General features: G+C 47.8%; 4 protein-coding genes across 5 annotated transcripts in view; 2 read left to right on the top strand and 2 right to left on the bottom strand.

Annotated features, from left to right (window-relative positions):
- Positions 1–5,700: 5,700 nt before the first annotated feature.
- Positions 5,701–21,520, top strand: ZBTB25 (zinc finger and BTB domain containing 25). The gene is made up of 3 exons (XM_040975465.1): positions 5,701–5,776; positions 16,599–16,778; positions 19,977–21,520. The coding sequence occupies exons 2-3, from the start codon at positions 16,606–16,608 to the stop codon at positions 21,148–21,150; spliced, it is 1,347 nt and encodes a 448-aa protein (XP_040831399.1). The 5' UTR covers positions 5,701–5,776; positions 16,599–16,605; the 3' UTR covers positions 21,151–21,520.
- Positions 21,521–36,544: 15,024 nt separating this feature from the next.
- AKAP5 (A-kinase anchoring protein 5) lies at positions 36,545–42,733 on the bottom strand. Its single transcript, XM_040975715.1, has 2 exons — positions 42,588–42,733; positions 36,545–38,615 (listed from the first exon to the last, which is right to left on the bottom strand). The coding sequence occupies exon 2, from the start codon at positions 38,459–38,461 to the stop codon at positions 36,725–36,727; it is 1,737 nt and encodes a 578-aa protein (XP_040831649.1). The 5' UTR covers positions 38,462–38,615; positions 42,588–42,733; the 3' UTR covers positions 36,545–36,724.
- Positions 42,734–50,453: 7,720 nt separating this feature from the next.
- Positions 50,454–113,784, bottom strand: MTHFD1 (methylenetetrahydrofolate dehydrogenase, cyclohydrolase and formyltetrahydrofolate synthetase 1). The gene is made up of 28 exons (XM_040975464.1): positions 113,656–113,784; positions 98,723–98,807; positions 90,192–90,251; positions 89,853–89,906; positions 88,380–88,516; positions 88,013–88,113; positions 86,135–86,271; positions 85,166–85,277; positions 79,401–79,528; positions 78,614–78,711; positions 78,247–78,420; positions 77,292–77,428; positions 75,368–75,414; positions 74,651–74,758; positions 74,432–74,506; positions 71,041–71,143; positions 66,763–66,839; positions 66,033–66,173; positions 64,526–64,594; positions 63,187–63,298; positions 62,938–63,077; positions 61,664–61,705; positions 59,298–59,398; positions 58,330–58,507; positions 55,724–55,831; positions 55,158–55,310; positions 51,860–51,953; positions 50,454–50,692 (listed from the first exon to the last, which is right to left on the bottom strand). The coding sequence occupies exons 1-27, from the start codon at positions 113,694–113,696 to the stop codon at positions 51,864–51,866; spliced, it is 2,808 nt and encodes a 935-aa protein (XP_040831398.1). The 5' UTR covers positions 113,697–113,784; the 3' UTR covers positions 50,454–50,692; positions 51,860–51,863.
- A 5,516-nt stretch (positions 113,785–119,300) lies between these two features.
- The window catches only part of LOC121153157 (coiled-coil domain-containing protein 170-like), a 23,497-nt gene continuing 303 nt past the window's right edge, over positions 119,301–142,494 (top strand). Inside the window, exons 1-9 of one of the 2 annotated variants that reach the window (XM_040975640.1) lie at positions 119,301–119,456; positions 121,228–121,581; positions 124,373–124,480; positions 126,255–126,511; positions 129,514–129,649; positions 130,463–130,777; positions 132,055–132,255; positions 136,417–136,644; positions 139,378–139,587. In XM_040975640.1, coding sequence (XP_040831574.1) covers positions 121,444–121,581; positions 124,373–124,480; positions 126,255–126,511; positions 129,514–129,649; positions 130,463–130,777; positions 132,055–132,255; positions 136,417–136,644; positions 139,378–139,587 — 1,593 coding nt within the window. In that variant the 5' untranslated portion in view covers positions 119,301–119,456; positions 121,228–121,443. The remainder of the gene's footprint in view (positions 119,457–121,227; positions 121,582–124,372; positions 124,481–126,254; positions 126,512–129,513; positions 129,650–130,462; positions 130,778–132,054; positions 132,256–136,416; positions 136,645–139,377; positions 139,588–142,494) is intronic. The other variant, XM_040975641.1, reaches the window with a different exon arrangement.

Below are 142,494 nucleotides of genomic sequence, written 5' to 3' on the forward strand. Positions count from 1 at the left end.
TGAACCCCTGCCACTAACATGGGAGACCCAGATGGAGCCCCTGGACTCCGTATTTGGCCTGGCCCAGCTTTGGCCTCTATGGTCGTTTGGGGAGTGAACCAGTAGATGGAACATTCTTTCTCTCAATGTGCCTTTCAAATAAATACACCTTAAAAAAAAAAAAAAGAATAGCAACAAGAAAGAAGCACTTGGCTCTTACAGTGACCTTTGTGGTGGTCTCCCCCACCAGAACCTGGGCGACCCAAAGGCAAGGGACTGGCTCGGCGGTTTCAGGAACACGGGATGCATTCAGTGAGCACTACTGAAGGAAAAATGGGTGAGGCAGCTCTAAGATGATGGGAGGGATTACCCAATTTTCTTCTTTCAGAGCTCCTACACATTTTTTTTTTTAAATTACATTGTTTCCAACTACGTGGCTTCAATTATTCTGTTTACTTCTAACCAAAATCTTGAAAACGCCACGCCTCTCTCTAATTACATTTCAGTAAAATGAAAACAATAAAGAGTATCGTACAAAGTGGCCATCCTGTGAGGCTAATGCCACTGCATTCCGAAGCCTTAAATCTATTTAAGACTGGAAAGCCCTTCTCATCCCAAATCATCTAACAGAGAAAGCGTTTCTGATTTCACACATGGCATTATTTCAGTTGCTTAGAGCCTGCACGCTCTTAACTACAGAATGACAAATGTCTCAAACCCACAGGCTGTATCCGTACCAGACTCAAGGTGGATAAGCCTTCGACCCCGCCTCATTCTAAGCTCAGAGCGGTCAGCCCTGGGCTTCTAATAATTTCCTCACATTTAGTTGGTTTTTGACGAATCTTTGAAGGAAACTGGGTGTATCAATCTTTGCTTATTTCAATCCTATCAACTTTTACATAGTGGTTGAAAATGTACAAATCATGTTCCCCCACATTACACAACTGACTCGCACAACAACTCTGGGATGAGTATTTTTAGCGTTCTCATTCTGTGAATGAAGAGGCAGATTAAGTGGCTGATTTGTCCCCAAACTGCTCATTCTGTACGAAGCAGTCAGAACTCCAGTGTCTGACTCTTGATCCACAGCTCTAAGTTTCAGTTTTTGTAAACCAGACAACACTTTCTGGGCACAAATATTCATTCAACTCCCCTAGTCCTCCACCCCGGGACGATTTTAAGCCTTCGGGAGCCATCTTTTCTCATGAATCTAAAAGCTGCCTACATTCTCATAGTGTCCCAACTTAGAGGTGAAATGCCTGGCCCCTTCCTCAGCTCTCCTCCGTCTGCTGGCCTCCACTGCCCATCAGGGTACAACTTCCCTGAGACTGCTGACTGGAGCCAGCACCCTGGTATAGCAGCCCAAGCCACCACCAGCAGCACTGGCATTTTACATGGATACCGATTTGTGTCCCGGCTATTCCACTTTCCATCCAGTTCCGATTCCAGCCTTGGAAACCACTGGAGGATGGTCCCATGGCTATGGGGCTCTGCACCCACCCACGTGGCCGGCCCAGAAGTGACTCTTGGCTTTGATTCAGCTCAACTCTGGCCATTGCGGCCCTGTGGGGAGTGAACCAGCAGGTAGAGATCCCACTAAGTTATTTAATTTCCAAGTTTTATTTTACCAATAATTTCTATTTCATTTTTTATATTTTATTTTTCAACGTCCAACAGCCTCAACGAACCCATGTTGTGACTACTGGGGGCTTATTTTTCTGTTTGTTTTTGATACAGTCTATTCTTTTGGAATACACCAGACTAAAGAGGAAATGATTCTGTACTTTGCCTCAGTTCTCTTACAGCTAACAAATAGTGACTACACATTGAGAAGCCCAAATTGAAGCACACTCGGAAACCTACCTAACATATATAGGTCAGGATGCCCCACTGAGTGCCATTCAAGAAGTCCCTTCCTTGCCACAGGACAGCCACCGCCTGCCTCCCTTCTCAGGTACTGGCCATGAAGTTCAACAGGCAACCTCAGATTACCAACCAGCACAACGGTAACTTGGCAGTGGCCTTCATGGCAAGTATAACCACCTCTTCCTTCCGAACTGCAAACTACAAGACTCAACACACGGGAGGGCTTTGTTCTGTCTGAATGAGTCGGGTGGACGTACATCCATCAGAGGCAGGCCGTCAACGGGAACAAAGGACAAGCCCACCAGGGCACAGCGAGTGCTCACCAGCACAAACCTAACTCAGCAACTGTTCCATGCAAGTTCTCACTGTTTCAGATCAGCCCCATGTAAAACACTCCCGCTTCCTCTACCTGGCAGCTCCCTCCCACCGCAGCCCGTGGGGCAGGGTGCGGCACCCACAGCCGCCCAGCAAGCAGATGTTGCCTTCTCTTGTGGGCAACAAGGAACTGACTGCTCACAGTGGTCACCTCGGGGTAGGGGGAGTCCTTGCCTTTCTGTATTTAATGGACTTCAGTATACAGGTTGGATCTTCACAAAGAACATGAATTTTACAGTAGTTCCATTTTGAAAAAAAAAACTGTTACTTTTAATAGCGTCACACAGAATATATATATGAATAAAGCAATTACACTCTAACAGAGTGTAACTGTAATTTACTAGCCACAAGATGAAAATATCAGGAGGAAACATTCTATAACGACCAAAGTGACCACTGTTTCTCAAATACCCCCACCTGAGTGGTGCAAGACAACAGACTGTAGTTAAAACATAAAAACCTATGGAAATGTTCCTGTATTAACATCCCAAATGATTCCTTCCGCTTTGGTCCAGAAGGTTGGCATCCAGAGCTTAACGGGTTAGGGAAGCACAGGCCTGAAGCAGGTGCCTGTGTGCCCCTGTAGGGCAGAAGGGGAACAGGTATCGCCAAGAGCACGGAGACCCCAGACCAGGACCCAGGGAACTGTATCTCCTCCAGAGCCTGGACTTGAGTAAACAGGTTACAGTGACACCACACAACACAAGGTCATGAGCAGTGGCTGTGACCACACTCATGCCCTCTAAGGTCCTGGCTGAAGCACATTTTCTCTTCCCTGACAAGCCAGCAGCAGCAGCTCCCCTGACCCCTAAACGGAAGACAGCTCATCGGGTGAGGGATGTGAAGGACACAAGGGTTCCAGGAAAGATTGATCAGCCCGCGTTCTCCAGCACCAGGAAAGCATGGTCTATGGGGAAACCCGGCGTTTAAAAGCAGGGCAGGGCGCGCGCGAGGGCTCTGCTGCATGCAGTCAGGTGCTACTGAAGAGCTTCCCCTCCTCCACGCCTCAGTTCTTCAGAGAAAGCCCCCCGCCACCTCCCCCACCCCTCCACGGCTCTCGGTTATCACTAAGACTGCACGAGATATCCAGCAAGTGAGTCAAAAGAAGTTGGAAGGCGCCGGGCAGATGCTGGCCAGCCTGTTTCCGCGTCTCAGTTCTCATTTCTGCAGATCGTACCCATCTGCACTGACAGAAGTCTCAGAGAATCGAGCAACAGCACCGTCTCCCCCTCTCTGTCACTTTGCCTTTTTTCGAATACAGAAAATGATTCTTGCCAGAACTGTTTCTGAGAACCCAATTTCTCCGTTTCAGACGCGACTGCCGGCTGCTCTGAAGCGAATCACCAGAACGGCATCCCTCACCCAATCTGCTTCAGCTCCAAGTTCCCTCAGGAAAAAAAAAAAAAAAAAAGTCTGTTCCGCCTGCTCCTAGGGGCCGGAGCGTCCCGGGGAAAGCCGTTCCAGTCGCGCTGCCCCGCGCGGCACTTGAAGAGACCAATGGGGAACTCGCAGGTGCCTGCCACGCTCAAGCCCCACACACACGCCACACGCGCCGGGACGCAGGCAAGGCTTTCACCAGCTCGCCCCTCTCGCGGAGCGGGTACACCAAACCCCCGAGTCCACGCAAGGCGACCACCGAGCGCTCCACGTCCCCCCCGGCCCCGCCACGGGTCACAGACCCACACGCCAGGGAACTTTGTGGCGAGCGCCCAGCCCCGGCGCAAACAACCCCCGGCTCTACCACTTTCTACGGAACAAGAAGCATGTGTGGCGGCCAGAGGGGGTGGGAAAAGCGCGCGGCAAGAATTTGCGCGGCTCTTACGCCTCCTCCCTCGGAGCGCGCCCAAGTCTGCGGCCTCGGCCTCCGGGACACTTCCCCTCCCACCCGCCGAGGAGCCGCAGCTGTGAGTTGAGAAGCGGGCTCCGGGCACGTCAATCACCCGGGTCCTCCCGCCTCCCGTCTACACCTCCCCTCCCCCCTCAAAAAAAAAAAAAAATACGGGCGAAGGGAAAAGAAGGTAACTAATTTGGGAACTAGTCTCCACAGGGGCTTCGCCTCCGACCTCCCGAAGCCGGGCGCCCCGGAGCTGGCGTGCCGAGCCAAGCCGGGAGGCCCGGCAGCCCGCCCGTCGTTGGGTCCTCACGGCGCGCCCGCAGCGCTCCCGGCTCCCCGCACCGGTCGGCGCCCGCTCCGGCCCCCCGCACTCCGCGTCAGGCCCCACGCGCGGCCCGGGTGAAAGTTGCGTAAATAACCCCCTCCACCCCCCCCCCCCGCCACTGGTAACTACTCACCGGCCGCAGCAGGCACCGGGGCTGCGGAGATTTGGGGCGAGTTGGAGCGGCGCGGGCCGGGCGGGCGGAGAGGCGAAGGGGCCGCGAGCTGCAGTGGCGGCGACGCGCGGCGCTCGGGCTGGGCTGCGCGGAGACTCTGGCTCTGCCAGGGGCTGTGCTGCAACAAAGGACTTCCGCTGCCGCACAGCCGCGCCTGCCGCACCGCACTGAGCCGGCCCCGCTTACGCGGCGACTCCGGGTCTGCCCACCAGTTCGCTGCGGCGTCCGCCAGCCTTCCCCTCCCTCCCGCCTTGCCCGCCCACCCACTCCGCCGCTGGCTGCTAGGGGCACCCGCGGTCGCCTGTTTGTTGCAACAAGTTTCTGCGTCGGGCTCCGAGGAGGCTGGCACAGCCCGCACCGCGGGGGCCGACGCGGCGGCGGCCGCCTGACCGCCCCTCTCGCGCCCCTCTCTCTCTTTCTCCCCCAAGGGTAGGCTTGGGACCTCCTCCCTGTTTGCACAGCTGGATGAGACCGGACTCCTCCCGACTCCCCGAGGGCAGGATGCCGCGTTCCCACTCCCGCCCAGATGTCAGAGCCTGGCTCTCTGCGGGGTCTCGGAGGAGCTGGGTGCGCCCCGGGCGTTCTGGGAGGGCGCCGGCCAGCCCGCGCCCGGTCCGTCCAGGGCGGCCCATGCCCCGCGCACCCCCGCGCACCCCGCCTCCCCTAGGCCCCGTCCGCCTCTGGCCCTGAGTCACTTCCCCCGCCGTGCCGCGCCCCGCCCCGGCTCCCGCGGCTCGGCCGCCCTGGCCCCGCGCCCTCACCCCTCTCCCGCCGGCGAACACGCGGGCGCATCCTTCCCCGCCCCCACCCCAACTGAAGGGCGCCCGTGCTTGTTGCACACCCTGGGGGGGAAAGTCCCCGGGTCACGCGGTTGTGTGTGGGGAGGCTGTGTGACGCTCAGGCTCGTCCCCACGCTTCCGCCTCCAGTCACGACTGCGGACCGCGGCGGCGGCGGCGGCGACGGCGCCCGGAGCGCGGGGCCGACCCCCGCCCGGCCACTCCGGCAGGCGGGCGCGCACGTACGCACGCACGCACACACACCGCGACCGCGGCGCCCCTCGCCGCCCCGCCACCGGGCGCGCAGGGTCACGTGGGCGCGGCGCGGGGCGGCCGGCGCGCGGGAAGCCGCGCGAGAGCGGGCCGCGGGGTGCGTGAGCTGGCGGCGGCGCGGGAGCCCGCCCCTCCCGCACGGAGGAGCCCGCCCGCCCGCCGCGGCGGCGTCTGGGTAAGCGACGCGGCCCTGCCCCTGTGGGCAGCCCGGGGCTCGGGCCCTCCCGCCGCGAGCCTCCGGGGGCGGGGAGGGGGTGCGGCGGCCGCGGGCCTGGGCGCGAGACGGAAGCCAGGAGCCGGGCGAGAGGGAGGTGTTTGGGGTCCGCTCAGAGCGCCAGGCAGGGCGCAGGAGGAAGATGGCAACCGCCGGGCAGCCGGGCAGCCGGGGGCGGGATGACCCCGGAGCCCTCCCGGCAGCGCTCCCTGGCGCGAGCCGGCCCTGGAAGCCCGGGTGGCCGGGCGGGATGGCGGGCCTGCGGGGGTCAGGCCGGGAGGACGCTGCGGCCGCGGCTCCTGGCTCCCAGGCTTTCAGGCAGGAAGTTGCTCCTACCCAAGTCGTTCTTTTCTTTCTTTTTTTTTTTTTTCACCCTCTAAATTATGTTTCATAAAGCCAACCCAGTTTTTCTCTTTGAAGCTGGCTCTTCCTGGCATTCATAACTCGGGCTGTTAGAGGTTGCTTAGGCGACCCATGGCGTTGTACCTGGACCCCCGACGGCAGCTTTGGAAAACCTTTGTTGTCGGCCTGGTTTTCCTGGAGGGGTCAGTCCCCTGGGCGGAGGCATTGGTTCCCTCGCAGGATCCCTTCAACTGTGTACTGTACATTTTGCCATCTTGGGTGCCCACGTTTATAGATGGGGGGCTTGTACGATGTCCGACCTGTCCCCGTCGTTTGCCAGGTGTAAGACACCAGCGGGCCTAGAGAGGGGGTGCTGCCTGTTGGAGATCCCACACCTGCTTACATGCCAGACTTGGGGGACTGGGACTTCCCGTCCTCGCCCTTTCCACCATCAGTTTATCCCACTCCCCCTAGAGAATGTGTGTAAGCGCCAGCCAGTGTGGATCACAGCGTGGCTTCCCAGGACTAGAGAAATCAGCCGTGGCCCGATATTGAGATAACACTAATTCCCAGGAGGGATAGACAACTCAAGATGTGCTTGGGAGACAAGAGCCTCTCGTCCTGACCCATTCCCCTCCCCCTGCCCAGTTCTCCCCTCTCTGCAACTGCTGCGGTGGTAGCTTAGGGGTGCTTCCTCGGGTAAAAGCACTCAGCTTCTCTTTTGCAACCGCCTGGATGTGTTTTAAGGAGGGGTGCATTAGGGATCCATGGTGAGACATAACCTCACTGACAGAGAGAGGCTAGTCCTGCAGGTCGGCTGTAGCTGGAATGCGGGAAGCATGCAGCGGTGGTCAGCCAGGGAGCCGGCCAACCGGGAGGGGGTCCCACGTGACCCGCCTTATCTTTCCTGCCCTGAGCGGCGGCTTTCTTGGTTGGAAGTGGTTAGTGCTGCTGTTTATTGAGGACCTGCAGTGAAACCTTTATAATTTTTCATTCTGGCAAAGCGGGGGTGGTGCTAGCTCCCTGGTACCGACCTGTCGCCAGCAAGAGGAATTTACCTGGCCGCGGGTGAGGCCGACATTTACAGTTTGACGCGTTCTCTTATCTCCCCCAGTCCAGCCAGCAGGACTCTTTTGCTCCCACTTAAAGTCGGGAAGGGGATGAGAGAATGGCCTGTGGCTGATTTATTGGCGCCTGTGGTTGCCCAGAGAGGCCGAGCAGGACTTTCAGCTGCCCTCTCTGCTTTAGAAAGTGGAGCTGTGTGCTTCCACCCTATCTCCTGAGGGGAATGCGAAGGAGCCAGGCTGTCTAGCTGGGGAGGAGGGGCCCGAGTGCCTTGGCCGTAAAATATCCTGGCCAGGGCTGTGCTGGGAAGTGTTGCATAATGCCCACCCCACCACTGAGCCAGAGTGATTTATTTACTATGGTGCGAAGGTGGTGCTTTTCCAGCTCGTTCCTTTTAGCGCTAATAGGGCCAGAGGGGAGTGTGTGTGGGGGGTGTACATTGCAGGGTTTTCCCCAGCCCTCTATGTTTTAAAAAAGCGGGGCAGGTGCCCTTGTGTTGATCACTTACAAAGTACTTCTAGGGCACTTCCCATGCACTCTTCTGAGGGTTGAAAGGGAGGACGCGTGGCCCCTGGCTGTATTTTCCAGTAGCTACCAGCAGTGGCCAGAACGGCACTGTTCTCCCCAGGAGAGCAGAGTGCTGTTTGAATCTGCTTCCGGAAAGTGGAAGCCGACCTTGGTTTGGGGATCATGAGTTCAGTTTGTTGACACCTTTGCTAGCAGGAATTTTTTTCCCCCTGGGCTGGGGTTGAGGAGGCAGGTTGGGTGGATACTGTGGACAGTGATGAGTCAATGATTTGTGAAAATTTTCTGACTTTCTTTCCCTGATTATACATTAGCCTGAGAAATTGAAGCCCCCTAGGAAAGGGCTTCCTGAGTGTGTGTGTGGCTGGCGCTCTGTGCCGGAGGGAAGCCTGGCTCCCCCCGCTCAGAAGTTCCCATCACGTGTTGGTGTTCTCTTCTGGCTCCGTGCTAGCATGCTCATCATTTTCAGCTTTCTCCTGTCCTATGATTACCATTTTTTTTTCTGTGAGAAATGCAGTCTTCATTTTTTCCCCCCCAATGGCCTGAGAAGAATCTTTTTGCTTTCTTTAGAGTCCTCTGATTTTTTTTTCCATTTTTTTTTTTTTGGAGGTCCACTAGCCAGCTGCTCTTCCCTTCCCGTACATTCCTGCCTGCCAGGCTCTGTGGCTTTTATCAGGCTCCCCACAGTGCTGGTTGGTGGGGGTTAGAGCAACAGCAGGCTGGCTGTGTGTGCCGGCCAGCAGCAGGCCGGTTTCTAGAGCACGCTGCTCTCCATCCGCCGTAGCTTCTCCCCTGCTGCCTTGCTGTGTGGATGTCTGCATTCATGCTAGATTTCACTTCAAACTGGGTATTCCGCTTTTCAATTTCTACATTTTCTGAGTATTGAAGAAAGAAATTAATGGCTTATGGGAGAAAATATTTTTATTTTATTTGAAAGAGTTGTAGAGAGGAAGAGACAAGATCTTCCATCCTCTGGTTTCTACCGCTTTTCCCAGGTGCATCAGCAGGGAGCTGGATCGGAAGTAGTGCTGCCGAGACACTAAGCAGTGCTTGTATTTGATGCTGGCCTCATAGGAGGTGGCTCTATCCATTATAACATCAGCCCCAATATTTCTTTTGTCTTTAAAATTTTGTTTATTTGGGCCTGGCACAGTAGCCTAGTGGCCAAACTCCTCGCCTTGCACATACCAGGATCCCATATGGGTACCAGTTTATGTCCCAGCTGCTCCACTTCCCTTTCAGTCCCCTGGATGCGGCCTGGTAAAGCAGTCAAGGATGGCCCAAAGCCTTGGGACCCTGAACCTTCATGGGTGACCTAGAAGAAGCTCCTGGCTCCTGTCTTCAGATTGGCTCAGGATCAGCTGTTGTGGCCACTTGGGGAGTGAACCAACAGACAGAAAATCTTTCTCTCCTTCTCTCTGTGACTCTGACTTCCCAATAAAAATAAAATATTAAAACGATTCTTTATTTAGAAGTCAGAGTTGCGTGTGCACGCACACACACACACACACACACACACAGATCCAGGCGGCGGTTGGAGGAGAGAGATCTTCCATCCACTGGTTCACTTCCCAAGTGGTCACCAATGTCCAGAGCTGGGCCAGGCAGAAGCCAAGAGTTCCATTAGAGTTTCTCACATAGACGGCAGGGGGCCAAGACTTGAGCCATCTTGTCATGCTTTCCCAGGTGCCTTAGCAGGGAGCTGGATTGAAAGTACAGCAGCTGGGGTCTGAAGTAGTGCCCCTTTGGAATGCCAGTTAGCAGTCTAACCTACTATGCCATAATGCTGGCCCCTAAATACTTTGTTTAAAAGATCTGAAAATGATATGCTCCTCCCACTCCCCATGCTTACCCCTACTAGTTTAGAGTTTTCCTTAATCTGGCCAATTTTACTCTAGTTTTAGCTTACATCTAGAATTATAGTGGTTGACATTTGCTTATTTAATGTAATCATTATCATTCCCATATTTTGATTACTTCTTGTGAACCTACCTTCTTACATGAAGTTATTTTTTAAAGATTGTTTATTTATTTGAAAGGCAGAGTTACAGAGAGTGAGGAAGGGGAGAGAGGGAGAGATCTTCAGCCCGTGGCTTACTCCCTCAGTGGTTGCAACAACCAGAGCTGGGCTGGTCTGAAATACAGAGCTTCTTCCAGGTCTCCCACACGGGTGCAGGGGCCTAGGCATTTGGGCCATTCTCCACTGCTTTCCCAGACACATTACAGGGAGTTAGATCAGAAGTGGAGCAGCCAGGACTGAAACAGGTGCCTGTATGAGATGCTGGCACCGCACACAGTGGCTTTGCTCGCATGCCACAGCACCAGCCAGGAAATTGCATCCTTAGAAAATAGTAGCATAAAGTTGTTACATCCTAATCGGCATGACCTAGAGCTACTGTACTCTAGAAAGTAAATAACGTTCCTACACTCTCTTAAATATCCATGTAATTTTAGAATGTGAAATCACCTTTTGGATTTCCTTGTTTCCCTGTTCTTTGGCTGTGGCTTGTAATGGAGGCATTGTGTTAGAATCAGCTGGGGAGCTGTTTAAAACGAGGACCTGGGGCCGGAGTTGTGACTTAGCCTGCTAAAGCCGCTGTGACGCCAGCGTCCCATATGGGCGCCAGTTCATGACGTGGCTGCTCTACTTTCTACCCAGCTCCCTGCTGATGTACCTGGGGAAACCAGTGCAAGCTGGTACCGTGTGTGGGCCCCTGCAGCCCATGTGGGAGACCCAGATGAAGTACCTGGCTCCTGACTTGGGCTTGGCCCAGCGTTGACCTTAGCAGTGGTCTTGGGAGTAAACCAGCAAATGGAAGATCTCTCTCCCCTGTCTTTCCCGCTCTCTCTGTAACTCTGACTTTCAAAGAAATAATTCAAATGAATGAATAATGTTTCAAACTAATAGCCTAAGAAATCCATGCCTGCCTCGCAGCAGTTCTATTGGGTTAGTCTGGGGCAGGACCAAGGTATCAGTGCAGCTCTCCATAGAGCATTCCTCATAGAACATTCCAGGATAAAGTGATTTCTCCATATGTCCTTTCTCTAAGTGACCAAGTAGCAAACCTCACAGTCATCTGCAAGTACCTTGGAAAAGTTAAAATTGTTGTAGGAAGGCCCTAATCACTTGGCACTGGGCACATTTCCAGTTTACGTTTGCATCTCAGAAAAGTTATGTTGCCTCTGCCAGCCTTCCTGTCTCCTTGATTATGATTAATCACAAAGTCCCAGGGTTAGGGACCTACAGAGCAGGTGGGGGTGTGGATTTTCCTACAAAAGCAGATGTCTTAACTCTTCGGGTAGTTCGCATAGCATGCTTTTGCTGCTGTGGATGCAAGAGCCCAGACTGACAGATGCAGCACTTTTTTCTTTTTAATTTTAAAGTAACATAAAAGATGTTGAATGTCAAGTTAAGTCTGAATTACAGATATTAAAGTTGTTCTATCTTACTTTGAACTAATTTTTTAAAAAAGATTTCTTTTTGTTTAAAGGGCAGATTTACATAGAGAAGAAGAGAGATTGGTATTTTCTATCTGCTGGTTCACTCCCCAAATGGCTGCACTAGCTATAGCTCAGCCAATCTGAAGCCAGGAATGGGTACAGTGCCCCCAAGAACATGAGCCATCCTTCGCTGCTTTCCCAAACACTTTAGCAGGAGCAGGAGCAGAAACAGAGCAGCTGGGACTTGAACCAGTCTCCATATAGGATGCTGGCACCACAGGTCAGGGCTTAACCACTAGACCACAGTGCCAGTCCCTACCCTACTTGGAACTAATTTAGAGTTTTACTAAATCTAGAAAGTAATATTTTTATCAGAACTCGATGTTAAACTGAATGTTACCATGCAAATGTCAATTTAATAACAGATTTTGTTTAAAATGTAGCATTCTTAACATTCTGGGTTTTGTGTTGTAAATAAAATGATAAGTTAATTTTTTGCAAATTTCACACATCTGAAAATTTCCACCAAAAATTCTCAAGTAACAGGCTCAGTGCAGTAGCATAGTGGCTAAAGTCCTCGCCTCACACGTACCAGGGTCCCATATAGGTGCCAGTTTCATGTCCCGCCTGCTCCAGTTCCTATCCAGCTCCCTGCCTGTGACCTGGAAAAGCAGTCGAGGATAACCCAAAAGACCCTGCACCTGCATAGGAGACCTGGAAGAAGCTCCTGGTTCCTGGCTCGGATCAGCACAGCACTGGCCATTGCGGTCACTTGGGGAGTGAACCAGTGGATAAAGATCTTTCTCTGTGTCTCTCCTCCTGTCTGCAAATCTGTCTTTACAATAAAAATAAATAATTCTTAAAAAAAATTCTCAAGTGTAACTTTCAAAATCCTTCTGTCTGTATGGGAAACTCTGGCCATGCCATGTTCTAGAGACGATAAAATTGATAAGTGACAACAGGGGCCTGGGACATAGAGGTTAAAATCCCATTTGGGTACATCTGCATCCCATGTGGGAGTCCCAACTCTGCTCACAATCCCACAGCCCAAGAGGAAGCCTCCTGGGAGGCACACCCTGGGAGGCAGCAGGTGAGGCTTGATAGTTGGATTTCTGTGAGCCACCTACACGGGACACCTACTCAGGACACCTACACGGGACATCCGCTTTGAGCTGCCAGTGCCTGGCCCAGCCCCAGCTGATATGGGAACTCCAGGAGTGAACCAGCAGATGGCAGCTCACATACACCTCATCTCTTCTAGTAAATAAAAATACACAGATTTTTTTTTTTAATTGTAAAGACAGATATACAGAGAGGTAGAGAGACAGAGAAGAAGATCTTCCGTCCAATGATTCATTCCCCAAGAGGCCGCAACAGCCAGTCCGAAGCCAGGAACCTCTTCTGGGTCTCCCACTCAGGTGCAGGGTCCCAAGGCATTGGGCCGTCCTCAACTGCTTTCCCTGGCCACAGCATGGAGCTGAATGGGAAGTGGGGCTGCCAGGATTAGAACGGGCACCCATGTGGGATCCTAGTGCATGCAAGACGAGGACTTCAGCCACTAAGCTAGTGCACCAGGCCCCACAGATTTTTTTTAATAAGAAATGATGAGCAAAGCCATTATCAAAAGCCTAACAAGTTGCAAATAAGGTTGGATTGGAAAATGTCCTAACACCTTTGCAATGGATTAATAGCTTTGCTATTGACTTCAGGTAAAATCTAGTTATATTACCTTAAAACATCAAAAAACTCCTGTTAAACAAGTGTAAATAAACTTATTAAATATATCTAGGGTTTTTTTTAGATGTATCTGAATTTGTTTCAGTTTATTAACTTTGAAAATTTTACCCCATTTTCTGAGTCAACATATTAGAATTGTCAGTGTATATTCGTTCATAACTTTAAGTTCTAGTTGGGAATTTTGAAGAGAAGGTACCAAGTTTGAAGTCAGACGTGAAGTATGAGCACCCATCAGCTACTGCGTTGGGTACCTCTCCTGGCTTCTCCAAATTTGTGGTTCCTCACCCATCTGCCCTACGATGTCACAGGACCAGAAAAGGGACAGGGTAGGACTGTGGTTGTCAGAGTGGGGTTCGGGGACCCCCTGCAGGTTCCTGAAACCCTTCCAGAGAATCTGAGGGAGCGTTCTTTTACAAGGCCACATTCTTTTTACTAACAATTTTTATTTTATTTTTAATACTGATTACATAGTGGAGAGGAATGCATGCCCATGTAGGCCTCTGATTAGGATATACTTTGGTATATCCACAGACCTAGACATTCGCTGCAAAGTCTAAGTGGGATAAGTTCTTGCTGTACTTGAGCCAAAACATATTGAATTCAGAAAGAGAAAAATAATCCAGCTATGCTTTTAAAATTTATTATTGTTGTTATTTTATTGGAAAGTCGGATATACAGAGAAAAGACAGAGAGGAAGGTCTTCCATCTGCTGATTCACTCCCCAAGTAGCCACAACAGCCAGGGCTGAGCCAATCTGAAGCCAGGAGCTCTTCTGTGTCTCCCACACGGGTGTAGGGTCTCAAGGCTTTGGGCCGTCCACAACTGCTTTCCCAGGCCACAGGCAGGGAGCTGGAAGGGAAGTGGAGCTGCCGGAACACGAACCGGCACCAATATGGATGGGATCTCGGCACATGCAAGGTGAAGACTTTAGCCACTAGGTTACCATGCCTGGCCCACCAGCTGTTTTTAAAGCCAGATATCAGGATTGAAGAACATAAAACAGTGTCACTCTCTTCACTTACTTATGATGTGTTTCAGGAAAGGAAATTAATGTACAAGTTATTAATTGCTATTTAAAAGAAATTGGTGTATTTTTAATTCTCATTTTAATTCATTTAAAAAGACGTATTCATTTGAAAGAGTTACAGAGAGAGGGCAAGGCAGAGAAGGAGATCTTCCATCTGCTGGTTCATATCCCAGATGGCCACAGTGGTCGTGGCTGGGCCCAGCCAAGCCCAAGCAGCAGGAGCTTCTTGCAGATCCCCCACGTGGGTAGCAGGTGCCCAAACACTCACACCATCTTCTACTTTTCTTGGAATATCAGAGGGAGTTGGAACAAAAGTGGAACAGCCGGAACTCAAACCAATACCCTTATGGGATGCTGTGGTCAAAAGTGGCAGCCTTAACTACTATGCCACAGTGTTGGCTCATTTCTTTTTTTAAAGAAGATTGTATATTTAAAAGAATTACAAAGAGAGAGGAGAGAGAGAGATCTTCCCTCCGCTGGTTTACTCCACAGATGGTTTCAGTAGCCAAGAGTTAGGAAGAACTCCGTTCAAGTCTCCCATTTGGGTGCAGGGAGCCAGCTTCAGCTGCTTGCCCAGGTGCATGGGCAGGGAGCTGGGTTGCAAGTGGAGTAGCTACATCCCATGTGGGATGCAGGCAGTGGCTCAATCTTCAGGGCTGTGAAACTAGTGTGTAATTTCTACTGTGATAAGCATTGATGAGCATTATCTGCATAATCTAAAATATTGATAAGCATGATCTTCACAATCCTCAATACTTATTTTATGAGTATAAATGAATCTTGAGACCAGAGTGTGCAGTAGAACTGCTGGAGAAAGGGTGCTGGCTGAGTGGATCAAGTGGAGGCAGTTCTGTCGATATAAACTATAAGCTCAACACATAACTGTAAAAATTACCAAATGATATCTGAGAGGTACAGAAGCTAGAAGAGGGGATAGCAGTAAGTGGCCATTTTTATTTCATCTAACTTAAGGACCTGGTTGAATGCACGAGAGGATGGCTAAGATGAGGATCTTACTTCAAGAAAAGAGGCCAGAGCTCAGGGCAACCATGGCTGGAAAGTGGAGGAGGAAATCCTGGCAGACGTTAGGAGGCTGGACCCCAGGTTCTGTGTCTAAGCCCTGTTCAAATCGCGTGCCGGCCCCTGTTCTGTACATGTGTGGCATGGCCCGGCTGCAGCGTGCCTTGGCCGCAAAGGCTAAACCGATTTCAGCTGCTGCCTGCCAAATGAGAGGCAGAGCGTGGGGGCCGAACACCAGTCAAACTGTCTGCAAAGCTTCTATACTCTCTGGAGAGGTATCACTGAGCCTAGAATTTATTGAAAGCGTGTTGATCTCACAGTCATACTTTGTAGAACGGAACCCAGAATGATTGGCTGTGGGGAACAAAAACCAACACCAGGAGAGCGGCATCCTGCCCAGTGCAGGTGCACTGCTACGGTGACCCCGAGTGAATTTAGCAGAGAACAGCCAAAACGGCTATTAGACCATCCTCTAGGATCTAAAACAAAATGAGATTGTGATTCCTGAACAAATAGGAAACTCAGCAGAGAAACACTTCAAAAGAGAAAGGAAAAAATTTTACCTGGAAATAGAGTATACAAAATGTGAAACTCTCACGGAATGTGATGGATTAGAAAGGGCAGGAAGAGACATTGAGTTTGAAGATGGATGACTAGGAATTGCTGCCTCTGAATCACAATTAGAAAGACACTGGTGTAAGCAAAAGTCCCCTGGCAGTGTCACTCCTCTGTGTCGGCTGTGTCGCTCCAGCCTTGTTCCCAGGCCTGCGCTCGCCTTCTCCCTTGACCAGGGAACCGACTTCCCAGCCTGCAAGAGCGCTGGCAGGTTTCCAACGTCAGACAAGGAGCCCGCCTTCTCCACCTCTAACTGCCACGCTGGTACTTGAGCTGGTCTCTCCCCTTGCCCTTTGGCTTGGAGAAAGCTCCCCTCAGGGTCAAGGTCCTCCTTGGATCTGCAGTTCCCGGACTGTCCACTTTCTCCGTACCCACCCTTTATGGCTCATGCTTTGTCCATCTCCTGCAGTAGGATGGCTCGCCTGTAGGATGCGTCCCTGTGCTGGCGTCCGCCCTTTCCTCGGCCTGCCTGCCCCACTGCCTGTTCCTTGGGGAACTTATGCGCAGGTGCACCTGAACGCAGGTGAGGTTCTAGTGCTCCTAGGCCCCAGGTGAATCAGGCATGTGGCCTGAGGTTTCTGGAAAGGGCTGGACTCACTGGAACTGATAAATACTGCAAACATTTTGGGGTGCTGGGAAGGATCCCTAAAGAACCCTGACAGCTCTTGTCCCAGGACCCTGGTAAGTCGTAACACTTGGGGTTGATAATCCGCGAGGACTGCAGTCTCCCAGGAGGCAGAGCAGCTGCGTTCCTCACACCAAGCTCCCTTCCTACAGATGGGTAAAGCCTCGTGTTACTGCTCTCCGTAGTCTGTGTTGGTTACAGTCATAGAATGTTACCTTAGGGAGGCTGGGGGTGAAATGAACTGTATGGAAAATCGTTGAATCATTTTGTTTTCTATGAACTATATCTAATTTTGCAAAAAAAAAATATACATATAGACAGATTTTCATATGTGTACGTACGCACTCACACGCATCCTTACATGTTCATGTTGTCCCTTTGCTCAGAGCCGCCATGGACACTGCCGGCCACAGCCTTGTCCTTCTCCAGCAGCTGAACATGCAGCGAGAGTTCGGCTTCCTGTGTGACTGCACGGTAGCTATTGGAGATGTTTACTTCAAAGCCCATAGAGCCGTGCTTGCTGCGTTCTCGAACTACTTCAAGATGATATTCATCCACCAGACAAGGTAAGGAGGTGGTTTGTGTGCGCCACATCCTCACTGTTGCCCGTGTAACATCGGTGCCAGGTGGTGATGTTACTGCGGATGTTTTTCAGGAGGAACAATTTGTAGTCGTTTTAATTAAGCTCAATATATAGGATTCATGCTGGAAGACAGGGAGGAAGCCTGTCCCATATCCCTTAGCCTCATATCCCAACCCTTAAATACCATCCCTACAGGGAAGGAAGCAGACTGAGTTGCTGGGTGACTTGCTAAGAGTTGGACTCTGATGTCAGTCTGAACGAAGCTAAGGATTTGTGCTGTTATTCCCTAAATTGTTCATTTCTTTTGCATTAACACTTTGGTAGCATGGCTTCAACGTCATAATTGAGATTATAGTTCCAAAGGTCATTTGTGTTGAGTATTTTCCCCCAAATAATTCTTTTGCTTTTTTGAATTTGGATTATCCTAAAATACTAAGTATGTAAGGAGAGAGCAGAGAAAGTGCTATTCAGATTCTGCAATCTTAGTAAAGAGTAAGTGTAGTCCATTCAAAATTGAAAGTGAGAGAGCATTTTAGTTTATGTGTTTTTTTTTTTTTCAAGAGCCTTAAGTGACGTATTTAAGCCCAGCTTCGGTGTTCATTGAATTGTTCAGTTACTCAGATATTACTAGACACTTAGATGAGCGGCACTAAGCTGACGCCTTCTGACCTCCACACGTGCGTAGGGAGGGTCGGGCGGGAGGGGGTGCATTTAAGTGAATGACTGCAGTGCGATTGGAGCCTCTGTGCACCACAGTTTCCTTGTTTGTCAAAGGTCAGAATAGCTTCCTCACCCTTGGGTGTGGAGAACATGAAATGCATTAGTGATATGAAAAATGCTCATCGCTTTGCACTGTTGGTTGCTGTTATTAATCCCGTGGTGAGTCTGAGGGGAGTGTGAGATGTAGAAGGTACACTAGTGGTTTTGGCTGTCCTGTTTGGGGTCTTCAAAGCATTCATGGGGGGCTAGTGTTCAGCCTGGTGGTTAAGGTGCTGGTTTAGAGGTCCCTCCTCTGAGCAGGTGCTTGGCATAGCAGTTAAGATGCTACTTAGGACCCCTGAACCCCATTTCAGAGTGTCTGGGTTCAAGTCCCAGCTCAGCCTCTGATTCCAGCTTCCCACTGATATGTCCCCAGGGAGGCGGCAGCAGATGAGGGCTCAGTACTCGGGTATTTGCTATTCATGTGGGAGGCACATTTGTGACACGTCAGCTCCTTGAGCAAGGGCCAGTCCTGTTTTTCATCTATAACAACGAGTGAAAGAACAGTTTAGGAAAAGCAATAAAATGCAGATCACAGCTTACCGACAGATAAGCACACAGGAACACATGAGGAGCAGTGCGGGTCCCTGCACGTGCAGGACGCACTGTCCCCGGGTCCTGCACACGAGTGAGCAGGACGCACTGTCCCCGGGTCCCTGCACATGCAGGACACACTGTCCCTGGGTCCTGCACGCGAGTGAGCAGGACGCACTGTCCCCGGGTCCCTGCACATGCAGGACGCACTGTCCCTGGGTCCCTGCACGCGAGTGAGCAGGACGCACTGTCCCCAGGTCCCTGCACATGCAGGACACACTGTCCCTGGGTCCTGCACGTGACTGAGCAGGACACACTGTCCCCGGGTCCCTGCACATGCAGGACGCACTGTCCCTGGGTCCCTGCACGCGAGTGAGCAGGACGCACTGTCCCCGGGTCCCTGCACGCGAGTGAGCAGGACGCATTGTCCCCGGGTCCCTGCACGCGACTGAGCAGGACGCACTGTCCCCAGGTCCCTGCATGCGACTGAGCAGGATGCACTGTCCCCGGGTCCCTGCATGCGACTGAGCAGGATGCACTGTCCCCGGGTCCTGCATGCAACTGAGCAGGATGCACTGTCCCTGGGTCCCTGCATGTGACTATGCAGGACGCACTGTCCCCAGGTCCCTGCACGTGCAGGACGCACTGTCCCTGGGTCCTGCATGTGACTGAGCAGGACGCACTGTCCCCAGGTCCTGCCACATGGAACAGCTCTTCCTTAGCCTGTTTGCATTCCTTGGAATAAAATGTCAGCTGCCTTATTTCTTTTTCTTTAAGGTTTATTTATTTTTATTGCAAAGTCAGGTATACATAGAGGAAGAGAGACAGAGAGGAAGATCTTTCGTCCACTAATTCACTCCCCAAGTGGCCGCAAAGGCTGGAGCTGAGCCAGTCCAAAGCCGGGAGCCAAGAACTCCTCCAGGTCTCCCACGCAGGTGCAGGGTCCCAAGGCTTTGGGCCATCCTCGACCACCCTCCCAGTGCACAAGCAGGGAGCTGGATGGGAAGCAGGGCCGCAGGAATTAGAACCGGCGACCATATGGGATCCCAGGCATGCAAGGCGAGGACTTTAACCACTATGCCATCACATCAGGCCCTGAATTTCAGTTTTTATCACTCCTAGAGGGAATACCCTCTGCCCCATAACTTTATCTCTGATTTTTCTTCAGATTTTCCTATGGCGGATATTTGGTTTAGGAGACCAAATTATACAGTACTTGTCCTTTTTTTGTCTGGATAAGCATGTGTTCTTAGCATACTATTTTCAGGGTCCATCCATATTGTGGCATCATTCCTTCCTTTGTGTGGCTGAGTAATACTCCGTCTTATTTTTAAAACAATAAGATTTTTAAAAACACAAAACCAACAATTATTTCTTTCTTTGCTTACTTAGTTATTTGAAAGAGCTTAAAAAAAGAGAGAGATTGTCTGTCTCCTCTTTCACTTTCTAACTGGTTACAATGACCAGGATTGGTCCAGGCTAAAGCCAGGAGCCAGAAGATTCTTTCATGTTTCCCATGTGTTAGGGCCCCAAGCATTTGGACCAGCTTCTGCTGCTTTTCCCAGACCATTAGCAGGGAACCAAATCAAAAGTGGAACAGCCAGGACACAAATCGGCACCCGTTGGGATGCTGGCATTGTAGGCAGCAGCTTTAGATTCTGTGCCACAGTAAATGTCGAAATAGTTCGAATATGCAAACTTCTGTTCAGGCAGTAGATTGAATACATAGGCTGGGCCATAAGACAGCTATGAAAACAAAAGTGTAAGCTTCTGTGGCTGCGCTTCATCGGGGCAGATTATGTTTGAACCCCTTGGGGAGGAATTCTCCTGCCCAAGATGGTGCTGTTAATTACAAGGCCAACACTGAGCGGGTCTGTCTTTCTCACAGCGAATGCATAAAAATCCAGCCGGCTGACATCCAGCCCGACATCTTCAGCTACCTGCTGCACATCATGTACACGGGGAAGGGGCCCAAGCAGATGGTGGACCACGGGCGCCTGGAGCAAGGGATCCGCTTTCTGCACGCCGACTACCTGTCGCACATCGCCACCGAAATGAACCAGGCGTTCTCCCCGGAGACCGTGCAGTCCTCCAACCTGTACGGCATTCAGATCTCAACCACCCAGAAGCCGGCTGCTGCCCTCAGACCAGGGCTGGAGGGCCCTGAGGCCCCCTGCGGCAGCAGTGGGAACCGGGCTGCTGCCCAGGCCGACCACCCCCAACTGCAGCTCTCCCTGGCCATCGGGCTGGATGATGGCACCATAGACCAGCCCAGGGCCCGTCCTGCGGCGGCACAGGCACCTGAGGAGGAACCCCAGAAGCCTCCTGTGAGCATCAAGCAGGAGCGATGTGACTCAGAGTCGGCCATGCTTCAGACCCACCCCTCGCCCGCCTCAGAGGCAGCGATGGGCCCTGCTGGGGCCGAAAGCAGTGTGAGAACGCACCTGTGCCATTACTGTGGCGAGCGCTTCGATGCCCGCGGGAGCCTTCGGCAGCACCTGCACACCCACGTGTCTGGGTCCCTCCCGTTCGGCGTGCCCGCCTCCATCCTGGAAAGCCACGACCTGGGTGAGGTGTACCCGCTGCTCGACAGCGGTGAGGCTGCCGAGGGCTGCCGGCTGGGCACGTTCGCACTGCCAGAGGGCGAGCGGCGCCAGCAGCAGCCCCCTGACCCCCCGGCCCATGCCCACGCCCATGCCAGCCCGGAGCCCCTGCAGGTCAGCCAGGTGTCCCTAATCTCCAGAGACAGCGAGCCCGTGGAACTGAACTGCAACTTCTCTTTCTCCAGGAAAAGGAAGGTCAGCTGCGCCGTGTGCGGGCACAGGTTTCTGCGCAGGAGCCAGTTGCTGGAGCACATGGGCACGCACAGGAGCAAAGCCCACAGGCACGGCCGCTGCCCCCGCATGGCCAGCACGCTGGCCCAGCGCTTCCAGGCCTGCTGTGACAGCTGGTCAGAGGGCGCCCTGAAGGGCCCCCGCGTGTCCCAGGAGCACCTAGGCCTGCCTTGTGCCTTGGAGGCCGAGCTCTCCCAGGAGAGCGTGGACACTGTCCTGGTGGAGTAGCTGGAGTAGCAGCTTGTTGGCCACTTCGGGACAGGAAACCTTCACTGTGCGGGGGTTTTCTTTTTTCTTTTTCTTTTTCTCTTTTTTTTTTTAATTTATAAATTATTTTCCTCCTCAGGCTTCCTTAAATTTTTTCTCTGCAGTTTGTCCATCATTTTAAGGTTCTATGTATTATGTCTTTTTATTGTAAGACAGTTAACATATGGCTACTAAATTGTAACCTTCGTGAAGTTATCACAGTTTTAGAAACAAGATCAATGTAGAAATAGAGAAGCCTTTGAGTGAACAGCTTTTATAGAATGTCTGGTTTTCTTCCCCCAGAATTAGTAAAATAAAAGAATATGAAGTAGATGGAATATATTCTAATGAATATCCTAGCTATCACTTTTTTTTATTGCTTCTCATGAATTAAGTTCCTGTGAGGATCATTTTAAAAAATTCTCGGGCCCGACGCGATGGCACAGTGGTTAAGGTCCTCGCCTTGCACGTCCAGGATCCCATATGGGCACCAGTTCTAATTCTGCCAGCCCCACTTCCCATCCAGCTCCCTGCCTGTGGCCTGGGAAGGCAGTCGAGGATGGCTCAAAGCCTTGGGACCCTGCACCTGCGTGGGAGACCCGGAAGAGCTCCTGGCTCCTGGCTTCAGATTGGCTCAGCTCCAGCCATTGCGGCCACTTGGGGAGTAAACCATCTGACAGAAGATCTTCCTCTCTGTCTCTCCTCTCTGTATATCCGCCTTTCCAATAAAAATAAAAAAAAATAAATCTTTAAAAAAATTCTCTGCCATAAACAAAAATTAATAGTTTCTTTCAAAAGAGATTATTTATTTAAAACAGAGAGAGAAAGAGACCTTCCATCTTCTGGTGCTCTCTCCAGGTGATCACAGCAACTGAGCTGAGCTGAGCCGGGGCTGGGAGCTGCTTCAAGGTCTCCCGCAGGAATGCAGGGGCCCAGCCTCTTGGGTCACTTGGGGAGTGAATCATCAGACAGAAGATCTTCTCCTCTCTCTCTCTTCCTCTCTGTATATCTGACTTTGCAATAAAAATAAAATAAATCCTATTTATAAAGATGTATTTATTTGAAAGGCAGAGTTAGATATCTTCCACCTGCAGATCTACTCTCTAGATTGCTCTGGAGCCTGGAGCTCCAACCTGGTCTCCCACGTGGGCGCAGGAGCCCAAACTTGTGGGCCATCTGCTGCTGCTTGCCCAGGCACATTAGCAGGGAGTTGGATCAGAAGTGGAGTAGCCAGGTCTCAAACTGAAACTCCTATGAAACGTCAGCAACATAAGCAGCAGCTTAACTGCTGTACCACGGGCCAGCTCCGTGAACTTCACGTATGACCAACTCACTTAAGCAGCGATTCACACTTGTCCTGCATTCAGATCCTTTCTCACAGGGGGATGGAAGTGTTAGCATTGCCTGCATGTGTTTTAGGCCATTCAAGATTTACTCCCTAATCTTATTATGAAGATAGTTTTCTGGGCTGACACAGTGATGTATAGGCTGAACCTCCAACTGCAGTGCCCACAATCCATCCGGGCATGTGAGTGCCGGCTGCTCCACTTCTGATCCAGCTACCTGCTATTACCCCAGGGAAAGCAGTGGAGGATGGCCCAAGTCCTTGAAGCCCCTGCACCACATGGGAGACACGGAAGAAGCCTCCGGATCCAGCCCAGGCCATTGGAGCCGTTTGAGGATTGTACCAGTCGGATGGAAAATTTCTCTCTCTCTAACATTACATTTCTAGTAAAAATAAATAAAAGAAAAACCAAGAAGAATGAATCACAACCTTGAACCTAGAGCTCAGGTTTCCCTTACTTGAAAAAAAAAAATTCTTTCTCTGGATGTTTCTGCTCCCTATCTTTCTTTGCCCAGTTGGTAGTCCTGGACAACAGAAAGCCAGAGAGGGGCAGTGGTGTGCATGGAGTCTAGATAACACAGCAGCTTGGGCAGCGCCTGGAGGGACAATGAGGAAGCCAGCAGTGGATGGACTCAGCTGGACAGCGCTCACGTCAGGCACCGCGTGTAGGCACTTCAGGAGGTTTGTGGAAATATGGAAGTAAAGGAGAAGTATCATTTTAATGCAAAAACAAAATAGTTTAAATCCATATGTACATTTTTATCATAATGTACATTTTCCACTAGCCTTCTGATTTTTTTTTGCACCAAAATTAATGCTTTAATTCCATGTTTCATAGACTTTGAGGGTGTCCTTGCATATCTGCATGAGTTTAATGAAACCTGTGGTTAGCTATTTGTATTCTTATTCCTGTAGTTCCTCGTAATAGGGAACTCGAAGCAAATGTTCACTCATCCTCATTTTCCGTTTTAGGAAGTGGAAAAATGTTAACTTCATTTATAGAAAATCCCCAAAGCTGAATTCTGGAGAGCCCAGTGAATAATGTGGGAGTGACCCCATTTTTCTCTCTCGCTCACTCACTCTCTTCATGCTATAGGTATTTAAAAAAAAAAAAAGTAATTGTCAAGCCTAGCACTGTGACCAGAGTATTATTTTAAAAATGATTGCTCACTAAGAAAACCTTTGTACTTTAAAAATCCTTCCAGTAAAATCTTTAGTGCTAAATCGAACTGTATGCTAAATATATGCTAATAATAGAGTGTGGTGTGCTTAATGACTACTGAGCTCCAAGCTGGAAATGGAGTCTGCGCGTCTGTCAGTGTGTGAGGCAGGTTCCAAGCAGGCGAGTTCCCCCTGAGTCAGCTTAGAATTTTCCTTTCTTTCCTGGTGTTACACATGGTTGTTTCCCTAGAGAAGAATAGAGACTGAGTGTCCTGATTAGTGTCTTGCTAGATCTCCCATGTCTGATAGAAGACCACAGTCTTCCTCATGGGAAACACACACAGAGAATTTCTGGAGTGATGACCTTGGCGATTGTTTCTTCTTGCCCTGGCTTTTCCTGTCTGTAAAGTGGGTGCAAGCAATGCCTGCCTCCCAAGGGGTGTTCTCAAGATATAGGCAGATCATGTGGGTTCTCCCAGTGTGGTTGACAAAAACCCAGCCATACAATCAAAACTCCGCTCACTCTGCACCTGTGCCTGTTGACCTGAGTGTTCCGATGTGTAAATTCTAGAACGGCAGTCAAGAAGTAGTCAGTCACTGACACACGTTTACTGTTACTTTAAAGCTGCTCTAGAAACAGTATTCTTCCCAGAATTCTGTGGTGGTTTTCCTTTTATTCGTAAGGAGGATTAGTCCTTTAACACTATCAAGAAAGACCCTGGCCGATTTCAGCGTCATCTCAAGTTCCCCAAACACACCGCTTACACATACAAAGAGTTATTTTTAAAAAGCAACAAAGAAATGTCATTTTCACTTTCTTGCTGGTAGGTGATCTAGGTGGTAGGTGGGGCGTGGAAGAAGGGTGAGAACTCATTGTATCTCATTAAATGTGTTCTTTGAAATTATATTCAGAAAAGTCTCTACTTAAAGGAAATACATATTAATCATGTAAAAAACAGCATGGAAGATATTCTATTTATACAGAATTGATGTAACTCGGATGGTCAGAAGTGTCAGTGTTTCATAGTAACAGGGAAACAGGCCATGGGAAGCTTTTTCATGTTACTTCTGTCTTTGTGTATTTTAAACCAAATGTGAGTCTGTGACATTCTGTTGTAATTAATTTTTAAAGCTTTCTAAGAATGAGCAAATGATTATTCTCTGCTGTACTTCTGTGTTTGGGCCCATGGGTGGTCTTTTCAGAAGCTGGTGAGGCCACACGGTTCCAGGCCTGGATGGCTTGAACATGTCAAACCTGGAGACGGGAGGAATGTGTGGCCCTTCAGTCTGTTATCTGAGCCGTGTGTGATTACCTGATAGAGACTGCTGTGATGCAGCTGGAATTACTTGTCAAATACAGCCAGAGTCAGGATGGGTCAGTTATGCAGGTACTTAGAAAGAAATAGAGCAGGCATGATGGCTCAGCTGGGGCCCCTCCCCTTGCAAAGCACCAGCATCCCATATGTGTACTGGCTACTCTACTTCCAGTCTAGCTCCCTGCTTGTGGCCTGGGAAAGCAGCAAAGGACAACCCAAGGCCGTGGGAACCTGCACCTACACAGGACACCTGGCAGAAGCTCCTGGCTCTGGATTGGCTCAGCTTCAGCTGCTGTGGCCATTTAGGGAATGGACCAGCAGACCTTTCTGTCTCTCCTTCTCGCAGTGAATCTGCCTTTCCAATAAGAACAGGTAAATCTTAGGAAAAACTTGGATTACCAAAACTTGTGTGATTCTAAAGTCCCCCTGAAAAAAGTGCAAGCAGCGCACATGGGGTGTAGGAGACGAGTGAGAAACCTTGCTGGTGCGGCCCTTCCACCCGAGGGACGGTGCCTTTGCTTTGGAACTTTATTTCCAGACAGGTTTTGTATCCTGCAGTTGGCACGGAAGCAGCGAATTTCAGGTCTTTGATCGAGGCAACTTCGTGTGATGTCATCACCAAGAAAAGCTTTCGCTGTTAACTCAGGCAACAGAAGCTGTTCTTTTCCAGCAGTGTCACCCATGTGTCTTCCTGGCATTGATGAATATCCTGCCAGCCTGGGACACACAGGGGCCCTGCAGGCTGCCCCGTGGGCCCAGTGCCCGCTGCCTGTGGTCTGTGTTCATGGAAGCAGGTTCCTCCCCAAGTGCCTTCCACCCACCAGCTCTGCCCAGAAAGGATGTCTCCAGTCATTCTCCCAGAGTTCCCGCTTCCCGTCTGTCTACGCAGCCAGCTCCCGCCAGCAGCCTCGGCAGCAGTTCCCCGAGTGCGTCAGGATTCTCCAGAGAAACAGCAGAGCATGGAAAGTGTGTGTTAGGGGAAAAGCCAGGAGGATTCCAAAGCATGTTCAACCAAGAGACTTGCCATTTCATTTCTCCATAAACAAACAAATAGAAAACTACGTTTCAACATGAGAGACGCAGCTCCCACCTGCTGATTCACAGTGGCTGGGCTGGGAGCCCCCGAGGCGTGCAGGAGCCAGGGACCCCATGCGGGTGCCACTCAGAGCCACCCGCTGCCTCCCTTGGGGTCTGCATTAACAGGAAGCTGGAATCGGAGCTGGAGTCAGGGACTGAACCAGCTACAGCCAGTTAGGACACGGGCACCCTAAACCAGCACCCTAAGCTCTTGGCCACACTCCCCACCCCACCCACTACAGAGAGGTTGGTTTCATATAAAGAATGGACTTGGAGCCAGCGTTGCAGTACAGCACAGTAAGGCACTGCTTGTGGCCTCTCTTTCCCCACGGAAGAGCACTGACCAGAGTCCCAGACTGTGTCCAGTCCAGCTCCCTGCTGATGTGCCTGGGAAAGCAGCAAAGTGGCCCGTGTGCCTGGGCCCCTACCACCCAAACGGGAGATCCTAGTAGCGCTCCTGCTCCTGACTTCAGCCTGCCCAGCCTGGCCATGGCAGCTTCCTGTGGGAGTGAAACCAGTGGATGGGAAATCCTTTACGTCACTTTGTCTTTCAAACAAATCTATTTTTTTAAAAGACATATTTATTTTTATTAGAAAGGCGGATATACAGAGAGGAGGAGAGACAGAGAGGAAGATCTTCCATCTGATGATTCACTCCCCAAGTGGCCGCAACGACTGGAGCTGAGCCAAACTGAAGCCAGGAGCCAGGAGCTTCTTCTAGGTATCCCACGCAGGTACAGGGTCCCAAGGCTTTGGGCCATCCTTGACTGCTTTTCCAGGCCACAGGCAGGGAGCTGGATGGGAAGCAGGGCCGCAGGGATTAAAACCGGCAACCGTATGGGATCCCGGGCGTGTACAAGGCAAGGACTTTAACCACTATGCTATCACACCGGTGCCCCTCCAACAAATCTTTAAAAAACAATTATCTCAGACCCGGTGTGGTAGCCTAGTGGCTAAAGTCCTCGCCTTGCACACACCGGGATCCCATTTGGGCATCTGTTCTAATCCAAACTATAAACCAATCATTCTCATTTCAGACTTCTTTAGAGCCATGTTTTCAATATGGCCTTAAGGTGGCGCTAATGCTCCTTTTTTAAAAAGTCAGTTGTACTCTAATTCTTACTAGTAATTAATTCCATTTGGATCTTGCTTTAGAGTGAAAACCATTGGGAAATTTCCTAAAACCCCATAAATATCTTGAGAACCGTCTGATCAAGATTTCTAGTTTAGGGCCCGGTGGCGTGGCCTAGCGGCTAAAGTCCTCACCTTGAACGCCCCGGGATCCCATATGGGTGCGGTTCTAATCCCAGCAGCCCCGCTTTCCATCCAGCTCCCTGCCTGTGGCCCAGGAAGGCAGTCGAGGACGGCCCAAGGCCTTGGGACCCTGCACCCATGTGGGATACCAGGAAGAAGTTCCTGGTTCCTGGCTTCAGATCGGCATAGCATCGGCCGTTGCACTCACTTAGGGAGTGAATCATCGGACGGAAGATCTTCCTCTCTGTCTCTCCTCCTCTCTGTATATCTGACTTTCCAATAAATAAATAAAAATCTTTAAAAAAAGATTTCTAGTTTATATGTCAGGATATCAAAAAAGCTATTTCACTGGCTGTGACTGTTGGGTTGAACATTTTTGAGGGGTTGGCAAGACAGCAGCAGCGGGCCTCGAATTACTGTCTTGTATTTTACTTATTTCAGAGACAGAGGTCCCCATACCCTGGTTCACTCCCCAGATGTCACAAGGCCAGACTGAAGCCAGAAGCCAGGCTGTCTGTCCACATCTCCCACTTGGGGCGGCCGAGAACCATCTGCTTGAGCGAGCCATAGCTGCTGCCTCCCATCCACGTGGGCTGGAGTCAAGAGCCGGAGTTGGGGCTTGAACTCGGGCACTGCTGTCTGGGACTTGGGCCTTCCAAATGGTTCTTAACTACTAGGCAAAAACACCTACCCCTGAATTCCATTTTTATCTATTTGTCTCTTAAAAGGATTTACTTATTTGGAAATCAGGGTTACATGGAGAAATCTTCCATCTTCTGGTTCACTCCCCAAATGCCCATAGAGGCTGCAGCTAAGCTGACCTGAAGCTGGAGCCTGGAGCTTCTTCCCGGTCTCCCATGGTAGGTGGCAGGTGCCCAGGCATGCAAGCCATTCTCCATTGCTTTTCCTAGGCCATTAACAGGCAGTTGGATTAGAAGTGGAGCAGTCAGGATTCGAACCAGTGCACACAGGGGATGTTGGTGCCACAGGCAGAGGCTCACCCCACTGCACCACAACACCGATCCCATCCACCTCCGACTCCATTCGTTTAGGTAAACACTGCTGGACACGTTTCTCGCTTCTTGTTTCATTCGCCATATCCACACCTAGGAAGTAGGCTAAGATATTCTTTTCTGAATTTTAAACTGTGGTTTAACATCCGACTTTCTGCTACGCTTTTCTTGTTTCTTTTTTCCCCTCACGCTCTTCACGCCAGTTCCATTCTCTTGGCCGGCCCACAGCAGTTTTATTTTCTTCATTTTTATTAAACTATTTTTGGGAGCAACCCCATTGCTCAGCAGATAAAGCCACTATCTCCTGTACCAGCATCCCATATGGGCACCGGTTCGAGTCCCAGCTGCTCCACTTTTGATTCGGCACCCAGCTAATGCACGTGGGAAGGAAGCACAGGATGGCCCAAATGCTCGGGTCCCTGCACCCACGTGGAAGACCTAGCTTCTGACTTTGGACCAGCCCAGCTCCAGCTGTTGCAGCCTTTTGAGGAGTGAACCAGCGGATGGAAGATCTCTCTCTTTGTTCATGTTATTTGAAAATAAGAAATAACAGACTTCTGGGTCCAGCGCAATAGCCTAGTGGCTATTGCCTTCACCTTGAACACACCAGGATCTCATATGGGCATTGGTTCATATCCCAGCAGCCATATTTCCCATCCAGCTCCCTGCTTGTGGCCTGGGAAAGCAGTAGAGGACGTATCAAAGCCTTGGAACCTGCACCCATGTGGGAGACCCGGAAGAGGCTCTTTGGGCTCCTGGCCGCTAGGGCCACTTGGGGAGTGAATTAATGGACGGAAGATCTTCCTCTCTGTCTCTCCTCCTCTCTGTATTATTTTATTTTCCAATAAAATAAAAATAAAATAAAATCTGAAAAAAATCTTAGGACTTGTTGTCAATCATCAGCTGCTTCAGTTTGTCTCATGTAACTGACTCTGAACCAGCCCACTTTCCATCAGAGTTTAGACCATGTTGAAACAACTTGGTGATATTGTAGCAACGCAGTGGACAGCACCTACCCCCCTAAAGCTGTGGTGTCAGAACTCTGAGGAATGGGGGTGCTTGGGACTGCTGCATGGGGCCCCTGCAGCCCTGCTTCCGGGGGAGGCTCCCCAGGGGTGAGGCCTGGAACGCAGCCTTCACCAGCCCTAGCTGTCTGGACCAGGTTGTTACTGAGTTCCAGGAAGGTCTGTGTCGTGTGTGTGTGTGTGTGTGTGTGTGTGTGTGTGTGTGTGTGTGTGTGTGTGTGTGGATGCGCAGGTCAGGCCTGCGAGGAAGGAGACCTGGGGCATTTCCCTCTGCCTCGTTTTTGTGTATAGCAAAGGCCTTGTGCAGCGTTTATAAAGGTGGGTGGGAGGAGCAGCATTTGTGCAAGGGCTGATGCCGTTCGCCCCACAGCCCCTTCTCCTCTTTCTGTGACAAGATGTTAACACGTGGGAGGAGAGACACGCACAGGGAAGTGTCGAGATTTTCAACACCGCCTAGCACACGCGATGCCACTAGGGGGCGCTGCCAGCCTGAGTCAGGCTCTCCAGGACTGCCTTGTCTCCTCCTGACTGAATAGTCAGTATCAATCAATCCACACCGGTTGATGAATATGAATGTAGTGAGTTCCTCTCGTCTTGTTGCCACAAGTAACGATTTTCACTGGAATGGGAAGTTAGATGGAAATGGAAGGCCCCATGCAGTAGCCTAGTGGCTAAAGTCTTTGTCTTTCATGTGCCAGAATCCCACTTGGGTGCCAGTTTGTATCCCAGATGCTCCACTTCCCTTCCAGGCTGGCGGAAGAGCTGTGCCCAGGAAAGGATGGGCTCTCACTGCTTGCAAAGTATGCCTTAGTGAAGAAAAAGGAGAGAAAGACAAATTCCACCGAGGTAAATTTACACAGTCTTACTGACTGCCATTATTCACTGCTAATCCTCCAGAGAAAACACGCTGGCCAGATATGGAAAAGTAAAGAATTAGTCAATTCATTCCAACATCTGGAAAACCACTGGGAGCATCTGGCAGCATGGTTAGGGAGAAGTTCCGACACACCAACCCATTTCAGCTGATGGGAGTTGTTGTGACCAACTGGCGACCCGAGAGTGGCAGCGTCACTCTGTCAACAGGATGGAGCATTGGGCTTCTAGATGCCCTGCTGGGAAGAGAGAAGTGAAATTCCATCCCTAGTCCCTGGGCTACAGGTGGCCACTGCCCGCAGGAAGCCTGCCTCCAGTAGCATTGATGCAACAGGAGTATCAGAGCTGAGGCCCACAAGGATGGCCAGTCTGGCCACCTGTGAGCTGCAGGTGTAGACGCCAGGGTCAGGGAACCGGCAGTGAAAGCTGTGGGCACAAATGACTGTGCTTGCTTTGCTGTCAATCTGCATCCACATGGAACGTAAAAGGAGAGACCTGGGTCCAGCTTTTTGTTTGAGGGATGACAGAGTGAGCTCCCACCCACAGGGACACTCACCAGCTGCCAGCAGGGGAGAGGGACAGCACAAAGCCAGGAGCCCCAGCCAGGCCTGCCTCTAGGGAGCAGAGACCCAACCACCTGAGGCTTCACCTCTGTCCCCCGAGGTCTGTGTTCAGCACAAAGCTGGGGTCAAGAGCTGGAGCTGGACAGTGAAGCCAGCTGACGTGGATTGTGTGCGTAGTCTCCTGTGTCCTAACCACCAGGCTCAGTGCCCACCCTGAAGGCCGTGGCTTCATGGCCCCAGGAGTGGCTATGCCAGGTCTGAAAGACTTAGTCCCTGCGCTGCCAGGAAGAGCCAGACGAAGGCCTGCTTGGGTGGAACCACACACAAGAGGGGAAGCTGAATTCAGGCTGACGGAAGCAGCAGGAACATACCACACCTCGCACACACATCACAGCACAGACATCCTGTCTCACACACACACATCACGCACCACAGACGTGTCACAGTCAGCATCACACACACATCACACACCACACCACAGACGTCCTGTCACATACACACACACCCCACCACAGACGTGTCACAGTCAGCATCACACACCACACCAGACGTCCTGTCACATACACACACACACACACCCCACCACAGACGTGTCACACACAGTCAGCATCACACACACATCACACACCACACACAGACTATCATACCACACAGACATCATATTGCATACATCACTTAGCTTGTCTCAGTGTCCGTGGGGGTTGGCCCAGGACCCCACACAGCCCAAACTGCAGCTGATCAAGTCCCTTACATAAAATGACATTGTATTTGCATAGAACTAAGCGTGCCTTCCTTCAAACTCTAAGTCATTTCCAGATAACCCATCAGGCCCAATATCAATGCCTTATATGGAGTTGCTAAATTACATTGCGTAGGGAGTGACAAGGAAATGTCTGTAGTTTAGTACAGAGGGAATTCTTCCCCCAGACAGTTCCTGTCTGTGGTTGAGATCACCAGGGCAGAGCCCGGGGGTCCCGCTGCCAGCTGCAGGGTCTCCCAGGGAGTTCTGCTTCCCTCACTGGGTGGGTGGGTGTACAGGAGGGGTGTACGGATACTTAGCCTCCGCTCTGGACACTCATCGAGTCCTGTCTCTGCTTCTGACCCAGCTCCCTGCTGACGCACATCCTGGGAGGCAGAAGATGACAGTCCAAGGATGTGGGTCCCCAGCATCCACTTGGGAGATCCAGATGCAGTTTCTGCTGTCTGGCTTCAGCCTGGCACAGACCTGGCTGTTGGTGGGCATTTGGGCAGTGTACCAGTGGATAGAAGACCTCCATCTCTCTGCCTTTCAAATAAATGAAAACAAATAAAAGAAAAAGCAGGGTTGTTAACCTTAGCAGGATGCCACCCGTGGCTGAATGAACAGAAAAGTTGGAACACTGGGCATTAGCAAGTACCATCTGAATAAGCATTGCCTATCAAGACAGCTGAGCTGTTTGGAAAACCATGAATGCAATACGCACTTCCAGGCTGGCACAATGCAGTAGGGACAGCTTGTGAACATAGCAAGAGACGAGGGGACACACATTTGGCCACCCCATAGACGGCATCCAGTGGAGAAGTGCCCCGTCGCTTGATTGAGGTCCCACTGTCAGATTCTGTAGTTCTCCTCCTGGGGCTTACTCCTTGTGTCCCTGGACAGGCCACGCAGCGCCCTAGCTATGGGCTGAAACCTCGAGGAGCACCGACTCACTGATACAACCACGCGTGTGTGACCTTCAGAGCCCTAGGAAACCCACCCCATCCGCCCACACCCACGAGATGTGGCTTAACACAGCTTAACATGGGTTCTGTGTTAATAACTGGAACATAAATGAATTCACGTTGAGACACCTTTTTGCACAGCAGATTGCTTCTTTAATAATAGCATCTGAGCCACAGTAATATACCAGCTCTAAGGAGAAATACAAAATGGAACCTTGACTTTCATAATAGCTCATCCACTTCACTTTTTTTTTTTTTTTTTTTTACAAAGAACGACTATAAATATGTCACATTCTGCAGGCTTCCTCCCGCACCTAGTCACAAATCAGAGTCAACGTGCTGTGCAAGGGCCTCGGAACTTGCACACGCGCAGGGCTGCCGGGCTCGGATCGCCACCTGCCCCGCCCCAGGCACCTCAACCACCGGTCCTCACTCCCCGACCAGCCACGCGTCCGTCAAGAACTCATGACCTTCAGCCCTGCCCCATTCCTTTCTTCATCACTCTGATCGGGCTCTTGTGGGGCAACACACTTGGCCCGTTATTAAACCATGCCTGGCTTGTGCTGCGCCTAATACAGGTGTTAAATCAGATGGAATTTAACCACAACACCTAGATTTTACATCATTGTCTCCTAATCATTTTTTGGTTACTGAATAAGGTTTATAAAAAAAATTATTCTCAAAAATGCACTATGATTGACATTTTGAAGTCTGTATAAGAAATTTCATTTCACACAAACAGTATAAGAATTTGAACCCAAAGAACTTTCAACCTAAAGTGAGGATATTAAAAAAATAATAACAAAAAGTGCACAAGATGTAGCAGGCAGAAAAGCAAAGCCCAGTATATCGTATCTCAGAAGGAATTGGAAAGTACACTCCCCGTGTTTCTGGGATATTAGCAGGATTTGTTCAGCAATGGGATTCAAAAGTCTCACAATGCTTTTTCTTCTTTTTTTTTTTTTTTAATTCTGTGGTCACCCCCTAAAAAAAAAAAATCCTTAACTATAAAAAATAAGGCAACTTGAAATTACAAGTGTCTAGGTGAAAATGAACGGGGTGGCGGGCAGCGGCCAGGTCCGACTGGTCTCTCGTGATCCCACCCCAGAGTGGTTTTTGCAAGATAAGCCCATTGGCGTGTACCAGTGAGGTGACGCCATCTCTCCCGAGCAGATCCAGGCCGTGTAGGGCTCCACTAAGCAGCAGCGCAATCAAGGTCCTCACAAACTTGGTGCTGTCAAATGCATTACCCTGGAGATGATGCAGACAGCTTCTCTAAAGAGCTCCAGGTGTGCCACATGGTATTGTTCCTTGAGGTGGAGGAGTGGCAGGGAAGAACTTCTGTTAGAAAATTCTTTTGTTTTCTGCTACCTTTACTTACCGGGAACTATTTTTATCTCCTACAAGGCGCTCTGAAAAAGAAAGGGAAGTGAACCGGTGCTACATGAAGTAGAGGAACTTTTCATAATCTCTGGTTTGTAAGAAGCCTGACTCTTAATAAAAGGGGGATCAGAATAGGCTGAGAACATAAGCACCCCAAATAAGAGGCACCCCAATCCTATAAAACTCCAACCTATCAAAGAAACTGAATCCTAACTAATAAACAAATGCTAAGAGCAGTATTTAAATGAAAACAAATGTGTTCTTCAGTTGAAGTCTTTTCAATAATCCCTTTTGTGTTATCAAATGGACAAATCAGGGCCTATTTACAGTCCACGAGTACACTGCACATAAGGTCAAATAGCTTAAAGAAAATACTATGATAGTAAAAATATTTTTTCCTTGTAAGCCATCTGATTCCTGTTTATTACTATAACCACTAAACAACTTGGATCGCCTTAGAATTCACTGTCAGGAGATTTGGCCATGTAACAGGTGTAATCAGATGGAGTCCAATTCATTTCCAGAATCCTTTTGCAGAGATATTCTCAACACTCAGGGATGGAAGCAAGTGGAACATTCACCTCACGAGAAAGACAGCAATATGTTCTACCCAAAGACCACTGTCCTCAAACCACAGTGGGGGGAAAAAAACAAAACAGAAACCACAACTACCTAGATAAAAATGTTCCAAGTAAATGTCTAAACCTTGCAGAGACAGTGTTAGTAATCACCCATGAGCGCTGCGCTGCGGCCTGACTCACAGGCAATCACCCACAGCTTCCAACGCGGGGATGCCGGCTCGGAGACAGGGCCAAACGCACCCATCTGCACCGGGTCTGTTCGTCGCTGATTTTCCAATGTGATAGGAGAGTTGCTGGTAGCTGTTCAAGTCCGTTAGCACCACATAGAGTGAATTTAAGAGTCTCTTCAGAATGACCTAGCAGACTCTTCACGTTTAATAATTATAGAATTAAAAGAAATGTATTTCTTGAGTCATGTATTTAGAAAGACCCACCTTTCTTCTTGCTAACTTGAAGGATCCCATCCACCCAAGGTCATGAGTATGAAGGCAGGAAGATGTGCAGGAAACACTTTTGTGCTTCAATAGTCTCGCTTCAGTTGCTTATTTCATTCCATTTCTAAGTCAGACCAGTCTCTTCTTATTTACAGAATGCAGTACGGATGATTCCATAGAACAAATCAAAACAGATCTGCCAACCCAGCAAGAACCCACCCAGATCAGTCTGCTGTCTGACGTTCATTCTCATCTCATCCTCAAGGTATTTTTCACAAACACCTTGCCATCAATCCCCTCTTTGACTGTTGGAAGAGGTGACACCATTGCTCTTCAGTCAACGGGGGAATGATATAATATGAACCCTGACCTTGGACAGAGGGGGTGCATCCACCCTTGTCCAGACGTAACACCAACCACTGATGAGACCAGACGCTACCCTTGAAATTACTGAGCAAGCTGCAAATAAGCCCTTCTCCCTTTGGCAAAGGGACCACAAATCACAATGAAAAGCTTGACTTGCAATATCCACGGAAAAAGCTTTCTGCTGGTCTCTCATTGCCTAGAGACAATGCAAGAATACTGGCAACCCAAATGCAATGTGCTTTCTATTCAACCTTGCAAGTGGCTCACTCTTGGTCAAGCATCCAGAACATTCCACTAGGACTCTAGTTGCCAGGCTGGGGTGTGATGTCACACTCCTGTGAGGAGAGGCTGAACAGGAGAAGTCATCCTGCAAGGTGAATCCCCAGTTCATTTGCTGCTTGGGAAGTCTGCCGCCCTCCTTCCACTGGAGCAGGAGTACTCTTCCCGTCTTGTTTTTATGTATTATTGTGGCTACAATTTTTACCTTTTGGCAGATCAGCCCACACAGAAGCAGGGTCTAGCTTGCCAGGGCAGGAGGACGATGGGGAGGAAGAATGCACTTGCTCCCGTAGCTCTGCAAGGCGCTGAGTGGCACTCTGCAAGGGACCACACCTAAGCTAGCAACCACTCACATTGAATTCCAATGTGTGCGTCTGAAATCGCTCCTGAAATTGGCAGCATTCAATAGATGTCTGGGGGTGAGACAACTTGCTTACGAGTGTTTAAAAAACAAAATTACAGCTTACTGTGCCCACCATCATCAACAAGTTAAAAATATAGCATCAAAAATGAAGTTTTGAAAACTGCTTCCACCGGACTGTGCGACCTCACAGGACAATGTGACAGACTGAGAGGGCTTCGTTAATACAGCTTTCCTTCCCCAAAGCTCTCCAATCTCCACATTCCATCTTGGGAACTCCCAGGCTTGTCACTGCCTGGCAGGCAGGTTTGCTTTTTCTGTCCATTCCCTTCCATCCAGAAGTGATTGCATTTCATCGGTGTAGAGGGAAGTTTTTTGTTTATTTGTTTGAAAACTTATTTAGTTTTACTGGAAAGTCAGATTTACAGAGAGAAAGAGAAACAGTCAAAGGTCTTCTATCCACTGGTTCATTCTCCCAAGTGGCCACGATGAAAAGGAACTGGGCCAGTCTCATCTGAATTTGGAGCCAGTAACCTCTTCCGGGTCTTCCACGCGGGTGCAGGGTCCCAAGGCTTTGACCGTCCTCGACTGCTTTCCCAGGCCACAAGCAGGGAGCTGGATTGGAAGTGGAGCAGCTGGAAATAGAACCTGTGCCCATATGGGATCCTGGCACGTGCAGGAAGAGGATGAGTTAGTTGAGCCATTGTACCGGCCCCTAGAGGGAGTTTTATAAACCTCTCACGGGGTCCTGAACAACAAATGCCCCAAATGGTGTCATAGTCTGCCTTTGGGCTCCTCCCTGCCATTCCCAGGATTTGGAGTCACTGTAGGGGACTGTTGATTTTATTGTCATCAGCGGCCATTTCATTGACCAGCTGTTCTACCGACAGCTGGATGGCGTTCTTGACGAGGGAAGAGGCTGTTTCCATCAAGAGTGACTCGTATTGCTCCGAAGTTCTCCCCTCCACCGCACCATCAGCAGCCTCTTCTTCCATTGACATCAAGAAAGGCTTGGGGACATTGGTCGCTCTCTCGGCATCAAATTCACTGATCTCGGTGTCCGTAATGATGATGGCGATGGGCTCCATCCTTCGGCCATCTTCGGGTTTGGCTTTCCCAATCTCAGTGCCACTTCCGTTCCCGTCCAATTCCTGGCTGGATGCTGCAGCTTCTGGCTGCACCCTGTCTTCAGGCACCTCCTTTTGGCTCTCGCTGCCATTTTTCCTATCCAGTTGGCTCTCTTGGCTCTTGGGAGATCCATCGGTGGCTGCTTCGGCTCCGGGGACTGTGGGTGTCGGTTGGCTCTCAGGGGGCCCAGGGTGCAGCTCAGGGACCTTAGGGGATGGTCGGCTCTCTGGGGGCTCATGGTGCGGCTCGGGGACCTCGGGTGATGGTTGGCTCTCGGGAGGCCCGGGGGGCGACTCAGAGACTTCAGGTGATGGCTGGCTCTCAGGTGGACCGGGAACCTCGGGTGATGGTCGGCTCTCGGGGGGCTCAGGGTGCAGCTCGGAGACCTGGGGTGATGGTCCACTCTCCGGGGGCCCAGGGTGCGGCTCAGAGACCTCGGGTGATGGTCGGCTCTCGGGGACTCCTGCGGTAGTGGCTTCTGCCCCGGAGATCGCAGGTGTCGGTGGGCTCTTTGGGATGCCATCAGCAGCAGCTTCTTCCCTGAGGTGAGGCTCGGGGACCTCGGGAGATGGTCGGCTCTCGAGGGCGCCCGTGGTTTCAGCCCCATCCCTGGGGTGAGTCTCCGGGGCTCCCGGCCCTTGACGCTCCACCTCTGGGCTCTCCAGTGGGCCTGCTGGCTGGAGGCTGCTATCTTGTGCCTCCTGAGTCATCTCAATGTCCCTCTCAAGGACCAGTGCGGCTGTGGCAACCAAAGGATGCCTGTCACCTGACCCCAGTTCCACTGCAATCACTTGCTCCCCGGAAGTCACCTGGTCACTCTTGCGGGACTCACCTTCCCCGCCACCATCCCGTGAAAAGTCTTCTGTGGGTTCCTGGGCCAGCCGGGCCTGCGGTGCCTGGTCATTGGACTGAGCCTGGGTTGGAGTCTGGGTCCCCAGGCCTTCTGCCTCGCCCTGGGCTCTGTCAGAGCCCTCAGCGACTCTAGAAGCACGGCCCCTTTGGGTCGCTCTTGGGAACTTGATGCATGGCATCTTGAGCCTGGCTTTGGCCTTTTTCTTCTGGAGCTGGGCACCCTCCGCGTTGGCTGCAGGCTGCACCTCAGCCTCCAGGACCTGGGGCGACGAATCCGGCCTTTTCCTGCGCGTCACCAGCCGTTTGAAGGAGGCCCAAGCCCCTGCCGGCTGCGGAGTCCGGGTGGAGGCTCCCGTGGCCGGGGTCCCTTTGCTGGCCCTAGCCACAGCCTCCTCCTCCTCCGAGCCCGCAGGTGGCCCCTGCACCTGCCTTGCTTTCTTTCTTCTCTTGAAGCAGAGTGTGGGGGCCTTCCCCGCCCGCCCCTCATCCTGGACGCCTGCTTCTACCGGCCTCTTCTCATCCCTGTTCTCCACCTGGATTTCTGAAACTTTGCTCTCTGTTTTCCTGCTGTTCTTCATCCTGTACGACTCTCTCCCCTTAGCCGCACCGGTGGCGAAAATATCCCAGGCGCAATGCAACTACGCAGTGCCCAACTCCTCTATGGCTTGCAGCTCTCGCTTGTCTTCTGGAAGGTCTCCACTGGATACACTCTCGCTTTCCCTAGAGATCAGCCTGGTGAGAGAAGAGAGTGTGTGACTTCTCCATGGTCCCAACAGGTTTGATAGACTATGTTCACTGAGCCTAGATCTCCATTCTGTGACTGCACAGCTATCCTCTCGCAAGGAACTGTGTGTGTGTGTGGCCTGTTCAGCAAGCAACAGCCACACCAAAGGGCAGAGGGACAAAGCGAGCCAGTGTCGTCGAGATCACACCCCGTGAACACTCCCGAGGCTGCCAAGGACCTCAGAGATGAAGTCACAAGGTCAGCCAGCTGAGCCTGTCAGGTGAAAGCCACAGCTAGTTAGAGAAGGGCCCTCCCAGAGCCGGGGCGAGAGCCCTACACGCTCTGGGACAGCATACGGTTTCTGTTCTGAAAATGTTCGCTCCATCAAAGGAGGCACAACTTCTCACGCACGCTCTTAGGAAAGTTTAGCCTCATTGTTATTCTCCACTTTTAAACCAGTGGTATACCTCGGGCGTTGTCACTTACGTTCCTCCTCTTCATATTTCCCCTACTGTAATGTGCACAGGATGGGGGGGGGGGACAGTAATTGAGCAACTTTTTCTTTTTTATTAGGAAGATGTAGTTATTTGAAAGGCAGAGTTAAAGGGAGACAGGAGAGAGAATCTTCCGCTCACGGGGGGCAGGAAGGAGCAGGGAATCAGGAAGTTCCTCTGGGTCTCCCACATGGATGCAGGGCTCACGCACCGGGGTCCTCGGCTCCTTTCCTCAGTATGTTGGCAGGGAGCTGCATCGGAAGCGGGGCAGCCGGGCCTCGAGCTGGTACCCTGAGCTGGTACCCCTGCAGGATGCCAGCTAAAGGCACTGTGCCACACTGCGGGTCCTGTGATTGAGCGGCCTGTGCTCCTGAGGCAGTTCTGGGCAGTCCCAGTCTCTAAGCTCTACATCTTTCTCCTTACCTCTCTGGAAAGCTCATGGAAAATGGAATTAAATGATCTGGGGGCTGGTGTTTGGCCTCATGTTTAAGACACCGGTTGGGATAACTCTGTGACGGACTGGAGACTGGGAACCCAGCTGTGTGGCTGCCGACTCCAGCCTCCTGCTGACGTGGGCCCCGGGAGGCTGCAGTGGTGGCTCAGGGGTCTGCCACCCACTCAGGAGGCCTGAGATTCAGCCTGGCCCAACCCCGGCCATGCAGCCATTTTAGAAATTAACCAAGAGATAAAAATACACACTCTCTCTGCTTCATAATTTTGTTTTAGATTTATTTTTATTGTAAAGGCAAATTTGTGGAGGAAGAGACAGAAAGATTTTCCATCCACTGCTTCATTCCCTAAGTGGTCATAATGGCCACGGCCAAGCTGATCCAAAGCCAGGAGCCAGGAGCTTCCACTGTCACTTTCCCAGGTCACAAGCAGGGAGGTCGATGGGAAGTAGAGCAGCTGGGATACAAACCAGCGCCCATCCTGGATCCAGGGGAGGATAAGCCAACTGACCTGTTGCACTGCCTCCCCCCTCCTTTTTTTTCTTTTTTTAAGGAAAGTTTTGGGCTACTGTGATACAGTGGATTCAATTTCTGCCTGTGACACCAACATCCCATTATGGCCAATTCAAGTCACAGTGCTCCACTTCTGATCTAGCTCCCACCTAACGCACCCGGGAAAGCAGGGGAGCGTGGCCTGAGTTCTCAGGTCCCTGCTATGCGCATGGGACACCCAGCGGTCCAGTCCCAGCCACTGCAGCCATCTGCGGAGTGAACCAGCAGACTGGGGAGAAAGATCTCCTCTCTCTCTGTAATTTATTTAAATAAATAAATAGGGGCCCGGTGCGGTGGTGCAGTGGTTAAGGTCCTCGCCTTGCACACCTGGGATCCCATATGGGCGCCGGTTCTAATCCTGGCAGCCCCGCTTCCCTTCCAGCTCCCTGCCTGTGGCCCGGGAGGGCAGTCGAGGACGGCCCAAAGCTTTGGGACCCTGCACCTGTGTGGGATACCGGAAGGAGGCTCCTGGCTTTGGATCGGCATAGTATCGGCCGTTGCGCTCACTTGGGGAGTGAATCATCGGACAGAAGATCTTCCTCTCTGTCTCTCCTCTTTGTATATCCGCCTTTCCAATCAAAATAAAATAAATCTTTAAATAAAGAAAGAATTAAATAGAAACATAAATTTATTTTAGTATAAAAAATGAAACCCACAAATGTATAAATGGTCTTCACAAACTTTATGGAGCATGCAGACTACATAAGACTGCACATTTGGACCCTGCACAATGGCTCAGTGGCTAAACCTTCGCCTTGCACCGCCAGGATCCCATATGGGCGCCGGTTGTTGTCCCAGATGCTCCACTTCCCATCCAGCTCCCTGCCTATGGCCTGGGAAAGCAGTAGAAAATGGCCCAAAGCCTTGGGCTCCTGCACCCAAGTGGGAGACCCAGAGGAGACTCCTGGCTCCTGGCTTTGGATCACCTGGCCGTTGTGTCCACTTGGAGAGTGAACCAGCAGATGGAAGATCTTTGTCTCTCCTTATATCTGTAAATCTGCCTTTCCAATAAAAATAAATCTTAAAAAAAAAAAAAGTGCACATGGGACCTTTTTGTACCCGATAAACTTAATCTTTAATTGCATTCCCCAGACTTTCTGAAAGTCCCCTCCAGCACTCTGTGTGGAGGTGTGCCCTGGTATAGCTGAAGTGATGGCTCCAAGCCACACAGCACAGCTTATCCTAACCCCACTTCACTCTGGGTTCGGAAGTCTGTGCGCTGAAGTTAACGCTCTGTGAGTTTCACCAGAAAACAGATTCTTTGGCTAGGCTAATCAGCGACAGATCCGTCAACATTGTTGAATCCTGTTTAACAGTCACCTCATTAACCATGACACAGCCCACCAAGACATCCTTGAACCAAGGCTAACAAATTCTTGCTATTTTAAAGCCAAGCTCTTTGAAATCCTTTCTATTTTGTAGTCTTGGTGCTGGAGCAATCCTTTTTTTTTTTTTTTTTAAAAAGCCAAATGGACAAAAGATAAATGGACAAGCTACCCAGCTAGCAGATTGGTTCCATAGAAATATTAAGTTGTATTTGCACTTGAACCTACAGAAGGGTCTGCAGGCACTGAAGAATGGAGGTGTGAGCTGTGAGACAAGAACCTGTTAATGTTACTTGAAGGAAGTCTTACAACAAGCCGAGAGACGCCCCCTGCCTCTGCTTTGATGTAAGCCCTTCACTTAGGTAGCCCGTGGATCTAGGATCAGTCTATATGATCCAAGCAAATACTCCCTGAGGTTGGCTGTTGCTAACAGAATCGTTCTAGAGCCATGATGGAATGCAAACTTGAGCACCTCACAGTGACTGCTCACGGAAAGCTGCGGGAAGCACTAGATCTGCAGCCTGGCCTGGGTTCTCAGCGCCCAAGCAGTTGGATGTATTGCAATCAGACCGTGTTCAGGAAGGTCTCACTGCAAACTAACCTGGATTGCCCAGACTACCTCTTGAGAGGTTCCCATGAATGCACACACCACGGACCTCAACAGAGAGCCCAGCAGGCTGCCATGCTCGCCCTCCAGCCTCGGGAGAGTCCCCCACCACTGCCCGCGGGGGGCGGCCGAGCTCCGCCAGCACGAGTCAGGGACCGCGACGCTGCCTCCCGGCGAGGAAGGAAAGCTCTCCTTCTGGCAGGATTCAGAGCGCTGAATAAAAGTCCTCAAAAAGGAAAATGCCGGGGGCGGGAACACAGAACCCAGCCTCAAGCTCTCTGCAGAAAAATGATAATGGCCAGAAACCCAAAAACCACATTCCTCCTCTACCCACACCCACCCCCCGAAAAAAAAAAAAAAAAAGGTAAAGAAGGAAAAAGGCTACCGGGCAGCGGGTGCTTGCAGGGCGAGCCAAGCGCGGAGGCGAGCAGCCACCGAGGGGTCGCCTTGGCTGCAGGCTCCCGCGCCGAGCCCGAGTCCCGCGGCCGGCTCCCACCCACTCCGCCGCCCAGGCGCTCCGCGCCCCGCACCTCCTCGCCCTGCCTTCACTTACCCGGAGCGCGGGCGAGCGGCGAGGCAGGGGGTCCCCGGGCAGATCTGGTTCTCGAGCTCGGGTGGTGGCGGGGGGCAGCCTGTGCCCTGGCAGCCCCGCAGCCACGGTCGCCAGCCGGAGCCCGCAGCTCTCTGCAGCCGGACCGCAGCCCCGCAGCCCCGCAGCGCCCCCTCCCCAGCAGCGCGGAGACCCGCAGGCGGCGGCGCCAACGCGCGCGGGGCGGGGCCGGGGCGGGGCCGGGGACCCACCTGCGCGCAGTGGGGCTCGCCACGTGCGAGGACAGGATGCTGCCAGCCCCTGCAGAGCACAGCGGGGGCAAAGGCGGGGAACACCCCCACCGCGGCCGCCCCTGAGACAGAGCCGGAAGGCCGGAGCAGACGAGGGCGAAGAACCCCGGTTTTCTTCCAGAAGCAAAGTAGCATCCGGCTCTAAATGATAGATGATCCCATTGCAACCCCTTACAAGCAGAATTCAGAGTTGTGCATAGAGTAGCGAGGTGTTCTTTGGGGGAGAAAATTACAATTTCCAGGCCACTTCAAGCAGTTCATGGCGGGGTGAGTGGGCCTTGCAGCGCCTTTAGGGTAAGCTTCGCTTTGGGGCAGGCACCGTGGGAGGCAGCAGATAATGGCCCAAGTGCGAGGGGCCCTGTCAGCCAGGTGGGAAACCCCGATGGAGTTCCGGGGTCCTGGCGTTGCCCTGGCCCAGCCCAGCCCTGCTATAATGGGTATTTGGGGAATGAACCTGTGGGTGGAACATCTGCTTCACACCCACCCCGTCACTCAAATAGATGAAAAGTAAACATTTTAAAAAATTATGCAAAATGGAACTAAAATTGCATTTTGGAACAAATATGCATAGTTTTTTTTTCATAGCATGCATTTTCCATGATCTCTTTGAAGAGTCCTTGTATGTGTGGGTTTTGGAATTTTTTGCACCAAAATGAAAATCAATTTTTCAGAACCAGCATTGTGGTGTGTATAGTGGGTTAAGCCACCACCCGCAAAAACGGCATCTCATATAGCTGCTGGTTTGAGTCCCAGCTGCTCCATTATTTCCCCCTAAGATTTATTCATTTTTATTGCAAAATCAGATGTACAGAAAGGAGGAGAGACAGAAAGGACGATCTTCTGTCTGATGATTCACTCCCCAAGTGACTGTAACAGCTGGAGCTGGACCGATACTAAGCCAGGAGCCCAGAGCCTCTTCTGGGTCTCCCACATGGGTGCAGGGTCCCAAGGCTTTGGACTGTCCTCAACTGCTTTCCCAGACCACAAGAAGGGCGCTGGATGGGAAGCAGGACTGGTAGGATTAGAACCAGCAACCATATGGGATCCCAGAACATTCAAGGTGAGGACTTTAGCTGCTAGGCCACCGTGCCACCCCTTCCCTCCTTTTTTTTTTTTTTTTACTGCTCCACTTTTGATCCGTAGATCTTCCAGCCATAGAGCCTGTGGGAAGCAGCAGAGGATGGTCCAAGTCCCTGAGTGGAAGGCGGTATCATTGTCCCTTGGCAAACAGGCTTTCAGGCTTGTGTCTTCCAATGTGGAGGCATCAAGAGGGATGTGTCCAGAACTCTGACCTGCAAGAAATCAATCTGTAGCCTCCACTGAGAAGGGCCACCCTTCGCAGGAACGAAGTCTTTTAAAAAAATAATTAAGAAAAAAATGTAATGCATTTGAGAGACAGCATGAACTCCCCTCTGCTGCTTTGCTCCCCAAATTCCTACATGGCCAAGGCTAAGCTGGAGTCCCTGGCAGGAAACGGACTCAGTCACTGGAGCCATCCCCCGGGGACTGTCCGTGTCCGCACTGGCTGGAAGCCAGAGCCAGGTGGCAGAGCAGGGACCGGAGGCAAAGTGCCCAGATGTGGGACATGGGTGTCCTGACCACCAGGCTGAAAACCTGCTCCTTTACTACCGATTTCTGAGCACAAGTCGCAATGCTTACAGGTAACTAACTCATGTTTCCTTTCAGCGCATTCCTAGATGCCTGCTTAAGCCTGTCCCCCAAGTGGCTGGGGGAGAGGACATTCTTGCAATGCCACAGTGAAGGGCATGGGCACAGAAGCACTCCCGCCCACTGGGTTAGGTTGCACGTTGGCATGGCTTTCCTGAGCTTAGTCAGAATGAAGGGCATCCCAAATATTCACCTGTACATACAAAGCAGTTATATAGGGCTGGCACTACGGAATAGCATGTTAAGCTGCTTTCTACAGTGCCAGTATCCTTGAGGGGTGCCAGTCTGTGTCTTGGATGCTGCACTAATTTTTCTTCTTTTTAAGATTTAATTTTAGGGCCCAGAGTGATGGCTCAATTGGCTAATCCCCCTCTTGTAAGCAGCAGGCTCCCCTATGGGTGCTAGTTTATGTCCTGACTGCTCTATTTCCCATCCAGCTCCCTGAATGTGATGTGGGAAAGCAATAGTGGATGACCCAAAGCCTTGTGACCCTGCTCCGACAGGAAATCCAGAAGAAACTCCTGGCTTCAAATCAGCTCAGCTCCAGCCATTTCACGTACTCTACAAATAGCTCAGCTGTGGCCATTTATGGAGGATCTTTGTCCTTCTCTAATTCTTTCTAATAAAAAGAAATAAATTATTTTTAAAAAACCAAAGATTTATTTTTACTATTCACTTGAAAGGCAGAGCTACAGGGAGCAGGAGAAAGACAGTGAATCTTCTATCTTCTGGCTCACTCCTTAAGTGGCCGCAACAGCCTGGGTTGGGCCAGGCTGAAGCCAGGAGTCAGAAACTTTTTCTGGGTATCCCCAGAAGTGGAGCAGCCTATAAGGGATGGCAGCTTAACATCCTAAGCCACAGTGCCAGTCCTGGCTCCACTTCTGATCCAGCTGTCTGCTAATGGCCTGGGAAAAGCAGAAGGCCCATGTGCTTGGACTCCAGGATCCAAATCTTCAGCTACCTGGAACATGAAAAACAAAATCGACTCCAAGTTGTCTAGATCTCAAATGAACCAAACTTAGAAACAAGAAAATATCAAATAGGAAAAATCAGAAGCACTTACTTAGGATTCAGAATTTGATTTGGCGTTGTTCACCTGGCAGGTGCATGTGAGGGTGGCCTTTCATTCCCACCTGGGCCGTGAACGCTGCTCACTGCTTACAAACTTCACGTCAACCACAGGAGTCGTGTCCTCCCACCCCTACTCCCAGCCAAGCAATGGAGATACTGTCACTCATTGAGACCCAGGCTTTCTCAAATCTAACATTCCAAGGAGCTCGCAACAGTTTCAGACAAAATAATAATAAAACAATGAAGGCCACTTGAATGATTTTTATCAATGTTATTCTGATGCTTCTCTTAAAAAAAAGTGAAAGAGAACTAAAAGGGAGTTGAGGGTTTTTGTTTATTTATTTATTTTTAGATTTATTTTTACTTGAAAGGCAGATTTTACAGAGAGAGAAGGAGAGACAAAGAGATCTTCCATCCACTGGTAAACCCTCCAAAAGGCCGGAGCAGAGCCAATCCAGACCCAGGAGCCAGGAGCTTCTTCTAGGTCTCCTTCAGGATGGACCAAGTCCTTGGGACCCTATGTGGCCTGTGCAGGCCACACACAGGGAGCTGGATGGGAAGCAGAGCAGCCGGGACAAGAACTGGTGAACATATGGGATGCCGTTTTCACAGGGAAGAGGAAGGGCCTGTGGAGACGTTGCGCTGGCCCCGATAGATTTGGTCTTAAAGTGCAAATTCAGATTCCTTTCACATACAGTACAAAGAACTCCTGACCTCTGGCGCACACACAGTCACTCACACAGAACTATAAATAAAACACGTGGCACCGTGGCTTCCTTTATCACGTGACGAGAGCCCAGTGCCGCGGGTCTGTTTTAACAAGGTGTATCCAGCACCTGACGCGTGACAACCTGTCACTCCTGAGCTCACCTAGATGACTGTTTAGCGATTACCCCTATCACTGTCTACTACTCCCTTCGCAGCTTGTCCTTATGTAACAGGAACCTGGCTATAAATACATCTCTCCAATGTGATGAGAAATGATCCTACCTACGTCCTATCTTGCTACATCACCAGATACTGCGTGCCAAGAAAATAACTTATGTGTCTATCTGAACAATGCTTCTACTGATCCCACTGCTCGCTCTCATCCTGGTCCTTATCCGCCCAGCCTGGTCCTGAATCAACCAAAAATGCTTTACGACCCTGTATTGATAATCATCGCATTGCAGGGAGCTTCCAGAAAGAAGTGTGGCTAACCCTGTCCATCCCAAGGATCCCATTCCTTGGCCCGAGGCTCTCATTCTCTGCTGGTGGGAGCCGCTGGGGGCAGCACACACATGCTGCTGTCGCTGAATTAAGAGTTTATGTGTGTATTCAACACAGCAACAGCCTGTGGGATACAGAGCAGTGAGGGCTCAATTTGCCTCTCTGAAACATTACTCAAGGTTTTGGCGGCTGAGTCAAGGGGGAGACTGGGCACAGGGAGGCAGGCTGGTGATCCGGAGGGCCGCCTCGCCCCACGGTGAGGCACTTGACCTTGTCTGGTGATGGGTGAAATTGAGACCCTAAACATTCATGCTTCAGTGGGTTTCTAACACAGTTCTTCAAGTTGCTTACTTTGTTCTTATGCCTTTCTTGCTTCTAGAAATAGCATCTGTAAACTTGGGCTTGGGACAACTCTTTTAGCAGAGTAAATAATCCCACAAAACCCATCCCATCAGGACTATCAGCAGCCTGACTGCCTGTTTCCTCCACCTGCAAGGCTGTGAAATGGGCACAAGCCTTTCACTTCTCACCGCCTGGTAGAAACCGCGGGAAAATACAGTTTTACAAGGAGAGTCCAATATGTTCATAGGAAAAAAAGTCACAATGAAAGGTTGTTTCATGACCTCCAGGGGTGGGGGATTCAGAGGGACTTGGGGCACCTAGCCCAGGTCTTGGGGTTTGCCTGTGAGGTGCGTGCCAGGTTTGTGAGCCCTGGGGTGGGGAATCTGGCGATGCTTGGGACTCCTGACCTGGGCCCCTGGGCTCACCTGCAAGAACATGTCCTACTTAGTGAAAAAGGCAGAGCAGTGGACACAGGCCCAGCTATAAAAGGAGAATATGGCAGCTCATTTGGTGCCATAGTACCAGAACAGAATAAACCGGACAACTACCCGAGTCAAAGGATGACAGCAAAAAATCTCAGTGAATGTAAACTTGAGGCAGACTAAGTCAGCCAGTGGGCATTGGGAGGGTGACATCATCATTGATCAGTGAAATCAACAGTATTCCAGAACTATCCAAACCACTTGGGCAGAATCCTCAAAATATGTGCACATGGAGAGCCTGGGTTGGTACGAGGTGGCAGTTCCTCAGCCCTGGGCACTGTGACTGTGGAAAACCGTGTGTTTCCCCCTTTGTCTCTCCCCTCCCCCCAGAAACAACAAATAGCAAAACTGGAGTCCCTAAACCTCGACCCTTCCCACCCTGATCAACCGTGTCATCATTATAAAAAAAATAAAAATGTAAAAGACAGGTAAATTTGGGGGCTGGCATTCAGCTTGCTGGTTGACACCTTCCCACACCAGCACACTAGGCTTGCTTCCTGGCTGTCACTTCTGACTCCAGCTTCCTGCTAAAACAGACCTCGGGAGGCAGCAAGGGACGGCGCCAGTCCACAGGTCCTGCCACCCACAGTGTCGACAGACCTGCGCCAAGTTCTTGGTTCCTGGGCACAGGCTGGCCCAGGAGACCAAGCACCGTAGGCATCTGGAAAGTGAACCAGCCAATACGAAATGTCCTCCGCCTCTCAAATAAAGGTAAGTTTTTTTTTTTTTTTTTGATGCAAAAATATTTGAATTCTTTTTTAAAGATTTATTTATTTAAAAATTTTAAAAAACGATTTATTTATTTTTATTGGAAAGGCAGATATATAGATGTGGAGAGACAGACAGAATAAGATCTTCCATTCACTGGTTTACCCACCCCCAAGCGGCCGCATGGCCGGAGCCGGGTCGATCTGAAGCCAGGAGCCAGGAGCCTCCTTCGGGTCTCCCATGTGGGTTCAGGGTCCAAAGGGTTTGACATTTGAATTCTATGCCTAGATTTTTTTCAACTTTGCACAGACTCTCTGACGTGTCCCTGTAGAGGGCAGAGGTGTTGGAGCCAGGCAGCCCTGCAAGTTCCCCTGGCACACGTCAGTCTTCGGGTAATGTGGGGTGAAGACTTGTTCTATTTCATTTGTCTCCACACGTTCCCAGGGAAAGGCCAGCTCCTGGTCTGAAGCAAGAGGCCAGCCCGTGAGCAGCTTTGCCACAGCCAGGCACACACCCCACAGGTGGTGAGCTACATGTGTGCACTGCCCGCGTGTCCTCTAAGCACTACTGACCGCTGTGATACCTGTTAGAGCAAAACCCAGCAGACAGCTGCAAGCGTCCATCAGTGGAGGACTGCTTCCAGGCAACAGACAGGCATAGTGCTGACTGTTACAACCGCATCTATTGCTGAGTGGAAAAAACAGGTTGTACCATTTAAGTTTTGCCGTAAAGCCTGCTTTGCTACTGAATTGGGAAAACCCTTGCATCCACGCTGGCCCACTGCATTACTCAACGCTCTGGAGCCTTGCTGACAAGCTTTTTGGCTCATCAGCCTCCATCTTCCCTCTCCCTGTGGCTGTGTTCCTGATGCTTGCAGGGTGAGGCTTGAAACCCATCCTTTCATGAGCTCTTCAGTCACCAGTTTTGCCAGGACATTTTCATTTTCTTGTGTATAAACTGAATATCTGGCGCTTCCCATTCCAGGAGGTTCCATAGGACATTACTGTGCAACCAGGGCCTGGAAGGTGCTGCGGAGCAGGACCTGGCGGCATCAGTGAGTACCCGCTGCATGTCAGGAACCGCAGGGAGCGGGGCGGACACCCTGCATGCGTCTTCATGTGCACCAGCAGCTGCCATACCTCCACGGCAGGGGAAGCAGGCAGAGAGAAGATGGAGCCCTGTGCCCGTGACCTTCACCATGCCAACCCAGGGAACTATAAAACACCAAAACCAAGGATGCCAGGAAAATGACAGTTCTGCCCCCAGCCTCGGCAGCCGTTAGCATCCCTGGGAGATCGAGGGAGGTAGGGGAAGGACAATGGGAGGGGAGAATAGAGAGAGGAGAGAAGGGAAGACACTTCAGGGAGGAAGCTTCTGTAAGGGGGGTGGGGGCCAGTTGCTTAGCAGAAGGTCAGGATGCTGTGACTATCCCACCTGAGGGCTTCATCCAGCAATAGGTGCTAATGCTGTGTGCCAGAGACGGGGATTCTGAGGAAGTTCAGGGCAAAATCCTACAGAAGCAATGCTCCCTTAGCATACACATAAAGGGCCCGGTGTGATAGTGTGGTGGCTAAAGTCCTCACCTTGAAAGCACCGGGATCTCATATGGGTGCCAGTTCTAATCCTGGTAGCCCTGCTTCCCATCCAGCTCCCTGCTTGTGGCCCGGGAAAGCAGTCGAGGACGGCCCAAAGCCTTGGGATCCTGTACGCACATGGGAGACCTGGAAGACATTCCTGGCTCCTGGCATGGACTGGTACAGAACTGACTGTTGCGGTCACTTGGGGAGTGAATCACTGGACAAAAGATCTTTCTCTCTGTCTCTCCTCCTCTCTGTACATCTGACTTTACACTAAAAATAAATAAATCTTTTTAAAATTGCTACACCATAAAATTGGTGACAGCATTAAAAAAATAATAAAGGATACACATAAAGCCACAAGGCAAGGCCTCCTTCATGACCTACTCCCACCCCAACGCTCTCAGGTCTCCGAAAAACTGCACATCTTCCTGGAAACACACACAGGCACGCAAGCTTCCCCATCAAAAACAAGGTGTAGACCACAACAGCTGAGACGGCGCAGCATCAAGGCCATGGATGCTATTTCAAAAGCAAGACAGCAAAATTATTTCCTTTTATTCTGCGGGACATCACTGCTGGAAAGAGACATGGGTATGATCTATGTTAATTTATACATGAGGATGGCAATTAAGGCTAAAGTTTCCTGGGAACACTCGCTCTATTAACCCGGGCAGGGCTGACTTCTCTCGACGTCTCTGCACATCTGGACCCACCGTGGGGCCCGCAGAGCAGGGTCACCACAGCTTCTGAAGGATGACCTAGAAAGAAAAGCAAACAAGAAACCAATGTCTCCGCCTGGTCCCTTCCACATTGCACCATTACCGGCTCACGCTGCCCAAGCTGCTAATGTTACCAGCCTTCCCGCCACCAGCTCTTCCACCGTCTGTAAGTGAACTTGAAGACACTGCACAGCATTTACACAAAGTCTAAGCACTGTTCAAGGGCAGACCCGGTGGCGAGCCTGGCTGAACTGCCAAGATCACACCAGGAAGGCCTGCGCCTAGCAGAGGCCCATCCAGCCCCTCTTCTCACCATCAGCTCTGTGTCTTCAATGATCCTAACAAGGCGCTTCCTTCCACGTGGGTCTTTTCACTTGTAATAGCAGGTGCCTCCGTTACTTCTCAAATCGGACTCAGTGTCCTTGCCCACTCCGCCTAAAAATTACCTCTTCATTTTTCCCCCTTGGTTTAACGCCTCATTTTTCTGGAGTGTGCTGCTAAACACACTGCTAGGAGGAAAAGCGTGCGTGTGTAGGAGAGTGTGCAACCCGTGTGTCTGAAAGCTAGAAAGAACCTACGTGCGCATGCGAGTGTGTGTGTGCAGGGGAGGCGGTGTGCATCTGTGCTTGTCTGAAAGCGCCGGGCACCTATGGCTGACTGCGCACAGCAGCGGAAGCTGCCTGTGAACTTGGAGGACATCCGTTCCTTGTGGAAAAGCCCCCCTTTCCATTGGCAAATCATTTTCTCTTCCTGTGAGGATGCTGAGGGTTTATGTCTAACGGGACTCGGCTCTCAGTAGGATGTGCATCAGGATGGCCCAATCATTGGAATCCTTTCACCCAAGATCCTAAGAACTCTTGCCTCCTGTCTGCTCAGCATACAGATGCCCCCCCACCCGCCAAGCCCACCTCTCCCTGACCTTGGCCTAAACACTTCACAGGGCCCCTATCCCTGCTCCCACCATTTCCCTTACCTTGCCCACTGGGGATTATCTGAGTTCTTACAAAAACCTGCGGAGTCTCAACATTTTTTTCACTGGTTTTTCATTGGTTTAAATGCCATGTCACTCCTGTGCCCTCTTCCCCTGCCCCATGCAATCTGTGTCAGTGGTGTGAGTTTCATGGACTTGTCATTGGTTTGAGCCTGATAACTCGGAAGTAGGCTACATAAGGATGAGTGCAAAGTTCTCACTCAGCAACAACCTACCTGGTCAAAAGAGCCCGTTCACCTGCTGAGTCTCAGGATCCAAATCAATGTCATAGAAACAGGGCCGGGTGGGCAGTCCGGGCATGGTGCTCATCTAGGGTGAGAGCCAGCAGAAAAAGTTCTCAGTGACACGCTCTCCCACCCTCCCCTCGGGGAGAAGGCCCGCACTCCCAGAGAAGACAGCCATTTCAAAGCTCTCCCACCCTTCCCGTGACATATTAAAGCCTTACATGTTGTAACTCAGGCCACCAATCCTGTTAGGACCCCAAAGAAAAGCCCGCGGGCTGTCCTGGAAACCTAACGCCAAGCTTCCCCACCCTCTGTGTGCTGACGGCTGGAACTGGATGTGGCAGGAGGGGCTGCCCCCGTCACCGACCACTGCAGAGGCGGTGGAGGCCAACAGCAGGTGCAGGGCCTGCCTGCGCCACGGCTTGGCTGGAAGCCTTCGTGATTTCTGCTTCAACAATGCATGAGGACTCAGCATCCTTTTGCTCGGGCCCCAGTTTTTCTGCGCACAAGCTGGATGGCATTATAATCACCATTCTTACTGGTCCAGTGTGACTTGCTAAAAACGAAACTGGGACGCTTGTAAATCGCATCTGCACTCGCTTCTTTGCTAGAGAGCTGGCTTTGACAAGTACTTGCTTAGAGACGGATTTGTATGCCTTGTTAAGTAAAAACACAGTATATTTTTATCTGTTAACAATGTCCTGCAGAATGAATACCCAAGTTCCAAATCAGACAGGAAAACTGCTTAGGCTGAACTTCTAAAATGTGAATGTGAAAAAATGAAGGATGAGTCATCTTCTATAACATAAAACATCCACACTTCAGCAAACCCAACTCTGACATCTGAGTGCCAATCAACACTGCCTAAAATATCCCCCCGGGATCTGACCACTGATCTCCTCCTTGGGTGCTGGGACACAAGGAAATGAGCAGTGTGAAACAAGAAGGGAAATGAAGGGAATGGTCTTTTAATGGAGCAGGAAAACCTGCAGATGACATTCTAAAGGACACGTGCTCACTGGTGTGGATGAGCCAGACATGTGCATGCCAGAAAGAACTTTTAAGACAGTCCCTGGGATGGGACGATGGCTCCACTGGCTAAACCTCTGACTGCAGGTGCTGGCACCCCAAATGGGCACTGGTTTATGTCCCAGATGCTCTATTTCCCATCCAGCTCCCTGCTCGTGTCCTGGGAAAACAGCAGAGGATGGCCCAAAGCCTTGGGACCGTGCATGCACATGAGAGATCCAGAGAAAGCTCCAAGCTCCTGACTTCAGATCAGCTCGGCTCTGGCTGTTGTTCATTTGAGGAGTGAACCAGCCGATGGAATGTCTTTCTGTCTCTACTTCTCTCTAAATTAGGCTTTCTAATAAAAATAAATAACTCTTAAAAAAAAAAAATATAAGAAGGGCCCGGCGTCATGGCCTAGCGGCTAAAGTCCTCGCCTTGAACGCACCAGGATCCCATATGGGTGCCGGTTCTAATCCCAGCAGCTCCACTTCCTATCCAGCTCCCTGCCTGTGGCCTGGGAAAGCAGTGGAGGACGGCCCAAAGTCTTGGGACCCTGCACCCGTGTGGGATACCCGGAAGAAGTTCCTGGCTCCTGGCTTCAGATCGGCATAGCACCGGTCGTTGTGGTCACTTGGGGTGTGAATCATCGGATGGAAGATCTTCCTCTCTGTCTCTCCTTCTCTCTGTATATCTGATTTTCTGATAAATAAATAAGTCTTTAATAATAAAAAAAAAGAAACAGTGAGATTTTGTTACTTTTACTGTTTCCCAAAGAGGATTTTTCCCCCCTTCCAACACTAGTCAATGATAACCAGAAAAGGGAAGGAGGGGAGAGAGAGATACTACATCTGGGCCTGGTGCGATAGCCTAGTGGCTTGCAAGCACCAGGATCCTATATAGGCGCCAGTTCATATCCCGGCTGTACCACTTCCCCTGCAGCTCCCTGACTGTGGCCTGGGAAAGCAGTTGAGGACGGCCCAAAGCCTTGGGATCCCACACCCACATGGGAGACCCGGAAGAGGGCCACCTGGGGAGTGAACCAGCAGACATAAGATCTTTCTCTCTGTATCTCCTCCTCTCTGTATATCTGCCTTTCCAACAAAAATAAATAAATCTTAAAAAGAAGAGAGATACATCTATATACAAATATAAACATACCAGAAGATACCACACTTGGAATTAATATATAAAATAGTTTCATCCTTTGAGCCCTACTCGGAAGCCAAAAAGCAACCAGAAGCATCAAAATAGGGCTTCAGCTATCTGATCACAAGGAGACACATTTGGCCCAAGTTAGGAGCCAAAGGTCTCTGACGCACACTTTGCTCCAGATGACCCAGTCCTGCCCTGGGTAGGCTGTATCTCTCTGAAGGACAGACAGTTGTTGGCCATTGGCCTGACCACTTGCAGCTCTGTTTTTGTTGCTATAGTTACACGTCCGCCTGCACACAGCAGAAGTGACACAGAGCAGCTACTGCTCATTCGGTTGGGGGTTGCCCATCATTTCACTAGTACTTCTTATTCAAAAACAACAAACCCTGGGCAGGCGTTGTGCAGTGGGTTAAGCTGCAATCTGTGAGGCCTGGCATCCCCTATAGGCACCAGTTTGCTCCATATAGCACCTTTTCTGATCCAGCTCCCTGCTGCTGCACTAGGAAAGCAGTGGACGGTAGCCCAAGAGCGTGTGCCCTGCCATGCACATGTGGGACCTGGATGAAGTTCCAGGCTCTTGGCTTTGGCTTAGCCCAGACCCGGCTATTGTGACCATTTGGGCAACAGATGGAAGCTTTCTCTCTATATATAACTGCCCTTCAAGTAAATACATGTCTTAAAAAGAGTTACACAGCATTTGTCCCTGAGACGTAATACTGTTGGAAGAACCGAGCATAAGCCATCAAGAAACATTTGTTGTGATCATACAAGAGGACCTCAAAAGGTATGTGGGAGACAGGAATTTAAAATTTATTTTGGTGCAAAAAATTCTGAAATCTACAGATAGGTTTTTCAAAATACACATTTTCCCATGAACTCTTCAAAGACCGTTCATGTATATGACCATGACCACAGACGTTGAACTGGGCCCACCCTGGAATTAGTCAGGGGCATGCCAGCGCAATCATGTCATCATACTTAAACTGAAACCAAGATGGTCTACAGCAAGACTAATCCTCAAAGGCCCATGTCCAACTTTCTTCCTGGCAGGAAACTCAGCTACGGTGGCACCTGCTCGAGGGCTGTGGTAGCACAGACAGGATCCCCTCTTGCTGCCCTCACTTACCGTTCCCACCAAGGGGTACAGAAAACCAGCCCCAACGCTGGCACGGATGTCACGAATGGGCAGAACGAAGCCAGTGGGCACGCCTTTTTGCTCTGGGTTGTGAGACAAGGACAAGTGCGTTTTGGCCATACAGATGGGTAGCTGCCCAAAGCCCTGAGGGGACATGGGAACAGAGGTAAGACAAATGAAATGTTGACCACACAACACCTGGGCACAGTGATTCTATGGATTCTGTATTTTATTTGAAATATCAAATACCCTTTATACCTCACTGTATCCTCAGGAACTGTACTGTACAAGTGAGTATTTTATTCTCGTCAATAAAACCAATTAAAAACAGTTTGAAAGTTTAGGGAGTTTCTAATAACTATCAATTCCATATCAACTCATAATTCTTCCATGTAATTCTTCCACACACTCTCATAGCAATGTTGGGTAAATAGGGAGTTAGGACTGGATCCTGTCATCCAAACACAGTGTTTCAGGAGGAGGAAGCAGGCTGAGAGAACGAGGGGATTCAGACATCTAGATCTGATCTGCAGAGTTAAAACATCGTGTTAACCTACCTGCTTTGTGTAGACTTCAGCCTTGTGCTGTGCTTCTGGGAGCAATTCAATGTCGTCTGCCCCGTAGATCTTCTGTGCAATGATCCTGATTTTCTCCTCAATGGGAAGCTAATGCACAGAAATGAGAAGGGGAGAGCAGGATGGGACACAGGTGAGGAATCTTAGCCAGCACCTGGCCTCACGCCAGGGCAGGGGCCCTGAAAAGGCCAAGGAGATGTCTTTTTATGGGTGCTGGTTTGTGTCCTGGCTGCTCCACTTCCCTTCAAGTTCCCTGTTTATGACCCGGGAAAGCAGTGGAGGATGGGTCAGGGCCTTGGGACCCTGTACCAGTGTGGGAGACCTAGAAGCTCCTGGCTCCAGATGGGCTCAACTCCAGCTTTGCAGTCATTTGTGGAGTGAACCAGTGGATGGAAGATTTTCTCTCTCTCTCCTTCTCTGTGCCATATCAAGTCTTAGATTTTATAAGTGGGAACTGTCCCACAGAGATAAAGTGACCGGCTGTACATGAGGTGTGGAGGGGCAGGGCCTAGGAGTGATGACACGTGTGTTCCACGTGGCAGCGGCTGACTCTGATTTCCAGCTCTGGATCCCGACTCTGCCTTCCTGCTGATGGAGACCCGGAAGCAGCAGGTGACAGCCCCGGTAGCTGGGTTCCTGACACCCACATGAAAGACCTGGACTGAGTTCCTGGCTCCCAGTTTCAGTTCAGCACAGTCCCAGCCACTGTGGGTTATCTGGGGAGTAAGCCTCTGTCTTTTAAAAAAGAAATTCATGGAAGATGCTTATTTATGAAAAGGCTATCCATGGATTCCAAAATTCTCATTTGTACTAAAATAATTTAGTTTTACATTTTTATGAACTTAAAAGAAAAAATAAGAAAGCTATTTTATTTGAAAAGAAGAGTAATAAAAATGGGGGGGGGGGGAGAGAAAAATATCTTCCAGGTACTGGTTTATTCCCTGAATGCCCACAACTGCCAGGACTGGGCCAGGCTGAAGCCAGGAGCCAGGAGCTCCACCTGTGTCTCCCACAGGGGTGGCACAGGGCCATCTGCTGCCTTCCAGACGTTGGATTGGAAGTAAAGTAAGACTTGATCCCTGGCACTCCAACTGGGAAAAGGGCACCCCAAGCAGTGGCATTGCCTACTGTTTCACAATGCCTGCCTCTTCTACAAACATTTTTAAAATACCCTTATATATTCAAATGTGTATATACACACACATATATGAAATACTGTACTAAAACTAAGCAATATATCTGACTTCATGTCCTAGCAACTAGGGCAAAAAGTACATACTGGATGATTTTTATTTTAAACTAAAAGACTGGTAATCCATCTATAAAAAAAAGAAGTTCCTGGGGTAAGGATTGCAGCTCATTAGGTTAAATGCTGCCTGGGACATTTACCGGCCCTACTGGAAGACTTGGTTAAAGTTGTGGCTGCTCCATGCTCCGACCTGCACTAACTCTTAAGGTACCTGGAAGACAGTAGACAATGGCCCGAGTCCTCGGGTTCCTGCCACCCATGTGGGAGACCGCACGGAGTTCCCGCCTTCAGCCTTGAGGAGCCCTGGCTGGTACAAGCCATCTGGGGAGTGAACCAGCAGATGGAAGGCATTTCTCTCTGTCACTCTATCTTTCAACTAAATAAACAGGAGGGAAAATTTTTTAAAAAGAAAATTCTCTTAGGAACTAAAAAGCAATAATTTTTTGCAGGAGCTTAGTATAAGAGACGTGAAAAAGGTGAATATTCAACAGCCTTGTAGAGATGCAAAAGAGAGAATCTGCACACACATCTCCCCAAGTGAGGAGGCACCTGGAACTCCCCAAGCGAGGAGGCACCTGGAACTCCCCAAGTGAGGAGGCACTCTGAGAACTTCTGTGGCACCAGCGCGTGCAGGCAGAGTTCAGACTTGCAGATGCTGAGTGAGACAGGATGGCAGCTTTCTGCTCGTTAGAACAGAGGAAAGTTCTGAACAGAAATGGGTTCTCAAGCTGCTCCGGGTCTCTCCCGTGTCCTTCCAGCCCGGAGTTCCAGATTTACACATGGCGAATGCAGACACACCTCCTGCTCCTAACAGTTTCCATTTGTTGAAGACATACTACTTCATATCCAATAACATCCTGAAATACACAGGACAGGCACAGCTTCTGCTTGGGGTGACCACTGCGTTCACTTGGTGATGGAAAAAGTGACAAGGCTTGTTGGTGGGGTTTAGGCTTTGCACCTGAGGGCGTGTCTGAACCTGAGGTGGCATAGTACCAGGAAGTGAGCTTCTGGGCACACACCTGTTTGCCCCAGTGCTGAGAATGGGTTTTTTTTTTTTTGCCACCACCGCTCCCCTCAATCTCCCCTCACACCTCCGAGCTTGATGTAGCTCTCTGCCTTGCCAATTTGCTACACCATAGCTGGGCCCTTGAGTCGAAGGTGGGCAGCTGCCCTAGAAGGAAGCAGCAACACAGGTTAATAAGACCGCTGCCTCCTGCTCAGTCGGGCTGTGGTTGTGTGACGGCCCTTGTAATTTCATTTGGGGTTTCTTTTTTTTTTTTTTTTTTGTGGTGTTTGTATGGTGTGTGTGTGTGTTTGCACAGGGCATGCGACCCACCTCGAGGTTGTAGAGGAGTTGGAAGCTGCTGGGCGCCTGTGCTGCTCTCTGGACCGCCTGAGCCAGAGCCACAGCGCCCTTGCCCCCTTCTGCCCAGTGAGTGCACTTCACAGCGTCGAAAGCCCCGTGCTCCCTGGCGAGGCGGCTGATGAGGTCCAGCTCGGCCTGCGTGTCTGTCCTGAAAGACAGCGCGTGGTGTTAGAGCCTGGGGCAGGACAGGAGGAGCGGGGTGGGGAAAGGAGGCAGCTGGAGAGAATGGACTCAGCCCTCTCTTGCCCGTTAAGACCTAAGTGGGTTACCCACCAAAAGGGGACCTGGCTCAAGTACTGCTGCCTGGGTTTGAATTTCGGCCGGCAGCATCATGTCTTAGCTGAACTGTTCTGCCTCCTGGCCAGGCACTTCCTGTTTTACTTGCCTTGATTTCTACGTGGGTGGAAAAGGGCATGAAGAATCAAAGCACTTGCTTCACTGGGACGCAGGGAACATTTTGAGGGCAACTCCATGCAAAGCACTCAGAGTCTCAGCATGCCATAAGGAATCAATCAGTATTAGCTTGCAAAACCCAAAAAATTGCTCCCATTCCCCTGGGGTGGGGCCACCATGCCAACACACCCCCCAAACCTAAACAGCCCACACAAGTTCTTGCAGGAACGTTTTCAACTCAGTACCCTGGGTTTCCCAGCAGATCCGGCACATGAGGGAAAGCTGTAGGCTCATGACCTTCTACCAGCAGAAACAGCCTCCAGACGACGAAAAGGTCTGCCCACTTGACTCATGGAGAAGAAAGAACCCACAGGTGCCAGATCTGAGGTCTGCAGGGGTGAGCAGTGGCTCCCCAGCCTCCAGCAGGTGGGGGTCAGGACACAGGTGCACCCCCAGACCATGCCCCTAGGCCAGTAACTGAAGAACAAAATAAAGCCCAGAGCAGCGCCCTACAACGGGCTCCTGGGAGGGGCGCCCGCTCGTACTTGAATGCATTCACAGCTACCACCACCGGAACTCCAAACATTCTGGCATTTTCAATTTGCTTCCTCAAGTTACAGAAGCCATCTTCCACCAGCTTTAAGTTCTGTAAAACAAACAAACAAAACAAAAAACAAAAATGAAAAACAACAAGAAGAAGAAAAGCAAAGATCTGTGAGGTCAGTGACGGCGGGGGATGGAAGCAGTTGCAGGTTCTTCTTAAAAAGAGGAACTCGTCACCCTGAGCCAGGGGTCACGCGCTGGCAGGACAAGGAGGCAAGCCACCCACACGGTCAGGGGACGCCGTGCAGGTCAGGGCCAGTTAGCTGCTGCTCTGCAGCCTGGGACTGCACTGGGCATGACCTCCAGCCATCTAGGAAGCCCCAGCACTGACCTTTCTGCTGCCATTCCTTGCTAACTGAAGGCGATTCACTGTTCCTGCCCAAATGACAACTCCAACCTGTGTGTTTACATGCAGTACCGTGCCGCATACACTGTCTTGTCTCAGTGGGGCACAGCCACTTCCATCAGAAGACTGAGCCCGGCCCGGTGCTTGGCACTAAAGAGCCACGTGTTCCACGTGTTGTGTGTTAGCCGTCAGTATTGCCAGGACACCAGGAAGCCAACAGCGACGCTGAACTAGTTTCAGGGAACTTTGCCCAAGAAAGGCAGAGGCAACTGCATGCTTCGGAACCAAGGACTATGAAAGTAAAGAAGCACCTTTCAATGAAGACTGCATCGCTGGGAAGTTGTAAGCAACAGAGTCTCTTCCACAGGGCTGGGGCCATCGCGTTACAATACAGACACTCACCTAATAGCTCTTGTGTGACTGTCAGGCAAACTGAGCTTGATCTGTGCTAACATGGAACCATACGGAAGGTACCCAAGTTGTTCAACGAATGAGAGCTAAATTAATTCCATTTTTGAACAAACATGTACACAATCCATGAGACCATTTTAAATGTTGAGGAAAAGGTACTGAACTGTCAAGGGGGCTTGCACTGCATAGATTATGTTCTTGCATGGTTTAACTGTTTTCCCACAAAGGGTATCTCGCCATTTTAAAAACTTAAACCATATTGTGCGCTTTAAAAATGTCAAAGTCTTCTCTGAAGAGACTTCAAAGAGTTCATGGAGAAACAGAATCAGAAAATGAGTTTATTTTAGTGCAAAAGGAATGTAGAAATCCATGCACAGTCTTTTCATAATGCATATTTCCCACGAACTCTTGAAGGATCCCACATGTAAAATACATACCAGCAGTAATAGTGCTTGGTTTGTGGATCCCAAAAATAGCAGGAGAAATGGATACAGTTAGAGGCTAATAACGAAAATCATTATAAACACGATCCATACTTTTTTTCTCCCCCTTCCATGACTGGAAACGGAGACCGGGATGTATTGAATATTCTAAGGAGTGCTGATGGTTATTTACCTCTGGTCACATGGAAGCCAGTTAAGATGTCAGGCAGTTTGAAATAAGCAGAATTTCTTAAATGAAGACACCAGCTGGACCAGTTGGGGGCAGTCACAGTAATTAGACACAGGAAAGGCTTGTGGGAGTGGGGGTTGGGGGAGGGCCAGAACTGTGAATTCCCCTCCCACGCCTGAATCAGGCAGATGACCGTAAAAGGCAAGCCCCAACTCGCAGACCCGGCACACTTAAGGCGCCGGCACTTTTTTTTTCTTTCCTTTCCCTAGCTGATTTTGAAATACTTTATTTGGGGGTCTGAACAATGACCTTGATCGTTTGCAGAGCAGAGAAACTGAATGAGGTGACAGCAGCTGACCCTGCCATCTTACCCCGGAGGCAGGGGCGTGTGTGTGGGGGGAAGGGGGGTCTGTCCTGCATGCAACCACAGCAACTGGTTCTCTTTTCGTGTGTGTAATAAATGATGCCTGGTATGACTAAGCAAAGGTCTGAGCTCACAACTGTTCTTCAGGCTCCTGACGATGGACTCGCGTCTGTAGAGGAGTGTGCATCTGGGGAGCGGTCTCCCCTTGCTTCTCCCCAGAAGGGCACTCACAACTCAGCGGGCAAGGGCATGTCCCAGGTTCAAGGTCACTTCCTTGTGGTGGAGAGCTACACTGTGCATTCCAGCACATTTCACGGCATGCCAAGCACTCACCCACCAGATGCCACTAACACACTGCCCCAACTCCTTGAACCATGTTGCTGAACCCTGTCACAAGTCCCCTGGGGGGCAAACACTCATGAAGCCTTTCTGCATCCTGCACCCTGTGTGGGGGGGGCACCCCGGGCCATAACAACAATGTCACCCCCCTCATTTTCCCAGGGTCAGACTGGCATCCTCTATAAGAGATTTTAAAAAATAATAATAAAACAAGCAAACAAAAAGCTAGCAATTACCTCCTCTGTGTATTCCCTGGGGAGGGGCAGTCCTGCAGTGACCTGGAAGAAAGGAAACTGAGTCAGGGCCGGTCCTATTCACCAGTAGATTGTGCTCTAAACGGAGAAGGCCACAGGCCAGGAGTGGGGGAGTGTGCGCTGAGGGTGAGGCCGTTTCCCATGCCCAGGGCTTCCACAGGAGGCGAAGTGTGCAGCCGCCACCACACGGCTCTGGGCTGGGGGTCTGGCACAGTGGCTAAGACGCCCACATCCTACACCGGTGGGTCTGAGTTTCTTCGGTGCTGCTTCCCAATTCCAGCTTTCTGCTAATGTAGATCTGGGGAGACAGGCTGACAGTTCAGGTGATTGGGGTCCTGCCACCCATGTGGGAAGACCTAATTTGAATTTGAACTCAAGGTTACAGCCCTGGTCATTGTGGGCATTTGAGGAGTAAACCATCATACAAGAACATTCTCTCTTTGTGTATAATTTCTGTCAGCCAGCACCATGGTTAAGCCTCTACCTATGGTGCTGGCATCCCATAGAGGGGTTAGTTCGAGTTCTGGATGCTCTACTTCCCAATCCAGCTCCCTGCTAGCATGCCTGGGAAAGCAGTGGATGGCCTAAGTCTTTGGACCCTTGTACCCACACGGGAAACTTGGAAGAAGCTCCTGGTTTCAGATTGACACCGTTCTGGCTTTTAGAGCCATTTGGGGAGTAAAAGTGCTTTTCAAATAAAAATAAATAAACCTTAAACACACACATAAGTTCATAAAAAGCACAACATCTAAACAGTTGGGTGATGTTAGACTTGAAGACCAGCTGCCTCCATGAGGCTCTGGGACAGCAGTCTTGAGCTACCGTCTGACCCTTCCTCCTCCTGTGCCCCCCCCCACACCCCAAGGTTGCCAGTGGCCCTGCCTAGCGTGAGCTGCTCAAGAAGGGTTGGACCTCTGACTCCACTAAATGCTGGGCTGCTGACTGCCAGTTCCTCCAATAGAGGCAAACAGTAGTGCAGTGAGCACAAAGGAGTTGTTAATGTGTAGAGTCAGGCACATGTTCACGGACAGGCACAGGTCTCCCAAGACACTCCATATAAATGCCAATAGCGGATGGTGCTTGTGTGTGACAGGTGGTTGGCGCAAGGGGTAGCCCCCCATCCCTCACTGTTGATCCTCTATGAATCATGAGGCTAAGGAGTAAGCTTCATGCAGACACAGGTATTAGGCATCCGGCTTCCTGTGAACTTTCAGAATGTTCCAGATAATCAGGCTACTGCAACCACGGACACTCACCGTGGGGCCACCCCCATGCATCTTCAGAGCCCTCACAGTGGCGACCAGCACCACCACGTGAGGGCGGAGGCCAGAGTACCGGCATTTGATGTTGAAAAATTTTTCCATGCCAATGTCTGCTCCAAATCCTGCTTCAGTCACTGCAAAACAAGAAGAAAATCCAGTGTGAAAATGCCAGCCGACCCCTCCAACCCTCCGACAGCGACTGAGAAACCCACTCTGCTCATGGGCTCTGCTGAAGGGTCTCACCAACAAAGCCCTCGGGGCCCACGAGCTTGAGCGCAATCCGGTCTGCGATGATGGACGAATTCCCATGTGCGATGTTGGCAAATGGTCCAGCGTGGACAAACACAGGGGTGCCCTAGGGGAACGTGGGGCTATGTGAGTGGAGCTGTCGGCCCCCTGCTTCCGGGATCACACAGTCACACATGTGAGACTGTCCCGGAATTCAAAAGAATTTAAGACCTCCAAGAGGGAAAACACACGGGGCTCCTCAAAAAGTTCATGGAAACACACATGATGAGAAGACTGAGCACAGGTTTCAGAACTTCTTTACTTGAGTGGCACAGTGACTGAGACCGACAGACTGTCCCATTTGCTGGTCCACGCCTTTCCTGCAATGGCTAGGCCTGCACAGGCTGAGGCCAGGAGTCAGGAACTCACTCTAGGTCTCCTACCTGGGTCAGGGGACTCAGTGACTCAGCCATTGCCTTTGCTGCACAAGGTCTGCAGAAACAGGCCTGGGACTGAACCCAGGCACTGCAATATGAGATTCAGGGGTCCCAACCTTTCTTTTCTTTGTCTCTTTTTAAAGGTTATATCCGCTCCCATTGATAAGAGTTACACAGAGAGATAGTGTGCTTCTACTCATTAGTTCACCTCTTAAACAGCCCCGGTAGCCAGTACTGGGCCAGGCTGAAGCCAGGAGCCTGCAGCCTCACCTGGGTCTCTCACCTGGGTGGCAGGAACTAGATTGGCAGTGGAACAGCCAGGACATGAACAGCCAGCACCCATATGGGATGTCAGCATTGTAGGCAGTGGCTTTCCCTACTCGATCTCAAGTTCCCTACCAGTCTTTCTCCATTATTGCTCCAACTTTATTTAAAAGGCAGAGAGACACAGAGAGAGATATTCTATTGGCTAGCTCATTCTAAAGGCCTACGACAGCCAAGGCTGGGCCAGGCCAAAGCCAGGAAGCTGGAACTTAACCAGGTCTCTCACACGGGAGGCAGGGACTCAAGTACATGAGCTTGCACCGGCTGCCTCCCAGGGTGCACATTAGCAGGAGGCTGGATCAGAAGTGGCGGAGCTGGGTCTTCAACACGGGTACTCTGATGGGGGACGTGGGCACACTAAGCAGCATCCCGCCATGGCAAATGTGACAGACCAAGCCTCTCGTTAAAGTGCATTTCCCAGGAACCTTTGGAGGTATGCTTGTGCAAAGTCACGTCTTTCCTACTCCGACAGTGCCCTGGTCACAGCTGTGAGAAAGATGGGATGAAAGACACGAGCAGGTAACGGTGCTCTCCGCAGAGCACTGAAGAATGTCAGAGCTTAGTTTCTGAAAGGCAGGAGCGGCTCTGCTCACCTCCAGCGTCTGCATGAGGTTGGGCTTGATGGCGTCCTTCATGAGCACCGCCAAGGCACCGCTCACCCCCTGCAACACAAATGCACGTAGCATCACCTCCTGGCTGCCCAAATCCAGCCTTCTACATGCCAGGGTGCCCTCCTTTAGCCATCTTGGACCAATTAGTACCTGCACCCGGACCAGATCATTCTTTTCATTATTGTTGTTTTCTGGATATTTAAGAAAGTATCCGGGGTCTCGGGTATGTGGTAAGGACAAGATAAAAACAAGAATCATGTGCAATTTTTAGACAGACGCAGACCCCTCAGAGCTAGCGTCTCCACCAGCTTTGTGACAGACTGATGCGGACACTGGTTTCTGGCCTGGAAAAGCTAGTTACTGAGTTGCCTGTAACTCTGTGTCTAGGCATAAATGGGTAAAACCAAGCGCGATGTGATTCCCCAAAGCTGAAAGTCAATACCAACTTCTCAACCTCAGGTCTCTTTTAAGTCACAACCACAGTAGAACAAATCAGTAACAAAGTAAAAATAAAGCTTTGGTTTCTATTTATACACAACTTGAGTTTCTAAATGTTATGTTTTGGATATTATTAACTGAAAACAGGAAGCTAAGATTTCCCCCTGTTGTCTAAATTCACCTGTTAGACCACTAATCGCAGGCCAACTGTTTTGGTGTCTGTTAAGACAAACAGGCATTAAAAAAAAAATTAGTCCACAGGAATTCATATTTCAAATGTCTTGTTACTGTGCATTCAGTTCAGAAATAGGCCTGAAGTGAATGACGAGCCCCGAGGTGGTGAATGAATTATGCCAAAGGTCATGGCTGTGGAGCCAAAAAGCCTCGTGACAAGAGGAGGCTGCTCTGTGCCTCCGGGGGAAGGGCTGGGGTGATGCCACGCTCAGCCACCACAGTCCTCCCTCTCATTCTCCGTGTGCTCTGCACAGTTGAGTCATGCACCTGCTCTTGGAGATACAGGACAAAGTTACTCCAATCATGTGGGATGCCTGGTCTATCTCTGGGGCATATTACCCATCATCCCCTAAGAAGTACTTCTCACACATTTCCCAATTATCTTGTTATGCAATTAGCAAAGCCTCGCTGAGCCAAAGAGTTAATTGGATCATCTTAGATTTGCTTATTTACTTGTTTGTTTTATGCTTTCAGAGATAGGGAGAGAGCTCCAATACATTGGTTCACTCACCAAATGCCCACAGAGCCAGGACTAGGTTGGGGCCAGAGCCAAGGAACCAGGAACTCAACTCAAGTCTCCTCTAGTGGTGGCAGACTCCTAACACTAGAGGCCCCGCCACTCCTGTCTTCCAGGGTCTGCATCAGCAGGAAGCTGGAGTCGGGAGCTGATACTGAACCTAGGGACGCACTTGTGGGCCATGAGTGCTTAACTGACCCCTTCACTGCAGCACCTTAACAGAGCAAATCAGTAAATACTGGTGACAAGATGCCAAGATGGACACAGCCATGTCTGGAGCCTGGCATGCCACGCACTCACCAGGTCTTCAGCACTGATGGGCTCCCCTCTCTTGCTGGATGCCACCACCATTCTGCCCAGTCTCTCCCTCATGTCCTCCAGAGAACTGGTCAAAGCCAGGACGGCCATGATTTCACTGGCCACGGAGATATCAAACTGGGCCTGCGGGCAGGAAACAGACAAGAGCAAATCTTGTGCATCAAACCAGAAGTGTGAATTATAAAAATTAGCCTGAGGCCTATCCAGATGCCTTAGAGGGATGGAACAGCAGAAGGCTACACAAAGAACTTCACAACGACCCTCTAAAAGCAAGAATCTGTACTTCATTTCTCCGAGACTTTGAGTGGCCAATTTTAAAAAATAAATGTTCCAGATGGCTATTATTTCATCCTCTGGAATAAGGCAGTAATAGTTTCTTGTCCTACAAGGGAATAACCCAGAAGCTCTTACAGCAAAGTGGAAACAAAAAAGAAGGAATTTTTTTAAAAAATCAATTTATATACAAGGATTGTCACTTGGGGCTCTCCACCTCCAGGAAAAGATGCTGGGCGAAAAACACACAGGTGACACACAGGATTTACTGCCAAAGCTGTCAGGAGCGCTCAATACCCACACCTACTCACTTCCATCTTAACCGGGGAGGAGGCACGACCACACCTGGCAAGATCATTCGAATGGGAGAGCATGGAGGAGGAGAGAAGCAGCAAGATCAAGTTCACATGAATTCATGGACAGGGAAGAGAACAGTTACCGTCCGCGTGTGCCCTTTCTCTGTTGGAGCCTGTCCAATTGTGATCTTCCTCAGGAATCTATCGTTGGTATCCAACACTACGGGAGGAAGGGAGCAAACAGCACCGCTGAGCGATAAGGCCATAAGGTTAAAGGAAGCAGCAGAGTTTTAAAGCAACAACACAAACATTAATGATCGTCCATGACATTTAATTTCAGAACTGATGGCAAACCTGGAATATGGGCTACAGTTAAGAATTGGTGTCCACCTACCATTAATGTACAGAGGTTATTTTTAAAGCATAGAGCTTTGGAGTAGCTTGGTCTATCTCTCCAGAGAATTTAAATAACTGAAATCTGGAATCTCTTTCAAATCATATTCCCTATGATAAGAAAACCAGGGGTCAGCATTGTGGTGTGCATTATGGAGTCAGCATTATATAGCATCATAACCAGTGATGCTACGTTTCCATATGGGCGCTGACATGAGACCTGGCTCCCGGCTTTCGCCTGACCCATCCCTGGCTGAAATCCAGGGAATGAACCACTGGATGGGAAAATCGCTCTGTAACTCTGACTTCCAAACAAATTAGTGAATCTTAAACAAACAAACAAAAAACCAAACAAGACACTGAAAGCAAAGCAGAGCAGCCCGCATTTGATGCACAGGATCAGAGTGGGCTGTTCTGTGGGATGAACTACTACCTTGACACATCCTCAGAAACAAGAGCCAGGCCTGGAGGAACAAGGCTGGTCTTCCCTGAGCAGGTCATGTCTATTCTGCTCTCAGAATCACTACCCAATTATATAACCTCCAAAAACACAGCAAAGAGCAATCAACAATTCAACCCTAATTCCATCTACCAGGATGTAGCACTGCTAACATTTTAGTGTATTCCCAACTTTGGTTTTGGTATGCATTGTATAACCAGAAATATATTTCAACTCTGTCTCAAGTTCCTGGCACAAGACTCCTAGGGCTCTTGGAATTTCAAGGGTAACTGGAGTGTCTTGTTATTCATAACAAATTCCCTTTGCTCACGCCTGGGCTTATGCCAATGAAGTGACTTGGAGTGAGTCTTCCAGACAGTCTCAAGTGGGACCTGCTACTCCAGGAATACCAGGTGATTAGAGGTTTGGAATTTACAGCCTCACCCACAGGTCTCCCAGAAAGGGATTAGAAGATGGGGATTAATCTCTAGAAAAACTGAAGAGGGGAAGGAGCTCTGTGATGCTATGGATTAAGTCCTGACATGGGTTGCCCGCATCCAATACTGTAGTGCTTGGATGGAATCTTCACTATTTCGTGCTTCCAACCAGCTTCCTGCTAATTCACTTGTGAGGCAGAAAATGACAGTCCAAGTACTTTGGTTCCTGTTACCCATGTGGAGACCCAGGTAGAATTCCTGGCTCTTAGGGCCAGTGCTGTGATATAACGCTGCAACGCCAGCATCCCATAGGGCTGCTGGTTCATGCCTAGGCTGCTTTATTTCCAATGAATGGCTTGTTAATGACCTGGGGAAAGTAGTAGAAGATGACCTAAGCCTTTGAATTCCTGACACCCATGTGGGAGACTGAGAAGATGTTCCTGGCTCCCGGTTTTCACCTGGTCTAGTTCTTGCCATTGTGGTCATCTGGGGAGTGAAACAGTGGATAGAGAATTTCTTTCTCTCTGTAACTGACTTTGAAATGCAATTAATCTTAAAAACACAAAATATAACAAAAAGGGAGACAGATGCACCAGTAAACCTAACAGAAGCATTTCTCCAAGTCCTGTGAGCTATTCTAGCAAATGATGAACCCAAGGACAGGGATGTGACAACTTCAATTTGCACCTGCCACTCAGAGCAATAAGTGGAGGTGGTCCTGGGGGACTGGGCCCTGAACCTGTGGGGTCACTCCAGATAGCCAGTGTTGAGTGAGTTAAATGGTGGGATGCTCTGTCAGTGTCTGCCAGAGAGCTGAACCGAATTATTGTGGAGAAAAACACAGGCCTCTAGCATCAGAAGTAAAGTACTGGGACTAGCAGTAGCTACATTCTCACCTTGGAAGCACCAGAATCCCCTATGGGCACTGGGGATTGGGTGCTCCACTTCCCTTTCAGCTCCCTACTTGGGGCCTGGGAAAGCAGGAGAGAATGGCCTAAGGCCTACAGACCCTGCTCCTGCATGGGAGAACTGGAAGAAGCTCCTGGCCCCTGCTTTCAGATCAGCTCAACTCCAGCCACTGCAGCCATTTGGGGAGTGAACTAGCAGATGCAGGGGCTGGATAGAAAGTGCAGCGTCCAGGATACAAACTGGCACCCATATGGGATCCTGGCACATACAAGGTAAGGATTTAATCACTGAGTCATGGCACCAGGACAGCCCCCTCCCAAAAATCTTAACACACACACACACACAGTCCCCAAATCAAGTATTAAAACAAAACAAACAAAAAAACAAAAAAACAAAAAAAAAAGAAAAGAAAGAAAGAAAAAGAGGAGCTTCTATTTTCAAACAAAATCAAGAACAACAAAGACTTGGGCAAAGGGCAGAAATAATTATAAGGCTCTGGATCACACAAGTCAGCTCCCACAAACACTGATGATTTAAAAAGCATTGTTGTCTCATTCAGTGTGTAAAGACACACACACATATACACACACGCAAACCCTACTGGATCAGTGAACGTTATTACATGCTTATGAAGCCACTCCTTATTTTATTTTTTAATACAATGTTCAGCTTCTTCTTCTTTTTTAAGGTTAATTAATTTTTATTTGAAAGTCAGAATTATGGGGAGGAGGAGAGGCACAGAGCGAGATCGTCTATCTGCTGGTTCACTCCTCAAATGGCTGCAATGGCCAGAGCTGAGTTGATCTGAAGCCAGGCGCCCCTTTCAGGTCTCCCATGATGGTGCAGGGTCCCAAGGCTTTGGGCCACCCTCTGCTGCTTTCCCAGGCCACAGGCAGGGAGCTGGATGGGAAGTGGAGCAGCCAGGACATGAATCAGCATCATGACATAGCATGCCAGTGCCACAGGAGAAGGCTTAGCCTATTACGGTACAGCTCTGGCCGTTGCAGTCACTCGGGGAATGAATTAAAGGACAGGAGATTTTCCTCTCTGGCTCTCCTAATCTCTGTATTTCTGCCTTTCCAATAAAAATAAAATAAATCTTAAATAAAATAAAAGTTTATTCCTTGAGGCTGGCATGATAGATCATTGGCTATCCACAAACACTGGCATCCCATATGGGTGCCAGTTTGTATCACAGCTGCTTCATTTCCCATCCAGCTTCCTACTTCTGTTCTGGGAAGGCAGCAGAGGATGGCCAAGTCCTTGGGACCCCGCACCCACAAGAGAAAGCCAGAAGAAATTGCTGGCTCTTGGCTTCAGATTGTCTCGGTTCTAACTATCACAGTCATTTGGGGAGTGAATCAACAGACAGAATATCTTTCTGTCTCTCCTTCTCTCTGTAAATCTGCCTTCCCAATAAAAAGACATCCTTAAAAAAACGTTCAACTTTATTCCTTATAAAACACACCATTGTTTAAAGCTATTGAAGCCAAAGCAGAAATCAGTGTGGTCTTAGGCATGATGTATCATCCTAAAAATGCCATTAGAACTAACAGTCAGGTAAAGCAAAATGAGCCAATGAGTCGGTCTCTGGCTACGTCCTGCCTCACAGGATGCCAACTGCTTCCCAGCAGTGATTTGTAACAGGTGGATATATTGCTGGTACACAATGACATGCTGAGCCACGTTAACTGTAGGCAGAGAAAAGCCACCTGTAGCAGGGAAGCCATGCGACTCTCCAAAACCCACTAGGTACTTCGGTCTTGAAGGCTGCCCCGTTGTTACAAGAGAATTTAATAAAATGTGCTTTTCAAAACTGATCAGGAAAGATAGAACTATAAGAAAAATGAAATCACTTTATGTCAGACAAGAGTTCTGAGAATAAAGGGCACACATGATTCAAAAAGTGATTAAACCTAATTGCTCTACTGCATGACACTAAATCTTTTTGCATAAAATGAAACTTGCAAAATGTTATTTTTGGTGTGTACATGAACTTCCTTGAATCCACCCTCATTTCAATCGGCACTGAACAGAAAGCAAAAGGTTCAGTTTAACAAAGAGAGATCTGGTCACAGCTAAGGGAGAGACAGGAAAAGAGGTGCTGAGAAAAATGTCATCCTTGCTCACGCCTTAGCCGTGGAAGTACTGACACGTCACACAATCACACCAGTTTCTGGACCTCATATGTTAATAAACTCTTTATGATCGGGAAGGGGCAAACTGTTTAAAATAAATGGTACCTCTTTGCCAAGTTATGGTCTCTGGATCAATATCCAGTCTTGCAAATCTGTTTATCTCTTCCTCGGTCAGTGTAGTGGGGTCACTCTTTTCAATGCCAAGTCTCTGAGAAGTAGGAAAGTTAAAACATAAAATGAACCACAACAGAGAAAGATAATAAACCTCGAAAAAAAATTTCACTTCCATCTCAACAGATAAAGGATATACAGAAAAATGCAATTAAAAGACAAATGTAGTTTGGTGTAAAAACTCAATGAAATCCATGCCTATGTGGGGTCTTCAAAATGTTCATGGAAAATGGGACTATGAGAAAAACCACACACAAACTCCAAAATTCTTCGGCACCAAAATGAACTTACCTTTTAATTCCATTTTTCCACACTCTTTTAGGGGCTCTGGTAGAGTCCCCTCTAGGGAATTCACATCATCTTAAACTCAGGAGGGAAAACTGAGACCCACTGGCTGAAGCCGGATACGACCTCCCACTCACACATGCATCAAGTGTTACTAACAGGCTGTTCCTGGCACAGGCCACGGGGCAATTCCTACATCCAGCCCTGAGGAGGCATAACCAAGACGTACTTCCCAGCTCACCAAACCCAAAGACGCTGGAAGGAAGAGTGGTGCACAAAGCTTTCTCAGCAAACCAAGAAGCCTGATTCAAATCACATTTTCGGGAGAACAGAAATGCACAGACAAAATCCCACCCTCCCATACTCTGTACATGGTACTGGACTTGCTCTGCCTTTTAACTGTTCCAAAAGGCACAGGCCTCTCTCCTCCACCAACCTGGGACCTTTATTCGGTGAGGTTGTGGCCCTGGCCATGTTCTGAAATAGGAGATGCTCACAAAGCATATGGCCCTTTCTCCTGACTCACACTGGGTCTGTGTGCAGCCCAGAGTTCCTTTCCTGTGCTAGAGGACTTCATTTTGGAATTTCAGATGTTTCCAGAGTGGGCTGTTCACTGCAAGCCCCGAGCAGGACACTGTCCATGGAAGTCAGCGAAGCCCTCTGCCACCAGGCTGGGGATCTGCTGCTGACAGTTTGCCCTCGTGTGAGCAACACGGTAACCCTGGACTCACTGGCTCTTTAGTACTAACTCCACAAGCAGCACCAAAGCCTTGGGCCAGTCGCTTGACTTAAAATTCTCAAGTGCCTTTTGAATTTTTTTTTCCTATTTTTTGGACTTATTTACCAGAAGAGGAGAGTGAAGACAGATACAGATGAAGATCTGCCATCTGCTAGTTCTTCCCCAAATGCCCACAATGGCCAGGACTGGGCTAGCTGAAGCCAGCAGCTGGGAGCTCAATGCTGTGTGCAGCAGGGACCCGATCACTCAAGTTACCACCTGTTGCCTCCCAGGGTGGACATGAGCAGGAAGCAGAAAGCTGGAGGGAGCACTGAGACTTGAACCCACCCAGGCACTCCAAGTCCTACGTTGCACATCAACTATAAGATGCTTGCTCCTCCTAGAAGGTTTTTTAAAAGACCCATTTAGTCTAGCCCTCCCCTCTGCCCCCTGAGAGAAAATTTCATTAGCAATGGCTCTTTCCATGGTACTCTGTCACCTTCTAGAGCACAACTCTGCTGTGAAGTAGGGAATGGTGAGGCTCCTGACTGGTACAGTGTGGCTACTAGTCAGGGTGTCCCCTGTGTTCAGGGGTTTGACCCTGAAACGTTATGTCAGTGGGTTAAGGGCTGAGACACAGTGCAACCGTCATGACTGAGGGGAAGGGCTCTGGGAATGGCTTGAATGGAGGTAAGTTACTGGGATGGCTTTATGAAGAGACATGGGGCCAACTTTGTGGCACAGTGCCATCGGTATTGGTATCCCATCTCAGAATGCTGGTTTGAGTTCTGGCTATTCTGCTTCTAATTCAGCTTCCGGCTAGTACAATAGGAAGGCAGCAGGCGATGGTCCAAGGACCTGGTCCCCTGCTACCCATGCGGGAGACCCATAACAGAGTTCCTGGTTCCTGGCTTCAGCCTGGCCCATCCCAGCCTTTGTAGCTACTTAGTGGGGGGTAAACCAGCACATAAGAGACCAATCTCTATCATTCTGTCCTTCAAATAAAAAAAACACATAAATCTTTAACTATAAAGCATAAGTATAAGGAGAATTATAAAAGCACAGAAAGGAAGTGTGCTCCCTTGCTCTCTGCTTCTGGGCATGCCAACTGGCCCTCCCTCTGCAGGGGTTCCGTCATCCCCTGCCCTTGTCCGATGCCAGACCAGCAGGCCATGATACCAGACTGTGAACTTCCAAAACTGTGAGCCGACGTAAAGCTTCTGTTATCAGTATATTTTCTCAAGTATTTTAGCTCCAGTAACAAACAACAAACATACTTGATACACAGTATTCTTGGGGGTGCAAAAACAAAATGTTAGAAACATGAAACCACTTAAAGGATTAGTCATTCTCAATGGTCAGGTCCAGAAAACAACACACATATAAAAATATTGACTAAAAAAGTGAATTAGCAAAGCGTAAGCAACGATTGAATCCGGGTAAAGGGAAGCTCTTGGCATTATTCTGGAAACATCAAAATGTGAGTTTGCAGGGGTGGGTGTCTGGAGCGGTGCTTCAGATGCCAGCTGGGATGCGGGCATCTCTTATCAGAGTGACTGGGACCAATTCTTGGCACTGACCCCGATTCCAGCTTTGGTGCAACTGCTTTGGGTCCCTGCCACCCACAAGAGACGTGGGCTGGGTTTCCAGCTCCCAATCTTGGTTTGGCCCAGTCCTGATTGTCATACAATCAGCAGATGGGAATTTTTTTCTGCCTCTCAAAATTTTAAACATACCCACACAAAATTGCAAAAAAAGCAAAAATACAGGGAGCTGACCTAATGTTGCCAATTAGTAGCACCCGGCATTTGCTGCGTGCTGACATGTGCCGTGTGGTCTGAAGAGCATATCCATGTGATTCCCTGCCCTTGAGTGTTATCCTGTAACTCACTGTTATTCCTCGCCTAGTCCTGAGCTGTCCTGACACTACAGTGTTTTCTTATGCAGAATGTCACACAGAAGCAGCACACAGCCCCTGTGGGACAGGCTGCCTTCCTGAAGCTGTAAGTCTCTCATTTCTTCTCACTGTAGTATGCCTGTGCTGCAGTTAGTCCATCCATACACCCACCGGACGACAGTGAAGCTATTCTCACGTGTTGGAGATTACTAACAGATCTGTTAAAATCACTCATGCACAGGCTCTGTGTGTGAGCATGAGTATTTGTTTTTCTTGTGTAAATACTCGGGCGTGAGATATCTCAGGTCCATGTGATAGAATGTATACTTAATGTATGCTTATGTATACATTTGTACACCTGGTTTTGTATATGATCAATGATCAAATCTCATGCAATATCAAAAATAAAGAAGAAGAGGGCTTACCTGTAACCTTCGGATTTGGATATCAGAGAACTTTCTCACTCCGTTTACGGATGGCACCAAGCGGTTAAAGAGAGCCTTAAAGAGAAGAGAAAAAGGCCTTTCAGATGAAAACTCGCTCTATTGCTGACTGCAACACTGGTGCTCAAGAGGCCAACCCCACTGGGGAGGCTCCAGCCACTTCCAGGGCTCCCCGGGATTCCTGCAGCCCGAGCACTCTACCTTGTCAGTCTGGGTCAGTTCATGGAATATCCGAGCGTCGATGGCCGCAGCCATGAGGTTATTTGCTGCGGTGATGGCATGGATGTCTCCGGTCAGGTGGAGATTAAACTACAAAAGAATGGAAGTCCTCTCAGTCCCCCAGCTGCTTCGTGCCTTTCCAGCCTTCATCCTGTTGCAACAACCTCCTCCCCATGTACAACCGGTGCGACACTGCTGGCAGCATGGCCGGCAGGGAATCATCCAACCTAGAGAACTCCTGAAGAGTAAGTGACTGGATGTCATTAGAAGCATCTCTTCCCACACACAGAACTTTGAGTATTGCCTAAAGGCCATGTCCAGAGACCGTAAATGCCACATCACCCGGCTCAAGAGCATCCTGCATTAGGGCACTCTTAGTCCTTTCTGGGGTGACTGGGAAGGGGCACAGTGGCACAGCCAACACCAGGCCTCCATGTGCCCAGCTCTGGGTGGGCACTCTGCAAATTTTCCAACATCACGTTCCCTTTGAGCACCTTGCTTAAAATGGTCACAGCCACTAAATGGTAGACTCGGAAGCTGCACTGGGCCCCAAGTCTACAGACTCAGACGCTTTCCTGTTAGGTGTTGCTTCTGCAGAAAAGTCATTTATCTACCAAAAGCCCTAAGGAAACGGGAGATGTCTAGAGGAGTGAAGATGGCAGAAAGGGTGAGATTCCACCGAATTCCGGACTTCTTTACCTCTTCCATGGGAATGACTTGGGAATAGCCACCTCCTGCAGCGCCACCTAGGGAACGGCAAGAGCAGTGACTCACATTAAGGCTGCTTCTCCAAAACTTGAAAACCACAGAAAAACACATTTTTTTTAACTGCTAGGCATATTGTTTATTTACTCTTTGCCATCATTTGGAGAGATCTGATCAAGTGTTTTCTAATTTTCTTTTACCACGCTAAAACACTGGATCCTGCTCGTGTTGAATTGTCTCTCAATTGAAATCTGAATCTAAATGACAAAACCATGAACACACAGGTACATACCTACTCATTATCCTTAAACAGGTTCCCCGTGATGCCTAACACAGTAAAAGCCCCAGCTGACAGCTACATAAAGGCAAACCTGTTCAAATTCTTACTCCTATAAAGCTACTCTTGATTTCAAAAAAGAATTATTTAAGATACCACTAATATGGAGACCACAAATCTTCTCCTAAATAGAGAACACACATTGAAATCTTGTTACATTTTCTTAGCTCATTCAGATTGCTAATCAAGGCCAATCAAAACTGTGTGTGGGTCCAGCACTATGGTGTAGCAGCCTCATCCTCTCCACATGCCAGTTTTAGCCCCAGCTGCTCTGCTTCTGATCCACTTCCTTGCTGATGGCTTGGGAAGGCAGCAGGGGACGGCCCAGCGCCATGAGCTCTGGTACCACATAGGAGTCTCAGACTTCTGGTTTCCAGCCTTGAATCCGCCCAGCTCTGCCTATTGCAACCATCTGGGGGAGTAAATCAGTGGATGAAAGATCCTTCTCTCTCTATAACTCTGAATTTCAAGTAGTATTCTTCTCCGCAGCAAGATCTCTAAAGCAGAATCCAGTGACCATCCCCCATCCCTGGGTACTGATGTAATGTGATCCCCCACCCAGAAATACAGGAGAAAAAGAAAAAAAAAATTGAAACATTTGTCCTATCTACCTTTCTCTATGCTTGGACCCTTCCCACCCTAGTCAGAGGTCTACATGGGCATGCACCTCTCTCAACTATGTAAGCAACATTAAAAATAAAATCATTCTTTTAAATGTGGAGGTCCACACTGTCATTGAGATGAACATCCACGTGGGTACAGATACTGCATTTGTGAGGCAGAGATCCCAATATAAAGCGATGTGCAATAAGAGGAAATGGAGACCAGATGAAAAGGCTTATTCTGCAGTGGAGGAGGATTCTAAGGACAAAAATCAAGAGCAGACCTCCAGGCAAGATTGCAAAGGTGTGTCCCATGTCAGCACGGCAGTAACGGGCACAGCAGGCACCGAGTGAGAAAGCTAACTCCAGGACCCTGCAATCACTCATTAAAATCATGCTAACTGAAAGACCAGGTTTACAGCACTATAGCAATCAAAACCTCACAGTCAAGGTGGTTTCTGATAGCATGTCTTCACCTAAGCAGAAGCAGAACAGGACAGCTGTGTTGATGATAATCGTTTACACACGGGGCCCCTATGGTACTTAGTAATGTCGTCTTTGACTGTTGAAGTCCCACTGCTATGACCTTACATTGGAGAGTGAAGGAAAATATCCAGAAACCGCTATGTGCTATACCTGGCACAAGCACGCGCGCAGAAGAATAAGTAAGAACTTCTCTTATTCCTAGCAGGGTCTTATTCCTAGACGTCTGTTGGGTCTTTTTCTCTGAGTGTCAGCATGATGGTCAGTAACTATGATCATCTTCCTTGGCATTGTGACAGTTGACTAGGAGGGTTTCAAGTCCCTATAGCTACATAATGATAGTCACAAATAGTGCCAGCATGAGCTAGCGTGAATGGAGGAAAGGCCTTCATGGGCAGCAGTCCTGTGGGACAGTGAGGAGAGGCCATTCCTGGGCTCTGAGACTGTGAGAAACCCCGTAAGCCCTAAGGCGGGTGCCCTCTGGCCACCCTCATACCTTTGATTCCGAAGGTGGGCCCCTGGGAGGGCTGCCGCACACACGCAAAGACGTTCTGGTGCAGATGGGCGCCGAGAGCCTGCACCAGGCCGATGGTGGTCGTGCTCTTCCCTTCTCCCAGGGGAGTGGGAGTTATTCTGTAGGAAAGAAGCAAAAGGGGACAAGGTTTATTTCCCTGTAGGTGTGAGCTGCTCTGGATCAACAAGTCCCATCTAGCTCTCCAGTGTCCTAATCCAAGTAAGGAGAAACGCGAAAAGCCCTGAAAGAAATCTTGGCCAGGAATCCCAGCTACAACTTCTTTACAAACAAAAACAAAACAAAAAAACAAGCCCTTTAAATTGAAAAACTGACCTCTGTACTTTGGCTGTTCTCACAGTAAGGAATAATTATTTTACCCTATAGACAAACACTGCTATCATTTTAGTTTCTCAATCTCTAAAATTTAGCCAGCCATATTTTATTTCTGAAGGACTATAGTCTGCTTCCCAGGGTAGTTCCAAGGATCTAATAAGAACAACTGTCAATGCTAAAACCAAATTAGAGGGACTTTCACCTTCATGAGAACATGCTAAGTGCAAATGCAAAAACTCTGCTAGCGATAATAATGAAGATGCATATTAAGATTCAACTGGCAGGGGCAGGTAGTTTGGCAAAGCAGTTAGGCTTTGGGATGCCTGTGTGCCATTTCAGAGTGCCTGGATTTGAGTCTCCCAACTCTAGCTTCTGAATGCACACCCTCAGAGGCAGCGGTGACGGCTCAAGTCATTGAGACCCCGTCATCCACATGGAAGCTCTCAACTGAGTTCCTGGCTCCCAGCTTCAACTCCAGCCATTACAGGCTTTGGGGGAAATAACCAGCAGATGGGAGCACACGCTCTTTCTCTGACTTTCAAATAAATATGAATTAAGCAATAATGCGGAAGAGTCTCTTGGCAAAATGAGTCTTATACCATACCCCGTCACCACCACGTATTTCCCATCGGGCTGGTGCTTCAGGCGTTCCAGCGTCGACAGCCGCACCTTGGCCTTGGTGTCGCCGTATAATTCTACCTCTTCAGAGAGCAGACCAATTTCTCGGGCCAGGTTACCAATGAGTTTTGGTGTGCAAGATCGTGAAATATCAATGTCACTTAAAAAAAAAAAAAAACAAAACCAAAAGTCAGTCTCCATCTTTATGCACAGAATTTAATCAGCTAAGCTCACACGCACCCCACCCCACCTCGGATGCTGCCCACAGACAGAGCTCACATGGGCCCACCACAGTCATCATCGGCTCAGACCAACCATTCACAGAAGTTTCCACGGGGGAACTTTAGCTTTACCTTGGCACAGGTGTTCTGAGGTTAAGGCTGTTGTACTGAATCGCCCACTTTCCTGACTGAAACTTCTCCAGAAAACGCTTCGCACTTTCCACTGTGCTCTAAACAAAATGACGGCCATGAGACTAAGAAGGGGTGGCTAGTAATAACCTTCCCCCAGCTCCAAACCCTAGGCTATCTCAGTCCAGTCAGGAGATGATCAGCTGCAATTCCCAAGCACTCAAATGGTTCAGTCCTAAGCACAAGAATGCGGGCATGCAAACTATTTAGGGCTGCTTGCATGTGGCGTGGGGAGGGGGCACTTCAATAAGTTCATGGAAAATGGAATCAAGAGATCAGTTTAATTTGCTACAAAAATAATGTAAAAGCCATGCATGCAGTGATCTCTGAATAGTTTGTAACAGTAGGTGATGCAAAATGTATGCATGGATTTTAAAAACATATGCCAATACAAACATCTTCTAATTCCACTTTGCCATAGCGTTTCTGAAGTCCCCTCATGCTATCCTAAGTAGGTCAACGCAAACAGAGCTAGCCACGTCAGTCTTTGCACTTGTCTCTTCTGGGAAGTGAGTGTATTCCAAAGGATCTGGAACTGGACCATTCCTGGCTTTACTGTGTCACGGATACATTCTCTATCTTCCAATCCCTTTTTAGTTCAACAGGTTCACATCTTTACTCAGCTTTGCAGCAGATTTTTGTGCCGTCACCATTTGGGGAGACAAGTGGTAACTGGAGCTAGGGTGGTTTTCGGAATCGCATACCCTAGCACACTTGGCCTCACACACACCTGCATCAGCATGGCAACCGTCATGGGTCCGACTCCGCCCGGAACGGGAGTGATGAAAGCTGCCCTCTCCTTGGCCTCGCTGTATGCCACATCACCCACAACCTTCTTCCCGTTTGGTTTGCTCTCGTCTGGTTAAGAACGGAGGAGAAAAATCAAAGTCTCAGAATCACAATTCCAGTCTTTCAAAATCTCCAAGTTAAATGACCATTTATGACAATTCACTCCAAAAAACTGAAGTAGAATTTGAACATGTGCTAGTCCTATCAGGCTCGAGGGTCTCCTTTACCTGCCAGCTGTGGGTGACAGGTGTTTGTGATTTCCTAGGGAGAAAACTCTTTTACCTTCTAAAAAAAACCCTAAGATGCTTACGTGGCTTTTCAGAACCTGGAGAATCCTTTTGTAGTCCTTTTGCTAGCAAATAAAATATCAATTGTTTTTACTCTTAAACCAGCTATCCAGCATATAATGAACATCTTTTAAAATGTTAATTTGCTAAGGCCTACAAAGAAATTTTTTTGGGTGGTGCACAAAGCTCCAGCTATGTCACAGCTGCCAGACACCGTTTCTACAGCAACTGTCAGCATTTTGTAAGCTCCAAGCATGAGCTGGAGGAACAACCCAACATCCCATTCCAGAGATGAGCAGCTACTTAAATGGATGCTGAAGGCAAAGAACATAATTATGCTTCCCTTAAAAGGATACAGGAACAACTACAAATTTTATCAGCAAAGCAGAGCTATTCAAGAGAACAAAGCCCAGTGATGCATCATTCCTCACTCAAAACAAAGCGCAGCCTACACTTGGCGTCAGTGCACTTTCAGGAGGGGTCAGGGGCAGGTCTAGACCCTGAGCAAAATTAGGCAACTGAAGCAGGGTCCGGCAGACTAGTCACAACATCCTGCATTGGTCCAGTCTCCATGGAGGATGCTTCACGGTGTGGTTCATAAAACGGAAGTGAGGTACCTGAGTCTCAGCCCAGCAGGCTCTTCCACTAACTGTGAGCAGAAGAGTTAGTTAGCCCACAGCTCAGCCGCTGTGGGATCCATACTCATCTGAAGTTCAAAGATAAGGAAGAAAATAAATAAATAAAACTACTCACAAGCTTGCTGTGAACCAAACGAGAAACTGAGAAAGCATTCTTCAAACACAAGGCTTTCTTTTCCCACCCTTCCCACAGAAGGAGCTGGTGAACATTGACTCCTTGGGTTAGTTGTGGATTTTGAGATTAGGAAGTCAGAAATGACAGCAAATATATTTCCCATCATAAGTCCTAACATCATTTCAAAATGCCTAAGAAACAGAGTTATGGGTTTGCCCTTTGCATTAGTCCATTGTTTGTTGCTATAACAAAAGGCCCTAGACTGGGTATTTCATAAACAAAAGAGACTTACTTAATGCACAGTTTGGGGGCTTGAAAGTCCCAGGTCTGCCTCCAGTTAGGGAGCCCCCGGCTGGATCACAACTTGGGCAGGGAAGTTGGTATGAACAGAAGGAACCAAAGGCTGCATGCACAGCAGCCTAGTTCTGTAAGCACCTGCTCTTGTGGAACTATCTTGGAGTTCCACCAGAACCCCATCAGTGTCTTCTAAGAGTATGTTCTCCAGAGACCTTATCACCTTGCACTAATCCTATCTCATAAAGGTGCCACCATCTCCTAATACCACCTCCTTGGGGACCAAGTCTGTAGCACATGAAACTTTGAAAGCCAAACTACATCTAAACCATAACACCCTTTGTACAGGTTTCAAGTCTAATACTCAAGTTAGCCTAACACACCTCTTGTGCCCCATCTCTGGGTTACCATTGGACAATTTAGTCCACATAGGAGACATAGACCCATTACTGTACAGCTAAATGTTGAACTGGAAGAGTTCATGTTTACTCCTAAACCAAACACTATGAACGTTGGCTTGGACGTCTGCTGCTGTGTGTTTGCCCATGCGGTCCGTAGGAAAAGTGACTTCTTAACCTAAGTAGATGGCTTCAGAAACCAACATGCACTCTGGATTATCAGCTCCCAGCCTAGAACTTCTCTTTCATTGGGAAGCTGCAGGTAAAAACTCAACATAAAATCCAGCTGAGTCTCGACTCCTTCACACTGAAATTTGAAGACCTCTGATGACAGAGGTGATATAGAAGCCATTACACTGGGAAAGCCAAGTCTGGACTGGGGTGTGAAGCGGAAACCACTCCCTCCTGTGTAATCCTTCCAAATAAAACACTATTAATCAAGCCCTTCTCAAATGGTCTTTGGCATACCAAGCAGGAGGAATTCTTTCACATGTTTCTGTGGCCAACATTTTCTGCTCTGTATTTTAAACTTAAACGCCTTTTTGGAGGGGAAAAATGCATGCCTTAATTCATTCTTAATTTGACGCATCCCTGTTATCCCATGCAAAATGTTTTAAAATCATCCAAATATGAAAGAAGCAGTGGTCCAGTTGTGAATACACTGTTCGCAGTGGGAGCTGGTGTTTGGTGTAATGGTTGGAATGACAGGTGGGACACCTACACCCATATCAGGGGTGCTGGGGTCAAGCCCTAGCTCTGTTTGCAGTTCCACCTTCCTGCCAACGTACATCCTAGGTAGCAGCACGTGATGATTCAAGTATTTGGGTCCCATCTGGTACCATCACCGAGGAAGGAGAATAGAACAAATCAAACAAGTACCCCAGCCAAATGATGATGACAAAAATCGGGGCAAATGGAGACTCTAAGGTCAACTGTGTCAACCAACGGACATTGGAAGGGTTTCCTCATCCTTGGACTGGCAAAATTAACAGCATTTCAGAACTACTGAAACCACCCGGGCAGAACACTCAGAGTGTATGCCACATGGGGACCCTGGGTTGATATCGGGTGGCCATTCCCACCCCCGGGTACTGAAATGGATGGGAGGCTGGGTATAGCTTCTCCCCTTATCTCCTCCTTTCCTCCAGAAACAAAAAGAAGAAATAGAAAAATCTGAAACAATGATCACATCCATTTTTCCATAACCCACAACCCTTCCCATCCTGATTAACTATGTAAACAAACAAACGAAAAGTATTTGAGTCCCTGCCATCCATGTGGGAAACCTGGATGAAGTTCCAAGTTCCTGGCTTGGGCTTGGCCCAGTCTCAGTGTTGAGCACTTGGGAAGTTAACCAACAGACAAAAGGTCTTTCTCTCTATCCCTTTCTTTGCCTTCCAAATACTTTATTTTTAAATTAAAGTGACTGCAGAAAACAGTAAGTCCTTCAGCCTACTCATTGGTCTGTTAACTCTGTGATTAACTCTGGCCACTCCCCGGGAATAGTAACACGCAGTCTCAATATTTATTTGCCTATGTGCTCAGGATTAGCAAAAACACTACTGACCAGGAGGGAAGATTTCCACCTTGACGTTTTTTCTACCTTAACATGTCAGGAAGCCACGGGAACAGGACAGTATACCTAAGTCAATGCTCCTTATCTAGTTCCAAGACCCCACCCAGGTTCTCCTTCTGCATCTCTCACTATGAATCCCAAAGATGCCAAAGGCAGGAAGCTGACAGAGAAGATGCCAGTTTTCCAACAGAGTGAGCTTGTCTGTTATATTGCCAAGTATCCAAAGCAAGGAGTTGTAGGAGAGCAATTTCTCTCTCTATCACCCATTAGGTAATTATACTACCAGAAAGATGAGTGATCAATTATGAGCTACTGTCTTCACAGCACGGCAGGCAGAGTGGGAGGGAGGTAAGACTTGACAGTGACTAACGCTCCTGGCACCTCGGTGTCTTCGCTTCAAATTTCAGATGAAAAGGGGGGGGGGGGGAGGGAAGACTAGTTTTGCTGTAATTCCTTCCTGTAACGCAACAGAAGCTGGGAAAGCGGTCATGGCACCCTCAGACCACTGCCTGAGAGGAGCTGATGGCCTGACAAGGATAGCACAAGAAAACCAAATGTGAGATACTGCCAGGTTCTCTGGCAGAGGGGGAGGGGAAGTGGAGGACTCTCAAGAAAGAGAAATCATCCTTGTTTGAGAGGAATCTCACAGTATCTGGGAGCGAGAGCAGACATCACAGAGAAGGAGGAGAGGGCTCAGCGCGCACCGCTGAGCATCACTCAGTCACATGGCCCATGCCCCGCACTGCGCTGATGCTCTGCAGAAGCGGCTCATCAATTACACTGTGCCTTTCTTCATCCTGTGAGATGTGCTCCAAGCATCGGCCAGATGGGGCAGCTCCAGAAGATCATGGAAATGGAATTGGAGCAGCAGTTTAGTATGGTGCAAAAACATTTTTGAAATTCACACACAGTCTTCAAAAAGTTCATGCCAGATGTGTATTATCTAAATACTATGCAAATTTCAAAATTGTTTTACATCAAAACCAAGAACTCAATTCAGGTCTCCCATGTGGATGGTGGCAACCCAGCTACTTGCTTTCTCCCAGAGTCTGCATCAAGAGGAAGCTGCAGCCAGAAATCAAACTCCGACACTGCAGTGTGGACGGAGGGCATCCTAACTAGCAGCTTACCCTTTAGGCCAAGCACCCACCCCTAATTTTATCTTTTCACTCCTTTTTCTATGAACTTTTTGAAGCCCACTCACACTTTTCTTCGAAATTCTAGGGTTGCTAGAACAGCCTGCTTTGCCAAGGATGCAAGTGTGGAAACCCACCAAGAACAAAAGTGCAGGGAAGGAAAAACGACCCAGCTCAGCACAGGCGAAGACTGGAGCTCACAAGTGCAGGTGGTTGCTGAAACTCATATGGGCTTAAGGGGCACATGGAGGAAAAGGCTTAAGGCAAGGCAAGACCAGGTAGCCGGACTGGGTAGAAACCAACTGGGAGGATGGAAACCGTGAGAGACTCATCCAGCTAACACTAAGAATAGGAAGGACAGAAGCATGTTCCTGGTATTAAAAAATGGGGCCAACACGGGAAATGTTTGGGAAGAAAACTTACAGGTTTTATAGCTGGGGAAAGAAAAACGCATTATTATTACCTGAAAGAGATAAATGAGAAGTAACTTGGCAATGAGGATACCATGTATAGTTTCGCATATGATTTAAAAGGCTAAACTTAACCTAAAACCATGAGCAAAATTGACATTTTAGGAATTGATTGCTGTTTGCATGTTTGTAGCTTTTGACTATACTTTTGAGGAATAATGTTTAGTTGAATTCCTTACCTAACAGAGTGTTAAGCCAATGATTCCAAAGCCACCTGAAATCATGTCATTGTAAAACTTAAAACCATGAGGGAAGGGGTGCAGAGGGCACAGAAAGGGGGTACAGATATGTTCCTGGATCTGCAATGTGAAATGCATGACATTTGTTGACTTTATCTAAATAAAATATATTTTTTTAAATAAAAGAAATCCTTCTAGAGAATTCTGGGGATGATGAGTCCCTCTTGTGTACTCTCACAGCATTTTCAACAGTCATATCATCATATTCTCAATCCACCCATCACCTTTGTTAAAATAAAGGGTGATCTACATGAAGATGGAGCATATTCCTTCTTCTGCCTCATTCAACACCACCCCCTCCTCACCCACTCTGCCACCTCCGTCCCAGACACAGCATGGAAACCACGGGCTCTGACAGCAGGGTAGGTCAGCCTGTAAGGCAACCTTTCCACCTGCTAGCAGTATACACCCTTGGACAATGCCTCCTCTCCTGACCTCTGGTCTTCAAGTGTAACATGAGATGGAAGGTCTTCACTCAGGCTGCCCTTGACCTAGACATCACCTCTTGTAGGGCTTTCTACCAGAAACCACTTCCTCCCCCAGCAACGCTCACCTGGTACATAATTGATGCCACAGTCAATGACCACTGCCCCAGGTTTGATCCACTCCCCTTTCACCATTTCAGGCTGGCCAGTCGCAACCACCAGGATATCTCCTTTGTTTACCTGGGGACATGAAATAATGTAAGAAATTCAAAAATGACACCTATCAAAAGTCCTTTGCATTTTCTACTGAAGTCTTTATTTCTACCTACTATTTCACAGAACACAGGGTTAAGGCAAAGTGAAAGCCACTATTTCTCAGAGCCCTATACTGCTATGCTCAGCCCTTCAAGTGCCATAAAGCCTGTCTTCCTCTGGGCATTTTATCAAACGGGAAAGCAACGAGAGCCTGCAGCCTAGTGGGGAGCACTGCTGTGGAGCCACAGACCTGGGACCCCTTCCCTGGACAATGGAATGAGCAGAAATAGCACCACAGAACATTGTTGGGACAGGATAAGAAGCCAAGATGCTGAGCCTTTCTCAAGTGTTCAAACATCCCCTGTGCTGCCAATGGGGACATGGACACATGAGCATTCTTGGACTCAGGAATGTGATGCAGGGATGCAATGTCACAGAACTAAGACTTACAGCACCCTCATCCCCTCGTGGCACTTCTGCCTTTGAGCCCATCATTGTGAGGCACATGGGATCTGGCTACCAGCAGCCAACCCCAGGACATGCACAGCTGATTTGTATCTACCATGAGGCAGTCAAGAGGTGGAAGTCTAAAATCAGAACCAAACTCTGCATACATTTGGGCAAGTTTTTACTTTCTTCAGCTTGCAAAAATACAGGAACCCCAGAAGTACACAGAGGTGAAATGAGTTAAGGCAGGAAAGGCCCATGCGATGGGCTTGGTACTTCAGTGTTGGCCATTGTCATGTTGTGAAGAGAACCTCAACACACAAAGAACACACAGAGTCATGAGCACAGATACCCATGTGTACAGATGCATGTGAAACACCTACTCAGGAACCCACCTCTTTATCTAGATTGGCAGTCTTTGAGTGGCAGGTGGTCACGGTGGCATTGTTCCACAGCAGTAGGTCATGCATTGGGGCACCAACTATTTTACTCCGTCCAACCACCACGGCGTGCCTGCCGGCAATCTGTACCCCTGAAAGGGAAAGTCAGCAGGTACCAGAGGTGGGTGAAAGATGCTGCCCTCCTATTGGGAAAACTCCAAAGAGCAGTGCACAAGAACAGGTTCTTTCTGAAAACACTCCTTTTTTGGCAATAATATTCTCAACTCTAGAATTTCAACTATAAACTGGGATTTTACATGTGTCCTTGTCGCTGTGGGTTTTTGAGAGCTGCTCAAGCCGAGATCCATTCATTGAGTCACAGGGGAGTGGGAAGAAATCCTACACTCAAAAAAGAAATCCTGACATAACACTAAAGAGCCATATGGCAAAAGGTATCAGATTACATGACATGGGAAAACTGGTTATTACAATAAATAGGGTATATGGGATGGTGAGAAGTGGAGGAGATCAAATTAGTATCAGTTATTCTCTCCAACTTTGTTTATGCAGTTGTATCCAAATTTCTCTTCTGGCTTAGGGCCTGAGCCATCAGAACTACAAGAACAAAAAGTGTTCCCTTGCAGTGGAAGTCTTAAAAGGAATATTTTACTGTAATATAAAGTTAGTTTTTGCTTACTCAGCCACTAGTCTTCTCAAAAGATGCCGATGTCCTTTTCAGAAGTGACCCATACTCTACTCAATGGAGATGCTTTAGGGAGCATTCAGTGGTGAACCTTTTACCTGCTCATCAAAGAGATCTGGTCCCATGACGAGCACAGAGACAAAGGGAGGCCACAGCTGCTTGGAGCCACCCACTGGAGCCTGTGAAGGAGTTGGCCATCCAGAAGAAAGCAGAGAAAAGGTCCCGAGAATGTGACCTGAGCCCTCTTTCTCGGGTAGCACTGGAGGGAGCAGACCCTTACATCGGGCAGCTTGGATGTAAAGTATGCTTGCTGAAAACCAGTTTCACAATCAGGAGACAAGCTCTAAGGTGATGCAAACATCAGGAGCATCTAGAAGGAAAGACCTGACACGAGGAGGGCTTAGAAGGCACCTTCCCATGCTTTTCAGGAATTGGCAGGCAATGTGAAGCTGCAGCAGGCAAACAGTAGTTTCTCTCTCAACAGGAGGAAGTGGGAAGCCAACAGCTGCTGCACCTCAGGGCCTGTTTTCATCAGGTCATAATACACTGTGCTCTGAATGTGCTAAAGACACAAATGTGGTTATAGGGCTGAACTGTACTGCCTGTCCCCGGGCCTACGGCTTGACCTTTTCTTGCCAACCACAGAAAACATGCTGGTCAGAAGTTTCCACTTGAAATATGTGGCTTACTTTTTTTTTTTACAGCTCCCCCCCCCCAAAAGTATTTATGAAGAAATCAAAACACCAAAGTGCTAACTAGGTAACTCCATAACATGGCCAATTGTTGAAGAGATCCATTTCCGGCCATGTGTTTAGTTTCAGAATCTACAGAGAGATTTGGTGCTGGTTTCAGGGATGGTGAAACGTCATTAAATTTGTATGGCCTAGAGATTATGTTTTATTTTCACAAAAACAAATTGCTTTGAGCTCAAATAACCCTGAGTTCATTTCTTGGCTCTACTAGCCCTGGATAAGTTCCTTAATCTCCCAGAGTCCATCTTCTCAGCTGTGCAACAGCAGTAACTCCTATTCCATAAAGTTATGAGAAATTAAATAAGAAATTAGGTAAAGTGTCTGCACCATGCAGATAGGCCCTTTGGCCAGTCAATCCATTTCTTTCTGGCGTAGGATATAACCACTCTACACTCATCCACGTGTCAAGGCCAGGTTCCAGGCCAGGCTGATTTTTACCTGTCTTTTTTATGAGCTCCAAGCATCCTTTAGGCGTACATGGGATGAAACAGTCATTGAGATCACCTCTAGCAAGCTTTCCTGCACTGATGCTAGTCAACCTGCAAGAACAAAGGGGAGTTGTCAGATACAGGTAGTCAGAAGCAAATGTTATCTGTCTCTGAGTTACCAATACAAGGCAGGAGGGTCCGCAGGAGGCTTTAATAGTTTGTCAAGAAAGGAATTAAAATACAAGTCTCTTTGGGCACAAGAAAACCCATGCGGGTAGTGCTTTCATATACACGTGTTCCCCATGGACTTCTGCAGGTCCCTGCTACACTGCACACATGGTGATGAAGTGTGACGTGGGGAGCCAGGCCACACTCACCCATCTACATCCTTCTCAGGCACGATGGCATCGATGAGCGCTTCGGTATTGATGGGATTTTCTGAGTCTAAAGGCAGCTGCATGATGAAGCCGTGGACAGTGGTGTCCTCATTCAGGGATGTGATACACTTCAGCACCTGCACGTAACACCATGCAGAAATCAGATGGGACGGAAACAGTCAACAAGGCAAAAATATCAGTTCTGCCCCATTGTCAACCTCCCAAAAGTTTCATCACTGCCTTCTCTGAGTGTACCTCACCCTCAGGCCCCATGAGAAAATCTGCTTTAAAACAGAATATATCCCTCTACTGTTTGGTAAAGAAAAATCCACTTAAGAAGAAAACTAGGAACTTTCATAACTTATTTCAAAAGCAATACACGCATTACAGTCACAGATCAAAACATGGTACAGCAATGTCCAGGCACGTTTTCTATGATGACAGAAATATTTTGTAATTTGCACTTTATAGCACTATGATGGCTACTGAAGTGATTGAGGAAGTGAAGTTTAGATTTTACTTCATTTTTACTAAATTTAAAACATGCTGGACAACGCAGACAGAAAATCTACGTGAGATCTGGAAGTTTTTTTTTTTTCCCTCACCTACTCCTGGCAACTAACCTTCCTACTTAGAGTCAACCCCCAGTTTCAACTTTATAATCACCACTGATCTGGGCTGCCTATTCCTGAGCTTCCGATAAATGAAATACATACGGGGGTACTTCAAAAGGTCCATGGGGAAACTGAAATCAAAAAAGTAGTTTTATTTTAGTGCAAAAACTACCTTGAAGTCCACACACAGTTTTTTTTTTTCCTTCTATTATGTACATTTGCATAGATTTTTTTGATGATTCTTTAAATACAACACAAACTCAAAAAAATTTTACACCAAAATAAACAATCCTTTAATCCAGTTTTCTGTGAACCTTAAAAAGAATGTTTTTTTTAATCTGAAAGGCAAAATGACAGAAAGAGAGAAACAGAGAAATTTTCCTTCTGCTGGGTTCACTCCCCAAATGGCCTGAACAGCCAAGGTTGGACCATGCCAAAGCCAGGAGTCAGGAATGCTAGCCGGGTCTCCAGGACTCGGGTTATCACTGGCTGCCTCCTCAGCCCATTTACAGGCATCTGGATTGGAAGCATGGCATACTGAGAGCAGAAGCAGACACTCCAGAAAGGAATGCAGTGAGCCCAAGCAGCGGCTTCCCCACTCCAAACAAGGCCCACTCCGTGAGCTTCAATGCAGAAAACTCCAGAGTCCCATGGCTGATTCTGAAGCTCTGAGCACTGAGTCTTCTGAGGACTGCGCCCCTCCCTTGGTGGGTGTTTGCAGGGAGTCTAGAGGTTTGCAGTCTGCCAAGAAAGAATTCCCTTGAGGGCTTAGGAATGTAAAATACATCACTTCCTTTAGTTCCATTAAACCAAAAAGCAGAAAGGAAAGCCCTCAGCTGCCCCATTCCTGACAGCTCACCTCCGATTCTGTGGCTGTTCTTGGTAACTTAATGTGAGTGGCTCTAATTCCAATCTGCAAAACAACAACATGTGACATCAGTAAATGGCAACAGAAGCTGACACAGGACCATTTCTTTTCCTGCAATGACTAGAACAAACCAGGAGGGAGGAGTCCCCATTGCACTGAAGCAGTTTCGTGTCTGCTATTCCTGCTGTTTGGGAAGTTTAGAAAAATTATTGATAAGAACATGCTCAAGGGCAAATCACAGCTGTTAAACTACTCATTTCTGCTGTGGGTGCTAACAATTCGTACAGGGGGAGGTCAGAGGGCAAGGGACAAAGAGGTGACAGGCCTTACCTCCTCAGCAGCCTTCAACTTCATACTTATATAAAGATTGGAGTCATCTCTGTTGCCAACCTAGAACAATAAGCACACGCCAGTTAGGCGGCTAGAGAATAACGGTGTGTGGAAAAGCTTCTAGAATTTCAGTGTTGATAAAGGATATGTTCAAGCATGCCACCCTTGTGGCAGAACACTTCCGGGACAGAAGGGAGGTGGAAGGACAGAGTGTAGCTGACAACCCAGATGGCATTTACAGGTCTACCCCAGCAGAGCCCAGCAGCTTCCCACTGGAAAAGTCACCAGGAACAGGAAGCCAGGCGGGGGGGGGAGGGTCTCCTGGTTACGGGAGAGTGCTAGGGGCATGGTGGGCTGAGAAACCGCTATCAGGCAGCCCTGAGTGATAGAACTTTCTGCAGCAGCCTGGCCTCTAGGCACATGGAGCACGGAGCCCAGGGCACTCACACAGAACAGAGATCCAGCCAAGGGACTCCACAGACAGGCAGCAGGGTGGCGCGGGAGCCTCGTCATCTTCACCACCACATCTGTGTTCTTTGCTCATGAACATACTTCTAGGTTTTCACTGTAACCATGGATCACTAAGAGTTTACATATATAATGTTTTTTATTTTTATTTGAAAGGCAGGGTTACAGAAACAGAGACAGTGGGAGAGGTTCCATCCACTGGTTCTCTCCCCAGTCAGCCACCATGGATGGAGCTGAGCTAAGCAAGGTTAGGAGCCAGGAGCTTCTTCCAGGAGCTTCTTCCCCTGTGGGTGCAGGGGCCTAAGAACGTGAGCTATCCCTACACTGCTTTCCCAGGCCGTAAGTAGAGAAGTGGATCAGAAATGGAGCCAATATGGGATGTTGGTGTCACAGGCTGAGGATTAACCCACTGCACTGCTATGCAAGGGAGAGCGGCTATCACCAAGGTTTTATTTTTTGTGTTACAGATACTTTGCTATACTCCTGTAATTGCCATTTAACTCCTTTGCAAGACTGAAAAAGGCTACAACATATCTGTTCTTGCCCACAACTGCCACGGGCAATGTGGAAGGGCCCTTGGCACTGAAGGTAATGCAAACCAGGCCACTCTCCACCAGCACAAGAGAAAGAGGCCAGACAGCCCAATGTGTTGGTGCCACTGCAGGGTGGTCCCCTCAGAGAGCGGGGACAGGCACTGACCGTGGGTTAAGCTGGCCAGACAGCCCAATGTGTTGGTGCCACTGCAGGGTGGTCCCCTCAGAGAGCGGGGACAGGCACTGATCGTGGTTTAAGCTGTCTGTTTGTGTAGTTCTCAGAGGACTCATTTTAAATTTCAAGAAATTCCCCCAGAGGGGAATTTGATGGTTTCTACAGGTCATTTTGTACAACACAGTAGCTGCTTCCCCTAGGGGCTTCCCGAGAATTGTGGTATTTGCTACCTTATGTTTCCTCTTTAATCACTTTCTAATTATATAGGGGACTCCAAACAGTTTGTAGAAAAATGGAATTGAAAGATAAGTTGGGGCCAGTTTCATGATACAACAGGTTACGCCAAATATGATGCCAGCATCCCATGTTGGAGTGCAAGCTTCAATCCCCACTGCTCTGCTTCCAATCTAGCTCCCTGCTAAGGTGCCTGGGAAAGCAGCAGATGGTAACACAAGTGCTTGGGCCCCGTCACTCACACAGAAGACCTGGATGAAGTTCCTGGCCTGGTCCAATCTGGCTGTTGCAGTCATTTCGGTAGTAAATCAATGGAGTCTTTTTCATTCATCACTCTGCCTCTCAAATAAACAAAACAATCTTTTTGGAGTTTATTTTGATGTAAAAAAAAAATTGGAATCCACGCACAATTTTTCATTCCATTTCCATGTACTTTTTGAAGAGTGCATATAAGCATGGATATAAAAATCTTTTGTACCAAAGTAAACTTATATAAAAATATATATATATATTTTAAATATATATATATTTATATGTAAAATATATATATATATTTCCCCATTTATTTGAAAAGCAGAGCTACAGAGGTCTTCCTCTTGCTGCTTTAGTCATCAGATGGTTGCAATGGCTAGTGCTTGGCCAGGCCAAAACCAGGAGCCAGAAGCCTCATCCAGGTCTCCCACATGGGCAGCAGGGGCCCAAACACTTGGGCTATTTTTCACTACTTTTTCCCAGATCTTTAGCAGAGAGCCGGATCCAAAGTGGATCTAACCAGCACCCACAGGAAATGCCGGCATTGCTTTACTGGCTATGCCATAATGCCAGCTCCCCTTCTATATTTTTTAAGTAACTAGGATTCTGAATATTCTTATAATATATGATAAATGCTTGAGGGACAGGATACGCTAAGCACCCTGATTAGATCACTTTACAGAGCGTGTATGTATTAAAGCATCACACTGTACCCAATAAACATAGAAATAATTATCATTTGTTGATTTAAAGATTTCACCTATCATAGGCATTTTTATAGGGGAAAATAGTTATACAATCATTAGCAGACTAGAGGCACAAAGAATGTTTAGCTAAAGAACATTAGATTCTTGACTGGCATTCAAGCGGGTGGGTGGAAGCCTGGTTTCTCAGAACAAATCTTAATCCCACTGCAGCTTCTCAAGAAAACCACTTAAGCATTTTATCAGGAATGCTAATGCCTTCCTTAGGCAGCTGAGGTCTTTTACCAGAACAGATTAGAATGGCTTCTTTATACCAGGAGTATGCAACCTGCTTCTGCCAAAGGCAGGCAACACGTATTTGGGCCTTTGTGGGACACAGACCATCACAGCCACTGCCACTACTGCATTTTAAACCCTTCGCAACCTGGACAGTATTTGGACAAGGGCCAGTGGACCAATCCCTGCTGTCTACCAAAAAATATCTGGGGTATTGTTTTATTCATTACTTCTGTTTGTTTGAGGAAGCTTTGGTGGATAGTGAAGCAAGTCGCATTTCGCGATTTTTTTATTGTTGTTGGTTTTCTTCCCTGTACTTTGTGAGGACTCAATGAGCTCCTGAACTCACATATCATGTACTCGGAAAAGCTCTTGGTAGGGAGCAAGTGGTGCCTTTTAGATTACTAAGTCGGAGTATTATATCTGTTAGGGTAATGGACATAGATATGTATTTATATCTCTTATGGAAAGTCAAGTTTTAATTTCCTATAAATATCTGGTTCTTTGGGAAGGTACCCAGCTGTTTTTTTGTTTTTTTTTTTTTTAATTTCAAGTGTAGGTGCCTGCTTGGGCCAGATAATGAGTGTCCTTGAATGCCATGCTAAGGAATTAGAAAAGCAAAGGGAAGCAAGCAGGTTTTAGAGGGAGACCTGGGTTCATATCCCAGACTCAATGCCTTTATTATAATTGTGATTTTGGGCAAACTACTCAAGACCTTTGAACAGCCCTTGATACGGTTTCTAGAGAAGCTCCCAACCTGGAGAGGAAGTACATAAATTAGAACAATCAGAAATCTATAAACATCATTTGAGCTGTACAATAGACACTGTATATAGTGTGTTCAGTCCTTCCTTCCACAGGATGAAGAACAGGTCGGGACCAGATCCACACTTTAGCAAGGGCAGCTGTGGTCAAGGGGACCTGGGTCTAGAATCCAAAGCCTTAATCCACCAAGCAGGTGACTCTAGGGTTCCAGGGGTGGGAGCAGTGGGAATCAAGGAGAGGGAAGAGATTCCAAGAGCTTCCACGAGTGGGAGTTCAAAAAGTTTGTCGCTGGGGTAGGCATGATCACACAGCAAATTTAAATTAAATTAAGCTGCCACCTGGGATGCCAGTATCCCAGATTGGAGTGCCTGGTTTGGATCTGGCCACCCCACTTCCATGTCGGCTTCCGGCTAACCCACAACAGCAGGTGATGCCTGCAGTCTTTCTGCCACCAACATGGGACACCAGGATGGGACTTCTAGCTCTCTGGCTTCAGCCCTGCCCAGCCCCAGCTTTCGTGGGCATTTGGAGAGTGAACCAACAGGTCTCTCGTTCTCTGTCACTACCTTTCAAATAAATAAATGACCATGTTAAAAAAAATTTCAGAAAAAGATAAGCTTGTGAAAATGAGAATTAATATGTTTATTTTAGTGCAAAGAAATTGAAATTTATGCTTAGCTTTTCACAATGGCCACTTTTCCAGGGATTCTTCTGATAAGATTTATTTTTTTGAAAGTCAGAGTGACACACAAACAGAGGTGTGTCTACCTGTTGTTGGTAGACACTTCCCAAAAAGTCTCAATAGCCAGGGCAGGTCCAGGTTGAAACCCGGAGCCTTAAACTCTACCTGGATCTCCCACGTTGATGGCAGAAACCCAAGTGCTTGAACTAACCTTCCACCACTTCTCCCAGAGGCCTATAGCAGGAAGATGGATTGAAAGCGGAGCAGCTGTGACCTGAACTGGAGCTTGGATACGGGAAGCCAGTGTGCCAGGTGGGAGCTTAACCTGCTAAACCCCAACATCAGTGGCTCCAGAAATCTTTTAAGGACCTCTCAACTTACATTTTTTGCACCCTAGCAAACCTATTTTCCAATTCCCATTTTCCACAAACGTTCTGAAGTGCCCTCTTTTTTTTTTTAAGATGTTTATTTTTTATTTGAAAGGCAGATTTACAGAGAGAAGGAGCGATAGAGACAGAAGGTCTTCCATGCCCTTGTTTACTCCTCAAATGGCCACAATGGCCAAAGATTAACCAACCCAAAGCCAGGAATCTCTTTTGGGTCTCCCATGTGGGTGCAGGGTCGCAAGGATTGAGCCATCCTCTGTTGCTTTCCTAGGGTATAACAGGGAGTTGCATAGGAAGTGGAGTAGCTAGGACACGAACTGGTGTCCATACAGGACACCAGCACGTGAAGGTGGAGGATTAGCCTGTTGAGCCACAGTGCAGGCCCCTTGAATTGCTATTATAAGAGACAAAATCAATAGGATGATAATCCTTCAAGGATGGGGACTAAAGGACAGAAACAGTATGGAGGTGACCTCCACAGGATGTGTGGGCAGATGCCAGCACCAGGTCTGAGGCTGAGAGATGCTGAGACAATTTATCACATAAGCCATAGTCTACAAAGATGCGGGCTCTGGTGCTGAAGTCTGATACTCCCAGCAAGGACACTGGCTTATCGATAAGGACACAGCAGACCAGCTGTGGAACTGTGTCCCTGAATAGAGGCTCCTGCAATCCATAAATCTAAAGTCCATGGCAGAAGTTAATTTTTAAAACAGGTGGGAGAAAAACATTTCCTGAAATTGCTCAAGAAAAGATCATGTTATAGGACAGAATTACAACACATCTTAATTGGCTTCATGTTCGGCTCTAGATTGGGCAGCACTAAACTCCGTCATAACACATAATAACTGTTTTAAGGAGCTGAGCGGAAGAGGCAGGCTCTGCTAGACAGGAAAAAGCTGCCACAACAAAGAACAAAAGGCAGTTTGACCATTTCCAGAGTTACCGTGCTTGTTAAGGGAAAGTCAGAACAATAGAAAACTAACTGGTAAGCCTGGCATAGTAGCCTAGTGGTTAAATCCTCGCCTTGCATGAGCCAGGATCCCAAGAGGGTGCTGGTTCATGCCCCAGCTGCTCCACTTCATTTCCAGCTCCCTGCTTGTGGCCTGGGAAAGTGGTCGAAGACGACCCAAAGCCTTGGGACCCTGCACCCATGTGGCAGACGTGAAAGAAGTTCCTGACTCCTGGCTTTGGACTGGCTCAGTTCCAGCTATTGCAGCCACTTGGGAAGTGATCCAGCGATTTTCCAATAAAAACAAATAATCTTAAAAACAACAACAACAACAAAGAGTTGATCTTTAGCAAGAGTGACTCCCATTTTGATTTTTAACTTGGTCTGATGAACCAGGAAGGGAGCTTAGTCCAAAACAATGGCCTCCTGTAGTTTTTAATTAACAGTCTACAAAAAACAGATTCCTTGCTGATGGCATTTACCCTTACTACAACAAACAATTCACTGGAATAAGCCAAAATATAACCAGTCTCCAAATGTGCTAGGTACACGCCCACAACATACACCCTGACCCTTAGTAATTTGCCAAAAAAGTGAGAAGCCACCACAGCAGAGAACGCATGAGGCATTGAACGACAGACCACCTGCTCTTCTCTTCTCTGCTAAGGCCTCTCAGGCAAACAGCAGGGGAGCAGGAGGGGGCTCTGAAAGCACTGTACTCTGAGATTCCTAAGGAACAGGGGAAAGGACTTAGCAAAGAATGAAATGTGTGTGCAGGCATTCAGCTAGGGAGAAGGTGCCGTGAAGAAGCTGCTGTTTTCCTGGCGTCTGAAATGAAATCAATTTGCCACCCAAATGAAGCCTTTTAGATACTGATTTGCAAATTTGTACAAATATTTATTGCATGCTTGTACCCATGTGAACACTCCTGAATGAATGTGGATGGAGTTCAGGGAAGAAACTCTACCAGGCAGGGCCCTGCATAGGCAAGTATCCTGTGAAGCTCTGGGTCTGGCGAGGCCATGTACCTGCAGAGATCCCAGGGCTGAGCCCTCTGGCAGAGTGGTTTAAGAAACAGAGAGTGGAGGAACCACACCCTATGGAGGCTAGAGAAGGGAGAAATACAGCCCTGTGGAGAGGCCCAACTCAGAGGAGTTCCAGACTTAGCTTAGGGCAATGCTTCTGGAAATGTGGGCTACCTCAAGTCCCAGGATCCTTTCTTTTTTTTTTTTCCTTAAGATTTACTTGTTATTTTACTTGAAAGTCAGAGTCACAGAGAGAGGAAGACTCAGAAGAGAACATCCATCCACTCTTTCATTCCCCAAATGGCCACAACGGCCAGGCCAGTCTAGAGCCTGGAACCTGGAGCTTCCTCTACATCTCCCATGTGGATGTAGGGGCCCGAGGCTTCGGGCCATGCTCTACAGCTTCCCCAGGATCATTAGGAGGGAGCTGGATTAGAAGTGGAGTGGCCAGGGCTTGAACCAGCACCCATATGGGATGCTAGCATCACAGTCAGAGGATTAGCCACGATGTGAGTTTGCAAAATACTTTCGTAAGGAGTGTTTGTCAACCTAAATAGCATGAGTTTTCCAACGTACAAACTCAAGACAGCAATAGGCATGGACGCAGTGAGCTGTGGGTGCTCAGAGAAGCGAAGGAGGATAAAGGAGTTTCAAGCTAAAATGCAGAGGTTATATAAGTTGTTTTGAAACATCTACCCTTAGCTACAACGATCAATAACAAGGGCAGTGTCAATCTCTGGCTGGCAGGGCAGACGCCCTCACAGAAGCGGGTTCTGCAACAGGGCTGTGTGTCTGGCGGCCCATCATTCTGCTATCAGGCACTTGCCTCCAAGGCCCTCCCAGCTCCACCGGCCAAGGACTGGCCCAAGTGACTCCACTGTATTGTTGACAACTTTTGCTAACTACCATGAGAGTGTTTGCCTTTTCTACTGTGGCAACTTCCATACTGATGACACGAAAGTTACACCACTGGTCACCTAACAAAAACGAAGGCAATGTTAGCCACCTACACCAGTTGGAAGATAGCCACATAATCTCATAAAACCAGATGGTAGTTTCACATAGGGATGCTCTTGATAAAACTGTACAAATTAGAAATTTGATGAAACCTCCACCTCGAGTGCATGTCTTTCTCATATTCTATTCGATCTTGCAAGTCGAACAAGACAATTTTTACAACGAGCATCATCTTTACTTGGAAGAAAAACGACAAACAGACTATTCAGGCTTGAGTATTTGGCAAATATTTTCTCAAAAATGAAAAAAGTGAGGCTGGCACATCAAGGAAAACAACCAGTTGTTTTGCTGCCAATGATAAAATGTGAGCTTCCAAGTGAAATTACAACTTTTTACCCACACTGTGAGCTTGACAGCTTCTCAATACATACAGACCTTTCTGATGAGATCATTGGCAATAGTAATGATTTTTTAAATATTTTACATGAGGAAATGTATTAACATTTGGAAGATGTGCATAATTCCATGAACAATAAAGATATTCTACAATGTCGCAGGTTTAAGAGACCTTGGCCATGGGGCCAGCACAATAGGTCAACTGGCCAATCCTCTACCTCCAAGCACGGTATCCAGTACGGACACCAGTTCATATCCCGGCTATTCCACTTCCCAACCAGCTCCCCTCTTTGTGGCCTGGCAGAGCACTGGAGGACAGTTCAAAGTTTTGCGACACTGCACCTGTGTGGGAGACCCAGAAGAAGCTCCTGGCTCCTGGCTTCAGATCAGCTTAGTGAACCAGTGGATAGAAGATCTTTCAGTCTCTCCTTTTCTCTGTAAATCTGCTTTTCCAATGAAAATACATTTTTTAAAAAGAGACCTTGGCCCAGGTTAAGGATTCCCAGAGTAAAGCAGAGGGCCACGATAAGCCAGTTGAGCCAGAGATAAGGTAAGAATTCGAGCTAAAATATGGGCTTGCAAAGAGAAACCAAAAAGTAGGCAGTTGCACACAAAAGCAAAACAGCTCAAAATGGGGAGGAAGAGGGAAAGGAGGTGGAGGAGAAAGAGGAGGAGTCTTCTTGACAGACTAAGGCCGTAGCTAACAGATACACACTATGATGGTACCTGTAAAATAGCCAGGCCTGGAGAGAACCCAGGGACTTGCGCCTTCATTTGAGTGACGTCATTCTTCAGTTTCTCTCTAATTTGTCTAGAGAAAAAGGAAAAGCTGGGGTTAATACACAACACTTAAAACACAAGAAAGTAATGGACGATTATCCATCTCTGCTTCAAATGAGCAATTTTTGAGTGGATATTACCTGCTACATGTACCATCAACTGTGCACCAATGTCCCAAGTCTCAAATAGATGCAGATCTATTCCAACGTTTTGACACCAGCTGGGTCATATGGGGACAATTTAAAATGGATTCACTGATGGCATCCAAATTCACACAGTGGGGGCCAACGCTGTAGCACAGCAAGCCAAACCACCACCAGCAACATTAGTATTCTATAAAAGAGCATTAATCTGAATCCTGACTGCTCTACTTCCTATCCACCTTCCTGCTAATGCAAAAGCAGTGAAAAACAGTCCAAGGGCTTAGATCCCTGCCACCTATGTGAGAGACCCAGATGGTGTTGCAGGTTCCTGGCACTGGCCTGGCCTGACCTTGGCCACTGCAATCATTTGGGGAGTAACCCAACAGATGGAAGATCTTCTCTCTGTGTTCCTCCCTCTTTGTCACTCTGCTTTTCAAACAAACAAAATAAATCGCTAAATAACATCATATAGTAGGCAAAACAGGTTAAGCTGCTGCTTGAATCCCATATGGATGCTTGTTCAAGTCCTGGTAGCTCCGCTTCTGATACAATTCCATGCTAACACGCCTGGGAAAGCAGGAGAGGATGGCTTAAGTCCTTGGACCCCTGCAAGCATGTGGGAGACCCAGAAGAAGCTCCTGGTTCCTGGCTTTAGGCCAATGCCGCTCTGGTCACTGTGACATTTGGGGAATAAATATCTCTCTCCCTTTCTATAACTCTGCCATTCAAATAAATAAACAAATCTTAAAACACACACACAGAGTGAATCAATAATTACTGATCCTTATCTTTTCTATTCCCCAGGTTCTACCTGATCACAACTCAAGTTCACATCTTTGGTTCAATCTACCCTAGTAAAATATCCATAGGATAGCCACATGAAACTAAATTATAAATCAATGAACCCCTCCCCAAATTTGATACAAAAATTTACAATTACAATCTAATTCACAAAAGAATTTTCCTTACAACAGAATATAATAAGGTTTGAAATATAACCTCTAGGTACATAGGATAGTTATTTTTTCAATATATTTCAATATAGGATAACATCAAGATGGGAATGCTCAAATAACTGAACTTTGCCTAGATACATGATTTAGCCTTCAACTTGAACAGGATGTCTGTGTGGGAGAACCACTCTTGTCCCTTAGCTTTCTTCACATTACCCCCCTGTACCATATTTGGCATACAAATGTACATTCACATTGGCACAGCTCTCATTCTAATTTAGCCAGTCCCATTTCTGCTTCCGTATTCTTTTCAAACAATTGACATAAACAGGCACACGAGGCCTAAGAATCACTTTATGTGGGCTTGTCTAGCAACACTGAGAATTCTGAAGGATACAAGAACTCATTCAAGCATATCACATTTTATTTCTAGTCAGAGACCTTTTTTTTTTTTCAAATTAATATTCTCCGCAACAGAACTTAAAAGAACAAACAGCCTATTGGTTTTTCATCTTGCAATCTGGCCTGTGACAAGGCCACGGTTCTGCTCTGAGACAAGAGAACAAGCAGCACTGTGGCTGTGCAGAGTGCCACTGCCCAGGAGTTGCGGCCTTTGCTGCTGCCCCAGTGACCATCAGCTGTGCTTCCGGCAGCTGCAGAAGGCCCCTGGGAGGGCCACATTCCCAGGCTCACCTCTCCCTCTGTCTTTCATCCCTCCAAGCATGCTTATTAACACAAGGGACTTGAGATCACCTTAGAACAGATCAGACGTATAACAGGACTCAAGCAGATGACGTGTGCATGTTTGTAACCCTATAAAAAAGGGTCACATACCGCAACACCAGCCAGTTCACGTTACAGCTAGGGCGACAATCAGGCTGGGCTGGGATAGACTGCAGCACCAGCAGGAGCTGGAACAGGGCAGTCTAGACCAGGCCAGGCTGTGCAGGAAGATTGTGGATGCTGAGGTGAGGCGAGTCATACCAGTCTGGGGCTAGTAGCGGTCAGGTTCATGAGTTCCAGGGGCGGGGGATCTGACAGGGCTCGGGTAGCTTGGCTCTGGACCTGAGACTCACCTGTTTGGTAGGGGCCGGGTTCGTGAGCCCCAGGTGGCAGGTGGAAGGGATCCGGTGGGATTCGGATCGCCTATCCTGGGGTCTGGGATCTGCCTGTCGGGGGTGTCAGGTTCATGAGCCCCAGAGGTAGGGGATTTGGTGGGGTTCTGGCCCTTGGGCTCACCTGCCAGGAGAATGTTGGGTTCGTAAGCCTCAGGGCTGAGGAACCTGGTGGGGCTCAGGTTGCCTGGCCTGTGTCGTGGGTCCCACTAATGAGAGCGCCAGGTTTGTGAGCCTCAGGAGTGGGAGATCTGGCATGCCTTGGGTCGCCTGGCCCAGGGGCTGGGGGAATCCAGCGGGGTTTGGATCATCTGGCCTGTGTCCTGGGGTCCGCCTGTGAGATGGGTACCAGGTTCACGAGCCCTAGGGGTGGGGAATCTGGCGAGCCTTGAGACGACAGGCCTTGGTCCTTGGGCTCACATGCAAGAGCATTTCCTACTTGGTGAAAAAGGTGGAGCAGTGGACACAGGCCCAGCTATAAAAGGAGAATATGGCAGCTCATTTGGTGCCATTGCAGAAGAACAGAATAAACCGGACAACTACCCAAGTCAAAGGATGACAGCAAAAAATCTCAGTGAAACTATAGGATTACCATGTCAGCCAATGGGCACTGAGAGGGGGGCTTAATCCCTCAATTGGTGAAATCGGCAGCATTTAAAAACTATCCAAGCCACCTGGACAGAACCCTCAGGAAATGTATACATGGAAATCCTGGGTTGATATGAGGAGGTGGTTTGTCATCCCTGGGTCCTGGGATGTTCAGATGTCATGTGTGGTTTCCCCTTTTATCTCTCCCCTTCCTCCAGGAAAAAAGAAGAAATAGCAAATTTGGAAACAATAAGTTCACTCAATTTTCCCTAAACTTTGATCCTTCTCACCCTGGTCAACCATGTAATCATTATAAATGATAAAGAAAAAAAAAGGGGGGGGCCACAAAGGGCTCGGCACTGTGGGCACTAGTGACTAAAGTCTTCGCTTTGTACAAACTGGAATCCCATAAAGCCACAGGTTCATGTCCCAGCAGCCCCACTTCTCATCCAGCTCCCTGCTTGTGGCCTGGGAAAGCAGTCGAGCACGGTCCAAAGCCTTGGGACCCTGCACCCGTGTGGGAGACCCAGAAGAAGTTCCTGGCTTCAGATTGGCTGAGCTCTGGCTATTGCAGCCACTTGGGGAGTGAACCAGCAGACGGAAGATTTTCCTCTCTGCCTCTCCTCCTCTATCTGACTTTCCAATAAAAACAAATAAATTAAAAAAAAAAGGGGGGGTGGTGGCACACAAAGTCTCTTCCAGTTCTGCATCCTCTCCAACACAAACAAAACTCAGTAACTGCAAGGCCAGAAAGGAAGGAGAGACTCCTGCCCACTCACTCACAGCACTCACGTGACCTTCCTAAGACCCATAAGCAGAAAGAAGAGCAAGTACAAAGGCCCTGGTGGGACAATAAGGCCCAACCGGTACTGGAAGCAGTACAGTCAGGCAATCTTTTATTATGAGTGTGAAACATCTAAATGGACAGCTTGCCCTACCAACCACAACTTCTTTTTTGTTTGTTTGTTTTCTTTTTTTTTTTTAATATATTTTGACAATCTTTACATAGTTAATTAGGGTAAAAAGGCTCAAGGGCTACAGGAAAGTGGATAAGACTATTATTTTTCCCAAATTGTTTCCTTCATGTTTAAAGGGAGAAGGCCCACCCAATTTCCCACCCTCCCCAGGTCCCAGATGTAGGGTATGCTCTGAGGTTCTTGCTCAAGTGGTTTTGATATTTGAACAGTTATGAATCACTGCCAATCTTGCCACTCCAAGCACTATGAGGTCCTTGAGGATTCCACTGATTGACACAGGCCATCATAGAGTCTCTGTTTGCCCTGTATTTCGCTGCCAACATATAGCTGGGATGGTTCCTACCAACCACAACTTCTAACTCAATACTACACCTAGGGAGGCATTAAAGAGTCAGTAACTCAGCAAGCTATATTTTTAGGGGAAAAAAAAAGTCAAAGTTAGGATCATTCAAATGATAGCACAGAAAATATGGAACATTTTGGGCCTGGTGCAATGACTGAATGGGAATCCCATTTGGAAACTGGTTCATGTCCCAGCTGCTCCACTTCCTATCCAGCTCCCTGTTTACAGCCTGGGAAGGTAGCAGAAGCTCTTTCTCTTTGTCCTTCTCTCAATACAATGTATAAATAAATCTTTAAAAATAAAATAAGCCTTTTTTTTAAAAAAAAAAAAAGGAAAAGAAAATATGGAACATTTTGTTCTTCCTTAAGCTACTGGGCTAAAACATTTTCCACCTTCTGGTTCTGGCTTCCTGTAGTTTGCAACCCGCTGAGTCTAAGTATTATTTTTACGTATCCCTAGATCTCTTCCTTCACACACCAGTGTTTGCCTATTCTAGAATTCTTACAGGATTTGGTAAATACTTTCATTGTATCAGTATGAAACCCATCCTGTGCCTTAACATCCTGTACCTGTCAATCTTGTTAGCTCCACTTTTCAACCCCCGCAAGTTCAGAGTCATTTACAGCTTCTAGCAGTTTATTGGGCTTCAATCTGGTCGCTGCTTCCCACCTGCCCATCGATGCTGTGGTCCACAGTCATCTCTGGCCTGGACTTGCACACAGCAGTGCCTGCCCTTTACCTTCCCATCACGCAGTTTTCAATTCAGCAGCTTAACCAATCCTTTAAAAATACGAAGCTCCAGTGGATGGAAAATCTTTGTCGCTCCTCTCTGCAAATCTGATCTGCCTTTCCAATAAAAAGAAATAAATCTTTAAAAATTAAAAAATCTTCAAAACTCTTCCATGGCTTTCTGTCCATGACCTTTTCTCCAGTAGGTCTAGAACATCCATCATTTTAAAGTGTGCATTAACCACAGCCAACAGGAACTAGGCAGTCCAGAATGCTAAAGCAACACGTAGAAATTTTTCTACTCTGCTGAGCATGGAGTAGGGGTCAATACCAAGACACTTTGCAACCCGGCCTGAGTAAATTCCTTTAAAGAGATTTCTCTGTTGGCTAGGCCTAACATAAAAAGTATAAAAATGAAAGCCAGGTATCTGAAGTTTAAAAATTTTTTAAAGAGGAACATGGGGGAGAAACAGCTAACACCTTATCCATCTTTTAAAGTTGTAAACAATCAGATGGTGGGATACCCTTTAGTTTTTACTGCCGATAATTCCCAGGAAGTTTAAATGCTGTAACCACTCAAATTTTCCCACTCAGCAGAAACTTCCTGAAATTGCAGGCACATCCCATTTCTATCCATAGTCCATGGATTCCATCCTCTTCGTGAAGATTCCAGAGCAAAGAGAGGCCAAAACAGGCAAACGCTGCTGATCCCTGAATGGCAGCACTTCCCACAATGGGGTCAGCCCATCTTCCACCAACAGTGCCTGAAATCTGTAGAATGCCACTGATCCTAGTTCAAAACACCACAGCAGCAAGCCACAAAGTCTTTCCGGTACCTACTATTAGCAAAAATATCACAGTCAATTAAATATGATAGGAAAAGTACACAGGAACAGACCTAGATGCAATTTTAAGTAAGTTGCTACTGGCATCTAGTGGGAAGCAGCCTCCAATGCAACTAAGCACCAATTATGCACAGAATATCCCAGAGACAAAGAATTCTCCAGTGCAAATGCACAGTGCCCAAGGCTGAGGAACCCTCCTGCAGGCCACTGAAACGTAATGTCTGGGGTTATCTTAAATTCCTAAGGGGTCGAAATTGAGATGGAAATAATAGTCTCTACTTCTCCAAGTCTGTAAGACTCGTCTTGGTTCCTCCAAGGTAACTTTTACCACATATAATTCTAAAACTAAAGTCAATGTGTAAATCCACAGGTGCAAAGAATCACCTTAAGAGTTCAAGTCACACAATTCAACATTCCCTGACCATCACCCTCAAATCGTTCACCTCAAGTCTCACCTCGTTTACTATTTTTATTCTTTTAAAGATGTATTTATTTTTATGGGAAAGGCAGATTTACAGAGAAGAAGAGACAGAAGGATCTTCCATCTGATGGTTCACTCCTCAAGTGGCCACAATGGCTGGAGCTGAGCTAATCTGAAGCCAGGAGCTAGGAACTTCTTCTGGGTCTCCCATACGGGTGCAAGGTCCCAAGGCTTTTGGCCGTCCTCCACTGCTTTCCTAGGCCACAAGCAGGGAGCTGGATGGGAAGTGGAACAGCAAGGATTTAACTAATCACTGAGCCATTGCAACAGGCCCATACCCATTCACTCTTGATAGATTTCACTACCAATTCCAATTGGTTCTGTTAAACATGATGATTCAGTTTCAAATCTTTAACATTTTAACAGAGGAAAAAAATTGGTAAAATATGACCTAGTGATGTAGGTCAAGAAGGCAGCAAAGCATATTAAAACTAAACAGCTTAGAAATGTGCTCAATGAAACAACCATTAGACAACAGAATTGCTGAAATGTTGCACAAGTTTACAGTAATTCCCAAAGGAAGGCGCATTGAAGAACAGCAACAACAAGAACAAGAAGAGAGAAAGAGAGAGGGAGGGATGGAGGGAGTGAGTGAAGGAGAAAGAAAAAGAGAGAGGAAGGAAGGAAAGAAGGAAAGAAAGAAAGAAAAGAAATGCAACAACCCTTAGGCAAAAAATCAAGAGCATTCATCTTTAAGGTTTAAGAAATGGGGTCAGCATTGAGGCTCAACAGGCTAATCTTCCAGAAAGTACTAGTATCCCATATGGGAAATAATTCATGCCCCAGCTGCTCCATTTCCCATCCATTTCCTTGCTAATGGCCTGGGAAAATGGTCTCAGGAAGATGATTCAAGTCCTTAGGCGCAGGCCACCCATGTAGAAGACCTGGACAAAGCTCCTGGCTTTTGGCTCTTGGCTTTCCCCAGGCTCAGCATTAACTGATGTAGCCATTTGAGGAGTGAACCAGTGGATAGATCTCATTCTATTTGTCTTTCCTCTCTCTCTCTGTGTGTAATTCTAGCTTTCAAACAAATGAGTAAATCTTTTAATAAAAAGCTATTGCATGCTTCACTGAAAATTTATATTATAGGGGCTGGCATAGTAGCATAGCAAATTAAGCTGCCACTTGTGACACCAGCCAAGTCTCGGCTGTTTTGTTTCCAATCCAGCTCCCAGTTGACGCATCTGGGAAGGCAGCAGAAGATGATCAAGTACTTGGGCTTCAGCCACACATGCAGAAGACACGGATAAACTTTCTGGAACCTGGCTTCCTACTAGCCCACACTTGGCTCATGCAGCCATTTGAGCAATGAACCAGCAGGTAGAAAATCCTCCTCTGCCTCCCCCTCTCTCTGTAACTTTGTTCTTTTTCTTTCTTTTAAAAAGGCTGTTAGAGAGAGAGATGGAAAGAGACATCTTCTATTTGCTGATTCTCTCCCTAAATGGCTGCAACAGCCAGAGCTGAGCCAAGCCAAAGCCAGGAGCCAGGACCTTCTCTGGGTCTCCCACATGGGTCCAAGGACTTAAGTCATCCTCTGCTGCTTTCTCAGGCCATCAGCAGGGAGCTGGATGAGAAGTGGATTAGTCGGGACTAATCCATATGGGATGTGGAAGCCTAGCTTACTTCACCATGGCGCTGGCCCCATAACTCTGCTTTTCAAGTAAATATACAACAGGTCAATATTTTTTTTAAAAAGAAAATGCATAACGTAAAGTTCTCCCATTTAACTCATTCTCAAAGGCCTGAAAAGGGGGAAAGTACATTGCTTGCTATTTGTGACATGAAAATAGGTCACATTTTTAAGACATGCTCCAATTCCTACTGAGAATAAAGGTCATTGTCAACCCATGTACACAATGACGCCCTAACTATTCATTTCAAGCTTCCAGATTAGAGTTCATCAACATTGGCAACTACTGACATTTGGACTAGACATTCTTTTTTTTTTTAAGGATTTATTTATTTTTATTGGAAAGTCAGATATACAGAGAGGAGGAGAGACAGAGAGGAAGATCTTCTGTCCGATGATCCAATCCCCAAGCAGCCGCAATGGCTGGAGCTGAGTTGATCCAAAGCCAGGAGCCTGGAGCCTCTTCCAGGTCTCCCACACAGGTGCAGGGTCCCAAGGCTTTGGGGCGTCCTCCACTGCTTTCCCAGGCCACAAGCAGGGAGCTGGATGAGAAGCAGGGCTTCTGGGATTAGAACCGGCGCCCATATGGAATCTCGGGCATGCAAGGTGAGGACCTTAACCACTATGCCAATATGCCAGGCTCTGGACCAGACATTCTTGCAGGGAGTGGTGACAGGAATATCCTGTGCACTTCACGATACTTAACAGCATCCTTGGCTTCCACCTCTAGTTGCCAATGGTTTTCAACTCCTTCTCCCCACTAGGACAACCAAAGTCTCCAGACACTTAACACTCAGGAGTAAGGAGGTCAGGGGAAAAAAAAAAATCACCCCAGCTTGGGAAATACTGATTTAAATGAATAAACAGAGACAGGGAACTAGGCTGAGTTGGTAGAAAAAGATTTCATGAAATTTAGGATTATAAAAGTGGATTACAAACTCATCAAAATCACCAATAGTAGAGCACCTTTAGACTTCTGGACATGTGACGATGTGTGATCCATCCCTGACCAATGTCCAGGAAGGCTGGCAGTGATGGCACCATCACTCAGCACCAACAAGTGCTTAGGTCCTTACCGCCCACACTGGAGACCCAAGCTGAGGTCCTCGCTCCTAACTTCAGCTTAGCCCAGCCCCAGCTGTTACTGGCGTTAGTGGGCTAAACTAAGGTAATGGGGATCTCTGGCCCTCTCTCTGTCTCTCTGCCCTCCAAATAAATAAACTGATCTTTAAAATACATATATTCATATTTAATTCTATTTATTTGAAAGACTGAGATCTCTCGTAAAATGCCTAGACAGGCCTAACCAAGAGCTCAATCCAGGTTTCCCATGGGAGTGGTAGGTACTGAATCAATACCACTGCCTTCCAGGATACGCATTAGCAGGAAGCGGAAAAGAGAGCTGAGCTTAAAATCCAGGCGATCCCATATGGGACACAGGTGCCCCCATCAAACAGCATCATAACGCTATGCCAACTGCTCACCCTCCCTTCTGCTTTTAAAGACTAAAGGAACTATTTAGATAGAAAGGACTCGGTTACTTACGAGGCAAGGGCATTTATCCCATAAGTCACACAAGGCAGTGCAGATTCAGTTCCTGACAGGCTTGGGCACACCCCTTATCAAAATTCTACCCTGATCTCCTGAAAACTGGGTCTTCCTGCCCTTGGCTTGCAGCAAAGAACTTTTCATCAGAAAATAATGCTTGGGCCCAGCACAGCAGCCTAGTGGCTAAAACCTTTCCTTGCATTCACCCAGATCCTGCATGGGTACAGGTTTGTGTCCCAGCTGCTCCACTTCCTTCCATCTCCCTGCTTGTGACCTGGGAAAGCAGTCGAGGACAGCCCGAAGCTTTGGGACGCTGTATCCATGTGGAAGACCAGGAAAAGGCTCCTGGCTTTGAAATTAGCTCAGCTCCAACCATTGCAGCCACTTGGGGACTGAACCAGCAGATGCAAGATCTCACTCTCTGCCTCTCCTTCTCTCTGTAAATCTGACTTTCCAATAATAAAATAAAGAAGGAAAATAATGCGTAGCCAGCTGGCTGCTCACTAGCCCAAATGGGGCTAGAACGGCTTTCTGAAGACAAATCTATTTGGGTGTTTCCTAGGTAGATCAGATAATGCATTTCCTAGATCCCAAGCTGGGATGATTCTCTGTTGGGGGACAGTGCTCTTTGGCAAGAATGTAACAAGTCCTTGGAAAGGAAGGCAAATGCACTATGTAGTGTCCGCCACTAGCCTCGGAACTCTTGGCCAAGATCCTTCTGGCTAAAGTCCCTTGAAGTGCCCTGCAAGATGGCTTAATGGATGAATCCTTATCTTGCACATGCTGGGATCCTATATGGGTACCAGTTCATATCCAGCTCCTCCACTTCCCATCCAGCTTCCTGCCTGTGACCTGGAGAAGCAGTCGAGGACGGCCCAAAGCCTTGGGACCCTGCACCCCCGTGGGAGACCCAAAAGAAGCTCCTGGCTCTTGGCTTAAGATTGGCTCAGCTCTGGCTGTTGTGGCTACTTGGGGTGTATCAGTGGACAGAAGATCTTTCTGTCTCTCCTTCTCTGTATATCTGCCTTTCCAATAAAAAATAAATCTCTTTAGAAAAAAAAGAAAGAGGCAAACAAACAGAAGCATTATATTTTTCAGTCTGAAAACTCAAGCGAGGTGGTTCTTTCATTGCCACGTAATGTACACTGCTCTCTCTTTGTATCATCTCTTAACAGATCCTACCCTATGCCTGGGCTGCTTTCATAAACACTGTCAGCTTCTTTTTGTTCTTTCTTTATTCTAAAGAATAAAGAACTATTATTCTAATTATTGAGCCTATCTGAAGCCAGAAGCCAGGAGTTTCTTTCGGGTCTCCAACACGGGTGCAGGATTCCAAGGCCTTGGGCCATCCCCGACTGCTTTCCAGGGCCACAAGCAGGGAGCTGTTGGGAAGTGGAGCAGCCAGGACATGAACTTGGCAAGGGGAGGATTTAGCCACTAGGCTTTCCTGCTGGGCCTACCACCATCAGTTTCTTCCACTCCAAAACCCTAAGCTCACCACAGGGCCATGACTGTTGGCCCCACAGCAGTTGTTTACCAACTGGAGAAGTAGGTCAAAGGTCCCTGACACATGGCCTTGGTCATGGACCCTCTTTCTCTCATCACACTGGCAGGCTCAGGCCCTACCTCCTCAAATCTTTGCCCAAAAATCACTTCTGCCAAAAAGGTGAACTCGCCCCAATTACAATTGCCTTGCCACAGAAATTCCCATCTTCCCTGCTTCGGCTTTCACTCCAGCACTTCTTAACTCCTCAGATTCTCCTTCCCCAATTCTCCCATCTGTGGTTAAATAGAACAAACTCCCCAAGTGTAAGGAATCGAGCTCTTCTGTTCACTGGGAAGTGTCTCTGGGCTCTGAAGACTGCTTGCCCTAAAGGAAATACACAGGTATGTGCTGAATAAGTGACCAAATATCCCAAATAGACACACACTTGTTTCTAATCCCCAAACCTTCCCCCAGTGGTTAAAATAAGATTACAACCTCTGTACTCTCTGCAAGGGAGAAACAGAATTCTGATTCCTAAAGGGAGATAATTTGGCAACTAGAACCACAAGGTAAGCATCCACATGATTCACGGGGTAGAAGAGGCAGAAAGGGGATTGTTGGCAGGATCCGGGCTCCCAAGAAGGAATCCATGGGGAATCCAGTGGGAAAAAACAGGGTCGTTGAGAGCAAGAGTGCCGGAAAGACAGCAGGGAGTTTGTGAAATTCCTTTGGTAATTTGCAAGTGCCTGAAAGGAAAAACTGGAAAATATCATGTGCTTGGTAAAGACCTTGATTCTAGTTGAATTTCTGCCATTAACAGGCCTGGTAACCCTTGACCAAATCACATCACTTTTCTAGCCTCAACTATATTCTCATCTGCAGGATGGAATGTGGGGAGTGGACTGAATTTGGAGAAACGCTGATGGGACGGTGAAATTCACACCTGTCTTAACCTTCCTCCCTCTGGAGATGAGATTTTACACTTCAAACACTGCATTTCAGTATCATAATTCATCCAGAGGAACAGACTGCCCAGAGCACTTGAAGGCTTGCCAGTGTGTCCCAACAGACACGTCGAGAGAGGCGCAACTGCTGATGGCAACCAAGAAAACTGACATTTTTTTAAAGATTTCCTTATTTTTTTTATTGGAAAAGCAGATTTTACAGACAGAAGGTGAGACAAAGATCTTCCATCCACCGGTTCGCTCCCCAAGTAGCCGCAACAGCCAGAACTGAGCCGAGACCAGGAGCCAGGCACTTCTTCCAGGTCTCCCACACAGGTGCAGGGTCCCTTTGGGCTATCCTCTACTGCTTTCCCAGGCCACAGGTAGGGAGTTGGATAGGAAGTAGAGCAGCCAGGATATGAACCAACGCCCACATGGGATCCCAACAGATGCAAGGCTAGGATTTAGCCACCAGGCTATAGAGCAGGTTCTGGAAACTGACTTCAAACTTGGGGACAGAGGCACTCCCACAGCGCAGAATCCCCGGCTGCAAGTGGAGAAACTCGCTGTTCCTTGCCCATCAGGAGTATCCTTGGCTGTTAAAAAGGGCAGAGACACCCCACTCTGAGCCTCCACCTGCAACCCAGAGTGCTCAAGCCATGAGGCCCACCTGCTGGCTCAGGACTTCCCCGGAGCCCTAGACCAGATTTCACAGTGACCGCCGCAGCCTCAGCAAACGGGAGCTGAAGCTCTGTCCTACCCCAGGGCTTAGGCAGAATGCTTCCCTTCTCTGGGAAGGGCTCCCATTCTCTGGGAAGCCATAAACACTCTACACCAGCTCCTGCAGTCAAACTCTCCAGGAAGAACCAAGAGCCAAGGTGCAGCTGTGTCTCGAACAGCAATTCTCTTAAACACATTCAAGAAAACTTTCAGGCCCGGAGAAATGGCTCAATGGCTAAATCGTTGTCTTCCATATCCAGGATCCCATTTGGGTGCCAGTTCGTGTCCCAGTTCCTCCACTTCCCATCCAGCTCCCTGCTTGTGACCTGGGAAAGCAGTAGAGGATGGCCCAAACCCTTGGGACCCTGCACCCCCGTGGGAGACCAGAGGAGGCTCCAGGCTCCTGGCTTCAGATTGGCTCAGCTCTGGCTGTTGTGGCCATGTGGGGAGTGAATCATCAGACGGAAGATCTTCCTCTCTGTCTCTCCTCCCTTCTGTACATCGGACTTTCCAATAAAAATAAGGTAAGTTAAAAAAAAAAAAGAGAGATCCTGCCACTTGCCACAGTTTGGACAGAACTGAATATGAATATTACGTTAAGTGAAATAAGTCAAATGCAGACAGAAAAGCATTGCATGCTTTTATGTGTACAAGGATATTCAAAGAGATCGTGGAGGGCTGGTGCATTGGCTCAGCTAGTTAATCCTGTACCATCAAGTGCTGGAATAACAGAAAGTAGCAGTTCTGTAGAATGAGCAAGACAAGGGACCAACTTACAAGAGAACTGAGGTTGGGCCCTGCACAGTGGCCTAGTGGCTAAATCCTCACCTTCCAATTGCCAGAATCCTAAATGGGTGCCAGCTGGGGCATGAACCAGCACCCACATGGGATCCCAGCAGTTGCAAGACGAGGATTTAGTCTTTGAGCCATCACACTGTCCCTCCCCTTCCTTCCCCTCCCATGCTCTTCCCTTCCCTTCTCTTTTAAGAAAATCACTTGGATACCCAAACTGCGATCTGTAGTCCAAAAGTCTAGAGGCTATTTCTAACCAATGAGCAAGATACACCAACATCTGGTTCTACCCACCATTCAGGTCCACTGCCTCTACCTTCCAAGCAAAGCCATTTTGCTCCAGGGCAGGGTTTCCCATCAAGAAATGTGTCCTTCAAACACCTCTGCCCAGAAAGTTACTAAATAACTGGTGATCTCAAAGTTCCCAGAGCAAACTCAGTAAGGTCACCCAACAAGCAGGAATGCTGGGCCGTGGGGGGCACAATATCTCAACTGGCTGAGTGCGGCAGCCCAGAGGAGCACCTCTTCATGTCCTGGCTGCTCCACTTTCCACTCAGCTCCCTGTTTGCGGCTTGGAAGAGCAGTGGGAGATATCCCAAAGCCTTGGGACTCCTCATCCGCATGGGAAATCTGGAAGAAGCTCTTGGCTTCAGATTGGCTCAGTTCTGGCCTTTGCAGACATTTAGGGAGCGACGCAGCAGATGAAAGATCTTTCTCTCCGTAAATCTGTCTCTCCAGGAAAAACAAATATCCAAACAAACAAACAAACAACAACAACAACAACAAAAAAACAGGAATGTGTTTCCAAAAGTCGATGGCAAATGGAATTAAGAGATACATTTACTCTGGTGCAAGAAACAAAATTGAAATCCACATATGGTTTCTTTGTGATCTGCATTTCTGCATTTCCCGGTGAACTTTCAGTAAACCCCATGGATTAGTTTTTCCTGTCCCTTCTGCCTTCCATCCACCTTCCCAGACACGAAGCTGGGGGAGTTACTTCCTAGTGTTACCACAGCCACAGTTAAGCATTCCTCTCTCCTCCAGGGTAGGATAGGTAAAGGTCAAATGGAATGTGGAAACCAGTCAGGGCTCAGGGGCCAACCTGCAAAAATGACTTCTAGAGCAAGGGCAGAGAGAGAAGGCTGCTCAAGGGGGCGCGCAAGGAAGAGTTTATGGGAGCCCACTCAGCCAACACGCCCTGGGTGTAGCAGGACAAACTACAGCCTAGCGGGAGGCCTTCTTGTCAGGTTCCAACACAGTGCAGTCACCACAAGCTGTGGGAATCCTACCGGTGGTGCTCCCGACGGCTGCCTGCGGATCCCTCCCAGGAGCCTAGTCAGGGACTCACCCCCAGGAGCAAGGGAGCCAACGGGCACAGGCACCTGGCATTTCCCCCTGCGATCGTGGAAGGTGCCAGGGAACCTCCGTCTTCGGCTGCAGAGGAGCGAACTTCAGGTGTTACGGGGTCCTCCCTCCGCGCCAAGTGGCCCCCGCAGCCTGCGGGAGAAAGTGAGTCCGCGGGGACCCACGCACCCTCATCAGAGCCCTCGCCTGCACCCCAACAATGATGACAAGTGCTTACGCGGAGACCACCTTCCCGTTCAGGACTTCGGCCGGCGCCATCGCTTTAATTAGGAGGCTTCCCACGATGCACGCCACCAAATCCGAGGTTCCACTCTGCTCAGTAACGCGGGACAGCCCAAACCCACGTGCTCAGCGGCGGTCTGGGTGATCACGCGACTGCGCCTGCGTTCCCCCCACCCCGGGAAGCGTCCGCGCGTGCGCTGTCAGGAAGGACGCGTTTCTCCAGCCCAGCGGACAGACTGAGGGGCTGAGGAGGGGGTAAAGAGGGAGAGGACGGGGGGCGAAAGTCAGTGATGACTGGCTGACGAAAATGATTGGCTGGTGCGAAGAGCCGGTCAGGAGCGTTCTTTGGAATGGGGCGGGACCCCGCGCGGCAGAGGCAGCTGGATTGCAGCCAATCAGAGCGCGGCGCTGGGAGGCGGGGCGCGGGCCCGGGAGCGCCGTTTCGCGGGCGCGGGAGGGCTGTGGGCGGGTCCGGGGCCGAGGCTAACGCTGAGGAGATTCCTGGCTGGGCCCCGCGGGTCGGGGTGCTGCGCTGGAACCTGGGGCGTGTGCGGCAGCTTTTGACCTTATACGCTGGCGCTTCCAATCCCAACCCTGAGTGGTCCAGGATGGGCTGTTGTTCACCCAGGGCGAAAGCCCCGGGCTGAGGGCGGGAGGTGGCGAAGCTGAAGCCCCGGGGTTGCCGGGGTTGCCGGGGTTGCCGGGGTTGCCGGGGCTGAGGGAAGGCGGCCACCCTGGGTGACCCGGGTTGTGCACGCTCCGCCCTGGAAGCTTCTGGGCTGCGAGCGGCCCGTCAGGGTGCAGGCTGAGGCCAGGGGCGCACGCCGTCCACCCTGGGCAACCCGAGACGGGCCCGTGCGTCCGAGCCCGACCGGAGGACCGAGTTCGAGAAGTCCGCCTTCTCCGCTCTGGAAGCCGGGCTGCGCTCCCCTCGCGCTCAGATTGGACGCTCTAAGCGTCCCGTTGGAGTTTCAAAGGGAAAATGTTGAGATCATCCGGACTGGGTTATTTCTCTAAAGCGGCTCTTGAAGGTGGGCTTATTTTGGGTTCATCTATTGAACTGGATTTGTTGGTTTCCGGTAAATTCTGAGGATGTTCCACAATTACACCAATGTGGAATCAGAGAACCAACTGTATGTTTCATAATGCTTACTGGGGTATATACAGGTTAAAATTCACCATTTTACATGTACAAATTAATGATTTTGTTATATTTAAGGGTTAATGGTAATGTATGAAGAGCTCTATAGCTCTATAATGATATAGTGGAACTCAGTGGGGAGGGGGAGGGAATTGCGGAGGGGTTAAGGGAAATCCTAGGGCCTATGGAACTGTATCATAAAATGATAATAATAATAAGTAAAATTTTAAAAGCTAATGGTAGTATAAAAACCTCAACACACCCCCATGTTCGCTTGTTCCTGAACAAGCGAAATTTAAGAGAAAAATTGAATGTTTCTGGCAAGCATGTCTTCTATTACTGATAGTAACTATTTCATCTTATTTGCTGAGGAACTCTTATAACCCTCTCCTTTTCAGATGGAGAAATAGGTTTTGAAGGGTGACTTACCAAAAACTTCCTGGGACAGGACCCACCCCAGTATACTTTAACCTCAGAATTGACTATCTTTAATGTCTCAACTGACCGGCTTTCAGCTGGCCAAAGGGACTATTTCTGTAAGATGGAATTCAAAATGTTTCCGGGAAGCAGGAATGATGGCTCAGTGGCTAGTCTTCAACCTCCAGGTGCCAGAATCCCATATGGGTGCTTTTTTTTTTTTTTTAAGATTTATTTATTGTTATTGGAAAGGCAGATACACAAGAGGAGAAGAGACAGAGGAAGATCTTCTGTCGATGATTCATTCCTCAAGCGGCCACAACAGCTGGAGCTGAGCCAGTCCAAAGCCAGGAGCCTGGAGCCTCTTCCAGGTCTCCCACCCAGGTGCAGGATCCCAAAGCTTTGGGTCGTCCTCGACTGTTTTCCCAGGCCACAGGCAGGGAGCTGGATGGGAAGCAGGGCTGCCAGGATTAAAACTGGCATCATATGGGATCCAGGCTTGTGCAAAGTGACGACTTCAGCCACTAGCCTACCTCACTGGGCTTTTTAAATGGAGTAGAGTTTTTAAGTGGATGCAGATACGGCCCACCATTTCTCCTTACCCCTTCCTCCCGTGAGATGTTGGTGACAGAGCTTTCTGGGCGAGAAGCTCCTGAAATTCCTCCCAGGACTTTGTCAGCACAGTGTTCTTAGGCCTGATAGCCCTGGCACAAGAGAGAGAGAAGCTTCTGAGTTTCTAAGCAAAACACCTGGGAGGGTCGGGACCCTCCTAACAAGGTTACGGGGCTTTGGCAAAGCTAGTGGGGTACCAATGCTGTTTCAAAGGCAGTCCTCTCGACCTGATCCCTGCTGCAGACAAGCAAAATTCCCCTGTTTGTGTTTCAGCCCTTCAACACGAATAGGCTCATGTCAATCTTCCTACTTGACATCCTTGCATGTCCTGTGTCATTCTCTGAGCTCATCCTCTGTGTGCCAGCACCCAGCTCTACACACTAGAGCTACCCTGGTAAGCCGGACACGAGTGAACGCTTTTGCCCTCAGAACCTGTTACACCACGTGAGACAATGAGCCATTGAAGAAATATAAATTCGGGCAGGCTTGATGGTTCAAGAACGCCTAATCCTCTGCCTTGCAAGCACCAGGTTCCCATATGGGCTCTGGTTGTGTCCTGGCTCTTCCAGTTTCCTTCCAGTTCCCTGCTGTGGCCTGGGAAAGCAGTGAAGTAAGGCCCAAAGCCTTGGGATCCTGCACCTACATTAGAGACCTGGAAGAAGCTCCTGGATTCAAGTTTTGGATCAGCTCAGCCCTGGCTGTTGGAACATCTTTGACTCTGTGTCTCTCTTCCTCTCTGTATATCTACGTTTCCAATAAAATTTAGTATTTTTTAACAAAAGAAATATAGGGCCCAGCGTGGTGGCCTAGTGGCTAAAGTCTTTACTTTGAATGTGCCAGGATCCCCTATGGACCCTGGTTCTAATCCTGGCAGCTCTACTTTCCATCTAGCTCCCTGCTCGTGACCTGGGAAACCAGTCGAGGACGGCCCAAAGCCTTGGGACCCTGTACCTGTGTGGGAGACCCGAAAAACTTCCTGACTCCTGACTTTGGATCGGCACAGCACCGGCCATTGCAGCCACTTGGGGAGTGAATCATTGGACGGAAGATCTTTGTCTCTCTTCCTCTCTGCATATCTGACTTTCCAATAAAAATAAATAAATCTTTATATATATATAAAATGGTAAATATAGGGCCCGGCGCGGTGGCGCAAGTGGCTGGGTCCTCGCCTGGCACGCCCGGGATCCCATATGGGCGCCGGTTCTAATCCCGGCAGCCCCGCTTCCCTTCCAGCTCCCTGCCTGTGGCCTGGGAAAGCAGTCGAGGACGGCCCGAAGCTTTGGGACCCTGCACCCGCGCGGGAGACCCGGAAGAGGCTCCTGGCTTCGGATCGGCATAGTATCGGCCCGTTGCGCTCACTTGGGGAGTGAATCATCGGACGGAGGATCTTCCTCTCTGTCTCTCCTCTCTGTATATCCGCCTTTCCAATGAAAAAATAATAAAAATAAATCTTTTAAAAAAAAAATAAAATGGTAAATATATATATATTTTACTCTTAGAGATTGAGTGATTTTTGTTGTTGTTGTTATTTAAGATTTATTCATTTTGACTGGAAAGTCTGAGTTACTGAGAATGAAGGAGAGACCGAGCGAGCTTCTATCCACTAGTTCACTCCCCAGATGGACACAACATCTGGACCTGGGCTGATCTGAAGCCAGGAGTTTCCTTGGGGTCTCTCACATGGTTACAGGGTTCACGAGGACTTGGGCCAGGTTCCAATGCTTTTTCAGGCTGTTGACAGGGAGATAGATCAGAAATGGAGCAGCCAAGGCTCAAAATGGTGCCTGTGTGGGATGCCAACACTGCAGGTGGAGGCTTAGCTATACCACTACGCCAGCCCCATTTAGTTGATTTTTGTTTTAACAGACAAGCTAAGAGGATAGGGAGTGATGGTGGGAAGCCAGCAGAGCACTGTTTTAGAAGTGTGGCTGTACCTAAAGTATTGGTATAAACAAAGGGGACCTATTAGAATGAGAAAAGAAAATCCCTAAACAAACAAACAAGAAAGAAAGAAAAGGAAGTGGCTTTATAAACAAGATGCTTCTGCCCAGAAGGTGCTTTTAGCAAGACATAAGTGTCATCCCAGGCCTCTGATGGCATTTACAGGTAGAAGTTTAACCTACTGGGTCACAGTGTCAGCCCCTACCTTTTTTTTTTTCAAATATTATTTTTGTAAAGGTTTATTTTATTTTTATTGAAAATTCAGATATACAGAGTGGAGGAGAAACAAAGATCTTCCATCTGTTGATTAATTCCCCCAAGTGGCTGTAACGGCCAGAGCTGTGCTGATCTGAAGCCAGGAGCCCAGGGCCTCCGTGTATTGAATTATTTTGAAGGATAATTTCATTAAACCTATCAAAAATTATTAATTTGCTTCCTTTGATCTCATAATTCCATTTCTAGGAATTTATCCTCAAGTACAACTCACACATACAAACACACACATTGTTTGCAGGATGTTTATGTAGAAGTGTTTAACAGTATTGATTTCATAGTAAAACACAAAATCTCTGTCCACAGGGCACATTTGTTAAACATTTGATATATATGTACAGAAATTAAGATAGTTTTTTGTTTAGTGCTAGATGATAAAAGCAATGTTTTTAAAATACATTATTTAATTTGAATTATTTATGAACTGTCTTCATTGATTACATCTGCAAAACAGTTGCTACTTCATTTAGTTCCCCATTACTACTAGATTAACCAATGTACAAAATATTACTGAGTTAATTTTTTAAAATTTGTTTATTTATGGGGCTATTGTTATGGCATAGTAGGCTAACTCTCTTCCTACAACACTAGCATCCAATATGGGTACCAGTTCTAGTACTGGCTGCTCAACTTCCAATCTAGCTCCATTATAATGTGCTTGGGAAAGCAACAGAGCATGGCTCAAGTAGACCTCTGTACCTTTGTGGAGACCTGGAGGAGACTCCTGGCTCCTGACTTTGGCCTGGCCCAGCCCTGACCATTGTGGGCATTTGGGGAGTGAACCAGCAGATAAAAGATGGTCTCTTTTCCTCTCTTTATAACTCTGCAAGTATATATATATATACATATTATATATATATATATATAATTTCTTTATTTTGTTGGAAAGACATATCAAATTTATAAAGAGGAGAGACAGAGACAAAGATTTTCCATCTACTGGTTCACTATCCAAATGGCCCCAGTGGTGGAGCTGAGCCAATCTGAAACCAGGAGCTGGCAACTTCCTCTGGGTCTCCCACATAGACACATGGTCCCAAGACTCTGGGTCTTCCTCCACTGTTTTCCCAGGCCATCATCAAGTTGCTGGATGAGAAGTGGAGCAGCCAAGACATGAACTGACCTTCTAGGGTAACAATGTCCTTCTACATCAGAGCAGTCAGTAAACATTACTAATGCTTGATGAAAATCTTGTCTTTTATCACAAGGTACCCCAGGTGTGTCGCTTTAATAGATCCCTTTTCCTTCTGCAGGCCTCTATGATGCGTTCTCCTAGCAACGGCCATTCTGATGTGGAATCATTCCACAGGCTGACTGCGGGGCAGCCACTGACATAGGAGGACTTTTCAGACAATCCAGGTCTCTTCTGAGAATTGACCTAGGATTTGGAATTGTCTCTTGTCCTTGATACGGTAAAAATTTATGTTTTACTTTCTACTAAATGAAGCACATAGCATGCTATATCTTAGGAACTCATAAATTGGACAGTCATATCATATTACTATATATTTTTTGTTACTTTAAACTACATCCTACTATGTTTTTATAAGATATGTTTAGGAGGGAATTACCACTCTAATCTGTATGAAGTAATTTTGTATCGAGTTTCACTTTCTTTCCTATTAGGTTCTTTATTTAGTCTCTTGTTTTATATTTTGGGGTGTCCACTATGGGATGATAAAGATGAACAGATTATTCTTTTAAAACTTTTTTTGAAGGATTTATTTATTTTATTTGAAACATAAAGGGAGAGAGAGACAAAGAGAGAAATCTTCCATTTGCTGGTTCACTCCTCAAATGCTCACAAGATCCAGGGCTGAGCTGATCTAAAGCCAGGAAGCCAGGAGCTTCCTTCTGGTCTTCCATGGTCCAGGGTGGCAAGGCTTTGGACCATCCTCTGCTGCTTTCTCAGACCCTAAGCAGAGAGATGGGCAGGAAGTACTGCAGCCAGTTCATGAGCCCACATTCATATGGGATCCTGGAGCTAGCAAGGAAAAGATAAGCCCATTGAGCCAGTATGCTGGGCTGGGTAACTACATTTCCACACTGATTTCAGGAAGCATGTTCAGACCACAGTAATTATAAAAAGAGGAGACAGAGAGGGATTACCTTGACTTTGTGGAAACCAAGGGGATCTTGGAGGAGGTGATACTTGAATGATATTGAGGAGGGGTGAGACCCTTCTCAAAATGTACTTTGGACCTTACTGTAGCTTGTTTCTTAGGGACAGTAAGGATGAAATCCCTGAAGTTGTTTTTAATGGGACAGAAGATTCATAAAATGGTAAGGAAGGAAAAATGAAAATAAAAGAACGGATTCTTAAGAACTTTGCAGTACCATCCTCATCCCACAGCCGAGGAGCAGTTGAATCTCTGTTTTTGCTACCACAATGTTAGTTCTTAGGAAAGGAATTGGTATAGTAGTGATTTCAGGGACTGAATAATAAAAACAGAGGTTAAAGTCTCGTTAGAGGTGTTTATAGTTAAATAGTTGTCTTGAATACTGGTAAATCTAGAATAAATTAATAGAGGAATTTCAAAATAGCCTCTGAGTTAGTAAAGGACAACAGGCCTTGATGCTTTCTATTGCATGATCTTCAAATGATAACCCTGATTTTTCTTATCTCTTATTAAAATTTCTTTTATTCTGGGACTATAGATTTTCTGGGAAGGGAAAAAAATGAAGCGTAGCACTAACAGGTGGCCCTGAAACTCTCATATCTGTCTGTATACATTCCCTGATTTTAGAAAGTCCCATCCTATTGTTTGATAAAATGAATGGACATTAATTTGGGAGAGGCTTTCCTTCTATCTTCAAAATTTATGTTTTAGGATAGATAACATATGGAATGGAACCTGATTGGGAAGTTGGTTTAAGGCAGTACTGAAGATCTTAGGAAATCAGATTGATCAGTATTACCTTAGGCCACATCTTTAATTTTTCTGGGGCAGAAGGAACAGTATGTGCTATCATATACTATCAACTTGTGTCTGATTTTTCTTGCTGAATCGTGAGAAATATAGTTAAGATTTTTGATAGACTGAGAAACTGAAAATAAAGTTTGCAAGTCAGATACCCAAAGATGTCATTTTTAAATAGTAGGTATAAATAATAAACTAAGTGTATAAACATATTAATGATCAACCAAGTACACTCCAAATACTGTTTTGTTGCTATCTTTAGAAATCAAGTCTACCTTGTCTCCATGCAACAAGGTCACAGGCAGAGGTGGAACCAGCTAGAGGTCTGACTTAAGCGCTAAGGAATCGAGATGGAACCTTCTGGAAGACACTGCTGTTGACACGGAACTGACCTCAACTTCTCTTCCTGAGTGCTCCATGTGAAGTCCCCTCGCAAGCTCCTTAATTCACCGTTACTACATCTGCTGATACTTCCAGCATGTCAAGCCCGTTCCAGTTTTTAAGTCATTCAGATCCGGGAAGGCTTACTACAGGCCAAACCAAAGAATCCCATGAGGCTAAGCCATCAGAAGTCAGGAATCCATCACCTCATTCATCTCAGAAAAACTCCCCAGAGGTGAGTTGGACCTTGCATTTGCTTTCTCCCTCTTCTCAGAAGATTCGAGAAGGGCCCTCTGATGCACAGGTGTGAACTGGAAGCAAAGTCCAGTTCTATTGCCCACTTGCCTGTGCTGTCACGCTTACCTGAGACTAAATGACCTCCCAGCTCTTGACTCCAGAAAAAGGAGTAGTAAAACATCTTAATTGAAGGGAACTTCCAAGGAATTTTATTTACTTTTGCCTGTTAGGACTTTCTCAAATCTCATTGAGGTCCACAACCAAAAACAATATAGAAATGGCCTTGAAATGTTTTGTAAACTGCTGTCATAGGCAAACTCAACACTAGAGAGTTAATAGTGGTTTAGTAGCATCATGAAGTAGGCTGACTCCCAATATTTTTTAGTGTATCATGTTACCACTTTGTTTTTTAAAAATGGGACACAGAAGGAGTACCCACCTATCCATCTACTGGTTTACTCCTTAAATGTCCACAGTATTACCCAAATGTCCACAATAGGGGCTGGCGTTGTGATGTAGTGAGTTAAACTACATGCTGCCTGTAACACCAATATCCCATATTGGCTTTCATTCGAGTCTGGGCCACTACACTTCTGATCCAACACCCTGCTAATTAATGGCTTAGGGAAATCAGTGGAGGATGGCCAAAGTGCTTAGGTTTCTGCACCCACATGGGAAACCCAGAAGAAACTCTGAGCTCCTGGCTTCTGTTGAAGCCATCTAGGGAATGAAGCATTGGCTGGAAGATCTTTCTCCCTCTGTCTGTTTAACTCTGGCTTTCAAATAAATAAAAACAAACCTTTAAAAGAATCAGAAAGGAGTACACCCATAGTTTTCCTCCTTGGTCTTAAATAGAGACAGTACCACTCTCTTTAAAAACAATGCCCAAGGACTGTTACAGTAGCCTTGTGGCTAAAGTTCTTGCCTTGAGCCTTGGTTCATATCTTGGCTGCTCTACTTCCCTTCCAGCTCCCTGCTTGTGACCTGGGAAAGCAGTAGAGGACAGCCCAAACCTTGGGACCTTCACCTGCAATGGGAGATCTGGAAGAAACTCCTGGCTCCTAGCTTTGGATTGACTCAGCACTGGCAGTGGTGGCCACTTGGGGAGTGAGCCAGCGAATGTAAAATCTTTCTCTCTGTCTCTCCTTCTCTCTGTAAATCTAGCTTTCCAATAAAAATAAATCTTTTAAAAAAATACCCACAATGACTGGAACTGGTTCAAAGTGAAGCCTGAAGCTGGGACTTCAACTCGGGTCTGCCGTGTGAGTAGTAGGGTACCAATGATCTGAGCCATCATTGTTGCTTCCCAGAGTCTGCATTAGCAGGAAGCTGGACCCAGGACGCTGAGCCAGCTGTTGGACTCAGGGCTCTGATACAGGATGCAGGCCTTGTAATCGATGCCTCAGCCACTAGGCTAAAAGCCAAGTGCATGTACTGGTTTCACTAGTGCTGGAACCTAGTGAGAATTTTTCTGAATATTAAATATCCTTTTAAAATTTTTAAAAAATATATTTTTTGTTTGTTTGTTTGAAAGAGTTAGAGAGAGAGAGAATGAGAGAGACAGAGAGGGAAAGTATCATCTACTAGTTCACTTCCTAAAGGGCCACAATGGCCAGAGCTGGGCCAGGCTGAAGCCAGTAGCCTAGAACTCCATCTGGGTCTCCCGTGTGGGTGACAGAGACCCAGGCACTTGGGCCATCTTCCACTGCTTTCCCAGATGCATCTGCAGAGAATTGGGTTGAAAGTGGAGCCACTGAGCTGAACTGGCACTGATATGGAATGTCAGCATTGCAGGTGAAAACAGACTGTGCCACAACAGATGGGCCAAATTAAAGCAAACAAAAAACTGAGAGGCAGAGCAAGAGAGATCCCACCCATTGGTTTACTCCCTGAAAGTGTGCCCAAAGGTCCCAGGCCATGTCTGCCACTTGAAGAGCAGAGTCCCAACTACTTGAGCCAGCCGCCACCACTGCCTCCCATGATCTGTCATCAGCAGGAAGGTGGGTGTGACACATGTAGGCATTCTGGTATAAGATGTGGGCCTCACAACTGACATGGTAATCCCCAGGTCAAATTCTCACACTGAGTTGGGTGGTGTCCTTTCCAATGGCATTTCTAAGTCCACTAAAAAGTATTATCTAATCTTATACTACACTTGATCGTAGCCAAAAGGCCGATTAGTATTATCTAATCTTCATTTGAGGGCTAAGAGATGAAGTCTGAAGAAGACTGGGGAGAAGGATAGGCTTCCCAGAAATGTTTTGTTTCATCCTCCTGGTGATTTTAAATGAAGACAAGCCTGATTTCTCCACTACAAAAGGTGTTGTATTATATTAAAAGTAAATGACACAATGCAAAAGGACAGTGCTCTTCAATTATTAGTGGTTGAACTTCTTTAAAGCATACAAATGTTTGTGAAACCCTCTAGGAAATTTTTTATTATTTAAATATTTATTTTATTTATTGTAAAAGTAGAATAACAGAGAGAGGGAAAGAAAATCTTCGTTCTCTCTTTTTTAAGGTGTTTATTTTGGTTGCAAAGTCAGATTTACAGAGAGAAGGAGAGACTAAGAGACAGATCTTGCATCCACAATGGCCACGGCTCAGCCAATCTGAAGCCAGGAGCTAGCAGCCAGGAACCGCTTCTGGGTACCCCATGCTAGTGCAGGATCTCAAGGCATTGGGCTGCCCTCCACTGCTTTTCCCAGGCCAAAAGCAGGGAGCTGGGTGGGAAGCAGCCGGGATAGGAATCTCTGTTCAGTCAACTAATTGGCAATTTCTCTTTGTAGACCTTTGAAATGGACCCCCCCAGGAACCCAAACACCTACAACAAAAAGGCAACTAACCAAGTGTGTTCTGCTAGCTTGTTGGTGAAATACAAGAATCTTTCAGCCGAGGTATGTGGATTGTTTTAAAACAAAACACTGTGGTGGAAATTTTATGCTCTGTGAAAGTAGGCAGAGAATGAGTTCATTGGACACCTCAACGTCCTTTGCTCCTTTCCTTTGCAGAGTTGAATTCCTGGGAGCACTAATGCAGGTTCAGATCTGTGCTTCTCTGAACAGAGTACATAGTCAAGTACTTCAGAGTTGACTGCCGAATGCTGTCGTATTAGACCATTACTTATGGTCAATCAAGCTCAAGATGTATGCAATAATAACCAGCAGTTACAATTATATGTTTAATGGAAGGAGAAGTTCCTATTTTCAATATATTATCCAACAGTAAATATCCACTTGTTTCATTTAATACTTAAACATTTGGGTGGGATCAGCACAAAAAAGAGAAACAAGCCACATTTGCAGGACATCCTTTACTAGGGTGCTTGTAGAGATTCTTCGGTTGAGTCTAACCATCTTTAGGCTCTTCGTAGCAAGACACAGAGATAACGATGAGTGGCCAATCAAAGGCCACCGTCATTGTTCAGAGCACTAAGTTGCATTTATATCTGTGCTACCTCTGTGGTGACCTTTCAGTATGATGTTTAGAATGCTCTCATTCTGAAGCTGCTGACCAGCTCTTTGAATAGGTAGTTATGCAAGGTGTGTGTGTTTCCTAGGATACCCACAACAAAGTATCACACACTGAATGGCTATGACAAAAGTTTATTTTCTCAGAGTTCTACAGCGAGGTAAGATATCAGCAGACTGGTTTCTTCAAAGGCCTTTCTTCTTGGCTTGTGGTTGGTGGTACTCGAGCCGTTTCCCACTGCAACTCAAAGGTGCATTAGCAGGAAGCTATAATGGAAGCAGGTCAAGATTCAAGTCCACACACTCCAATATGGATGCAGGCATCCCAAGCAGTGGCTTAATTGCTATTATGCCCGATGTCCACCTGGAACCTAAGCTGAAATGGAGTTACTCGTAAACCTTATGACACCTTTAAGGGAATTCTTTTTTTTTTTTTTAAGGCTTATTTTTATTGGAAAAGCAGAGCAGAAAGTTTTTCCATGCCCTGGTTCACTCCCCAAGTGGCCATAATGACCAGAACTGAGCTGATCTGAAGCCAGGAGCCAGGAGCTTCTTCTAAGTCTCCCATGCAGATGCAGGGTCCCAAGGCTTTGGGGCCTCCTCTACTGCCTTCCCAGGCAATACAGGGAGCTAGAAAGGAAGTGGAGCAGCCAGGACTTGAACCATGCCCATATGGAATCCCAGTGCTTGTAAGGTGAGAATTCAGTCTTTGAGCCATTGTACTGGGCCCAAGATATTTCTAATATTTGTGGTGTTTTTCAGAAAAAATGACACCAATTTTGAAACTTGTAAGGAAATTTTATCAGTAGACTTATTCTATATGTTATAACTTATTATTAATAACTAAGAAATTTGGGGTTTCTAATTCACATAGCATCTACGGCCAAAGTTCTAAGCATTCCTTTTCTCCAGGAACTAACAAATACAAACGGTAACTGACTCTAGTTATCAGATGTCAACTTTAATATTGATGGGAGTAAACATCAGTTATTCCAAACCTGCCAATTTTATTGTTTTTATTTCCAGAATTATTTTTGGTTTTTGCACTGGAACATATTGTCACGAGCGGATATGAAAGACCTCTTTGTATTATGTGATCATGAATTACTTAACTATCTGTAATGATTTCTTGTCCTGAATTTTTTAAAGCCAAAAATTAGAAACAAATGATTTTCAGTAACACTGTTTTGTTGCTCATTAGCTAAGAAATCTTCAAAACAAACTCTTCCTAAAGGAGACTTCATTGCAAGAGATGAAGAGTGAGCTGAAAACTTACAGAGAAAATAATGTGCAGCAATCATTCCAGATACTGTCCCTGCAGGATGACGTCAAGGACCTGCAGGAACTTATTGCTTCTCTAACCAGAATTAAATCTCTGAAAAACACCAATATCCAGAGTCTAGAAAGAGGCAACTGGGATCTGACTGAGCGGATTATAGGACTAGAAAACTGCCTCAGGTAGGCTCCTGGCTGGCGTGTTGGCAAACAGGTCTCTGTCAGAAGTTTAGAAGCAGTATGTGAATTCTGTGCTCCTTATTGATAACCGGATTAATTTTTTAACACTCCAAAGATTTATTATTTTTATTGGAAAGCCACATATACAGAGAGGAGACACAGAAAGACCTTCTGCTGGTTCACTCCCCAAGTGGTCACCGCAGCTGGAGCTGAGCTGATCCAAAGCCACAGGCTAGGAGCTTCTTCTGGGTCTCCAGTGTGGGTGCAGAGTCCCAAGGCTTTGGGCCATCCTCTACTCAGGCAAGACTGCGTGAAACATGTCTCCACAGTTGGTGCTCTGTGTCCATTTTGTGTACTATAGTCTTTTAAAATCTGTTTATTAGTTCTAAGAGGCTGTGTGTGTGTGTGTGTGTGTGTGTGTGTGTGTGTTTATTCCTCAGGACTTTCTATACAAAACTGCATTATCTGCAAAGAAATAGTTTTCCTTTTGAGCTGGCATTGTTGCAGAGCAGTTTAAATCACTGCCTGCAGGGCCCCGGCACGATAGCGTAGTGGTTAAAGTCCTCGCCTTGCATGGTGGGATCCCATATGGCCACAGATCCTAATCCCGATGGCCCTGCTTCCCATCCAGCTCCCTGCTTGTGGCCCGGGAAAGCAGTCGAGGACGGCCCAAAGCCTTGGGACCTTGCACCCGTATGGGAGACCCAGAAGAAGTTTCTGGCTCCTGGCTTCAGATTAGCTCGGCTCCAACCGTTGCTGTCACTTGTGGAGTGAACCATTGGATGGAAGATCTTCCTCTCTGTCTCTCTTCCTCGCTGTATATCTGCATTTCAATTAAAAAAAAAAAATCACTGCCTACATGGTCAGCATCCCAAATGGGTACCAGTTCAAGTCCAAGCTACTCTACTTTTCATATAGTTCCCTTTTATTGCTCCTGAGAAGGAAGTGGGAGATGGTCTAAGGGCCTGCAGGACCCAGGCGGGAGATCCAGATGAAGCTCCTGGTTCTTTCAGCCTGGCCAAACCCCAACTGTTGAAACCATCTGGGGAGTGAGCCAGTGGGATGGGAGATTGCTCTTTTTTCTTTCTCTCTGTATCTGCATTTCAGATAAATAAAACATATTTTTTATTTTTTTAAAGATTTATATGTATTTTTATAAATATTAATTTTATGGGTCAGATCAATGTACCAGCTCATACAAGAGACTTGAACTCACTCACCAGTGCATGTCTCTCCTTCTCTCTGTAAATCTGCCATTCCAATAAAAAGCAATAAACCTTAGAAACCAAAGAAACCAAAAAACTACCTTCACAGAAACACTTAGAACAGTGTTTGACCAAATACTGGGCACTCCATGGCCCAGTCACATTAACATATAAAATCAATTGTCACAATCTACCATACATATTTCTTGTTAGCTCTAAGGACAAAGACATAAAGGCCATACTGACTCACTCTGCAATCATGTTTCAAATTTGTGAACACACATTTCCCAAAAATAAATAAATCTTAAAAAAAAAAACCCATCCAATTATGATTCCAGATTTTTTTCCATTTTTTGAGAAATTTATTTATTTTATTGGAAAGGCAGATTTACAGAGAAAAGTAAAGACAGAGAGAAAGATCCTCCATGCACTGGTTCACTCCTCAAATAGCTGCAATGGCTAGGGCTGAGCTGATCTGAAGCCAGGAGCCAGGAGCTTCTTCCAGGTCTCCCACGCGGGTGCAGGGTCTCAAGGCTTTGGACATCCTCTAATGCTTTCCCAGACCACAGGCAGGGAGCTGGCTGGGAAGTGGAGCAGCCGGGATTAGAACTGGTGCCTACATGGGATTCCTGTGGTGTGCAAGGTGAGGATTTAGCCACTAGGCCATAGCTCTGGGCCCCTAAAATCTACTTTCTTAAAAAAAAGAAGATTTATTTATTTGTATTGGAAAGGCAGATATACAGAGAGGAGGAGAAACAGAAAGGATTATCTTCCATCTGATGGTTCACTCTCCAAGCGGCTGCAACAGCTGAAGCTGAGACGATCCAAAGCCAGGAGCCTCTTCTAGGTCTCCCACATGGGTGCAGGATCCTAAAGCCTTGGGCTGTCCTCGACTGCCTTCCCAGGGCACAGGCAGGGAGCTGGATGGGAAGTGGAGCTGCTGGGATTAGAACTGGCGCCCATATGGGATCCCAGCACATTTAAAGGCAAGGACTTTAACCACTACGCTATCGCGTCAGGCCCTAAAATCTACTTTTGATGCTAACATAATACCAGTTTTAGTTTGTCTACAAGGTATATCTTTTTCCATTTTTAATTCACATCTTTTTGTTCTTGAAAAGTGCTTATCATAGTCTCTTTTAATCTAGTCTGATACCGTCAGGTTTTTACTTTAGAAATGCAGAGCTATAGAGAGAAGCAGAGAGAGAGATCTGAGATATCTTCCATTTCCTGGTTCATTCCCCAAATGGCCACAGTGGCTGAAGCTAAGCCTATGCAAAGCCAAGAGTCAGGACCTTCTTGCACGTCTCCCACATGAGTACAGGGTCCCGAGGACTTGGGACCATCCTCTTCTGCTTTCCCTGGCACATTAGCAGAGAGCAGGATTAGACAAGAAGCAACCCCACATGAACTGGCACCGTATGGAATGCCAACACCGCAGACAGAGACTTAGTCTACTATGTCATCAAACCAGCCCCAAATGGAGTTTCTTGGTCAGCACAGCATTATATAGTGGCAGGCAGATATTCATACTCAGCGTGCACTTGGAAATGATGGTTTCAAAACCGGCCCCTGCCCGGGGAACCACTGTGGGACTTGACGTCGGATCGTTTCTGTTTCTTCATGACTCAAGTTGGAGAAGTGCAATAGCACAGCTCTTTTCACAAAGCTACATTTCTCTTGATAGAGCTATTGTGTAGGTGTTAAACAGGGGATCCGTCTTTTTGAGTCGGTTGCAAATTAAGTTTGGAAATTGGCCGAGTTACTTTCAAGATATTCTTACCTGCTGATGTTTTACAGAATCCATCTGGTGGAAAGAGAAAAGGCAGAGCGAAAAGCTGATCTCTTGGAGAAAAAGTTATCCGAGGCCAGCAGATTCACCCCTTGTACAAATGTGAAAGCGCAAGAAGATTCCTTGCGTACTTTCACAGGGAAGGTGAGAACAAATTTCACTGTTTTCTAAAGAAATGGGATTTTTTGGTTCTATTTCATTTTTTAAAATTTTATGTATTAGTTCCTGATGAAATCTGAGTTTGTCTAAGAGGGTAATTTACTTTTTTTTAAAGATTTTTTAAATTTTTATTACAAAGTCAGATATACAGAGAGGAGGAGAGACAGAGAAGATTTTCCATCTGATGATTCACTTCCCACGTGAGCGCAACAGCCAGTGCTGCACCAATCCGGAGCCAGGAGCCAGGAACCTCCTCTAGGTCTCCCATGTGGGTGTAGGGTCCCAAGGCTTTGGGCCATCCTCTACTACTTTCCCAGGCCACAAGCAGGAAGCTGGACGGAAAGTGGAGCAGCTAGGACATGAGCTGGTGCCCATATGGAATCCCAGCACATGCAAGAGGAGGCATTGCACCAAGCCCTGATTTTGAAATTTCTGTCATTCCTTCTCTGTTTATTACTTCACATTCTTCTGTAAAGAATTTATTCTCACCTGCTGTGGCGGTTTGGTGGGTTAGCTGCTTCTCTCACCTACATTCCCCACATTCCCGAAGCAGTTTCTCCATGTCATTATTTCAGTATCTGTTACTATTCTAGTTTGCCATTTTGAATATGCTCCTATCTGTACTGTAATTCTTTTATTGTGGTATATTTTGTTTGTATAATTATAGATATTATATATATATATGAATTATATCTATCTACATACATATAATCTTCTATTGTGATATATTTCAAAAAGGGAAAAGCAGATGTATTCAATCTAATGTGGGAAGTTTAACTTGTGTGTTGGCTTATTTAGGACAAGGGTGAAGTTATCCTGACCAAGAACTTTGAGAGAAACAACATTTTCCATGCTGAAGGACCAAAAGATGGGCAGAAAATTTGGGAGAAATGTCAACAAGACTTGATCGATAAAGAAAAGCAAATACCCAAATTAGACAGACTTCCACACTCGTGCGCCAGGGAGACTAAAACCGAGCAGTCGCAATATCACAGTCTGCTCGGCCAGCTGGCGACTCTGCTGAGTGACAGCGTCGGCCCCATCCCAGCCACAGAGGACGCGGTCAAGGAGAGGATTCAGGAGATGGGCGCCAGTGAGCAGTCTTGGAAGTCTGTAAGTGCAGTGATGGAAAGTGTTTCCAACCTGAGGCTTTTACAACCATAGGTGTTGATCCTATCAGATCCAATAAACTGGCTCTTACTACAGTGAAAGCGGAGAAGAGGTGCCTGCCCTGAGGCACGCTGAATGAGAGCACAGAGCCTTGGGCCACCCAGCCCTGCCATTGAACGCCTGTGCGCTCCTCGGAGGGACACCTGCCTTCTCTGTTTTCATCTGTCAAATGGGGACAGTGACATAGTTTAGTGACTGTGACTCCAAGGATTAAATGGGTTAATACATGAACAACACTTAGTTCAGTCTAGGTTCAATAAATATTAAAAGTAATGGAATGTGGGGAGACCGTGTTCACATGATGTCTCACAAGTTTGAATTTACTGGTAAAGCCCATTCAATGGTTGAAACAACAGGTGTAAGTGGTTATGTCTGTTTGTTTAAATCCAGATCATTCCAGCAAAGTTCATGACTCCTCACCCTGAAGGTCAAAGGATGGGGGGATATTACTCAGATTGAGTGTGCTGGTGAAACCTGCAACATGGTAGCCTGTTTGGGACTATAAATTGTTTAATACTCCCTGTATTAAGTTAAATTAAATATAGAGAGTATTAAACAATTTTTTTTTCTGAAAATTCATGGTACAACTCATTCCAAACTAAGTAAAAAGTCTTGTTTTTGTGTATAAACTTATTTTTTCAACCATTTTGTAGAAGAGTATTTCAAAAAGTTGGTGGAAAATGAAATTAAATACATTTATGTTATAAATATTTTAAAATATCTATTTTTAGGTGTATTGTTTTAAATTTGAGAGGTAGAGTGAGGAAAGGAGAAGAGCAGGGGAAGAGGAGGAGGAAGAGAGAGAAAGAGAACAAGAGAGAAGGCACGCAGTAGCCAGGCCTGGCGCTGAAGCTGAGAGCGGGGAGTTGTCATTTTGGCCTCCAACATGGATGGCATCAATGCAGTCATTTGAACCATCACTACTGTTTCCACGGGTTTGTATTAGCAGGAAGATGGAGTCAGGAGATAGAGCTGGGGACTGATCTGATTATAGGAATGCAGGCATCTTAACTGTGAGGATCCATTCCTGCTCTTACAGTGTGCATTGTTTAAATGTACTTCTTGAAGATCCCTCAGACATGCCAAATCTTAATCAGATTTCCCAATTAGCACTTCATTCATTTAGTGTCACCCTCATGTCAGTATCAATAAGACGTGTGCACAGTTTTGAAGTGAAAGTGCCGCTCATCGGGAAGCTTTTTATAAACTTTCTCTTGCAGAAAACAAAGAGCCTTCAGCAGGAAATTGAGCTGCTCACTCAGCGTCTGGAGGAGCTGTATGGTCTGAATGAGGAAGCTGTTCAGGAGTCAACCCCAAATGAAGAGAATTCTTGGGAACAGAAGAGACCCTTCAAATGCCTGGAAGGAAAAATTGCTAGCAATGACTTTTTTCAGAGGAAATCAGACTTGGACTGGAAGAAAGTAAGAGTTTTCTGGGGTGTAGGCACTTCTATGACAATGAAAATGATTGTTTTATTAATAACTTTACTGCTTAAGGCTATTACTACTGTTTGCTTTTATTTAATAGACTCCAATGAACCCTTAAAGCATCTGGTGATACCCAGAATCCTCTCCTCTCCCCCTACCTCCCTTTTTCTCTTGTACAGGTACTTGATGTTTATTGTGGTAGCATGTTTATATACGTATATGTTAAAGATTTATCTACTTATTCGCTTTCAAGGCCAAGTAAAAGAGAGACAGAAAAATGTTCCATCTGCTATTTTACTTGCCAAATCGCTGCAATAGCCAGGGCTGGGCCTTGCTGATGCCTGGAGCTAGCGACTCCAACCCATCCTCCAAATATTTGGGCCATCTTCCAGTGCCGTAACAGGTGTATTAACAGGAAGCTGGTGTCTACTACAGGATGCTGGTGTTTCAAGCAGTAGCTCTGCCTTAATAAAATAAAATAAAATAAAATAAAATAAAAATATAAAAATAAAATAATCTTCAAAAAGTACAAATGATCTTACCACTTGGTGATAGCCAGTATTAAAATGCAGATGAATATTTTGGTATATTTCAACAATCACTTTATTTTTATTTTATTTTGATGATGATGCTTACATAGTTGATTAGGGTAGGAAGGCCAAAGGATTAGGGGATGGGGTAAAACCATTGCTTCCAAGCTTTCTTTTTCTTTGTACTGTTTCTGGGGGAAGAGTGTGGTAAGGGAAGAAGCAGCACCCAGCCTCCCAACCGCCTCAGTATCCAAGGATGGGGAACAGCCACCCGATGTCATCCCAAGATCTCCGATGTGGAACATACCCCAAGGGTTCTGCTCAAGTGATTTAAATGGTTCTGAAATGCTGTCAATCTCATCCTCCAAGGATGAGGTAATTTTTCCAAGGTCCGTTGGCTGATGTAGTCCACCTTAGAGTCTCCTTTCACCCAGATATTTGCTGCCAATGCTTGGCTGGGGTAGTTAACCAATTTGTTCTGCTTCCCATCCTCTGCTATGGTACCAGATGTCCTGATCAGGTTCCAATGGACTTCCATATCCTCCATGTACATCTGGATATGTCATCTACTGCTCCATCTAAGTCACTGTGGAGGCCCAGTCCTGGCACATGAGCTCCATGGTCAGACCATAGATCCTGCAATTCTCCCCCTGGTTGGAGTGGTTCAGCTGGATGGATCTTAAAAGAAACCTTGTGTGAAGTAATCTCAGACTTGACTCGTGTGTGCTTGCCAATATGGTGTCTTGCTTTGTCTGTCACCCAAATCAGCCTACGCATGTACTGATAGTTATAATTGCTGGGTCAGTTCTGTCTCTAGTGCTGCCTCTTGCGTAAACCAGTGGATTCTGTGGCCCAGCCTAGCCTTGCCTGCTACACACTTGGCCCTCATGTACACTAGCAGGAACTGCAGCCTAATTGGAGCAACCCCCACTAATCAACCCTGGCTCCTATGCTTGCCAGTATGTGCAGCAGACTGGTCCAGCCTGTCCCACATTCCATTCAGCTCTTGTACATATCAGTGGGCATTGGAGCCTAGCTCACCCAGCTGACTTCACTATCCAGCCCACTCTCATGCTAGTGGGTGTTACTGCCTGTCTAGTCACTCCCACCCCCCCCCAGCCCTGGTTTTCATGGTCACTGGTGGGAGTTGTAGCCCATTGAGAGGTGTCCACCATTTCCCTACTGGACCCACTCCCAGTTCCCGATCTTGCACTCTTCAGGTGGTTCTGCTGTCTAACTTGACAGGATTTGCCCCCAGTCTTACTACTTGCCAGCTGATACTGCGGCAAAGTCCAGTCTTAATGTGAACTGGTTGGTATTGCAGCCTAAACCAGCCTGTCCTGCACCCCATTCTGGTTCTCACATCTGCCCATGGGTGTTATGAACTGTCCCAGACCTGGCCCCCATGTATGTTGGTGAGTACCACAACCTGGCTCGCTCTGGGCTGGTTCTTGAGCTTGGTTTCAGGGACTGTATTCTAACAGAGGAGTTCCCCAAGCTCCTCTATCAGGTTACCTCCCAGTGGCAGGTCTCAAGCACACACGAGTTCCTTGGCCCAGTCTGACTTGGCCTACCTCCTGTCCTGGCCAGTACAGTGGCCTCCCCAACTGGCCCACAACCAATCCAGTTTTTACTGATGAGTGCCAAAGCCCAGCCACGCCTGATACATGTTCAGACCCAGCTCCTGCATGGTTCAGCAGTTGCTGAAACCTAGCCCAGCCTAGCTTATACCCACCTTGGCTCTCATGAACACCAGTATGTGCTGGAATCAAGCCCAGTCTGATATTCCCCAGACCCAATCTACCCTCATACCAAAGGACATTGCAGTCATGTCCAGCCCAGATTGCTGTCCCCATTCTTGCTTGTCATGTTCACCAATCTAAATGACAACACAGGCAGGGTATTCCCTTAGTTTCTCAACCAGACTTACATCCCAGCGCAGATCTTGTGTGTGCCAGTGGTTGCTCTGACCTAGCCCAGGTCTGCATAGCCCATGCACCATCTTGGCCTTTGTCATCAGATTCTACAGCCTGACCTGTCCCAGCTAATTCCCAGGCCCAAGTCTCGTAGCCTAGCCCTGCCCAGTTTGTTCTCATTCGTGGCATATGTATATCTGTAGGTATGATCACCTAGCCTGATATGAACCATGCTCCATCCTGGCTCCTGCACATGCCAGTGGGCTATGGTTGATCAAGCCCTGCCTGGCCTTTCCCCTCCCAGATCTAACCCACACATTTGCTGACAAACAGAGCTGCCTTGCCTGGCCTGACCAACACCCAGGCTTGAATCATATGCTCACCAGTGGGAACTATACCCCACCAGGGGAGTTTCCCAAGTTCACTCACCAGGCCCACTCCAAGACTAGATCTTATGTGTGCCAATGGGTGCTAGGCCCTTACCCAGCATAGTCTGTCCCTTCTGTCCCAGTCTTTGAGCTCTATCTGGTGGATGTTGTGTCCTGGCCCACCCCACACCCTATTCTTGGGTGTGCCTGTGGGTTCTGCAGCATGGACTACCCTGGCCTGTTTCAAACCCTAGTACCCATGAGTTTCAGAGGTTCCATGATCATGCCTAGCTCAACCTGTCACCACCCCCCAGTGAGCATGTTGGTAGAAATTGCAGTTTCACAGTGGTGAACCCACATATCCCCCACAGAATCTAGTCCTCTCACGTGCTGGTTAGTGTCATGGCCCAGCCTAATATTACTCGTCTCCTATTCCAAAACTCACTAGCAAGAACTATGTTGTAGCCCTGCCAGGCAGGCCCCCATTCTAGCTTTAGTGACACTGGTGAGTGGTAGTTGGCAATATTACATGTTAACTAGTCCAGCTCAAGTCTTCTGTGTGGGCTCGTACATTGATTTGACCCATAAAGGTCCTCTAGCTTCTCTCCAAACCGCTTGGTCTCAATCCCCTTGCTTATTTGTAAGTACAATAACCTTGTTGATGGAAGCCCCCCAGAAGCCATTCCTTGTCTGCAGCATACTCCCTTAGTGGTCATCCCTCCTGCACATCCACTTGTCCCTTTTCCTAATCAATCCATAGTCCCTGCACCCAGAAGCATATGAGTTCTGCAGCTAGGCCTTCCCTTGTGGAAGTGTGGAGGTGTGCCAGCCTGGAGCTCTGCCCATCCACTAGAGTCCCAAGCTCCTGACACAGGTGCTAGCCTGGGACCTTCCCCTCCACACTCCCAAGATCCAGGCCCATTCGAAGTTCCCCAAGCCCAATCCACCCAGGCCAGCATGCTAACCTAGGGCTCTCCTGTCCCTTCTGCCCACCCCATTCGGACCAAGCATGTAGGGAAATCCCCAGGCTTACTCTACCTGCCTAGACATGAGCCCCCAGATCTCTGCACATCCCTACTGGTACCATTCCCCAGGCCGCCTGCAAGCCTGCACTCCAGCCCTGTGCCAAGCCTGAGGTGTGCTGGGCCCCAGTGCCAATGATGGTGCTCGTGGGGCCAGGCCCAAGACAGGCCAACAATCACTTTAATAATGCTTATTTATGGCAAAAGTTTTTCCTTATGTAGGCATTCTAAAGTCTGCAGTTTATAAATATTAGGGAGATGTGGTATTATGCTGTTTTGGACCTATTTCTTGAAGCCCAAGTCTTTATTCTCTACACAGGAAAACCCAGTGGGTAAGAATTCCCAGAGAGATGAGCATGACGTGAAGTTCAAACACCTAGGCAAAGACAACATGCAACAAATGTTGTTGACTCTGCGGCAGAATTTGCAGATTGCTACAACACAGAGAATGGAGGAGAAAATTCAGAAACTTCAGAAACAGCTCAGCGATTTGAAACTGTCAAATAAAAATATGAAAACTCAACTGACAAGAGTAAATATCCTTAAAGTAAGTAAGGGAAGTGAGGTTTCCAAAGAGTCACCAAAGCTTTGTCACTGTTTTAGTTGCATGTCTTTCATTGGACTTTTTGTTTGACATACATGCAAAAAATGCATATTAATGTACATATACTTGTAAAATTGGATGTCTTTGAATCCACTACCTACTTGGAGAGAAAGATTATTGCCAACCCCGCAGATGCCTCCTTGTATCCTAGGTGTTATGACTGAATATTCCTTTACTTTTTACATTTTTTTAAAGATTTATTTATTTTACTGGAAAGGCAGATTATAGAGAGGAGGAGAGACAGAGAGGAAGATCTTCCATCCGATGATTCACTCCCCAAGTGGCCGCAACAGCCAGTGCTGCGCCGATCCGAAGCCAGGAGCCAGGCACTTCTTTCCGGGTCTCCCATGCAGGTGCAGAGTCCCAAGACTTTGCATTGTCCTCAACTGCTTTCCCAGGCCACAAGCAGGGAGCTGAATGGGAAATGGAGCTGCCGGGATTAGACCTGGCACCCATACAGGATCCCAGTGTGTTCAAAAGGCAAGGACCTTAACCATTACGCTATCATGCCGGGCCCTACTTTTTACATTTTTAAAAAAAATGTACTTCATTGAATTGAAAGGTAGATATACAGAGAAAGAGACAGAGAGCTTGCCATCCTCTGGTTCACTCCCCAGAGGCCCACACCAGCTAAGGTTGGTTCAGGCCAAAACTGGGAGACAGGGATGCATTCATGTCTTGCAGCTGGACCTCAAGTACTTCAGGTGCCATGTGCCGTCTCCCAACGTGAATATTAGCAGGATGTCAGTGAGTGAAATGAGAACTTGAACCCAGGCACTGTGGAATGGAATGTGGGCATTCCGAGCAGCATCTCTTATTTATTTATTATTTATTTATTTGAAAGGCATAGTTACAGAAACCAAATGAGAGAATCAAAAAGACAAGGAGAGGGCCCAGTGCAGTAGCCTAATGGCTGAAGGCCTCATCCTGCACCCACCAGAATCCCATATGGGTGCCGGTTCTAATCCTGACAGCCCCACTTCCCATCCAGCTCCCTGCTTGTGGCCTGGGAAAGCAGTCGAGGATGGCCCAAAGCCTTGGGATCCTGTACCTGTATGGGAGACCAGGAAGAGGTTCCTGGCTTCAGATCGACTTAGCTCTGGCCATTGTGGCCACTATGGGAGTGAATCTGTGGACAGAAGATCTTTCTGCCTCTCCTCCTCTCTGTGTATCTGACTTTCCAGCAAAGATAAAATAAATCTTAAAAAAAAAAAGACGGGCCCGGCGTGGTGGCGCAAGTGGTTAAGGTCCTCGCCTTGCATGCCCGGGATCCCATGTGGACGCTGGTTCTATCCCAGCAGCCCTGCTTCCCTTCCAGCTCCCGGCCTGTGGCCCGAGAAAGCAGTCGAGGACGGCCCAAAGTCTTGGGACCCTGCACCCGCGTGGGAGACCTGGAAGAGGCTCCTGGCTTCAGATTGGCATAGCATCGGCCATTGCGCTCACTTGAGGAGTGAATCATCGGACAGAAGATCTTCCTCTCTGTCTCTCCTCTCTGTATATCCGCCTTTCCAATAAAAAAATAAATCTTTAAAAAAAAAAAAAGACAAGGAGACATCTTCATCTGCTTGTTCACTTTCCAAATGGCTACAGGGGTAGGAATTGGGCTGGTTCCAAGCCAGGATCCAAGAGTTTCTTCTGTATCTCTTGCAGGGGTACAGAGGCCCAAGCCATTCTCCATGGCTTTCCCAAGTGCATTAGCAGGGCTCTGGATCAGAAGTGGAGCAGTCAGGGCTCAAACTAATGCTCAGGAAAGCTTTGCCTGCTAGGCCCTCCGTGCCAGACCCCTCAAGCAGCATCTGAACCACTGTGCTAAATTAGTCCGCCTTGAAATCTCTTGTTTGTTTGTTTTCTGTTTACTGCAGTCTCTTGTTGGGGCAATAGCTAAAACATTTAGTCATGTTTTACTCTTCTTTAAGTCTTCTCCATGTCTAATTTCGTTGATATTATTTCAAATGTAAATTATGCTTTTAAGTCAAACATGTACCATATCCTGGCCAGCTTATTTGGGATAAACTCTGCAGTCTTCCTGCAGAGCCATTTTTTTTTCCATAAAGGCTATAAGAGATTTCTGGACGTGAGAAATGTGTTAAGTGTCTTTAAATTCTGCAGGTCCAGCTTATAAAGATGTTAAGGCACATGCTAATTGTTAATGAGTATGGTGGTAGGGAAACTGTGATATACAAATATGTGTGTATATGTATGCATTTTATACATACATTGTTTTGCTATTTACTTTTTTTTCAAGATATATTTATTTTTATTGTAAAGTCAGACATACAGAGAGGAGCAGAGACAGCGAGGAAGATCTTCCATCTGTTGATTCACTCCCCAAGTGGCCACAACGGCTGGAGCTGAGCCAATCCAAAGCCAGGAGTCAAGAGCCTCTTCAGGTCTCCCATGCAGGCGCAGAGTCCCAAGGCTTTGGGCATCCTCGATTGTCCCAGGTCACAAGCAGGGAGCTGGATGGGAAACAGGGCTGCCGGGATTAGACCCGGCACCCATATGGGATTCTGGAGTGTGCAAGGCGAGGACTTTAGCCACTAGGCTACCATGCTGGGCTCCACATAAATTTTAAAAAAATATATAGAAAAGACAGGCAAGCTGTCTCTCCTGTCTGCTACGTGTAGATCTAATTGCAATGATCTGTTCCCTCTCTCCCATTATGCCCTGTTTCAGGACAAAACAATTGAGAGGCTCCGGCAATCTCTAACAAAAGTCGAAACTGGGAAAGAGAAGGTAATTAGGAAAACAGACAACTCAAAAACTGCGTTTGACTCTGGAGAGCAAGAAGCAGACAAAGAGAAAGCCCGTCACGTGGACAGCGTCACTCCGGAGCCCTCCACGGCCAAGAGCACCCTGGAGGCTGCATTAGGGCGAGAGCGAGAGGTAAAATTCTTCTCATTATATGAAGGTTAATGTAGCTGAAGTGATAAACGCTCATCTTCACTCAGACTCCAACTGGCTTAGACAAAAGGGAAGGTATTGACTTAGAGAATCACACGCAAGGTCAGCAGCCTGGCTCTGGGAGGGCAGTGATGCACCGGGGCCCCAGCATCAGCACCTGGAACCTGAGGAGGCCTGTCTTGTCATCTCTTCTTTGGCACCGGCATGTCAGCTGGACTGTCTGCCAGCTGGTGCCACCAACAACCATGGAGTTTCATGTTTAGCTTCTGTGGCAAGAGAATCCAAGGGTTAAGTGCTTATCCCTGGTGGGTAGAGATGGAATTGGATGGTGAGCTTAGGCCTGCATATACGTCCTCTGGGAAGGGAGAGGGGGTGTGGCGGTTCCAGGCTCATCAATAGGGAGCTGGGTTACAAGTGGAGCACTAGGACTCAAACCCTGCCTGACTGCAGGTCACAGTTTAGCCCATTATGCCACAATGCTGGCCCTTTTTGCCTAATTTTAATGGCCACAGCTCCGTCCCTCCTTCATTAGACATCTTTGATATCTTTTGTCTATTTCTAGCTTGAATTACTGCATTTCTGATTCAAGAAGAATTCCCCCTCCCCCATTTCTATAAATTACTGTTTAGCTTATACTTAGTTTTGGGCTAAGAGCAGTATTTTTGTCATCTGAGCAGTTTGTATACTCTTTAAAATTTTATGTGGACATATTTGCTTGGCAATCTTTGGAATTGTTCTTATCTCCCCATGTCTCCAACGGCACTAACTAGAAGCAGTTTATTTATGCGTTTCTCGAGTCTATACTGCCCTCTTCTGTCGGCCCACTGTGTGCAGCTTCTGAAGCCGACCCAAGCAAACCTTTGATTTTGGTGGTTGGGCTGCATCGGAGTCTGATTGTGCCACACTCTGCTCAAGACCCTGAGTTGTGCCTCTTTGCATTTACATTTTCCTTTGCTACCAAGCCTCCAATGCTCATGTTCCCTTGAGGTGCCATCTGCTTAGAAGCCCTGTCGTTGATCACTGTCACTTTTGTGCTGGGGCATCCAAGTCCTGTTCTTTCCCCTCCACACCCCTCAGCTCTTCTGACCCACCTGATCTTAGATATGTTCTCAGTATTTCCTCATGGATGAACTGTCCCTTGTGTGGGTATAAGATTGTCTCTGAAGCTGCTTCTTTCCTCTTTGTAATTCAAGCCTGGATGTTCTTTAGTTACACTTTAGGTGTGATTCACAGATGTTCTGATTTGCCCTTCCTGTTGATCACCTTGGGTTTTGAAGAATGGAAGAAAAAAGTTTGTATTTGGGGGACTATTATTATGCCATGTAGCAAATCAGAAGTCCCAAAGGTAGGGATCAGTGATGTGAGCATGCCATATGGGCATTGGTTCAACTCCCAGCTTCTCCACTTCCACTTCCTGCTTATGACCCAGGAAAGACAGCAGGAGATGGCTAAAGTCCTCGTACCCCTGCACCCATGTGACAGAGCTAAAAGGAGCTCCTGGCTCCTGGCTTTGGCCTTGTCCAGCCCTGGCCATTGTAATCATTTGGGGAACAAACCAGTAGACTGAAAATCTACCTCTCTACCCCTCTTTTTCTCTTTTTGTAATTGTGCCTTTCAAATAAATTGATTTTTTTTTAAAAAAGTAATAAAATTAGGTTTAGCTTACAAAAAATAAGCTGGTCTCCCACATGAGTGCAGGGCCCCAAGGCCTTGGGCCATCCTCTGCTGCTTTCCCAGGCCACAAGCAGGAAGCTGGATGGGAAATGGGGCTGCTAGGATTAGAACTGGTGCCCATATGGGATCCTCTGCATTCAAGGCAAGGACTTTAGCCTTTAGGCCATGGCACTGGACCCAGAAAATAACAATTTTTTAAACTTTTTAAATTATTTTAGATGATGATTACATAGTTGATCAGGGTGGGAAGGATCTAGGGTTAGGGAGACATGGGTATGATCATTAAATTTTCAAACTTTCAAATTCTCTATTCTTCCCATTTCTGGGGGAGGGGAGAGATAAGAGGAGAGAACCATACCCAGCCTCCCAACCATCCCAGAACCCGAGTATGGGGAAAGGCCACCCAGTATCAACCCAGGGTCACAATGGCGCATGTTCCAAGGGTTCTGCCCAGGTGGATGCGATAGTTCTGAAATGCTGTCGATCTCGCCAATCTATGGATGAGAAATCTCTTCCAATGTCCATTGGCTGACACAGTTGACCTTAGAGCCTCTATTTGCCCAGATATTTGCTGTCATCATGTGGCTGGGATAGTTATTCATATGTTCTGTTCTCTACTCTCTGCTGTGGTACCAGATGTCTCTGTAGGCTCCATATCCTCTAGGTGCACCGTGGTCTGCCATCCAGCGCTCTATCTTTACACTGAGGCAGACCAGTTCTCATAGGAGGGCCCATGGAACTAGGCCAGGCGACCTGGACCCAGATGGAACCCCAACTTTGGGGATCACGGGCTCAGTGCACACCTTGCATGTGCACACCTGGGCCATGTGACCTGCGACCCACTGGACACCCCACCATTGGGGCTCACAGATTTGGCACCTACCATACAGGCAAGCCCAGGGACCTGGGCCAGGAGACACAGGCTCCTCTGAACCCCCACCCCCTGAGGCTCACAAATCTAGTACCCATTGCGCAGGGGGGTCCACGGACCTGGGTCAGGTGATCCAGGCCCCACCAGGTCCTCTGCCCCCGGGACTCACAGACTTGGCGCCCACCATGCAGGCAAAGGCCAATAAAAATTTTTAAATACAGTTCATATGTAACAAGATAATTTTTCTATCTTGAAAATATGGTTTGCATATAGAATACATCATATTTAATAGGAATGTTTAATATCAACTTTCTAATACTAATAGGTGACCCAAACTAATGACA

This window comes from Ochotona curzoniae, unplaced genomic scaffold, assembly GCF_017591425.1.
Source record: "Ochotona curzoniae isolate NIBS_2020 unplaced genomic scaffold, NIBS_Ocur_1.0 contig_2688, whole genome shotgun sequence".
In the NCBI taxonomy this organism is placed as follows: domain Eukaryota; kingdom Metazoa; phylum Chordata; class Mammalia; order Lagomorpha; family Ochotonidae; genus Ochotona; species Ochotona curzoniae.

Bases quoted from the DNA above. Each gene is read 5' to 3' on its own strand.
- ZBTB25 (XM_040975465.1), top strand. From the start codon at position 16,606: ATGGACACTGCCGGCCACAGCCTTGTCCTTCTCCAGCAGCTGAACATG. The intron at 16,779-19,976 runs GTAAGGAGGTGG...TCTTTCTCACAG, and splicing joins ATATTCATCCACCAGACAAG to CGAATGCATAAAAATCCAGC.
- AKAP5 (XM_040975715.1), bottom strand. From the start codon at position 38,461: ATGAAGAACAGCAGGAAAACAGAGAGCAAAGTTTCAGAAATCCAGGTG.
- MTHFD1 (XM_040975464.1), bottom strand. From the start codon at position 113,696: ATGGCGCCGGCCGAAGTCCTGAACGGGAAGGTGGTCTCCGC. The intron at 98,808-113,655 runs GTAAGCACTTGT...CTTTTTCTCTAG, and splicing joins AACGGGAAGGTGGTCTCCGC to ACAAATTAGAGAGAAACTGA. The intron at 63,078-63,186 runs GTGAGACCCTTC...CTTGTTTTGCAG, and splicing joins GGGCCCCGAGGGCTTTGTTG to TGACTGAAGCAGGATTTGGA.